Raw genomic sequence first — 139049 nt, forward strand, 5'->3', positions numbered from 1 at the left:
CTATAAAGTGTAGGAGAGCGGTTAGGCTGGACACAGCTATCACACAGCAATGGCAGCACAGTGGGAGGGGATGATATGGTGGGTGGTGGAGTTGCTCCTGCCACGGGTGGAGAGTACTGACTGTGTGCCCCCTTTGCCACTCCCCTCCACCCTCAGCCTGCGAGGCTGAGCAGGCAATGCTCTCCCGCCTGGAAAGCCTGTCAGGAATGTGAAAGCCCCTCTTTGCTGGTCTGAGCTGCAGAGTCCCACACAACGGTCAGGCTGTTTGCAGGCGCTTCATTTCTGACTGAGAAACAAGTCTTTACTCCACCTCTAGACTGGGGACTTGTTCAGACTACATGGGCTATGATTTTTTTATCTATCTATGTATCTAGTTATCTTAAGTTCAAAACCAGAATTTTGTCCGTAAAAACCTTTACAGGGGATGTTGGAAAATCAGGTCTTGCTCCGAAAAGACAAATAATGAAACCAGGATGAAGCCTGGTTTGCCATCCAGCTCCAATAAGTTCTGTGGAAACCAAGTTTAAACCTTAAGTATTAGATCAATTTGAGTCCAGACGCCAGGTAGCTCCTGCTTTGCTGTATGTCTTACAGACATGAAATCGTAATCGCTATCATTAATGTGCTGGAAAGACTTGCTCTGAGTTTATTGCAGATCATGTTCTGCCTACGGCAGTGCACATGATTACTGGTGGAGCATCACGCATGGTCAACAACTGTTAAGCTGCAGAAACATCTCTTAGAGCCACTGCAGCGTTCATCCTATGTACCAGCTGCATTACCATTAAAAACCACATAGCATTTTCTTCTGTGGCAGAACTTTTATTTGGAGGGAAATTATAACTTTTGCATTTACATGGCACAAATTATATACAGTACACTTTCCATGATAAGAATTATGATGCTGTTCACAGAAAGGTATCAAATTTGAGATAAATAATGCATAAGCTAAAATATACAAATGAGGGGTGGACGTGAAACTATTGGCCATTTTTATTATCTATAGAAGAATTTCAAGGAATTATGTTAATTCAATGTTCAAAAATCTTTAACAAACTTCTAGTAAAGTTAATTGAAATATTTATAATACTATTCAGTTGTTGCACAGTATTTCCAATATACAATCAAGAAGATGCACAGAACACAACACTTAATATGAAAAAAACTATTGCACCCAACAACTTAAAAGGTTTCACTGCCTTTTGGATGCTGCACTACCATATTTATATAAACATTTACAACACTTCAGTAAACACAAAGGTTCTAAATGTAGTGCAGCATTATGGGGGGCCACTTTCAGCTCTTAAAATAAATGTTAGATGCCCTTATACTGTGCCATTTATTCTAAGCTGATGGTTTAAGCTGTGACCCTTAATTCCTATTGTGAGTAGCAAACACACTTTCTCCATGTTCAGAAGATTACCATCCCCTCTGACTATTTAGTTTATATTCCGAGACCTAAACTGTCCTTGGCTTCATTGTCATTTTGGCATTTTGCCTCAGTGCTTGTGACAACCACCCCTTATTTTTCTCTTTTAATGTCCTGTTAAGTAGTCCTGTGTAGAATCTGAAGCAAAAGAATCCGCATCTTCATTATCAGAATCATCACTACTGTCATCAGCTGCTGGCTCTCCTGTCAGTGCTATCCGAGCATAATCATCAGTGTCTATAGACTTGCAGAAGTGAATGGCATACTTCAGTTTTTCCTCCAATACTTGCTTACAGGAATACCTGGGCAGCTTCAGAAGAAAGAAGCAAGTGTACGACTCAGGAAGGAAGTGGTCTGGAGGATTGTATTTATCCAATACCTGTTGAAAACAAAAAGCAAAATAGTTTTGATTCACTGTCCAAACCACAAATAAACATCAAAATTGAGATTTTTTTTTAACAGCATGTTAGATTTGTGATTCAGATGATGAACTTTCTTAAAAGAACAATGAAAAGACCAAATCCATTTTCTCTACACTGAGTAAATAAATAAAACCAGGTATATATGAGCTTTGATTATGAAGGGTGGTTCGGAACAATCTAAAAAAGATTCTGTTACTTCAGCAAATACCAAAATATGATTTGAAGATTGGGGGGGGGTTTAATTTAGCTGAAATGATTAACTGAGCTGAATCAAATGCTAAACAAATGGCAGCAAAAACAGCTGATGACAGTGGAAAGCTATCAAAAGCCAGAGAAGAAAATGGTTGGGAAATGAACATCCAGCTGCCCAAGTCAACAGAGAAAAGTATTTATATACATTATAGGTCCCTGTTGCACTGTGAAATCTACAATGTAATGTGGCATAAGCATTTTCAGGAAATCAGCCTGTTCTCGCTGTGTTATGCTATTAGTTCTCCACTCCCAGCTTTTTAAAATAAAATTCCCATGGGCCCGTCCCAAACGCATCACCTGAATAACAAAGTCCCTCCCTCTGAAGTCTGCAATAGTCCTGGGCAGCCTTGTTCTGCCCCACACAAAACGAAGGAAGAGAGATCGCTCTGTATTGGAGAAGGATTCCATCACTTCCCAGAACCACTGTATCAAGGAAGCAGTTGGCTCGATGCCTTTGTAAGTTGCTACAGATTTCAGAAGGTGAAGTGGAATATCTGGGCTTCCACATACCTGAAAAATAAAACATAGTGATCAGCCACAAAATTCTGAACAAATCAACTACAGGTGATTTGTTGCCTCCATCCTTTAAAATATTTGATCAGCTTTTACACTGACAAAATGAACATTTAAATATTTGCAGTGCTGTGTACAGTCTCCTATTACAATAGCACTAAATGCAAATCTTCTCACCAGGGGACAAGAACGAACCTTCTTTCATTTCCCTGAATCACAAAGAATTAAACATTTTACTTAGGACAAAGATCTCCAATTTACCTTCTAGGTCCACACTTTGTGGGGTTAACAAATGATAATTCAGAAATAATTCATTACGTCACTGCTCAGCTACATCAAAATCATAGAATCACAGAATCAATTAGGTTGGAAAAGATCTGTAAGATCATCAAGTCCAACCTTTACCCCAGGACTGCCAAGACCACCACTAAACCATGTCAATGAGGGCCTCATCTACATGGTTTCTGAACACTTCCAGGAACAATGATTCTACCACTTCCCTGGGCAGCCTGTGCCAATGCCTGACCTCCCTTTTGGTGAAGAAGTTTTTCCTAATATCCAGTCTAAACTTCCCCTGGTGCAGCTTGAGGCCGTTACCTCTTGTCCTATCACTTGTTACATGGGAGAAGAGACCAGCAACCTTCTTGCTCCATCCCCCTTTCAGGTAGTTCTAGAAAGTGATAAAGTCCCCCCTGAGCCTTCTCTTCTCCAGACTAAGCAACCCTCACAATCTTATTAATACCAAGAGGGCAAGTAAACATTTTCTAGTCTATCCTTGGACAAAATGTTTGTAATCACAGAGTGATCACTGTAAACAGTATATGGGGGGGGGGAGGTGGGACAGGGGTTGTTCAACTGGTAAGATGTAAGTGACGAATCTCACTCCAAATTAGCCTGGCAGAGGTAGCAAAGCAGAAATTGTTACCATAGTTTCCAGTTCATATCCTGTAAAGAGTGAAAGTAGAGGAACTGGAACAACACGGGCCATCCCCTCACGAACTGCTGCAACTTGTTCATCAAATTCGTGAAGCCTGCAAAGACACATTTTTCAGTGTTTCTGTGAATGCCATTTCTAGCAATTATTTTCAGCAATTACTGTACTATCAAGGAAACTTCATCCATTCTCCTCAAGTCTCCAGCTATATGCTAAGGAACATTAATAAGCATTTATCACACTAGATAGTTGACTATCTGGTTTTTACACCAACTCATTGCACAACAAGCTCAGTATGGAGAGGTATCTCCAAACGTTTAGGATATTTTACTTCCAGCATTATTTGTGTGCTGTGCCTGGAAAGAACAAACCCCATATGGCCTGGCAAGAAGAAGTGCCCCATATGGAAACAAGATGTTCTTGCGAAGAGAATAGCTGTGTTTTGAAATTCTGACCCCAAACATTCCCAACACTAGACAGATTATGTCAAAAGAAAAATGTGTCTGAACTAAAACATGATGTTCTGAGGGGACAGTAGTATTTCAAAGCAGACATAGGTAAGTCTTCTAATGTTAGAAGACTCTGCTGCTTCTGTTGCCACCCATGATTTGTGGCTTGCTTTTTGTTTTCTTGTCAAATCATTTCTGACATGTTTTACAGAGCTTTCCAGAGCACAGATCTGCATCACTGACAAATCCTGTCCTTAGGCTTGTCATCATCAAAATAAACCAAGATGTCAGGACAAACTTGGTCTTTTGCACCCACTTTTCCACATGGATTCTATTCAGATGATAGTTTGTATTTTTTCTCAAAGGCTTCATATAATTAAAAAAATTATAATAATTCTAAGCAGTTAAATGCTTCTGCTTAAGGTCTTTTAATTGTAAAATGCTTTAGAATTGCTCATGTCCTTTAAGGAAATTTCTCATGTCCTTTGAAGATAGCCAGAACTGGCAAGAGAAGAAAATCACTTCTTCAAAGGAACAGAACAATTTACTAAATTCAGTACTAAATCTAGAGCTCTCTTCACAAAGAACTTCATGGTCAGGCCCATTACTTTATTGTAAAGAACTAGGTGGAGGGGACATTTTTTGACTTGACTGGCTCCACCTCCAGCTGGCTGACAGAACTGCTGTCAGGAAAGCTATTCAAATTTAGAGTCATACCTGCTAGCTTATTTCGTTTCCTAAAAATTAAGTTTAATCTTTGGATAGATTAAAATAAATAAGAAGATCAACGCTATCATCATATGAAAATATTAAAATACTTGCATACAAGACATTAAAGTACTGTATTACTTAAAAGTTTGTACATATTTTTTGAACAAAAAAGCGTATTTATGTCAGTAATTTAAATGACACATTCAACAAACCTGTAGTTTATTGCCAGCCTCACATATTCAGCTCTGTTATCCAGTGTAATATGGGTGTACTTGGAACTCAACTGAATATCTTGACCACTTGCATTAGGCACAGTGAATGGGAGGCTCATAGCTTCAAACTCTTCTGAAGTAGCTTCGTTGTCTCGAATGTACATAAGGCCAGGAATAAAATCTTTATCAACCTTTTGAAAATAACAAGCCCAAGTTAAAGTCAGTTTACTAGCACTATACATCATCTTTCTTACCTAAAGCATCTCTTTCATACCAAAGCCATCCTGCCTCATCTACCAAAAGCTCTGACCACAACTGATCTAACTTAATTTCAAAGACATAAAATGGCTTAGTGTTTTACATAAAATTTCATTATACTCTGGATGTGAGGGTGCATGTGTTATAGATTTCGATCCTTTGGGGGAGCATTTGCCAAGAAACTGCATTACACAAGAAAATAGATTTAAAGCTTAAAAACATAATAATCTCTACAAAGTCCAATGCTTGTTTTGGTACAAAAGGAATCCCTTTACTGACAAACAAATGACTCGGTGCTTTTACAGTAAATACATTTCTACATAACAGCATTTGAGAAGAAACTCCTCTTCATAATGAAGACCTAACTCTTACTCCACATTTACTGAGCTCAGTAAACAGAAATTGAAAGTCTGATGTCTTCGGTACGTAGGCACAAACTCTTTTTAGTAGTAGTCTGATCTCAATTTTCTTTTACTTCGAAACAATGTAGGTGTGTGCACCTAATCAGTTACTGCATCTTGGCACAACAGACAGTAACAGCTACAGAAAGGTCTACTGGAAAGTTGGAGTGAGACTACAAACATTTGACTGGTCAAATCCGTGAGAGGATTTGCGAATGTTCTAGAATTCAAGTAGCTTATTTAACTACTTTCAAATGACTTAAATTTACAGTTTTAATAGTGAGTACAAGCCATTCTTGTATAACTGGCTCAAAACGTAAAAGGCCAGTCAAAATGCAAGCATATAGAAACCAGGGAAGCAAATCACTGGGGAAAAATTTATGCTAGAGTCTGCTTGTCTTCTGTAGATGACATTGTACTCAGGAACTTCACATTTACCTCACTGAGATCAGCAATTGTTAAGTTCATTCCTGCAAGCTGTTTCCACACTGGCTCAGCCAGGTTGAGGCTCAGAGGGCTGCCAGTCCGGATAGCAATGCCCAAAAGTACACCTGTAAGTTTAAACACAGGTTTTTTAAATGTTTGTTGTTAGATTCCCAACATTCTGAAGATACGATGCAGTGCAAGTAGAACGTTACAGCGTTGTCAAGAAATTACCAAGAAAACGAAACATGTTCATATGCAACAGTGACTTCGCAGCAGGATTTAACAGGAAACAATCTCTGTTTGCTCCAGATTCATCTCTTCCATTTGGTGTCACAATTAACAGAGGGGTCAGCCCATTCTGAAGCTCCTCACACATTTCTGCTATTGATTCACTATAACCTCCACCGCAATCATCCACAGATTCACCTTGGAGAAGAAAAAAGGCTCAAAATTAAATGTTCTTTCAAAAATAAATTACATATTGAAATAAATCATATTTCTTTCTACAGGGGTGACTGAACAAACAAACAATTTACTAAAACCTACACTGTCATACCTGTTCATATAAAAAACCCTTTATGTTTTGCTTTTGATTTGGATGTTTCCAATTTATTGTACATCGTATTATTTAGAAGATTATACAGCATGTCAGAGTGTCAAAAACACTGTTTTACCAGTGTATAACTAGTATTTTTGCCTTATACACTAACCAGAATAAGAAGGGGAGGGGTGGAAGGGGAATCAAAGCAAGAGATTCCTAAATGACATGTTAAACCAGACGTATTTTATGTATCATATATGCAGTAGACAGAATGGCTCATCAATCTAACATATTTTTCAGCAAAAAAACTCAAAGTGATATGTGAATTGTAAAAACAACCCTACCAGTAAAATTGGCTAGCCAGGATTATTTACCAATTCAGACAGCTGAAAAGCAGGTTTAGGTTTTGCAGAATGTTTGTTGTAAGCAAAACAGTTGCTCCTGGAATTTGAGGAGAATTACAGACATTGCCACTAATCCTGAGGGCTTTTTATAACATCATTTTAAAAGGCTTTTTTACTTTCTAACATTTCAAGCACCTTCCTCTGCCTACACACATACACTGTTTTCCTATATCTCTTCCTTTCTTCAGGTCTTCCAAAAGAGTAAACCTGAACAGAACTGTAAAGTTAAGTGCAAAATAGTTGGGGAGTAAAGAATCCTCTTACCAACAAATTTGACTTTCCAAACACGATGAGGAAGCAGAAGGCTGTCAGGGCTAAAGGAACTCATTTTAGCACACATCTGTCCAAACACTGACTTTGTACCATCAGGCCCAGCCAGTCCTCCTTTACTCCTGGATCGTTTTACCTATTGAGTAAACACATTGTAAAAGTTGCTGTAAGAACATATTTCAGCTGGCAATGCTGTGCAGATCAGACTGTAAGATTATTGGTTATAAAATGCTAGTGTGTTCAGTGAAACGTTTGCAGAAGTCCACAGTGTATCTTGTGATATATAGAAAAGAACAACCAAATTTCAAATTCAACATTATTTTTTAGTATCCATCCCTAGAAAGAGGTATCAAAGACTCCTATTACATCCCAGTCCTCTTCAGGAGAACGAAAGGGCTTTAAATCTCAGGCTGTTAGCAGGCCCAGAACTATTTCAGAATCACAGGATGGTTAAGGATGGAAGCTACGTCTGGAGGCCATCTGACCCAACTCCTTCTCAAGCAGGGCCAACTAGAGCCAGCTGCCCAAGACCATGTGCAGATGGCTTTCAAGTATCTCAAAGGATAGAGTCCAAAGCCTCCCTGGGCAGCCTGTGCCAGTGCCTGGCTGCTCTCACAGCGAGAAAGTGTTTCCTGATGGTCAGAAACCCTCCCATGTTTCAGTTTGCCCCATTGCCTAGGGTCCTGCTGCTGGGCACCACTGAGCAAAGCCTGGCTCCATCTTCTTTGTACCCTCCCATCAAGTATTCAAACATATGCATTAATGCAATGCCCCCTGAGCTTTCTCTTCTCCAGCTGAACAGTCCCAACTCTCTCAGCTTCTCCTCACAGGAGATGCTTCAGTGCCTTTGGCATCTTCTTGGCCTTTCCCTGCACCCTCTCTTGTATGTTCACATCTCTTGCACTTAGGAGCCCAGCACTGGACCCAGCACTCCAGGTGTGTCCTCACTAGTGCTGAGTAGAGGGGAAGGATCACCTCCCTTGACCACAGCGGCAATTATTTTTTATTTTTTTTTAATGAAACTAAAAACTTTGGAGGTTGATTTTGCCTTAATAATTTTAACATACTGTTACAGCTGGAAAAACAATCAATGTGCTCATTGCAGCTAGACAGAATGATTCTCACTAGTTCAGTTGACAATGCCATGGGCTTTCTTTCCTAGATAATGAATTTTACATTCCCACAACCACCGACACTTTATCACTATTTCAAACAGTTCACTTTTTACCTGTCTCTACTCAGCATTCTATCTGTTCCCCTTTAAAGAAAAATGGAAAGACCAAGGGGTATCAGTGCCAAAATCTGTTGATAAAGCTTTCTTCCCTCATTCTAAAGAAGCAGCCAACGCCGCAGTAAATTCAGTTTTTCTGGACTGCAATCCACTTAGGTAATGCATCCTGTCTCTCATACATTCAACTGTCAAATCTGAGTAAATTTTCCATGCATAAAACAGATCAGAAGCGGTTGCGTTGGCCAGAAAATTGAACAGATATTATTCTTGTATTCATTAATGATAATACTTTGACTATGAGACTTACTGGAAATCTCTAAAAATGAGTAAGCTCTACCAAAATATATATATACAGAGTAACATTTTACTCTGCTTAGGAACTTACAGAAAAAAATCGATTTTAAGATTTTATGAAGATTCATAACAATACAAGGAAAATCCCATGGATTTTGCTGCAAGAGATGCACACTAGGTGGCTAAGAATACAAAAGCATTTCACCAGTATAGTGAGGAAAGAAATGGAAAGTAAGCAGAAAGCTGGAGAAACACAAGATTTTCTTCCCTCCTCTTCATGTTCTGCAGTTTATATTCTTAATCTTCCCTGTCTGCAAAGGAACTCCTACAGTGCATGCAGGTCACCAGTTTCCATGGGATTGTTCATTCTGAAATAAACCAGACTCATCCTACTAATCTGTGCTTGGTCTTACTCCAAGATACAGTGCATCTCAAAAAGTTGCTCTGGTGCTTTGGATAAAACATCCACCAGATTTCTTTCAGGTTTTATTTAAAAGCTGACACGCTCAAGTTCTCCCCTGGTGTAAGACGTTCTGTATCAGTGCAAGCTGGTTTTAATTCAATGGATCTCTAAGAAATTTGTATGCCCAAGAAGTTTTTTAAGTTGAGACCTCACTGAGTCTTCTCTTAAAAAAGAGGAAAGTATGAGTAGAAGGTCTATGAAAGCAGTAGTTAATTCACTGTTTTTTCAAACCTCAGACCTAAAATAAAAATTAATCAAGTGACAACAAAAAGACAAGCAATCCAGCCTGAACTGAATAGGCTGGCATGCACATTTGCCATTACACATTTAATTTAGTATTCATTTACTAGCAACACAAAATTTTCATTTAATCTGATCATTTAGATGCAGGAATGGTTACAATTTGACATTTAACAACACAATGTAAGAACACCATGAAGAATTATTGGTATTTCTGCCAGCACTTTAATATACTGCTTGCTGACAAAGACAGATGCCCATATTAAAATTTACTTGCTTAGTAGCAAAAACACTTTACTGAAAAACGGCAAAAATTCATACAAACATATTTAGGCCATGATTACCACACAGGTATTTTACCTTTTCATTGTACAAGCCTGGAACACAGCATCTGGCTCATGTTTCCAAATCATCCCTTTTAGAGGCATAATAAGTATCCTGTGAAATCTACTTGGCTGACTAGGCTGAACAAGGTCAGATATAACCCTGATTTAATACATGCCTTATTAAACACAGATTATGCAGTATCTCAAGCTTTTTAAAATACAGTTCCAGCCTTCTTGCTGATAAGATAAATTTGTAGCACAAAACACATTCATACATCGATTAGAACCCAAGAGGGATTTTCATAAAACAGTCTGCCATCAGAAGATACCAGCTTGTGGAAAATCAACTTTTCCTGGACCAAAGAGAAATGCAGCAGCTTAAAAGCAGCATACAGTGAAGTGTGGAATAATGAAATTCAAGAACTTTCTCCAGTGAATAATCACTTATTGTGAGCAGAAACATTGCAACAAAGGGGGAGAGACAAACAATCTGTGATCTCATTAAATCATTGTGAAACGATGAAGATCAAAACTTAAGTTCTTTCTCTGAATCTGAAGAACAAAACTTTGTATTTGCCTCAAGCAGACTGAGATTGCCCACTGAAATACTGGCCACTTGGTAGAACTCCCTCCAACCCCAGCAGAATTTGGGAGAAATGTAGTACATAAAGCCATGCACTTAGAGATTAATAATGAAGTTTTCAAAAAGATGACATCTTATGAGCTGGAAAGAGCTAAGAAAGATAAATATGTATTGTTAACAGAGAAAACAAGTTTATGAAGAAAACAAACAGAATTCAAGGATATCTCATGAAGTCAATCTCCAGAAGAGGAAGAATGCGTGTGATAATTGCAAAAGCACAGGCACCGTCTCACCTGTACCTTGAGGTTCCCTTTATCTATGCTCAAACTGAAATGCTACACAGAAAAATAAAGTATAAAAAGATGAGGGGTAGAGAAAGACTATTCTACACAAGCAGACAAAAATAGCGTAGCCTGATCAGTGTAGGAAAATGAAGACTTTCATTGAATGAGCGTTCTTTAAAGGCACATTTAATAAGGCAGAAGACAGTAACCAGGACAGAAGAATGTGATTTAAAGTGAAGTATGACACTCACAAAAGAACAAATAATTCATTCATTGATATGTTGTGCCTACTTTAAGATCAGATAATTTTTAACTATCATCACAGTGAGATTTCTGTAACCCAAATTTAATAAGGAGACCGGGGGGGGGGGGGAATATTCTTAAAATAGGATTTTGTATTTTCATATGTATGACATCCTCCCATGACAGCAGACAGCACAAGACCAGGAGATCCTTTGCAATATTACATTCCTGAAAGCAGACATCCTCCTTAATAACTGAAATTTGTTCCCCTTGTGAAAGGGGGAGATTCTTTTCAACTGCTGTAATAATCTTGTCCACCTAAAAGCAAAGATATGATTTAACAGCATTACAAATGTGTCTGCTTATAGATCATAACACAATGACACCACATGAGCTACACTGCTACTTAAATACTAGGTGACTCAAAATGCCCAGGTGCCATTTTGGAACATTTCACTTAATAACTATTCCCAAAAAGTAACATAGATAAAACTGCATCAAGTTTGTTTTCTTCTGCCCTATGCAGTTCTCCAATAGCTTCCCAAACTGTCTCTGTGCATTCAAATCTGCCTTCATGCTACACCTCAAAGCATAAAATACCTATCCTCAATTTTGTGCTAGAGAAATATCAGTCTAGCACTTGGGTGAGTTGCAGAAATTTCAAGTGTCCACAAAAAATGGCAAAGCAGCAGAAATAGGGTCATCCAGCCACAACAGGACGTACTTCCGTTCACTAAGAGAAAACTAGTTAGTCAAAATTTTACACAAATTCTCCATTCTAACCTTACAAAAAACAGGTTTTTTTACTTTTTACAATGTACAATTAAAAAAAACTCAAAAAACCTCCACCACTAATGGAAAGAAATGCATGAGGACTTTGTAAGACAAGGCATCAGTCTATTTAAACAAAAACAATGTTGTATTATTCTATGTTACAGAAATATCTGTGAAAAAAAAAGACTCCTCTGGCCTAAGGCACAAGATTCCATTTTCCAACGTCAATGATAAGGAAAAAAGCCTTTTTGTATCAAAAGATTTCTACAATCGATATGACCACGTGATAACCAGCAAAGGACAATTTATCAGCCTGATTTTTAATTATATTCAAAGGCACTTTTTTTTCTTGCCCTTTTTTTTCCCCCTTCATGTTCTCTGTTACGAAAGCAACAGCTGATTAATTCATCTGACCCTTTGGAAAAGTAAGAAAGGCACCAGAATCGCTGCTCTCTTAAGATTACCTAATGTAGCAAGTTTTGAAAAAGTGCTCCTTTGTCAAGCTGGACATACTTTGCTCATTAGAATATAAATCATTCACTTAATATTTCAACAAGTGTCCTGCTCCCTTGCAAACAATTAAGAGCATGGATGGAAACATATTGTAAAGAAAATGATCAGCCCTTGCTGCATTCATTTTTTTGTTGTTTGATTCCAATAAAAATTCAACTCTTCAGTATTCAGACATCAAACAGCTACAACAAAGGGACTGGATAAATGTATGGAACTGCAGACAAAACAAAGATATTAAAATCTAAACTTCAGCTTAAGATACCTGTATTCTGTTGAGCTCTACGACTGGCCCGTGCTGACGATCTCTCACCATAGTTGCTTGCACAACTTTTCTGAAAGCTGCCTCCTAGAAAAGGAAAATACAAAGTAACAGCAAAACTGCAATCATATAAGAAAGCTGTATATACTTCACAGATAAACACATACTTAGTTTCAACTTAGGGAGGGGAGAATGGGGAGGAAAGACTTTTCAAGCAAAATAGAGAAACTGATTCTGCAATACTACCTATCCTTCAGCAATTTCCTTCTGAGTAAGTCACAAAACACTAGAAAGGGCATAGTAACTAGTTTTATTTTAGGAGAAATGCAAACAAGCATCAAACACTTTTGAAATACTAAAAAAAAAACCAAAAAGCAACATAAGATAAAGCTATAAGATGTTAGTTAAGAATTATGTTATTTGTGCTAATACAATTCAAGTCCATAACAGCTGGAATACTAAAGTGAAGAAAAAAATCTCTCCTGTATCCCTCAAAACCATAGCTGGAAAGCTGGGTGTTGTACTGTACCCAGAGTCAGTTGTTACTAAGCAACTAACATGAAGCTGAGTATAGGTATCAGTTTATACCAGAATAATACATGCATATGGAGAATAGTTAATGCCAGTGAAAAACAATCAATCAAAAAAGATGACGTTTAGATAAAATAAAAAAATAAACTCTTCATGCAAATTCAGGTATCTGAGGTTCTCTCACTAAATACTTGGATCAAATTTTATGGTCAGTTTCAAGCAAGCATTAAAAAGATTTTTCAAGTCTTTAGAATCTCTGAAGGTAAACCTGCCTTAAATGCCTAGACATGAATAGGGCATCACAAATTCTGGTGTCTGTGTTGAATGCTTTCGACGTAAAATACGCCTGATATGACATTTAATCTTACCCAAAGACTTTATGTAACTGTTCTGCAAACTCTTAAGTAAATTATGTTGAATGGGCCTCCTGCACAGCCATTCCTATACTTAACATCATACACCTAAAGACTCCCTTATCTATAGCACTAACATTTGAAATGGTCATGAACAGAATTAGCTAGGATTTCTTTTTCTTTTTTTTCAGTTTAGGTCTTGATGGAAAACGTGTGATCTTCTCTTGGTCTGTGAAGCGTGTATTCTGCTGGTCGGCTCTACTACACAATTTCTCTGGAGTCTAAAGAAAGAGAACTTGAGACAGTATGCACTAAGGAGTGTAGTTACAGGTATGTCTTATTTAAGGACACAGAACAGCACTGCAGAGGGAAATGTATTTGCTTCCCTCTTCCAATATATCTCCCAGCAGATTTTGTCCGTTTATATATAGTTTTTCTTGAGACAAGTTACTATGGCACTGAGAAAATGCAGATCCAAAACTGATGATCATACTGAAGGCAAGTCATGTTTGTAAAGACTTTCCACTTCTGAAGTTTTAATAAGTGTTGTATCCTTGAAGCATTAGAATTATCCAGAGTTTCTCATGACTGACTTTACTCAGAACTATATAAAAATCCACTTTTTTTACCAATTTGAGAATGAACTCTTAGGTATTCTGTCTTCTTTAGACTTCTAACTCAGTCTAAAACAAGTCTGTATCTGCACAGAGCTTTGGATCAACTAGTGTATCACCTGATCATGACAACTGAAATATGAAAAGCAGACAATGCCCATTTCATACCCATCTTATATTTTTTTCCAGGATAGCATTTACTGAATAATGTAGGAGAATTCAGCTATACTAAAAACTGAAGATTTACAGTGTAAAGTTATTTTCAAGATCAACACAAAAAAGCACTATGATGAAGAACTGAGGGAAAAATAATAAAAAGATCACAAAGAAAGAAGTTTGCATAATCAGAATGCAAATTGAGATATGCAGTTCTGTTCTTCAGAAACAGTTAAACAGTACATTTCACTTACAGTTACAAATCTCTGCTTTAAAAACGTTCTGATAAATACCTTTCCCTGTGATATCAGTATTCCCCGTAATGTGTCAAACCCAACAGAGGGTCCCTGGCCAGTTTCATCAAGTCTTCCTTCAAGATCAAACATTGGAATGCAAGGACAGAAGAGTTCAGAAATGTGATGCAAGAGCAGAAGCCTGTTTCTCAATGAAATGATGGGAATTTCCTGCAGATGATTGTACTCCATAGGAACCTATGATAAAACAATATCCAAACGTAATTTAAAACTATTGTATACATGATTTTATTAAACAGAACAATTCATAAGATTTGTAGGTAAATTTGTATTAGAAATTCAGATATTTGCTTATTCGCACTGTCAAAATTTAATACACAGAGTAAAGTTGTTTATCAAGGATACCAAGCGTATCTATCTAAACTGAAACAAGTATTAGAAACATGACAGTTGGGACTATTCTTGCTATTCCCTATTTTACAATTCTCTCTATCCATAAAAAGATGTATTTTACATCCTGTCATCACCACACCTAGGCATTATAGTTGAAAGTCAGAATACTCAAAAAACAATTTTCACAATAATGAAAAATTCCCTTGGAAGGCATAAGATTTTCACAGCTGGAATACAGAATTAAAATGCATGCAGACTTGCAAACTGAGCTACTGTTCTGCACTGGATTAACAACAATGAAGAGGCTTTCTCACCTCAGAAAATTGGAATACTTCTTTGGAAATATGGAAATAAACCAAATAACTGGCTCAAAACTTGAAGTCAAATCAAAGCACTGAGCTTATGTGGGAATTTAGAATGCCAGTATGTTTACTGAAAGATCAGCAATAAGCGTACTATGTATGTTTAAAATCTGAACGTAATAAGACAGAAAAATATTACCTGTGTAGGGAGCTTGCCAGCATTAGCAGGTTTACTGGTTGACCAAGCCAAAGTATGTGCTGAGCCACAGGCTACTCTGTTGATCTTTTTACCCTGAAGGGCTGCAACCAAGCGTGGTCTTTGAATAGCATTAGTTGTTCCATCTCCAAGCTGCCCTTCATCATTATCTCCCCATGTATACACTTCCCCTAAACCAATAAAAAAATGAATTACTCTAAAGGTAAGATAGAAGCTTTTTGCCGACACCCCCCCCCCCCCCCCTTTTCTTTAATTAGCATTCATGAAATCATTTCATTGAATGAGGCCCTGGACTGTGATCAAGATTTCCAGGACTGATGGCCACCTTAAAATCCACTCTCTAGTGTAGATATATCTTGAGTGACAAAGTTAGACCCATGTCTACACAGTGCAGCTAGTATAAGATGCATGTATTTTCTCATAGTCTGTATGAATTAAAAGTTCTGTTCCAGAACAGAAGGAAATGGTGGAGCATAAGAATTAACAATGGATACACTAGAAGCCTGTATTTGACAGTTTGATAACAAAAAAAGCTGATATTATAAAACAATTTTAAAAGGCTTAACATTTCACATGAGATGAAATAAAATATCTTGTAATAAGCTGTATTGCTAGAGAGGACATTAAAATGGGTGCTTACTGTTGCAAGATAATTGGAAAATACTTTTAAAATAGCAACCTTGTTTCTGAGCATTCATTTTCTGCAGCTATATCCTATTTCACTTGGTCGCGGTTTAACCCCAGCTGGCAACTAAGTACCATGCAGCCCCTTGCTCTTATAAAACACTCAGTTAATGTGCAAACTTGTTAATTAAATGTAGGAGTGAATCTGCTACAAAGAGTACTTGGTATCACAACCTGCTCTGTATGAAGCAATATTGTTTGCGCAGTGCTTCATTTAGCAAATTAAACACGCCAGCAGGCTCAGAAAGACCCTGTCAAAAAAAAAAAAAGCCAAATCCATTCATTTTATTGCTTGACCAGTAAAAGTTACTAGAAGTTACTTTTAGTGCTCTGTGTTTTCCTTTGACCACCAACATTTATAAAGGTTAAACTCTATTTTTTATTAATTATAAACTTTCAGCTGGTTTTATGTGATCATTTTAAATCAGTAACATGCTTGTTGCTCAATAAATATGCAACATGTGCAAACACAAGATATCCCAATGCACACAGAAGACCAGGATTTTCAGCAAGTACAACCTACCAATAGCTGACTAATAAAGTTTTGTTTATTTCAAATTCAGTACTGAGAACTAAGTAAATTTGATTTTTATACCATCTTCAGTGCAGCAAACACAGTGCAAAGACCCAGTAGCAATTGCAATGACTTTCTTTCCTTGCAGACCCTGTACTTGTCGCGGTCTTCTAACATGGTCATCAGATCCATGGCCTAATCGATGGTAATCTCCTTTGCCCCTGTACAGAGAATATAAAACATTTCAAAACTGCGTTATAATTTTGGAAAAAAACATAACGACAGACTGTGTCTGGTGTTTGATCTGTAGATGACAAACAGCCCAATATTTAACATTAATCACATCCCTAGCTTGTGCAACGTTTATGTGCTTCTGCTGATATAGTAAAAACTCTTAAACCTCCAATATGCTGCTCCTACTTACTCTGTGTAGGACTTTTTACCCCTTTTGTGGGTGTTGTTTGTTATCTGCCTCTTAAAGGGATCAAGTATTAGAAGCATTTATCTGTATGTTTACTGACCTCAGAGACTGGAATCTTGTACAGGTTAAGGGTATCTGTAATGCCATGCAAACAAGGGAGCAGAAGGATGTTGGAAAGGTACTTTGCTTAGTCTTTTTAAACATTTTAGTAGTTTAAACTACAAAATTTGGAATGGCACAGGAAAATGAAAACAATGAACTAAAATCAAATTCTCAGACTACAGCCACCACAAGTTATACACGACTTTGATAATATACAAGAATGTTATTTATACTATCATCTTACACCCTGCATAATACTTCATGCTTACTATTCCACTGAGCTCCTTGGAACTTATGCATCTTGCAGTGGGGTCAATGCCTGGGATGTCAACTCTGTGCTTAGGTCTCCAAGAAAAAATACTTTCATTTTTCATTCAAATGGCAACACAAAATGCTCCCCCAAATGGTAAATTTTATTACTAATCAAGACAAAGGAACTCAAAAACATTTGGGGGGGGGGGGGGGGAAGGGAAGAGGAAATCAAAACTGTGAAGGCAGTATAACACTGATGCCTATCGCTGACAAGGTTGCATCTAACACTGTCAGAATACCTAATACAAAGTACTTACCACGTATATACTGCTCCAGATTTGGTAAGAGCCACAGAAAATTGTGATCCACATTCTACTTTAACTACTCCAAGGCCTGTGAGGGAATCAATCTAGGAAAATAATATCAAATGGAATTGAAGGTAATTGAGGAGGCTATAGTTTCATACTGCACTGTCTTAAGTAAAACAATGTATAAGTGTCTATACGTGTATGTATAAATTATGTACATGAATAGCAGAACTCCTTTCATCTTTCTACTGTTTACTACTTATACGCTAAAAAGAAGCTCAGATTTGGTGAACTGTTGAAGATCACCTCTAGTATGTTTTGCCAATAGTTACTCAGCAATTGCCCCTCAGTAGACACAATAAGGCTGTCTCCAAACACTCAACATTAATCATCCCTAGCTCGCATGACATCAGAGTGATGCTGCCAACATTGGGAAAATATTTAAACCTCCTGTACAGTCCATTTATTCTGTGTAGGTCCTTATGCCACTTTATCATCAATTCTATGAGACTGATGATTGACAAAACATAAACAAGCTATTTTCGTTTTGTTTTACATGATGAAAAAAAAAACTTATTTGGGACTGGCTGTTAGACTTTGCCTATTTGGAAACAGAATGGGGACACCTGTATCCAGGTAGTAAAGTGTGATTCCGGACTAAGAATCTAAAATCCACTGTGCACAGGTATACACAGTGACACTTACACATTTCTCTAATACAAATAATATTGACCTCCATAACAAACGCTGGAATTCAATTTAGATGGCTACATGGATTTCATTTGTAACATATGAAGAAATTCCATGTCAAACATGCGTTCACATGAAAGGTTTAATATAAAATAAGATTACTTTTTAATCAATTGATTACCACTTTCTGGAGTGAAGTTATGACTTCAACAGTGTTATGGAAATTTTTTAACACAAGGAAATACAAAGATTTCTTGGCAAAATCTAACATTTTGATAGGAACCAAAATTAAAATCAGAAATATTGCTGAACCAGCAATGTTCTCCAAAGGAAAAAAAAAACATTCAAGCACAGCTTCAACACCCAGCACAGAACTTAAAGATTCGTCCATGCAGCCTACCAAGTTCATTCTTAACCACAATCAAAAACTCCTAATGTCTCAGGATGAATGGAAGTTTGCACATATTGGCAGATTTGTCTTCAGTGTTCTCCATCAATCTCATGGCTTCTAAAACAATGAACAAATTACATTCAAATACCTTCATTGGTACTTTACAGCCATCACTGCCTCCTCTCCCAAGCTTTCCATAATCTCCATCACCCCAGGACCAGACTGTATCATCATCAGTCAGGCACAATGTCTGTGCATCTCCACTGCCACAGGCTATGTCGATCACACGGCAGCCCTGGAGAGCTTCCACCTGTAAAGAAATCCCCCATTTTTGTTCACAATGAAAGGTTTAAGTGATTTACTTTCAGAAAAGATGACAAACCCAGCTTGGAGACATGCTCCACTGGAACTTCAAGTCTGAAACATGGTGGTAACAAGCAAATAAATGTAACTCAAAGGGCTTTGCTATTTTCAACCCAGCAAAACAAAAACTAGCTATGGAGCATTCTTTTTAGTTGGTGAACGACTTAAATTTTTTGACCTAAAAAATCAGGGAAAACAATTCATACAAAACATGTAAGGTTATCAAAGACTATATTCTCTTGAAATTATTTCAGGCTCTCTGGGTGAGTGTTGTATATAGTAATGGAAAAAAAAAAAAAAAATCTTATTTTCGAATAATCCCTTATTAGTTTACAATTTGCTAGCACTTGCAGCATAATCTGAATTTAATTAACATCTTTTGAAATGCTGCCATCTAGTGATAAAGTATGGGATCTAGATTCACAAAGTAAAGGGATGGTAACCCACATACACCGCATCCTCCCTATCCTCACTACTACTTGAAACAGGTTATAGGCAGCACAATCCAAAACTGTACAGAACTTCACATACTTCAACTCATTCACAGATTATCTATTTTCAAAGCAACCAAGAACATAAAGGGGAGGAAAGATGTATAAGAAAAATGGACAGACCTTGTGGTTTTGGAGCCAGGGGAACAAGAACATGCAGATACAAGTGATAAGGTCCCAAACTAGACAAAGAACGTATGATACACATTCGCATCATACATTAACTACTTTAACACTCAATTCTATATATGTAGGCAGTTTCAAGTACTGAAAAAACCTTAATGCTTGCATGAATAGAAATATATGCAGAGAGCCTTGACTAAAAACAGCAAGCTAACATTCAGTTTGATTCAACTACATTAATCTTACCCTTGGCTGTATTTTCAGCAAGGGAACACAGGTAACAAAATTATCTCAGATTTCAAAGTCAGGGCAGTTGTCTTAATATTACTAATTTAAGTTTTACACTCTAGCTCACAGGAACATGACGGTTGAATTATAACTCGACAGATAATCAGTTTACTCATTCTTCCTACATTCCATTCTGTCCTGGTTCTCAAATCTACCATTTCAGCTATCTTCATCAGTGACTGCTTAAGTGTTTTTAGCAAATAACAATTAAATACTTCATAATTACTTAGGTTAAATTCTTACTAACTTAGTATATAGTTCAGTAAAATCCCAGTATTCATTCATGATTAATTAAGAGTACAGTAACATCGGGAAAGAAACAGTTTGCAAGTGTCTAACTGGGTATCACTGTCATCACTGGTATATTTTCCAGGTGGTAAACAATGGGGGTACTCCGCAGATAAAGAGCTCACTTGTTACTTTCAGTGCAAAGTACTCTTATGAAGGGGTAGAATTTACTTATGGAGGGGCGGGCTGTTTGATTTGGGGTTTTCCTGTAAGTCTTCTCTAAAGTGAATTCCTTCTAAGCTGTTTAGTAAAATCTAGTGAAGTTTTGCAGCTCTGCTTTCACTTCATTCTTCCAATCCATTCCTGTTTTCTAAAGCAACTGCTCATTTCTTACAAATACATGCCACCATTTTGCCCTTTCATTTCTTTATATGCAGAAATGCAAAAAGTTAATAATCAGAAGGTAAGAACTGGACTAAGACTGTATAAAACTCCAAAGGCTTCTCACCAGTTTAGGTTTCAGCTGGTCCTCACTGTCTCCATGGCCCAGGCGTCCGTATCTTCCCTTTCCCCATGTGAAAAGGTCTCCTGCAGCTGTAATACATGCGCTGTGTGCTCCGCCAGCAGCAATGTCAACCACTTCTATACCTCTCAGAGATTCAATTACACGAGGACGATCACAAGGGCTGAAATAAAAATACTTGTCTTGACAAAACTTTTAGAACAGAGCATTCATGTTCAGAAATGTATGGGGGGAGAAGGGAGAGTTAAAGTACAAGGACACCTAAAATAACCAAGTATTTGCTTCTGTTTCAGTTTAATATCCTACAGATTTATGTTTAATTAGTCATGCAGAAGTATTTTTAGAGGACTATAAAAGCTAGATATATTTTATCATACATTGAATTACAGCATTACAGGCAAGCTGAAACTACAAAACCACTTTCATTAAAATCAAGTGAAAGCTAAGCATTTACCCTGGAAAAATTTGGTATATAATTTAATATAATCAATTAAACCAATGTAATATAGATTATCAAAATTCCTAGGATAAAATGCACTGTTGCCCCCCATGGACTTCAGCATTCCTTTTTGGATCAGAACATTGCTATCTCTAACACAACAGAACTTCTTCATTAACAGAGGCAACAATGCATGTGGAAATCAGAAGCAGAATGGCAGTTTTGCTCTCTCTGAAATGCACTGAAGTTCCGTATACCTACAAGAGAAATCCCAAAGGAAAACCACCAGACTTTAGCATCCACAGGTATGTTAGCATAGGTATATTTTAACAGATATGTTAGAACACAATATCCAATTACAGAAATCAGAGTAATTGTTTATCTGAAAAATACTTTGTGATTCTCTCATCTTAAAATATAAATTTCCACATCACTACTTTAACACTCACTTAAATATATGTATATACTATATATATTAAGAGAGAATACAGTATAATACATATACACTGCATATATATAGGCAGTACTCATATGACACTTCAAATACATAACTATAATAAGCATCCATTAACAGTTTTTAAAAATCATATTTCAAAGTGTTACTTACCTTCGATTTCCATGGCCAAGTTTACCATCTTCTGCTTCACCCCAGGAATAAACTTCGCCCTCAGAAGACAATGCCAAACAGTGCTTTCCTCCTGAGTTCACAGCAACTTTCTTTATAAACACATGTTGAATGGATTCCAGTAAAGTTGGAGTAGAAACTGACTCTGTTCCTCCAATTCCAAGCCTGCCACCTGCTCCATACCCAGTGGCATACAGCTTTAAAATGAAGAATAAAATTGAAGAACACTCACTAGAGATGTAGAGAAGAATTCTTAATGAACATATACTAGAATACAGCTAAAGAAAAATCGTTGCTCTCTCCTGGGAAGTAAGAAATATTTTGAAGTATTTCACAAAAAAAAAAAAAGCAAAACCAAATATAGCTAGATTCAAAACCATATGAACCATTACTGACTTAATGGGTTTTGTTTTAAATCCTAAGGCTGATCCTGTAAAAGTATGAAAAAAATCACAGCGTTGAGTGATAATGGCACAAAATCATCTATCACATGTAGGTCTCTTTCAAGCAGCACTAGTCTTGTTTTCTTTCTTCTGGGAATTGCACACACCTGAACACAGCTGCTTCTTCTCCTTCCATCCCATAAATACAGTTTTAAGCACTGCTTTTCACTCTCTTTTTGTCCATCTGAAAGTAATTTCTCTCAACAGAATTATCTCAAGCAACATCAGTAACCTGTCCTTTACTCTCCCTGTGAATCCTTAACAAGGATGATACTGACTGCTGAGGAATCATTACAGTATCTCACTATATGAATGTAACTTAGGAAAAGCTCAAGCTAAGTTCTTGATCAAATTCTTCACACAAAGCTGCGAACTATATAAAATACTTTTTCAAATTTGTGAACTTACTTTTTTTTCCTATACCTTCCACTAAGCCTCTGCATAGGTGCTCCTTTTCACTCAGGATTTAAGCACCTGCAAATTAGATCCTCCAATATCTAACTTACGAGGCATTTAACCAACTGCCAGCAATCTCAGATTCCAGTTACACCTCTGTGCTATCAGAGAGACATAATCGCCACCACATTTTACTGTTTACCCTGGTTTATGGGACTGTGAGCACATTACTTGTATTCCAAAATCTCATCACAGTTTCGAGCTGAGAATTAAAATACGCATCTTGTTTCATGCATTTAATGCTATAGTACACCAAATTCCTAGACTACACTGGTAGAGTTGGTATAGTTCAGTTTCCTTGAAAAAGTAAAATAAACTAATTATAATAAATCTGCGCTATACACATCACTTTTTATTTAGACAAACATATTCTGACTGGGGATAAAATATTTCAAGGGAGCCTAATAAACAATTATCTGTTGTATCCTTACTTTCCCATCAGCAGTCACTGCAAATAGAGTCTGTTCACCACCAATTAATTGCACTGGTCTAAGGGTAGCAAGAGCTTCACATGGAGTTGGGACTTTGACTTTTGCCCCTTCAATCCCGCCAAGTTGTCCTCTGTGATTATGACCCCAACCATAAATAGTTCCACTCCCTCCAGCTGAAAGTGTCCAGTCATCAGGTCGTCTGCACAAATTGCAAAACAAACAATTTTAAAAGTCACAAAAAATGCATTTTATTGTTATACAACAAAGCATCAGAAGGCAAAACCAATGACAGTTGAAAGAAATAACCTGTTCATCCACTGGACAAGCTGCTCATCTTGTTCTCTCTTAAAGACATGATGGCACTCATGCAGAACATCCATATTTTCATTATCTGCCATTAATTCTCGGATTTTCTTTGCCACCTGTAAAATATTTTGGATTAATCAAATTATCCAAACTGCCAGTTACTCCCATCTCAGTTGGCATAAAATACTTCAAACTCAGTATATCTTTCAAATGAAACACTTCCTTATGTTCCATGAACTATTTAAAGTATTTCTGCAGTACCTCATCAAGGAAAAGGCGAGGTAATGATGTCCTTTTATCAAGAGCCACAGCAACCCTGGATGCCATACAGTATCTCCTGAACCAAGCCCATTTGTGTGTCTCTGCACAGCAAGGGAGAGTGTCCAACTCCAGATCACAAGCAAGAGCCACGAGCACCTGTAGACAATCAGAAAACATTTTAGAGGTATATCAGAAGCGTGTATCAAAAAGTAATATACGTATGATGTAGCTGAACAGCTCATAGACCAGTAGAGTCTGAACAGAGTCTCTAAGATGTGTAAAGTGCAAGGGGTATTAAAAGCCATCTTCACTACTGTCATTGGTGGGGCAGCACCAAGTGTACCCACGCTATCTCCTCTTCCAACCCAGAAAACTTCACCCCTGTGCCACAAAAAACACCCCTAGATTAATCAGCTTTTCTGTATCAAATACCATGTGCTGAACTTCCTTCTTATCTTGCATTTCTAAACTAAGTCTCCTTTCTAGAATTAAATAAATTTTCAACTGATTTTCAATTTGATTCAATTTCAAATCAATGTTACTGATGAAGATTGTGAACAATGGACTACTTCTTCCCTGTATAAACTTCTACGTATTTTAAGAATTTCTTTTCCATAAGACAGACAAGTCCTTTCAATTTAACTTCTACTACATAGGAGGCTTTTTCAGCTTTTTATTCTTGTTGCTCCTTTCTAGAGTTCCTCAGCTTGTTTATTTTGAAGTACAGGATCCAAAACTGAACAGCCTACCTTTAAAGACATTCTTACTTGTTGCAACTAGACAAAAATAAAGCCTTCAGAATATTTAAACAAACCAATAACACAACTGTCCTATTAGGATGACTCAGAAATCACTTCCAAAAAGTGCAGTTTACTGTACTTTCAAGCGGTTTTACTGACCTATCTACCTCTGCCTAGCTAGGTCTTCCTTACCTTTATTTGTATATTTGATTCTCCTTTTAGCAGTAATATCCTGATTTTCTCAGAAAACATTTCTGATACAGGGCTACGTGAGCTTACCAAGTCTCACAAAGAATTCAGAACTATACTAATGAATTCTTTAATGATTGTACCTCATTACCTTAAAGAAAGGGCTGTGGAGCAGCTGTTTGCCACCTCTCACAATGGGGTCTTCATAGTCAAACTGTCTCTGCAATGCTTCTGGAAGACCTTTAACCAAAGCAGCTAATGCACTCCCTGTGAAACTCTAGAGAAACCACAGAACTAGAAAGTTAGTCTTACTGTACGTGGTACAAAAAAGTAGATTATTTAGATGACCATGACAAAATGTTAATAATTACCCAAACTACAGTTAGCTATGTGAAGTATCACTTCCATCCATTTCCTATTACAGAAATATTTCTACACCACTTTTGGCCAATTCCAAAAGCACATCCATATAGTATTGGAATTAATCATATTTTTTTTCTAAGATGAAGTACCTTTACAGACTTGCAGACCTGTGCCAGAAGGCTATTCATTTGCCCATTTTCCATTCGGTCATCAACAACAAAACAGCTGAAAATCAGGGCTGGCATTTTAATGCTTTTTATACATCTTAACGTGCAAAATGTGAAGAGAAGAGCACCACTGTCTTCTTACCAGAGCTCGTGTTTCTCCTTCATTATCCCCTAGAATTCGGTTGATGTTAATAGACTGGCCAAACTCTGTTGTGAGCAGTTTCCGTAGTCTCTGCAAGGCCCACATTCTGTGGCCAGCAGCTAAGGAAACATAAACAGACAAAGATAATAATTATTTAAAATAGTCATTTTAACTTCAAAAAAAAATGGACTTAATTTTAAGACCACACCTACCTAAGGCACTCAGTTGAGCACAAGCTGCAAGAGAAGCTGCCAAGCGAGGAACTATACTCCTGTTGGAAGCAAAATTTAAGCGAAAATCCAACAAACATGTAACCAAATCCATTGAAGGACATGAAAGAATGCAACGATCTGAAAGAAGGTCCTTAGGGCCTGCAAGAAACAAAACGAAAAAAGAATTGAAAAATTAAAAAGGTAGAGAAGGTTTGTCCTCAGACTGAAATAAGAATAGAACATAGGCAGGATTTAGCTGACCAAACACAGCAGGCTAGAATGCCAGTCTGCATCTCAGTTGGTGCATTCTACCTCCCTTGAAAGGGACTGGAAGAAAGAGGCACTTCCATGATACAATTCAAACTAATCCCAAGACATTTTACATTTAAAAAAACAATAATAATAACTTCAGATTAACTGTGCCTCTCTTCACTGACGAAGAGGTAAACTAGAGTGACTACAGATTATTTTTATCTCTTTCCTATGTACTAGTGCACCTCTCATGACTTTGTTGAAACAAAAACACTTTCTTAGTATGAATAACAATGTCTTCTTAACAGGAATGACAATGAACTCTAGAACTTTGGCATGTAAATATCATGCAATAAATACAACTGTAAAAAACGGACAAGTGAATGTACTTTCTTGCCCTTCTGTAAACATTATATATGCTATCTTACCTGCAGCTGGCATGATGGGGTAAACAGTGAACCGCCATCCCCATCCATTCACAGAGCCATCGCTGATGAACTTCCACTTCAGTTCATCCCCTGGAATTCGCAGTTCACTAGACCAATCTGACCACTCACGACCTGTTACAGGAGGCATTATGAACATGTTCACCTATATTGTCTGAGCCAATACACAAGCCACTCACGAACAGCAACTTCCCTTCATGGTTATAAACACATTCGGGAAAAAAGCTACATAAATCATATGAACGTAACTACAAAGATTATTATAACTTAAGTCTTAGAACAGTTCAGTTAGCACTGCTAACAGATAGTACTTTTAACACCACAGTCAAAAGACAATTATGAGATCTTAACAAAATCCACTGTCCTATTTTCAAATTACCTTTTCATATTACAAAACCATGTAACATCATATACATTAAATTAAGCTTTACAGCTTTTTCTAACCAGGAATCCAGTCTGGAATACCTCATATCCAGAGAGAAATATTTAAATAATGAAACAATGTGCACCTGAAACAGTCTGGGGAAAAATGGGCCAACAGTAAGAGGCCATACCCTAACTGCTCAGAAATGTTAAGCACAAGCAGTAACTACCAAGACCCTTGCACATGATGTCATGTACAGGTAGGCTCAGAGTAAAATTTGATGAGATTACAAATATTCCTCTAAAACCTACTGCAAATTTATAGTACTTAAAAATTAAACGAGAGAAAACCAGATAAAAGATGTGAAGATTTCATGTAGTGTCACATACACAGGGCAGAGTAGAAAACAGAAAGAGAAAGCCTAGCTATTATTTTGGGCATTTGACAGCAGAAGAGCTTTTGTCTTGACTGTATGAAAGCCTAAAATTCTGTCAGCACTACTTGAAAAAGAAAAAAAAAAAAATCTAACAAAAGAAGTATCCCTTTCCAATCATGTTCCAATTTGTTAAAATATACTTTGATTATACAGAAATTCACACATGTTGGTAGGGGTGCTAAACACCAACTTTTTACATTGTAACTTAGGAAGAGCAGGATAACATGCTCTTCTCAGAGATTCTCTGTATTCAAAGGCACAAGATCACTCTTGCATGTCTGTGCCTAGATCCTACATCCTGTTTAAAACACAGTATCAATTTATGTAGTCTTCCCTGTTTTTTTACTGGCATATCCCTCACAATAAGTTGGTCACAGACAGTGATACATTTCATTCAGCATTTAACAGTGAATCACACAAGACATTTTTGAAAAGCACTAGTTCTCATAACCTGATCGGACAGAAACAATTCTGTTGACACCATCCATTATGGTGAGTGGATCATGACGCCGCTCTGTAGAACACTGGCGATCAAATTCTACCCTCAGTCCCTCAGCACCTAAACAGCAACAAAGAGTTTACACATTGCTACAGAGCAATCAATACCACAACAAATGCAGTATTTTAGAAATCCACGTGAAATCACAATTGTTTGGAAGCCATAGCAGTCATTAATAAAAGTAACTTCCTTTGGTTTAATGACATTATTTGTCTGTAATTTCTTCTCTTTGAGAAGCTTTATATCATAGCAAGCTCACATGAGCGGGGGCTAGCAGTAAGAAGACTATATTCAGAACATTCCAAACTAAATTTGCAACAGACAAAAAATGTCTATTTACAGTTAAGGCAAATAGCTCTTTGTTGCCCGTACCTTTTGATAAGTACTAGGTAACATACTGAGAGAAGCACTAAGTGAAAAGACAGTGTTAAAAACAAAAAAGTATTTCCCAAACGCTCAAGACTAGAAGGTAGGTGTTCAATACTGACCCTGAAAAAGACTCAGTCCTTCTCAGCTTTGTAACTAAACAGAAAATAGCAATGATAAAAAGCCACAGGCACAGTTGGTTAACCTAAACATGCATATTTCACAGGATCAAGATGTTCATTTAGTATGAAAGTGAAATTTAAGAAACACTTTTCACAGTGACAGGATACATCACATGACTTTAAAAGTTCAGTGCACATTTTCACAAGCAAAGGAAAAAAATTATGTGTGCAGGCTTGAAATAAATTAAATTTTACTAAAACAACTTTAAGAATTATATACCTGGTATTTTAACTGTGCCACTAGAAGATGTATCATCAGTATATGGATGGCTGCTTTCTACCACAACTGGTTGTGAAGAGAGGCGACCACTTTGTGAATCAGTTGCTACGTCTTCGAGTTCAGTAACACACAGCTCCAACAACATATCAGCAACCTAAGGAACAAAAACCATACACTATGAAAAGTAATCTTGATTAGTCCAAGAAATCTAAGCCAACTACCATTCTTCACAAATTTTAAATAAATAAATAAATCCCTTGTTTTCAAAATTCTAATCCATAAACCATCATATTAATTCAAAGATACTTTTTTTTTGGTGGTCAAAGCTAGAAGAACTCCTAAAACTAAAAGCCAAACTACGTAAGTTTCCAGTAAGTAAATGACAACACAAAAAATTGTTTTCCCTTACAGAGAAAAACAAACTGTAAAATCTGAAATGCAAAGCATAGGCCAAATGATTAATGAAAGGTTAAATATTTAACACCATTTGCATTTAAAATGCAAAACACACTTTAGAGAGAAAATTCTAATAGTACTCATTTTTAAAGAGCCATTTCAAATAAATACTCTGACTCTTAAAAAAAAAACAAGCAGAAAAACAACCCACAAAGACAAAATTATTCAGCTACTGAACTCTAGAAGCAAAACACCAAAATTTATTCATAAATGTATATATAGCATGCATCCAGTTAGGGTGGGAGGGGGACAACTACATCTACAGAATACAGGTACACCTAGCTGATCACTGAAAATTGGGATATTAACAATTTGAGAAATAGCAACCCTAGTTTACTCAAACAGAGATATCAGAAGATTTCATTGTTTAAAACAGAAGTTGCCTTGTCATTAGTAAGTAAATTTTCTATTATTTCAATGCATTCTCCTTAGCAAAGTCATTATTGATCTTTTTGGTCAGCGAAGCCAAGTTTCATAGAGGAATACAAAAATCAGCTTTGCATAATCCCTTCTGATGTTTCAAATCAGTCTTTAAACTGTGCAAAGACAGAATTAACTACATCATATGACCATCTTAAAGAAACAGTTACTCATTGGGGATGGGGGGGGGCAATATTTGAAGGGTAAAGCTACCAAAAATTATTAAACAACTTTCAGTTCATTCCTGTAAGCAGATATTTTATAAATAATTTATGATTTGTAACATTCTTTCATTCTTTTATACAGCTGCTGGTAATCAATATTGCAGCATTCATTGATTCTGTCAGTTATCCCCAAGAAAGAACAAAAAAGACAATAAAACATACCCGTGGATACTTTGTAAATAGCTAAACTTCAATACACTAAGTGTATATCTTAAAAATTAAGAATTACTAAATCATCAACAATGTATTAACAGTATTTTTAGCAATCCCAAATATAAACTCAGATGCAAACCAAAATCAACATGCAAGTTTTTAAACTAACATTCTGCAGATGTAACAAGGAGGACTTTGTAAAGTCAGCTACATTCCAACAACCACAGCCACTTGTCTTACACATAAATACAGTTCATTAAGCTTCTATTTTAACATCTAATTGGAACATGACAAATCCAGGAGATAGTCTGTTACTGACATGTGTAGCACATGCATATATTCACTTAATATTTCCATTAAAATCATTAAGGTTCACTTGCATTAAAGTTCAACTCAAATTTTCATGTTTATTAGTTTCTCAGCATGATGAGCTGTACTTCAAATACAATATTCTAGCAAGCTACTAATGAAAGGGACCTAGTTAAAATACAACAGAAACAAAACCTGACCTGTGGGTAAGCTGTGCCCATACCAGACAGCACAGCTGAAAGAACATCTCTTCCTTTTTCACCCGCTCGGTTGGACACAGCAAGCTTTAGCAGGTCAACCATGACTCGTGTGTCATCTGGTACTAAGAGACTAGTAAATTCATCCAAATACTGTGGCTCTGGGCCAGATACTTTACTTTGACTTTCTACATCCTACAAAACAAATTGCAGAAATACTTAAGACAGTGAAGATTAAAGAATTTCACCAAATCCAAACAAGTTAACTTGAAGAAGTTCAAAAGGTAGTTTAAAACACAATTCATAAATCCAGGATTACACAAGCCCAAAATTAACCTACTGTTAAACCCATTTCTCTAGAGAAAAAGCTTTCCTGAAACTAACCTACTTTAACTTCATGCAAAAAAAAACAAAAAAAAAAATCTTCTGCCTTTGGATATATATTAAGAATGCAGTCATTTATAGGGTAACTTTAAAAACACAAAAATAAAGCAAAACTGCTTGATAAAAGCATGGTAAGGAGTTAAGTTTTAAGGAAGGTGTTGACGACATTACTTCTTTGGTTTTTGTCATGGTTTCTGCAATGATACTGGCAGCTCCAGGATCATCTGTGACTGGAATGAAAGGACGGGAAGAGGCAGCAGCAGCTGAAGGAGTTACGGCAGATGGTGTCACAGCATCTTCTGAAGAAACAACCTAGCCAAAACAGACAGCAACTAACAGAAGCTGCAATAACATATTGTAAAACCTTTAACAGTCTAAGTGCTTATGGTCAAAGACAACAGCAATTTAAAAACAGCCATAAATTCAAAAAACAACAGATTCACTTCCTGTATTTGTAGCTTCTATTTTATGTTCCTAGGATGGCAACCCAGCCAACACCCCCAACCAAGATCAGCTGCTACAAAATGTACAATAAAACGTCAGAAAAGCCCACAATGTAGAAGACAAGCTACCAATACAAGCCAAATTAACAGTTTGTTAAAGTAAAAGATCTCTTCAGTAGCAAGAATTTTCTTTTTAATGCTTCTGTTACCAGTTGGGAATCAACAGAGTAGAATTCTACCCAGACATTCCTGCCTACATTAGCTGACAGAAGTTTACAATTACATTCCATTAAATAACAGTCAAATATTCCCTTAGTTTTTATTTTTTTTTAAAAATCACTTCTGTAAAATTAGTATCTGGTCGAATGGTTAATATGTTCATGTTAACTGTTAACTCTAAAATACTACCAGAAGTCATCACAATTGCAATTCATTCAGCATTTAACAGTGCATTCTGAAAGTTCAAAACTGATTTAACTCTAAAATTTGTTTCAAATCTCACAGAGCAACTACACCTGAAATTAGGGCAAGAAAGAACTGATTAATCTCTGCTATTATCAAATTAAACAAGACAATATTTTTCAGCTTTACCATTAAACATAGATGGAAAAATTCTTTTGACACTTTACCTCCCCTCTCCTGTCCTGCCATGGGTTTGGGCTCAGCCTCTCTTCTATATCTCCTACAAGCATGCATTCATCTCCATTCACAGGGCTTCCTGTAGAAGTAGCATCTGATGGAGGTGGTGGTGATGAAGAGGGACATTCTACTGGTGCAATCATACTTGCAGGCATCAGTGCTCCAACAACTGCATCCCTGAAATCATTTAGGACAGATCAACATAAACCTGACTATATTCCCTTTTTGAACTTAGAAAAAATATACTAATTTGTCTTAATAAAATCAGGAAAGGTTCCCACACTCTGGAATTTGGAGTCATTTATCTCTGTTCTCCTTTGGGCCCAATGCTTAAATACTGTGTTTTAAGGCCACTATTTTATGTGAGCTCCTTTATGTAAAGTTGAGCACAAATACTCTGGTTCTCCACCAACAAGGAGGGCACCGTAAAGTTTTATTGTTCTTTCCATTCTGCCTCCCACTGCTTCCTCAATGTCATCTATCATGATTTATTTACATGCCTTTTACATGATTTAATTGAGCATTCCTAAATAAACAACTTTTCCCCAGGCACTAGGAGCTTCTGTAAAGAAAACAGCACAAAGCTAACACCAACATTAAAAAATAATTAAATGAAGCTTATGCCTATCCTGAGAAGTCCAAACAATTTATACTCAACTCAAGAGACCCTGATAGAAGGTAAGTAACCCTGATAGATGGTAAGCTATGCCATCTTTTGCTTTGCAGAAGAACAGAATGTTTGCATGCCTACCTGGCATACATGATTTGCAATGCCATTAGTATATGAGATAACGCCTGCTGCTTGGCGACATTCCCATCAAGTGATAGGAGAATCTTAGCGAGGGAAGGGCGATTCGGCTTGGAACTATTTGCCCCACTAATTTTGTTACTGGCAGCAGAAGAATCTGCATCTGAAGGAACACCTGGAGTGAGGGAGAAAAAGAAGCCAAGCATTCTTTAATGGTGTAATACATAACATGAAATCAGATAAATCAGCTCCAGTTAAGTCAGAAGACTCTAAAACTAACTCTACAGTAGATTCATAAACCATAATGCCTAAAGTTACAACATTAAAGTCAATACTAAGGCTTTGCAGCAAGGGCTTTCATAAAGTAGTGTTCCACCTTGTTACTTCATCAAAAAGAATAAGGTAATTCAGATAAGAATATTCTGGTGATTGGCATCTGGAACAAGTTTTACTTGCACAGAAATTTCTCAAATATCAAGAATATTTATTAGGTACTCTTAAAAATACTAATGACATATTCTATATATGCAGTTCTTGCTCTTTTTTAAGTACATTTCCTTGTTCATGAAAAAGTTTAATCAGCAAAATGTTTGGTGCTTTTATACTTGACACAAAAGAATTAGGAAGACAAAACGGGAATGTTTAGGCAGCTGCCTTAGAAACAAAACGTAACAGCAGAATGAAGAATTATAGAAACAGGTAACATGTAATATCACCATTACAGTAGCATCCATTTATCATTTCCTCCATAAAGCTCTATCCCGTATTAAAGATAGTCTTTGAAGTGTTTGATGAAGCATGTTGCATTTTTATTTCCTGAAGAACAATAAAAGTTCAAACTAGTGCTACTTCTGAACAAGTGCTTTGCAACTTCCACTGTCAGGAAGAGGTTTTGTTGGGGTTGAGAGCTGTGTATGGTTTTGTTGTTGTTTTGTTGTGTTTTTTTTTAAAGACAGTTTTCTTTTTGCACTCTTCTATCACCTATTAAACCACACACAGAGCTAACTCTCAAATGGCATACAAAACCCAACCGAAAACAACACCACCACCCCTCCCCCCCTCCCCCCAAAAAAACAACAACCAACAACACCAACCAAGATAAGAAGCACCTAAAGGGTCCCTCGCTGTCTGGAAAAGTACTGGTTCATGAACAGATGGTGTAGCTACGTCCACTGTTGTCCATGCTACACTGTGAGAAGACCCACAGGCAACCCGGGTGATTTTCTGGCCTTCCAAGCCCTGGACAAGAGTGGGCTTCCTATTGACCGTAGTAGTTCCATTTCCTTGCTGTCCATGGTCATTGTCGCCCCACGCATAAACCTGCCAGTAAACATTTCCACATATTACTTTGCTTCACTGGTTGCCTAGTTTAACTGTTTCTTAAAATTTCCCCCAAAGGAATTTTAATAATTTTCATTATTAACCTAGGACACCTTAGAGAACCTATTGTCATGACATCATCCCCCCATGCACCATTAAATAAGGCAGGTATTAGCATATATTAAAAAAAAAATCATAGCAGCACTTTGTCAGATGATTCATAAATTATTATCCATTCATAACTCCTTAGTTGATTCATAAATTAGTCAATGTTCACAGTGCACAATAAGCTAGAAGAGTTAGTTGCATAGTAATTATATTGGGGATCTGAATCAATACTGTGATAATCATAATGCTGAATCACAGCAGAAAAATTTGTCTAGATTACTGTTTCTGTATTTCAAGATTGAGAAGAAGAAAACTGATCCTGAGATAATATATCAACTAGGAAAATATTACAAAAGCTACTATGACAACAACATTCAAGCTCCAATTATAATATGAAAGCCAATATATTTTAAATTACAATCATGCTTATTCAGGACTTTGAAAAGTAAATAAATATCATTAGACATTTCTATCCCATTTAATCAGCACCAATGCCATTACGTTCTTCTTCAACAGTTTAGTTCATTCCTTTCTGGAACAAGTAAAAAGGGAAATGAAGTGTGACGTACAACATACCTGTCCAGTGTCAGTAACTGCTAGACAATGGAGTGCACCTACAGCCACATGCACAATCTTTTTACCCCTCAGTCCTTCCACAACCTGTGGCTTTCGTACATGCACATCTGTGCCATGGCCTAGTCTGAAGTAGTCACCCTTACCCCTGCAACAGATAGTAAATGTAAAACTCAAAAAATATTGTTTATATAGAAGTTGCGATTTTTTCCCTCAAACTAGTACAAATTCAAGAAGAATAAAAGTTAAGAGGCAACTCAGCCATCCTAAAGTGCAGACATGCACAGTTGCAACAGACCCAAAAACTCCCCCGTAGACCTGTAATGTCATAAAATAGCTGTAGATTTTATGACTAGATGTAACAGTGTCAAGACAAACTGGGGTAAAGAAGGAATGAACTAGAACTTTGCAAAGAGTTCTTAGAGAGTGACAAATTTCCTTTCCTCTAACTTCTTTCATCACTACCAAAAGAAGAATTTAAAAGGGTGAAAGCAAAAGAGAGAAATAGTTTCCAGTGGCCACTCTGAGAAATGGCATCTCTGCTAAAATTTTTTTAAGAAGTAACTTATAAAAATTGAAGTTCTGAGGATTTCTCTTCGTATCATTCATCGACTGGTGACAAATAATACAACAAAACTGACTATTTTAAGTCTTCTTAGCTTTGATATATGTCAAGCCTTATTACACAAGGATGGCAGTTAAGACCTTGATCTGGTTAGAGCTCTGAAGCTCATCTGCCACACAGTAAGCTCTCAAATTTTACAGAAAGGTTTATAAACAACTCAAAAAGTCAGGTTTGTGTTCAAAACAGAAGCAAGCAAATAGAAGAAATAAAAACGGTTTTGGAATAACTCTAGGTGATAACTTTGTATCAGTTCTTGCTTTGAGGTAGCATTACTGACAACTCAGTGGCCTTCTGAGCAGCAAAGAGCTCTATAAAAACTGTGTGCTCCCAAGGAAGTTCTTCCCATCTCCTCTGAACTTTAGCTTACTTCCTTACTCTACTACATCCTTACTCTCACAGTGTCTGCTGCAGCTGTAGGCTACATACTCCAAACTTTGATAATCATGTTCTCTTTTTGCCAAAGTCTTGAATTAATATTCCTTTACACGCTCCATTGCTCCCAAGAGAGGGAATGATCTTCCCCTTCTTCCACTAATTCAGTAAGACCCAGGCATCCTATCAGAGTACAATACACAAGTGAGCATACTACAAGACAATGTTGGAGCAATTGAACACATCAGAGCTTGCCTTTAAGACTTGCCAATTCAAAAGGCAAAGCACACAGATAAGGCACAATGGAGTTAAGACAGTCAAATAGCAATAAATGCAACACATACTTTGCAATTGCTTTGTTAATACTTTCTGGCAAATGTAACATACCATGTCCACACCACTCCTGACTTGGTCAGTGCCAATGAGAACTGTGCACCACATTCAATCTGACAGACACCTTGGCCATTCAGTCTTTCAATGTTCTGAGGAATGTTGCATCCTTCACTTCCTCCTCGGCCCAGTTTTCCAAAATCACCATCACCCCAAGAAAACACCAAACCTAACAAACACCAAACTGCAGGTCAAACAATGATCATGGTATTCCCTTGGGCTAGAAATCTTCTGGAACAAGACATTCCTACCTTCATCTGTCAAAGCAAGAGTCTGAGCATCTCTGCTTCCACAAGCAACCTGAATGACTCGGTGGCCAAGGAGCACTTTAACCTACAAAACAGAAAAGTAAGCAAGAAGTTTCAGAGAAATTATGTTTTAAAACCTTAGAGACAGTTTCAAGCTCTTCTGAATGATCTTGGTCATTGTGCCCAGCCTGAACATGCCAGTTAGCACAGGATTATCTAGCCTTCCTCACTCAGGATCAAACATCATTCAATCACAGTAGTAACTTCCACCTATGTATCAAAGAAGCACGACACGAATGTCCAAAACAGCAGTAGCCATTTCGCCTCACTTTCCAAGAAAGTGAAAAAGATTGGATTTTTCTGGCCTCTCTGAAATAGCTTGCCTGTTAGAGGTATGTGTATGAAAACCTAATTTGGATCACTCCAAAATGATGCCTTCACAGTGTTTTCATGTTTTTTGCCTTTACTTTAGTTTTTATTTATCATTTATTAAACAAACACATTCACGTTTCAGAGACAAGAGAGATTTACCATTTTAGGTTTCAGCTGTGTGGTATTATCTCCATGTCCTAGCCTTCCATATTCTCCGAGACCCCATGTATACAGTTCACCACTAGAGGTAATAGCAGCACTGTGGGAACTGCCACAAGCAATATCACGGATGCGTTTGGTTTTCAATGCTTCTATCAATCTGGGTTTATCACAGTTCCTAGAGAAAAAGAATAAGGAATTAATTGCATCAATTATGAAAGAATTGCATAATATACACCCATCTTCATAATCCAGACAGTTTTGTGCAATAACTAACATCAATCTAAAAGTAAGAAGCAACATTATGATTCCAAGACATACACTGTAGTAGTGCCATAAATATAAAATTTATGCTATTTAAATGTACTCCAAAGTTTTATTTAAAGAACTATTTTATGTATACACTGCAACACTTGGGTGACAAAGCCAAGATCCAAAGTGATGAATCAATTAAGAAGCATATAATATGAAGTGAAAACTGATATCCTGTCATTACCCAAAGTTGAGCAATTTGTTAGCTGTGGACACAGAGCCAGGTAGTGAGATTAAGAGATGACACTCCCATCCCAACTTTGAACTTTACAAGAGAGATATTAGAGCTTGGATTTACTGTTAGCCTCTGTGAGAGAACTGGAAACTTTTCGTATTCATTATTCGTATAGCTACAATATTCTCTAAATTCAGGGAAGAGTTTCAACTCAAGGCTTTCTAATACTGTATGTGTATCAGAACCACTATTAAAGCTTTATCAAATTATACATGACCTCTGGAATATCTGCATCCCTGAAATGCCCAAGAGTATCAAGTCTCACTTTTAATAAAATTACAGAAAACACAAGACAGTTGTACAATAAAGAATACTGCTTTAATCTGGACTTCGGGTTTTTTTTGTTCCTTTTAAAACATTGTTCTGTGGTGCCTACAAGAAAAAAAATCCCAAGACAATTCAAATTTTCTTCAAAGTGTCCTGTGGAGGATTAAATTATGTATTACTGGAAAGTCTAAGAAATTTATTTCTGGTTAACAAGTCTGTGAACAGATGTCTAAAGAAAAGGGCTATTAAATGCTCCATCAGGCTTACATCATGAACTGTTACAGCTCACAATTAAAATTGCTATGGTTTACACCTCAAAGCACCACTGTAAACCCTACCTTACAAAAGTAACCAAATGTGCGCCATTTCAGCAGTGACATTAAAAATACTATTAAAAATTTTATCCACCAACTATGTTTCCAAGTATTATATTAATTGTCTCCTTTTTAAATTGAGACCACTACAAATGCTGCACATACACTGCTGAAAAAGAAACCTACCTTTTTCAAAACCTAATTTTTTATTCCCATTGTAATAAAAATCCCGTCATTGTCACTAGTGGTGGTCAGCTGTCTTGCAACAGGCAACACAAATGTTCTCTTCCTGAAATATTTCTATGAAATAGAGACAAATTTGGTATACTTACATTCGACTGAAGTGACCAAGTTTTCCATCATCTCCTTCACCCCATGAAAATACCTTTCCATCAACAGTTAATGCCATAGCATGCCGGCCACCTAAAAGTGTAAACAGAAATTTAAATTTTTAATCTTTCAAGTGGGAAGCAGGTCTAGCAAAAATCTCAGAATATTGACACTGCTGTACTTTAACAGTGTAATTGTATGAGCCTTTCAACCCAATATGCATTACTTATTTTCTTCACTTCAGACTTATGTGATTTAATTTAAAATACAAAGCTTTTGTGAGAATAGGTTTCCTGGCATGTTAAAAAAAAAAGGAAGAAATAATCACACAATTCGCTATTTTCAGTGCTGCAAGGAAGAAAGCAAATCTAAACCCACCATTTATCAATACTCAAAAATGAAAACATTTTCGTTAGATCAGACTGAAAAACTATTAAGAAGCTATCAAATTTAACTCCCAGCAAGCAAGAAACTGTGTATGTCTAAAATTATAGATTTTAACAACAGAACCATTAGCTTTAATTTGACATTGTATTCAACAGACAGAACTTAATAATTTATTTATTTTTACAAAGTTTTTAAAAACATCAGTTATGCTGGAGCATCATGGCACCCATGAAAATTGCAAAGCAACTATTTTTAGGCTTAACATGTTATGATTATGTATCTAAAAATTGTAATAGTCAGTACCTGAGTGAACAGCCACCTTCTTTACCACATAGTTACTGAGAGCTGTAATCTGGCGTGGAATAGGCACAGTTCCACTAGATATTCCTAAACCCAGCCTTCCATTTGTGGCTTCTCCACAAGCATATACTTTACCCTCTACAGTCACTAAAATGAAGAAATAAAGTTTGAAACACCATTAAAGTTTCACAACTGGAAATCCATTTATGCCCTTAACATATTTATTTCAAACTTATATTACCTGCAAAAAGGCTTTTGGATCCTCCAGCTACTTGTACAACGTTCAAGGCAGACAGGGTTTCAGAAAAGGAAGGGACCTTTATCTAGAGCAGACGCAAAATGAAACTCACTACAATTCACTGAAGTTTTATACTTTCAAAAGAAGAGCTATTCTTAAATCATAAAATCTAACAGGTACTTTTCCTTTTTTAAATATATGAAAATCTCCATATTATTCAGACATTTCACACATACCAGGTAATATACACCAGGCAAAACACAAAGAACAAGAAAAAGCATTTAACACTGAAACCATGATAAATACAAAGCCTGGGGGAAAAAAAAAAATGTGATATAGGCAAGAAGTTTCCTTTAAGTAAAGTTTTCTTGAGAAAACCACAGAATACAGAAATGGTTGATTTTTTGTTTCTTGAAAGGTTGCATACAACAATATACATTTTATTTACAACATAAATTAAATAAACGCTCTCAACATACTTTTCACATTAACATTTTAAATTGATTAAACATTCACCATGTATCTCTGAACCTGCACTGCATTTAAAAATTATGTATAAATAGCTGCACACAAAGCTAAAACACTGAATTGTAATCAAGTTACATCGAAAGATGAGAATTCAACTTTCTGATGAGTGTACCAGATCCAAGTAATATATAGAAAGGTTCACCACTACCTTAACTGCATGCACAAAAACCCAAAAGGAACAGAATGTGTATAGAGCACTACATAGTTTGAGAACAATTAGTTCACTGTCAACTAAAACAAATGATTAAGTGGCTGCTAATAATCAAACTGGATTTGAGAGACACAACCAAAATGCAAGTTTTCTCCAATCTTCCACCCAGCAGACATCTAACATGTCTCAAAGCAAAAAGACATTAGAATCTATTATTTGTAGGTTTGATACTACACTCTAGAATTCTGATTAAGTTTGAATTAATCTTGAGTTGTGTGAGACTTGTAAACTTTATTTTGTACTGAACTATGAAAACAAACATACCTTGGAGCCTTTCAGCCCTCCCAACTGGTCTTTGTCATTCAATCCCCAAACAAAAACTTTAGTTCTTATTGTAGCTGCCGATTCCAGCCCAGCTGCCTTCTTTCTAACAAGACTGAATATATTGAGGGGAAAAAATAAAAATTAAAAAATATCATCTTAGCAACGTGCGTAACTATAGCATAGGCATCTTTTTACTGTATTTACTGATTTTACAAGAGTTTCAGTACTCAAACACCACTACTACAGTGAATTGGTGGCTGTAACAAAACAAAAACAAACCAAACAAACAAGCAAAACAAACAAAACCCAGAGTGTTTTGCTGAGTGGAGGTAAATATACCACATTCCAAACATAAACACAAAGTTTTTAGCTAGGTTTTCAACTCCAAGCATGCTGCAGAAGCTGAAGAGCTGTACAAGATGTCCCCACCTCAACAAATGACCTACTTACAATTCTGACAAACTAAGATACTAATTTCTCTTTACTACCATTCAACCTAATTAAGTCCTTGTTCTTACAATAATCTCCTGAATTACAGGACTATATCGACACTAAGGCTCTCTATCATTTCCCCCACCTCGCCACTGCAGTTACGTACCTCCCAGTGTTAGCTTTATCGTCATCCTCTTCCTCATTATCAGAAGCAAGGAATGGGACTGCAGCCAAGTCTTCATCCTCTGCTCGTATACGTCCCAGTATGCTGAGACCATGTATTTTGCAATCAATCCCAGAGCTTCTGCACTGCTTGATTGCAATTTCAATATACCTGTGGTACTAAGAGGAAAAAAAAATCTCACTAAATTGCCACCTTTTGGATCCTGTGTAACTTTATAAAAACATACGAAAGATTTAGAAATTCTACTTGATTTTTCACCTTATCAAAATTAATCTGTAAATATTCAGCTTTTCAAACCTACAAAATTCATACTTTCAGATAAACATATGGCCTCGTTAATTTCAGAATTATTTCACTTCTAATCTCCTAAAAAGTCATTATGCATTCCTCCTTGCTGTTACTGAGAAAGATCAGAGCTACTATCCAAAATAAGCCTTAGCACCCACCAAATGTATCCCCAAATTTAAGTTTATTGGGATTTCTTCTTGGTTCATAGGTATATTGATTTACATCAAAAGACCTGAACTAGCTTTACTACTAAAGCTATTAGAGTTACACTGAGATTATGGTAAAAGTTATCACGATAATCCACTTTAGTAAGCTTCCAGAAATAATGCTAATTTATAACAAAAGTAAAATACCACTCTTTAATAATCACAACAGTGCTTTTCATCCATTTCTTGCAGCAAAATATTTTTCCATTACATAATGAGTAATTCTCACACAAACTTCACTTACTTCTGTACAATCACTGAGAAGAGGCACTGTGGTGTCTGTCGGATTTATATTGATTGTCTTGAGCTCTATAAGGTTATTTAAGGAATTCCCCCCTAAAAAACAAAACGCAGAAAGAAAAACTTTTTCAGATATGGTGTTTGTTCCATAAACAGGCACCATGCACTTGAAATAGATGACTATATTAAATGAAACCTAATAAGTACCTACTGCTAGATGTACAACAACAAAAAGTAATTCAGACTTCTCAAAGAACGTACACATACCTGAAACAACAACTAAAGAGGGCATGTAACTGCTGTCTGCAGGGTCCACAATCATCTTTAGCCTATGAACAAGAACATCTGGAAAAATCTCCAAGCGAATCCAGTGCTAGGGGAAAGACAAAGAATTTAATTTTCAGTTAGTATTGCTAGGACCACCATACAGTTGACAAGAGTATGTGCTGGTTTTGAAGCAAGCATGAAAAACATTTATTAATGGTATACAACAGCTGCGATGCATGGCGACCAGCCAAAGGAAGAGGACCTTGTGAATTTCTCACCTGACCAACCTTCAAATGCAAGAGAAACAGCTGCAGCAAATTATTTATTTAGCACAAGAGCGACACCATTGATAAGACTGAGAAAGCACAATAGCACTGGAGGTCAAGAATTGGGATTTTGGGACACAATGTAAATCTTCGATTACAGCCTGTAAACAACCTGAAGGAAGGGTACTTGGGGATATCCTCAGCATGGCCATCAATACAGCATCAAAACACACTGGACAGAAGTCTAGCTGCAAATCTTGGTATCTACACTGGCCACAAAGCTATGCTGCAGGCTAATAAAACTGGTAAACCACAAATAAAGCAACAATGCTTTTTATAAATGATCTGGACATAGAAGTCAAATGTATGTTAAGCAAGTTTGCCACTGCCACTAAACTAGGAGAAGTTGTGGCCTACCTCAATGGGTAAAGAGGACTTAAAGAGAGATCTGAAGGGACTAGAGAGGTGGGCAAAGACCAACTGGATGAAACTTCAGAGCAAGTGCGAGATGCTCCACTTGGGATGGGGTAAACCTGCTTATACGTACAAACTGAGGGACAAGAGCAGCTCTGCAGAAAGAGACCTGGAAGTCTGAGTTGATGGCAAATTGAACAGGAATCAACTATGTGCCCTAGCAGCCAAAAGAGCCAGCCAGACATGTCCCGGGGTGCATCAAGCACAGCACTGCTAATTGGTCGAAGGAGGCGATTGTCCCACTCTACACTGCACTGGTGCAGCCCTACCTTGCACATTGCAGGTAGTCTGGGGCACCTCAATAGAAGGAAGACATAAAATTATTAGTATCCAGAAGAGAGCAGTCAGAATGGTGAAAGGTCTCAAGGGCAAGACTTAATAGGTGATTTTTTTCAGCTTGAAAAGAAGGCTGATGGGAAACCTTATCACTATTTAAAACTTCCTCAAGGGGGAGCAGCAGAGAAGCACTTATCTCCTCTCTGCTGACCACTGGTAGGACACAAGGAATGTATCAGGGGAACTTCATTAGGGAAAAGGTTTTTCACCAAGAGGGTGGTCAGTCACTGCAATAGGTTACAGAGAGAAGTGGTCACAGCACCAAGCCTGTCAAGAGTTCAAGAAGCATCTAGAAGACGCTCTTAGTCATGTGGTTTAATTAGTCCCATCAAGACTCTATGATCCTTATAGGTCCTTAAACTTGATATTCTAAGCAAGTGAGAGTGCTCAGAAGCAGTTTTAGTTAGCAAGAGCATAAGTGCTTTTTGTATTGCAACACTTAAGTAAAATATAATCAACATGATCATTAAGAACTCCCTATCAGTTATTATACTGAAACAGCAACTGTAACCATATAACCAACTACACAATAATTATCCCTTATTTCAAAAAGAAAAAAAATAAATTACAGAAGTTCCTTATAATGAAATAGTTCACAAAAGTTCCTTCACATGAAATAATCAGAAAGATAAAGCTTAAAAAAAAAGTCGCATTTAAAAATATAAAGAAACATAGTTTTGTACTCGAGATGTCTGTTTTTACTACTCTTCTATCTTACAGAAAGATAACATATATTTCACTAAGTTAAATATTTTTCCTCTTCAGAAAAAGTATGCCAAATTAAATTAGTTATGGCTTAGTTACCTTTCCTTGTGAACCAGAAGACTGCCAGCACTGCTCACTACCATCAATAAGACGTGAAGCCTGATTCACAGAGGAGGAGACATTCAAATTCTTAACTATTCTTGACCAATCATCCAGTAACATTCCCCGCTGGCTACTATGCCGTCTCTTCAGCTGCTTTCCAGAACGCCCACAAAACACTGGAGACTGACCTGCATGTTTAAGTGAAAAATTAAGCACATAGCTGTCACAGAAAACTGCTTCTGTTACACCCACAACCAATGTGAAAGGAAATACAACAAATCTAACATTTCAGGTATGTAGTCTGAAAGCAGAGAAGCATGTCACATGGGTACAGTAATACTACTCATGCTTAAAGGGCACAGCTCAAGATTTGGGGATTTTTAAAGGAGTTTCAAGCACTTTACCTGACCACAAGCTTTCAATGCAGTCACTGCAGATAGTCACACTTCCTGTTCTTACACTTATGATTAATTTGTACCAAGAAACCAAGTAAAATATTAAAAACAAAAGGAAAACTACTCTCTTCAGGAATGTAGGACACTAAGAGTAATACATAAAATTGAATGATAAATATTACAGGGGCATGCAATATTTAAACTGATTTTTTTTTTCATAAAAACAAATTCAGTGCACTTAAATTAAAGAAACACTTAGATTTTTTTTAAAAACTTACCTGGCTCGTTTATTCTGCCAAAAGTATGTCGGGTGTTATGCTTCCTGGTTTTAAAGCAAGTTTCACAGAAATCAAAATCATCACAGTTTCTGCATTTGAATCTAGGCCCATTGATAGGAAACATCTGACAGCCATCACACCTGATTTCACAAAAGAACAATGAGTAAATACATTTCCAGTGGTACAAGTTATTACAGACACAAGTCGAGATCAAGACAATAAGGCTAAAGGATAACCCATATACATTAAGAAAAATGTAAACCATCACTTACGTGACTCCAGGATGAATGCTGGGAACCAGTTCCATTTCTGACAACAAGCCAGTCCAATGAGACTGCTGAGGAAAGTCTACAATGACATCTTTTCCATTGGCACTAAAAGCTGTGACAAAAACATGGAGAAAATAGTGTTGCAAATTTCTACAAAATCAAGCTGGAAAAGAGTCCAGGGCAACATCAGAGAGCAGAAATACTTACTAAAAATTACTTTCAAAAGTAATCTTTTCTTGCAATGGAACTATGTATTAACTTTGCAAGTCTGTGAAGAGAGTTCTAAAGTTTTTTTAAAGGTACATATTATTCTACTTCAGTTCCTTGACTCTGATTTTTTTCTTTTACTAAGAAACAGTTCCCAAAGGGAAAGAGTACTTCCAAGAAGAATATAATACAACCAAAAACTGTACTGCCTCAAAGAATCTGTGCTAAACAGACTACTTCTATATTTTATACTTTCATCATCATGCAATAGTCCACAAAGCACTGTGATTTGTAAGTGTGTCTAAAATATTCTCTCCTTAAATGCTGCAGAAAGTCTGTTTCCAGTTATATTCCCTCCCCATTTTGAATATACATTACCTTTGACAACTCCTACACTTCGGTGAGTAACTGATCCCCATTTGTATTTGGGTGTGGTCACAGAGCTTTTCACACGCACTTTGTCACCTATCTTGATATGAGAGGCAGAACTCTGTGGTGGGAATCCTAGCAATTGCAAGAATAAATACATGGTGAGTGGCTTTTTCCCCTCCAAAAATATATCTCCTCAATTCTTTATTAGAAAGCAGTTAGCAGTGAACTTACCTAACAGCTCAACATGGATATATCTGACCCAGTAGGTACCACCCTTCTGTTGCCAATCACACTGTACATTCAGGTCATGCAATCCATCTCGATCCAACTTAATAACTTTGCCTACATCTCCTTCACAAACTTCCTCGTAGGTTCTGCAGCACCTAACCATCATTCCCACCTAGGAAAAAAGGACAACAGAATGCCATAGCTATGCAAAGACCTTTGTACCAGAGGGAAACTAGTTTCAATATAGCATTTGAACATCATGCTTACCTGAATATTCTCTCTCACATACACAGCATAGTCATCATTACTTAAGAAATCAGCTCGTTTCTTATAGGTCTGGCTCTCCGTTACAATAGCACCACTTGGCTGGAAAAAAATCCAAAATAAACATGAAACAGTTACAAAATTACTAATAAATAAAATTATTAGTAGAGACTGAAGATAACCCACCAAAAAACACACACTTAATATTTAAGTTGCATGCCAAAATGAGAAATGTCTTCAATAGGTCAACTCACAACATGGCTAACATTTATGATCTACTTTAAAGTTTAGTTTCTGAAATAACTTGTCCAGGAATATAGCTGCAAGTTTTAAAAACACGTGAAACAAGCCGCAAGTTGCTTTTATGAAATCTGTTTGCCAAAGAAAATTAGAACAAAGAGGAATTGCAAAAACAGTGGTAAATGGTAATCTCCTAGGCTAAAATACACTACAAAACGTTTTATTATATAATACAACAGGATTTAAAGTATTTCCTTAGAAAAACAAGTTGACAAAAAACATTGCAGTTATCAGAAATTATTCTTTCACAATTAAAAAGATGGAACTGCTGCATTCCAGCTGTAATGAGACTTTACAGAACACTTGTTTTGAGGATAAATGTTGTTTTTTTTTCCATTTCAGTCAACATACAGCACGATTTCTCACTCCAGTACTGGTAAAAAATATATCAGAACACAATGCCAAGTTAATTTCCTCTAAAATATAATGCATTCCTTTCAATTACATGTGCCAGAAAATTCAACATCTCCTTAAACCTCCTTAAAAAAATAAACAGAAATACAGAACCCATTTCATTTTATTGGCAAAACCTTACTGAAATACTTCCTGAAAGTCAACAATAGAAGACCAATATAAATTAAAGCCATCACATTCAACAGACATTGTAAAGGTCTTTTTATCAACAATACATGAGAATAGTTTTTAGAAAAAGGTAAGTTATTTCACTGACTTTTTTTTCTTCTTTCCATTTATTCACTAATTGCTCAGTCATTCCTTGCAGCTAATACACATTTGCTTTTCAAGCCAAAGGAAGGTGGAGGGGGGATATGAAAAAATAAAAATAAAAATGAAAAGTCTTTTACAAATATTACACTATAGCATTGACTATGTAAGATGAAACAAAGACCAACTATCATCGATACTAAAAGCTACCATTACTGAAATAACTATCTGGATTTCAGTCTTCCATTGTGCTACTCTTATATACATATTTATAGATACCTTGACTTCTTTTATGATATGCCTTAGAAGCATATGGCAAATGTCGTCCTTGTTACAGTCTTGAAAGCTTGCGACAGCAAAACATCCTTGTACTCTTAACCAAGTTAAGTCTTAAGTTTTACTAAGTTGATACTTACCACAGGGCAAGCAGCTTCAGCTTCTTCCACCTCCTCTACTATCTCCTCATCTGAATATTCATCAGAGATAGTATCAGCATCAGAGAGATCCGTAATTTGAACATCAGGGTGATCCAACAACCAGCCAACCAAGGCTTCCACTCCTAATACAGAAAAATACAAACTCATTCTGTCTTTCAGGGATTCTCTAACATTCTTACAATAGTATCCAAAAAGAGAAGCAATAATTGCACCCTTATAAGTAGCATTTTATCTGCTCACAACTTGCCTTCTAGTATCATTAATTAAATACCTGGTAATCCAGAAGCACTTCCAGAGGTTCCAGACAGAGATTTTAGTGCAAATTCTATGTTTTTCCTAGGAAATCCCATTTCCATAAGTTGAACTACAATGGGGAGAGGTGGAATTGGAGACTGCTTGCGTTTCTTCGTTTTTGTGGGTCGGATATGCTGCACTGTGATGGGTGTTGTAGCTTCACTAGAGCTGCAGTCTTCAAGCACTGGAGTTGAAGGATGTGTAGACTCTACAGCCAGATACTGGCATACTGCCAAAGCAGCAGCCTAAATGAGAACAAATAAATCAGTCCAAGTTGAAAAAAAGTGTATTTAGTATGTTTTTGTGCACGTGAGCGTCTGAAATTAGAGGTTATTTGCCAAGAGGGGTTCAGTGACATTTTTTTTAAACCTATAGCTTAACAAGTTTCAGTTGTAATATGAATTAGGAAGATTTATTTATTAGATTACTTGGCAGAAAACAGACTCTACCTCAAGCTCTTGTTTGTCAAATATTGCTTTCACAGGTGATGGTTGCGTAGCAGCTGTCAAAAGTTGCTGTAGAAGAATCATTGGAGGCTGTGGTCCTTCGGGAGACATATCTCCAATGTCAGGAGAGGCAACTGCTCCATCCTCTTGAAAAAAACAGAAACATTATTTTAACCAAAACCATGCAAGTCAATTGCAAGATTTGTCCTGGGGCCTACTGGTTGATAAAAGATATTGTTGTCTATCTCACATTTCTTCACCACAGCAATCTCAAGTTTAAGATCAAATCATGCGTGCCATTATCTACATAAAAAGAAGCAAACAAGCAATTTGTAGATAAACAATATTTTTACTAAAATACATCTAGAACATATCTAGCAGACACTGCTCAGTGAACAGTGAATTTGTGCAAATATCTTCTGAGTTCACCTTTTACAATAAGACTATTACAAAGAGGTCCTTCCAGGATAAACCCCTTTATACAGACAACCAACAATTTCACTGACCCCCAAATCATGGTGCATACTTTCTAGACTGAGTAATTTCCCCTTCCAATGCACCTCTTAGGGAAGAGCTCCCTGTAGGTATTCACTGTCCCTTCAAAAGAATATGTCTTTTTTTAATCAACTGGCTCATGATTCTGCAACTTTATATTTGATTTTGTGTTCTTTATGGCATAAATATTCATGTTGCCTAGATCTGTACTCTGGCTTTACTCCAGCTACACTCTCTACCATGGCTATCTCAGGGAAGTGTTCTCATTCTTCACCCAACTCCAACAAAAAGAAGTTCTCATATTTGAAACAGTAACAGAACAGTTGTCGTGGTTTAAACCCAGTCAGGTAATTCGTTTGCTCACTTCCCCCCCCTTTCTTGCCCTCCCCCTGCTCTCGGAGGGATGGAGAGGAGAATTGAAAAGAATGCAACTCCCACAGGTTGAGATAAGAACAGTTTAGTAACTAAGGTATAACACAAATCACTACTGCTACCACCAATGATAATAATGATAAAGGAAATAACAAGGGAAGAGAATACAACACCTCAGCACCAGCTGACCGATAACTCGGCCCCCAAGCCCGACCAAGCTCCGACCGATACCTCCTCCAACCCTGCAGTCTCCCAGCCCTTCCGGGTAACTCCCAGTTACATCCTGGGCATGACGTGCTGTGGTATGGAATAGCTCTTTGGTCAGTTTGGGTCAGGTGTCCTGTCTCTGCTTCCTCCTGGCTTCCCCTCCCCCCTGGCAGAGCATGAGGCTCACAAAGTCCTTGGCCAAACCAAAACATCCTTGTTATCAGCTCTGTTCCCGAGCTGAAAGTCAAAACACTGCACTACACCAGCTACCAAGGAGAAAAATGACTGCTACTGCTGAACCCAGGACAACAGTTAATAGTCCTCATGTACTTATGCTGTTCTGGTTAAGAAAAAAAGTTCCATTCCTGGAAAAAATCTGATCATTCTGTTGACTTAAAATTTAACACCCCTAGAAAGATACAAATAAACTGAATATATTTAAAGACATTACATGTTTTGCAAATGCCTAAATGATTAATATGAACTATAAGGGTATCAATAGCTATCCTGAAAGGCAACAGAGCTATTTTATTTATTTTTATATGTAGAGTGAATGTACAGACAGTATGAATTCAAATTATTAAAACTACAATTTTTAAAACTTTTTAAGATTATGCTTAAGACTCTGTAACCTGGTATTCGTTTCACTGGAAACTGCAAAACATTTGGAATAAAAGGAAAAGCCAATTGAGAACTCGTACTTTAAGCTTTGACGAAGAAAAAGACTCCGCTACAAAAAAAAAAAAGTAAGATTTTTTAAATTAATTACAAAGCTTATTAACTATGGAAGACTTACAAATTTAGCTAACTCCAATATTTCAAGCTTCAAACACTTGATCCATTTAGACTTCCAAACCTAAGTTAAAAAGTCAAAATGCTTTTAGTATCTAAGGTTAAAACATTACTGATTCTGAATTTTTAATTTTTAGTCTTTAGAGGGCAAACTTAATTTCTACCCTTCGACTGCCGTTAGCACATACTCTATCTACCACCTAAACAAACAGCAGTACACCCAGGTTGCATTTCAAAATACCTGCAGGGTTTAATACAGATTCTTGAACAGCTGGCTGAGATAAGATCTGCCTTAGTGTATCCTGATGAGAAAGCAGAGCTCGGCCTGCTTTCAGTATGTACAGCTTTAATTGTTGGCACCGCAGCAGATCCAAATCCACTTGACCTGTCAGAAATATAAACCAGCTGTTAGCACTAGGAATCTCTGGTATTAGAGAAGAAAGGCTATCATTCATACAACCTCAGCCCAAAGATCAGTTTACACCTTAAATCACTATGTGAAAGCTTCTGAAATACTGATGATATAAGGTAGTTTGAAAAGCACCTGGATAAAAAGTCTGCACACATTCTATGACCCATGATACTAAAAACACTGCTTTCCTACTTTTCATGTCGTGAACAATCACAGAGCTGATGCACAGTAAAGATGGACCCAGATTTTAAATAATTCAGTACAAGAAGTCCAGCCCCAAAACTTATTTAAATTTTGTCAGCAAAGTAAAATAGTATTTCACCTACAGTGCAGAGTAATTCATCTCTTAGCTAAGCTTGTCTCATGAATGCTATTATTCAATATTGACTAAGGAAAACGCCAAGGTTCCAGAAAACCTTTTTCCTTAGGTACATTTGCTGTTAGCAGTATCTTTCCAAAAGCATATCCATTTATTTAAAAACAAAACAAGAAACAAACAAACAAAAAAAATTACTGTACCTGAAAGACCCTGACTGGGAGACTTCATTCTTTGTTTTTCTACTTTACTTCCAGCCAGGTTTACTAGTTGAGCCCAAATGGATAGCATAGGTTCAGTGAAAGGCAAGTTGTTCACATTAAAGGCCACAACTGGAAGCTGGACAGTGAGGGAAGAACCAGACAAAACCAAAGAAGTATAGATAAGCGTTTTTGTAAAATTTTACAAAATTATTCAAAGTTTCAATGTTTATTAACTGACAAATGCTACTTTTTCTCTTCTTCAGTTAATTACAAATCAATATGCTCCTCTCATAGAACAGCTATAAATCATATTGTCATGACTTGGGATTCTACCTCAAGTCAAACGACTTCAGCAAAAATCCCTTTTCCTCACATCTCCTCAACAAATGAGGACAGGCTTTAACAGCCCTACAGAGGTTCACATGAGTACCATCTTAGATTTTCATTCAGAGCATTGTACATATTGAATGTCGATGTATTTACTGAATGAACAACAAATATTTTCTTTGCTTCATATCAGAGTCTTAAACCATGCTCCTCCCTGTATTAAAGTCTCTATAAAATGAACTTACTGGCTTCAGTTGATTCAAAGGGCACACTCTACATGTTCGCATATCATAGAACTGTACAGTGATTTTCCCTTTTGGGGTGATGCGTGTCACTGTGCCTTCTCCAAATTCATCATGAACTACTTGTCCACCCAGTCTCAAGCGACTGTCTATGCCACCAATCACCGCTAGCACTGCCATTAGGCCTCCCACCTCTGGATTCTCAGTGTCAGGGAAGTAGTCATCCAACAGAGCCTAACAAAGAACAATAAAATTAACTGTAGGGAGAAAACATAATACTTCTACCTGCTTTAAAATACAAAGTTAATCACACATGCTTCAATTTAAAAATTACAACACATAAATACTTATATATATACACAAATAGAAAAATGGTTTTAAAATTAAGTTTAATATTGTTTACAAACATTTAATATTTATAATTTAAAAATAAATAATGCTAAAAAATGAGCTATTTTAAAACGTGGAAACTACCCCTTCTGACTGTTTTCCTGCAAAGATGTGGGTGATGGAGGTTAGCTGAGAGTTGATGTACTTGTTTATGAGTCCATTCCATTGGCCGAGTGAATGGAGCGTCCTCAGCAGTGCCACTATCTCTTCTGCTAAAGTACTACTGTGAGTGGCAGTTAGAGATGCTTGAGGTCTGGCCTTTCTCCTTCTCAGAGTAGATTCTGGAAAGACAAAACAATTGCACAGCAGTTATGAATTTAATGCACACTTTTTTTTAATACATGAAAATAAGACACTAATGGAAAATTTTTCTACCTCTGAGTAGTGGGATATCTGAAGAACAAGTACTAAGCAGGCTGCCTAAAAACCCAAACAGTTTTTCCACAAGAAATTTCATGTCTCTTGACCTTTCATTTTTATCCCAGGATGGAAGTACTGCTTTCAGTAAATGTACAGCAAGTATCTAAAAAGAGAACAAAAATCAGTGTTTTTCCATTCTAAGTCACCAAATATTAAAAAAACTTGCAAACATGTTAAGTACAGAAGAAACTTTCCTTCGCAATTATTTCTATAATGCTGACTTCTTTCCAGCTGTAGAAATTATGAGCTACTGATATTCAGGTTGCTGAGAAATATTCTAAAAGAAGTTGCGCCAGTTCCAAGTCAGTAACAATTTTATTGGCACATTATATTAGTGAATCCAACCTCTTCAATACTCAGGACATTAGACAAACACACAGTTGGAAAGAATGTAAATTACTAAAACACATAGGAAAGATAGTAGTACAGAATGGAAAGGTTTGTTCAGATTCCAGACTCAGATCTTAGTACTAAGATGTATTTCAGATTGAAAGTTTCCAAGTGTTCTGCAACAAAGGTATGATAGTTAAAAATTATGAGACATAAAGCTGACTAATAGAAGGTGGCAAAAAAGCAACCGCAATGATACCCAAGAGTAGTTACTGTGAAAGTAGGGCCTCTGACATGTACAGAAGGAACTGGCTGGCATCTTTAAAACTAGACGCTTAGTGCAGGACTGACAAGGAACATGAGAAGGTGCAGTGCTGTAGTATCAAAGAGCAGATGGGTTTGCATGTTCTGAACAGAAGTATTCCACATTTTGAGCTTCCTCACCTTCTATACGTAAGACCAATACAGACACCCCTCTTCTTCTAAACCTGTCAATAACATGTCTTTCTAAACTTCAACATCTCATTATTTTCTTGTTACTCTGTTAGATGCTGGTACATCGGGAATGCTCATTGCTCTTCAGTATTCCCTGAACAGCACAGGTAACTCTAATGCACTAAGGCCTAGATGATGACAGAAGTGTCATCACAGTAAAAATACTGGCAAGAATTTGATGGAGGATCACAAGAAATTTACAGGCCTTTATGATACAAGGCTTTAAAAAATGTCTTATCAAGGAAAAGACTAAGACCTTTTGATCTCCAAGCCTTAAAACTCTGAAGAATTATTCCATAATAAGGTTGCTTTTGAATCTCATGAAAAAGATGCTAAGGAAAGTGAAGAAGAAAAAAAAAACAAAAAACAGAAAACAGAAAAAAAAAAAGAGAGAGAGAAGACAAAAGGGGAAAAGGGACAAGGGAAAAACAATACCAAAATCAGATGAAAAGATGCAGCTTCTTAAGAGAGACTGTAACTAAAAAATAATAACAGCTTGTTATGGAAGGAAGGGCAGTAAATAACACACAATTTGTTAACTGTAAAATGAAATTGCACATTTTTCCCAATCATCTTTTTGTTATTCTTTATGCAACTTCTAGGAAACATTATACGGGAGTTTCTGGAATACATTTTTGGAACACTGTTTTGACCTCTCATCTGTACAAAACTTTCAGGCTTTCAACAGAACCATGGAGCCTGTAATGCCCTGAAGGCTCAGAAACTTAACAGATATGTTTTTAAAACAATGAATTCTAAATACAAGACAAGGTGTTATCTTTTTCCCAATTAATTGTTTTTAAGATACACTTTTTTTTTCTACTTTTAAAGACAGCTAAAGTGTACTAAATTAATAGCCTATCAAAGTAATTTGGAAATACACACATTACCTGTCTCTGTAGTGAAGCAGCAGTGAAAGATTCATGCCCCTCAACAATTTTCATTAGCAAAGTTATCCACTGAGATGTACTAAGAGTGCTGCACATCTGAGGCATGAGTGCTATACTTCGAATGAATCCCAACGTGCACCAACTCCTATGCTGCTCTTTATAAACTAATTTATTTGGCAAGGAAGCTAAAAACAAAAAGATATATACATATAACAGTTGACTTTTCCGCCAGCTACATAATTCTCTATATTCTACATGGGGAATTTTTGGACAAATCAGAACACTGAGGTTTAGAGCCTGCAATTAATTTTATTAAAAATGCCTTTAAAGCAATTCTCATCCTCATACAGTTTCCTCATTTCCAAGTAGCCAACAGCACTACTTTAGAAATTAACAATGAAGCTATGGAAATGAATAGGACATTTCCAGTCATATTGCTGTCCCCAGACAGAAAAAAAACAACCCTGTTAAGAAATTCATCGGCCAAGCTAACCATACACATTCTGATGCTCCACATCTTGTGTGTTTCTCCTGCTTTTACAATTATGTCATAAGAATGCTCAAGACCATTTATATGTTGCCTTTGCTAACAATTAAGATTTTAAAAGCTCTGAAAATGCCTTTTCTATCCTTTGGCCTTAAAGGATTAAAAACTAGTAACAAAAGATTTACAAAATTACAACACAACAAAGCACAAAACAGAAACACATAGTTGAATCAGACTGTTTCTACATAATGTACCTGATTTATCTATTGTTCCACTTTCCACAAGCATACGGAGTAGACCACAGAGAGTCCTAGTAGCATCACTTTGCATGACTTCAGCATGGACACCAGCAGAGAGACAAAGTGTCTGTAACAGGTTCACAGTACTTGTCAGCATCATGGAAGTAGGGTGGAGATTCCTTTCAACTTGTTCTCCTTCTGAAGAGAGACAGAGAAGGCAAAGGAATGTATTGATATCGAGTTAAACTATTTCACAAAGACTTTTGAAAGAAACTGAGAAATTTGTTATAAATATTTCCTCTAAAATGATCTGACATTAAGAAGATTCCTTACCTCCAGCTGCAAGAGCAAAATATAAACCAGACATTTTGTGCAGAGATTTTCAAGTTATTCTCTAGCAGTACACAACTTAAAAGGAATTCCAAATGCAGTGCCAAGAACCAGGGAAGCAGTGTGTCTAGAAGTATAATTAGGCCATATAAAAAACACTGCAGAATGACATTAATATATGCTAAAATGTATATCTCCTGGTATCTGTAACTGAAACTATTTCAGTTGGATAATACCGTTTTCTTTAGCCCACAAATATGCAACAAATGTGACACCATGCTCTCTACCCTCCTTTATCAGAGTAGAGCTATCTTAAGAAACATTCTGGTCAGAAATATACACCTATTAAATAATCTTCTTTGGTGAAGCACTAATTTCCTATGAAAGAAGCTTTTCGATATTAGAAGATATCAATTGTGGAATTCAATTAAAATCCCGCCTCTACTTTTATAGAAAAATAGCTTTTTTACCAGAATCATCTTCAGTGTCTGAATCCTCTGTTGTGGGCTGCGTTGCCGGCGGTGGCTCAGCTAGTTTGAGATCATATTTCCCCTCCTTCCCCATTCTGTAAGAATTTGTACTTCCGGTGTCCCACTGTACTCTGATCCAGCCATCTTCTCCCAGTTCTCCAATCACACGACCCAAACCTGGAGTGGGTCCATCCTGACAAAAGAGAGGGACTCAAAGTTATACAATCAACAACACTAATTCATACTCAAAATTCATAAAATAATAATGCAATTACTCTTTTTTGCTACTAAACTAATAGTTAGGCCGTAAACATTCAATAATGTTTCAAAATCCAGCATAAAGCTGAAAAGCATTTCACAGTCTTCAAAAGAAATGACCCCAGTAAACCACAGCAACACTCATGTTTAGATCTGTTTTACTATGTACTACGTAGGTGCCACACACATCTAGTCATAAGTGTACGATACTACTGTAGTATAGAAGTGATTCAATTTCCTCTTAAATCATTAATCAGAACAGTCTTACTAAAAAGACATTTCATCTCTGAAAATGAAGTTAAACAAATAATATATTTTCTGTCAATCCTCCAAGTCTTTGAAATGTAAAGTGACCTTTAAAGTTTGAACATTAAATTCACAGACATTCCACTGAACAGACTTTAGATTTTAACACAGCCAAATCTGTATGAAGGAAATTGTACCTGATCACCCCATTTCCAGTCTACCCCTCTCACCACTCTGGTACCAATTTTCATCATGGCTGCCAGCTCTGGTCCAGAAACAGGGAGTTGAACAGGTGTAGTCTCCTTTCTTGATTCTTCCAGGACTGTGGCAGAAGCTCCATGGGAAGAGGCAATCATATCTTCTTCAATGTTATCAGAACTAGGTCCTAAATAGGAAAAAGCATGAAAAAATTTAAAACCAGCTGTGTTTATATGCATATATATATATATATATATATATATATATATATATATAAAACCTTAAGGCACATAAGGTTTGTAATATAAAAGCAATAATAAATAGGAAAGCTGACTTAACAGGTGATGCAGTCAGATTAGTTTTTAGGAAACTATGATGTAATTGCTTTGAATATATAGGACTCTAAATACTTAATTTTAAACAAAATAAGAAACAAAATAAGGTAGCTATATTATAATGACAAGTCCAGTGGCTAAATGGCTCTACTAACAGAATTTTTTTTGTAAAAACTTCCTAGGAGCATTCCAGTTAAGTACAAGTTAGGAGAACAAATGTTTGGTACTATCAAAAAAAAAAAAAAAACACAAAACAAAATGCAATCAAGAAATAAAAAACAGGGCAACTTGAATCACAGCAAAACACAGCACAGAACTTCTTATAGCAGAACAAACAAAGGATCTTCCAGCTTAAATATGCAGATTGGGAACGGCTTTAATAGGTAGAACAAATGAAACTGAATGAGTAGGGAGTAGGCACTTCCTAATGTTTCAATTTTAAATTTTCCATTTTAAATTTATTTGTAATGTTTCCATCAAAATTATACTATCATTCCTAAATTCTACCAAGGGATGGCCAAAGCAAAGGCTTAGGAAGAAAACTGTGACTGAATAAAGGCTATTATCACACTAACTTCCTTCTCAATCATACTTACAGATACAGATAAATACAGTTTATATACTGGGGTAAAAGTAAACATCATAAAGTACTATCTTTCAGAAACAAAGTAATTCTGTAATTTGGGTGCACCAAAGGTAAAAAATACAGGAGATTTACAAAACATGTGTTTTCTCCCAAACAAGAAGATCTCATACCTATCAGTCGCAGAGTTGTTTGTGTCAACGCTAGCATGCCAGAATTAAGGAGGAGGCTCAAGGTATTTGCACCATGCTGCAGAGTCAGCATGTTGAGCATGACCAGCAGAAAACGCGCTTGTGGAATAGTTCCAAGACTTGGTCCTGCTGGATTTTCATTAGTAATTGTTTGTAGAGGAACAGGCTGCACACCTAATTCAAAAGTAATACAAATAACAAAGTCAGCTGACATTTGGGAACTACAGTAAAATAGGTTATGGAATCATTTAATTGATGGTTTGAAATACCTGAATTCCATGCTTTGCTTTAAGAAATTACAAGATGAAGCTCCAAGAAACTTTGAAATTTTAGATGTTAATGGTGAAATATTACAAATGAGCAATCAATCACCTCCTGCTGGGAAACCAGCAACACTCTTAAATACTGAAAACTGAGTTGAGGTTGGGGAGGGGAGCACATAACGACACACGGACAGATAGAAAGTCAAAGTAATCCTCAGTAAAAAACAAAGGAACTGATTTATGATCCCAACTATTAAGAACTTCGAAAAAAAAAACACCGAACTGCAACAGCATTCACTTAGAATAGTTTTCTCCCCAGTCAGCATCAAAAAATGATATTTACCTAGTTCTTTAAATTTTGCACTGGCATCTAGCAAGATGTTCCGGACATTCTGAATAGCCCACGCATACAACTTCCCAAAAGTTACTTCTAGCAGCATTCTGTTAAATGGTGGGATTAGATCAACATCCTTCAAGCAGTCAGTAAGAGGTTCCCTTCATAGAAAAAAAACAACAACAAAATAAGTATTCTTTTTTCTTATTGAAGAATTGTGAAAGCAAAAGCAACAAAAAGGTTTACCCTATATTGGCTCCTTCTGGAATAAGCCTCTGCCATCCACAGAACATAGCATACTGCACAGATGGAAGCAAAAAATTTTTTGCTGCCAATTTCAGAATAGTATCTATTCCCTCCAGACGAACTTCTGCTCTTTCCAACTGCAAAAAAAGGAAAAATTGTCATATTTATGTAAACTGCTAACACATCCAAGCCCATTTTCATACATTTTACCTGTTTTAATAAACATTTTCTCATTTTTTCTACATCCACCGGCTCTTCTTTAAGTGCAAATTCAACAATAGTGTTAAGAAGGGCAGACTGTGGATACAAGCCTTGGACATTCTGCTTCAGCCATTTGTATTTGTGGACACCTGTAACTGTACTCAGAAGTGGCTGCCACTTATCCTGCAAAACAGGAAGGTAGAATCTTAAAACATTTTAAACAACTTCATTTTAAATTACTGAAAATATAAGTTACTTCATGTAAAACTATATTCAAATTTAAAACAGTAGAGGAACTTCTTCAAAGCCAGGAAAAAGCTTAGTATTATTTGCAATTCATTCTCTTGTTTACTATCGCTTCATAAAATTTTGAATGAGTCAATACTCAAAAAAAGAGGAAGTAACCCATCAAAATCTTCTATTTTGAAATGAAGCGTTATCTGGAAACTTCTAAGACTATGTAAAAATTAGAGAAGGTATCTTTACATATTCTAAATATGCAGTACATAGAATTGTTTTAGGAATTAGCACCATACTTAAGTATATACCCTAAACACCAGTATCAGAATATTAAATGTCAGAAGTTATAACAATCATGCTTTAGCTTATTTTTTTTTCTCTTGTTATTTTTATTCACAAGGTTGAGTCAGTATCTGATATGCTACCTTGGGTGATTTGATTGGTATGGGCTTTTTATCTATAGGTACAGGACTATGAGGTACCACGCAGGATTCTTCTAAATCACTCTCTTCATTTCCGATTTTGGATTCTTCCACATCAGCAGATTCAGATTTTTTTGGCACTAGAAACAAAAATTACATTCTTTCATGTAATCTGATAACATTTCACAGTGCCACAATTTTACGTTTGCATGATTAACCTAAGCATATAGAATGCTTAAGACCTGCCTGTAATAAAATGGAAATGTACTCTTGGTGAACAGTATGTCCAACTATTATTAAATTAGCTCTGTAATATCTGCAACGTACTTTTATCTTTAAAAAACAACTTCAAAAGCACTTTGCGGTTTGTTCAGCACACTATTTCCAGTTAAACAGTTCTAAAGCTACACTGCTTTAATAAAACACAATATTTGATAAGATTCCACTTCTAGTTAGACTCTACTAAAACCAATTCAAAGGGACTAATACTGATGGATCATCTTTAATATGCTGGAACACAAAAAAGCCTGCCTCACCTCTTGTATGCCTGTTCTTGCTTAGGAACTGACATGTTGCCATTGATTTAGAAAACTTCATGAAAATGCATCAGAAAGCAAATGGCTTTGATGCTTTAGCTAACAAGTCTCAAATACAGAGCAGCAAACCTTGGAATGAGATTGATTTTCATTGTTTCAAAGAAAATACATTAATGTCACCTTACCTTTTTTTTTCCTTTTTTCTCTAATTATTTTCTGAGCTACCCTCCGCCATCGGGGCAAGGAACTCAAAAGTTTAAATTTAGACATTATAGAGAGATCATTGCAAACTGCAGGACGTAATTCATTGAATAAGAATCTCAAACGCTCAACGACAGGAGCACAAACTTCCTTGTAAGAACGTCCTTGTTCTTGATGGGTCTAGAAATAGCATTGAAAGATTAGGTTACTGTTTAATATTCCATAAAATGAACAATATGTAACTTATTAATAAAACACTTAAAATGAAAAACAATCTGAACTTCAGCAGCTACGAGGCTTACCTTTATCAGCGAGCATTTTGCTTGGTAGACAACACGACACACATCCACTACAGATTTTGGTAAGGTTTTGTGCTTTACCTGGTCAACTCCAAGGGTACCAGGATGAACAAGAGACAGTGCTATGTGACCTTAACGGAAAAAGACAATCTCTAAATATGCATTTCCAAAATCATCCATAGCAGAGTTTAAACTGGTCCAAGATGCATTCTGCGACAGCTATACCACAAGCCTACCTACCCAAATCTTCATGCTTCAGAAGGCAACATAATAACAAACGTCCTACTTCTTCCACAGGATGCTCAGGAGGGAATGTGATTGGTGTTGTTAAGTGACACTGTTTACAGTATCTCTCTATTTGACACAAGAAGTCCTACAAAAACACACAACAGCTTCTGTTTAACTTCAGGTTTAAGTAAAATGAAAGGACCCAAAATACTGAAGCCAGCATTTAAATAACACTGAATAACCTCCATAATCTGAACTAACAGGTGAAGTGAGATACAACACATAGTATGCACTTTTTAATACACAGGAATTACAATTCAATACTGCAAAGAATACTCTTTATCATTCTTATATGAAGAACAACGTGGCTCAAACAACAAAGCTTCTACTGCCTTTATCTTTTTCTGACATAGCCAGGTCACTTAAGACAATTTTTATTTCTCTTCTGGATCATCATTATTGCTATGTTATTCTCTCAATAACTTATTTGAGGGATATAAAATATCAAAATAAAGGAGCTGAACTCAACAGGTTCAAAAACCTGAAGGTACTATAAAAGACAGTGATAAATGTAAATTTTAGGGGGTTTCATAATGCCCGTGAATCCAGCTAAGTGAAACCTGAACCCTAAGGCACAAACGGACTTCAAGGCATACATGCATCTGACACACAAAACACATTTGAACTTTGGCAAAGAAAACTCCATCTTAGTTCAACTGAAGGTGACAGGGTCTGTCAATACTACTAAAACTTGACATATAAAGTAATGCATTACTATTTTTTTTGTAAGAACACATTTACACTTTTTAGTTCTACCACTCAAAAATTCAAAAGAAGAAACTATACTAAGTGAAACACACAAATTTTATCCATTAGTAGTAGTCAACCACTCCTTTCACTAAAAGTAATTCTGAAATAACTTTCTCAACTATTTTGCTATAACTTCTGGAAAATTCTTTGTGAAGAGAATTTTTTGTGAAGAGAATTACTGAAGGCTTACCTTTACAGTGTGATCCTGAATATTATTATCTGCAATAGCTTGGAGAAAAGGTTGTGAATGGTCACTCAAAGTTAATCGATGTGTATATAGTTTTGATTTGTTTGGGGTAGTGTTACCAGGTGAACTGCAATGGTCTTCATCTTTTTCCTCATTGTAACTATAATGAATCTGACTAGTTTGCAAGCCTCCAGAAAAGATAGATGACTTCAACCATTCTAAAAGAAAGGAAACACACATGTATATTCTGATGAAAGATTAAGCTATCAACACTTAACAAGTCCCTCAAATAAAATGCATATACAGCCTTCAAACAAGGTTTAGCAGCTCTTCCATTTGATGAAACTTTTTCACACAAAAAAAAAAAAGAAAGAAAAAAAGGGGGGGGGGGGGGGGGCTGCAACTGAGAAACAATTAAGTTCAGAGATAATAGGGCCTTAGCTATTTTTCTGTGATTAATGTTGCATTATACCATCTATTCATCAAACTAAGACACCCAACAAGATAGACTCCAACACCAGATGCTTCAGGGACTCTTAATTGAACACAAATTGTGAGATAACTCTGCTATACAGTCTCCTTTCTCTTACAGTATTCTGTCTTGCATATTACAAAAAAATATAGTATTTAACTGTTCAAAATTATCTAATCCCCATTTCAATCTTGCTACATTAGTGGACCTTGATGAGTGTGGTAATTAATGTTACAAACAAAGAACTTCCGGAGAAGACAGCAAGACTGAAGAGGTGATAGATTCCAAGTTAATTTATTTGGCCTGTGTCTTTTTATTGCATGCTTTCACTAGTATTTATTTAAGCTCAAAATGAGGTTCTGCTTACTGGCACATTCAACTTCCAGAGGCGAAAGCGGTGTGCTCATTGCCAGGTAGGAAGCATGCAGTCCAAGGAGAAGACCCAAATTCCTTTCAGTGTCTATTAGAGGTGATGACAAAGTGCTGAGATCTGGCGTTGTAATCACTTCCTGGTCAGGCTAATTAAAAGAAATACGAGTTGAAAGCTAGAACTGAGCTCCAACAAGGATTCTCATATCAAAGCGGTACTTTACTTTAGAAGGTATGTATCCATTAACATATAACATTTTTACCTCCATATAGTGGCCAACACAGAAGGCATGCATTGATTCCCGTGTGTCTTCAAACTGCAAAGCAGCTTCCAAAGCAACAACTGGGTCCTCACCTGCAAACTGAGCTAATGAAAGAATGAGGTAGTCAGTATAATATCTAGAAAGCTGTTCATCTAATCTAGTTTTGAAACAGAAGTAATCTGTGTTTTTAATTCAGATGCTGATTCTCACCAAGTATGCTACTGCCAGTTAAAGACTGGGTTTGGAAGTCCTTTATATCATACACTTTCCCATCAATCACTGTCCAAAATCCTCCATCTTTGTTATGGTTCTCTAGATCAGCTTTACGTATAAGTGTCACCTCCTCGTTATTTCTGCAACTCTGGCCAGTAAAAAATGAACCTACAGGTATGAAACAGAATAGAGAAATTATCAGCAGAAAAACAAAAAGGTTTTTTGAACATTCTTTAAATAGTTGCCTAACCAAATTCTTCACTTCTGTTTAAAGGCTGTTTGTCTTTCGATATGATCAGAAGTCAATTAAATTGTCTTTATGCTGTATTTTTTTATGAGCTAACCTCCAATGTCACATCATCAAAAACCTAGCAATGCCAACTATACAGCTGTTTTGTTTGGAGGTATACCAGAACAACCAGTGCTCTGGCAAATCACTGCCATAGTCTGTTGTCCCTCCGAACTACTTCAGTTTTATTACATGCTTGCCTACAAGGCATTGGCTGTATCTTAACTTTTAGTCTAAATCCGGATCTTTTTTTTATATGAAAGAATGAAGGTTACATACATGTTAGAACTCCTCCCATCTACACGAAAGTAAACCATTTCAAACCAAAGGTGATTTCATCCAGGCAAGAAACAGAGTAATGTTTGCACACATGCACCATTGTATCAGTTTTCTCTATTAAGACCAGTAACTGAATTTTCAGTTTTTGCTCTCCCCAACACACTACTGTCTAGCAGTGTGACGTTTGGCTCTCTTAAGTTATGCCAACCATGTTTCACTCCTCCCTCTGCCTTGCTTACAGTCCAAAATGCTCATTTTTAACTTCTATTTTCAACCCAGACACAGCTCTATAATAAAGTGCCTTAGGAAAAGAAAACTTCCTTATTTCAAAGCTTTCACATTACTCTGCCTTTACATTACAGATAGAATTTAGTAACAAGATGCACAGATGTACCACTCCTGTTTTCACTTCAACTTTTCACACTCAAAATTACCTGAACTACTTAATTTAAAAAGTTGCATTTGTACTCTGCTTAATCTCACCTCTATGTATAACTTCCTTAAGAATTTACAGGCAGAAGTAAATACGGATGTATGAATTGGTTAATAAAAGTTTTTACTATAAAGTAGAATTCCCTTCTCAAGAGCAGCTCATGAACAGTCCCCATTTTTATATAGCTACTTTATGAAAACATAAATAAACAGCCCAGATGTTTTTGTACATACCCATTATTCCTGGCCATGCTAAATCCTCATTGTCATCCCTTTCCTTTCCAGGGGCTAAATGGTTAAATCTGTCTAGATGTTCAAGCAAGCCAGCTAACAGAGGGATAGCACCAGCTTCCTGCATTAATCCAGCATTTTTACTGAGAAGTAGCACTATAGAAACCACCAATTCTGGAAGAAGAATGCCTAGAACACAGAAAAAACAGAAGTAAATCACCAAGCAATACATTCTGCCTTCAAGTACTGCTTCATTACAAAGCTCTTGCCTTCCCCATCAAATTTCCCCTTCTTGACTTTATTTTGTCATTTACAACTTTCAAGAACAGCTACAATACAACTTTATAATTTGTGAAGGAAAGGAAAAGAGGACAGCAAAGAAAAACCTACCTGTTAAATCCCCATCCACGACACGAGATACTTCTGCAAAATGCCTATGACTAGTAGAAGCAATGCTGGTTGCCACAGGAAGTATATCACCAATGTGCGTGCACAGAAGAGCAGTGTATTTCTTCAGCAAAGAGCCTACACCTAAGAGGTCAGGACCTATGTAGAAAGGAGGAAGAATACAGAAAACCATCACATAGTCATATTTGACAGACAGATTTCAAAAGCTGTCACTCTTCTGAAATGCAGCTACTCAGCACTGCATTTAGAAATGACATCTTTTTAAAACTTCAGAAGTTTATAAATTTGTTATCTAGATCCTGTTGCCTCCAGAAATGAAATTTTCCTTTACAGAAAAAAAAATTAAAGAACTACTTTCAAACACTTTTCAGACAGATTCAGCAACTAAACTGATAAATGAGATAAGTTAAAGAAAGAAACTAATATCCTCTGAGAAACATATTACAGAAATGCTGGGAGAAGGGGGGCTTATTCTTGTACAGTAACTTACCGTATGTATTAGGGACCTGCCCAATGCAATCTCCTGGGTAAAGTTTACTAACAAGCAGCCGCTGAAAACGGAGCAACAGGTCCAGAGAAGCAGATCTCTCTTTGCTACAATGTTCATGGTCCATGCAAGAAGAAATGCGATGAGCAACATCTTTTAGTCTGACTATCGTCTGTGAAGCGATGTTCCTAATTGGTATAAAAGTATTGTAAAGAACTTAAAGGGAGCTGGTAGTGAAGACAGTCCACAGAAACACAGGTTAAGCTTTGGCTAGAGTTTCACACAGCTATATAAGAAGCCTATGCAAAGTTTCTTTGCAGGATGTTCCCTTGTTTGCATCATAGTACCCAAAAAGTCAACGGTTTTTGTGGAGGCATTCCGTTTTACAGGATTTATAAAAAGTACATCAATTCTGGTTCTTCTGTCAATCACTCACTACAAAAATCAATCTGACCACTTTCACTGGAAGGCTGCAATGAAAGTCATGACATCATGTAGATCAGAAGAGTCTCAGTACTGATCAAATTACTTTGTTACCAGCACAACTAGGTGAAGAAGCACAATATATCTCTCAGTAGTCTCATAATTAAATATATCTCTCAGTAGTCTCATAATTACTTCCTGTTACATATGCTACATATGACATACCGCGGTAGCTGACATAAAGAAGCTTTGTTCTCAGCACCCTGTTGTTCATTTATCCACAATTCTTTCTCAGTGTCAAGAATTTAAAATTCATGTTTAGGCCCACTTACAGCCCCAACTACAGTCTCCTTACGGAAAAATAATCCATTCTAAATAAATTTGTGCTGAATCTCATACTTCATAAGGACAGGCTTATTGAGTGTTTGTCCTTTATTTGTTTCACACACTTTCAGGGTACAGGAAGTACACAAATCACAAAAGCAAGGCAGTAAGTTTTCCTAAAATCAGTCATTAAGTATAGAACTGTGGTCTTCAGCAAATATAAAATGGCAAAGCTATAGGAAAGCTAGGAGAATGTTCAATATTTTGTATTCTGACGAGCTAAAATGCTAGCAGGAGATGTTTATCTGCTAACCAAAATTAGTCATCCTTTAGCTGACTAGTTCATAAAACTTCTGAACAGATCTTCTGTACAAGAGTAAAAGACAAATTCAAAGCAACTACCTTAGTAACTGCTGAATTAACTGAACTAATGGTAAACTTTGCTTTCCTGCAGATTCATAAATTCCAGTATTAATAAGGTCTTTGTCCAATGGAGTCCTGCTCCTATGAAGCGTTGATGCATTTGCTTCTTGTTCATCAATTTCTTTTTCTTTCTGTGCTTCTTTTTTTGCTTCAATATCCTAAAAAAGTATACAAAGAAAATGGACAAACTGCCACTGTGATTATGAAACATGAATACTTGTTAGTAAAATGTTAACATGATCGAGTTATTTTTAAATATGCCAGAAATGAAACAATCCCTACCAGACAAATGTGTATTGAATATTCTATAACAAGTCCATGGGCACACACTTTTAAAAATATATAAAATGAAAAGAAGGGAGAAAAAAGTAAGAAAGAGCAGACAGCTACCAAATTCAATTTCCACCAAACCAAGTTAACAATTGCTTTCTGTTCGAAGTATGTTTAACCATGCCAATAGCTGGTGCACAGTTCAAAACCGAAGGCATGTTTACACTATAAAAATAACAAATGCAGTCCGCTGCAGAAGAACCTGGCATAGATTTGCTACTGAGCTATAGTCATACAGAACTCTATGGAAATATATTCACCAAGGTTTTAGACAACATAAATTAACCTGTGCAGTGCTATATGCTGCCACCTAGATCAGTTTAAGCATATACCTGAAGTTGGCTCTGGCATCTCTGACCTATGCTATAACAAATGTGCCCTAGGAGGCTTAGTTAAAAATCAATAGGTGTTGCATGTCTTCGAATACAACAGAAAATGCTAATGCTAGACTATGCAGTAAAGCAAAAATTAATACATGCATTTCCCCTCATCATAAACCTCCCCATTTACCAACAGTGGAGAAAAAAAAATAAGAAAATATACTTGGAAGAATAAAACAAGTGAAGAGGCAAGGGAAAAGCACACTTTTGTTTTCACAACCACACATAAATATGGCAATTTAAAGCAGTCTCTGCAGAGGATGTCTTACCTCTGAGGAACTAATGGAGTTATATACAGAATGTTTCTTTCTTCCTTTATATAACTAGTCAGCATCTACTACACATTCAAACCTGCCTGAAATGGAACCTATGGAAATTTGGGATGCTGCAAAGAATTCATTCACCTTGAATCTCTGAGTACTATGGCTGAAATTTCTGCTGGAGAGACACAGGTGAAATCAAAGAAGTGAAGAACTGAAGAACCCCATAGAAAGGTACAAACTGCTCTGTAAAATTATGTTCCTACTATAGAGCTTTATTAAAAGTTTGTTACCTTTGTTGATATCATCACTCCAGGCAACGAGAAGAAACACACTACTAAAAAGGAGAATGCAATTCACACTTCCATACAAACACTGGCTCAAGTTTCAGGTCAAAAGAGGATAACATCAATCTACAAACTCAAAAAAACACTTGATACAACTTCTTATTCTGTTTATACAGACCTTTAAAGCTGCTGAAACATACCTGAATTTCTGCAGTAATAGCAGCATTTAGTGCAGACTCTAAGCCTCCATCAGCCATCAAGCTGCCCACCAAGAGGTCAATCATAAATCTACGGCCTGGACTTACATTCATTTCATTTCCTGAAACTTAAGAATGAAAGAAGCTATTAATGAACTGGAAATGAAAGCTCCAAACAAACGGGTTTAAATATTAGGACCAACCTGCACTGGGTAAGAGCGCCGAGAGAGCTCTAGCCCGCTCTTCTGCTGTTGGCAGTAACACAGACCATCCACTCTGCAGGACTGCTTGAGCAGCTGATTGCACAGTATTAAGAACACCAGCATTGCTTGCTAATGTTACCACTGTCTGTTTCAGGCTATTGAGCAGAATACTGCCCAGACCTAAGCCAAGGCATTCTGGATCCACCTGATGACTAATGGCAGCATGAAGCTGAAAAAAAAAGGGGAGGGAGAAAGCAAATTTTAATTAAGAAGAGATGTGAACTTTGAGAGGGGAAAATCATCAAACTGGAGAAAATAAGTTCACTGCCCAAGACACAAACTTTCACATCTGTAAGTTTGTAAAATTAAGGGAAGTGCTGGCTTAGTCCAAACACACACTCAATTTAAACTAATACCCAAATATTATGTCATATATTTAATTACATACCTTAAAACTTTGAACTGTAATAACCTGAATAATGACCTAAACTGTTCCTACTTTGCTACAGTATGCTAGAAAAAGTAGCACATCTTCCATGACTGTCAGATACCCTCTAAAAAGGACAATCACTCTTAAAAAGTGTTTAAAATTCTTAGAAATGCTCAAAATCTTGGGTTATTGTGTGACTATACCATGCTTAAGCCATTTAAAATTTATTTTTATGGTTCATTTTTAAAGAGATCGGAAAGCTGTCAAGAAGAAAAAAAAAACAATCATTAGCTGCCAAATTTTAAGGAGTAGAAAGTGATACTGTACTTACTTCACTTTTAAAATCAATAAAAATGTTTCAAAGCACATTAAGCCTGCTATTTTCATCCATTACTGAAACAATTAGCTCAAGGACTGCTCAATGTGTAAGAAACTGAAGGTACCTGAAGCCTTAGAAGGTTTAATGTTGCCACAGCCATACACTCCTTCTCCTGAGGGGGGGGCCAGTCAGAGGAGCCATCCATTCCCTCTGTCACTTGTCTTAGTAACAGATCTAGCTGCTCAAATGTCATGGGGCAAACATCCACCACAAAAGGCACCCGCAAACCTATTGACCATTCTGAACATGATGACCAAGCAAAACTCTATAAATAGAAACAAAATTCAACAGTTATTTCCCAAAGATAAGATGACACTGATCACAGATAGGAGTGTAAAGCCAACATCTGCCTTCAAACAGTAACAGAAGACGAAGAAAAAATATCAGTACATCTGTTGAAGAGAATCCTCCACTTCCATCCTTGTCAACATATACAAAACCCTACCAAGGCCAGAAAAAAAAAATAATCTCTTATCACATTTTCCAAACTGCTCTTACGCCAGTCCAGAGAGCTCACTACCTTTGTTGCAAGAAACCTTCTGCTTGACAACTCTTCAATTCCTATACCAGACTAAAAACACATCAGGTAAATAGCTACTTCTCAGAACACCAGAGAAGGAAAGCTAGTCAACCCTGTCTGACAGAAGAACTGCATAAGACTTGTTTTTTCCAAGCCCTCATTTATTCAGAATAAGAAATATTAAGAAAAAAGTCATGCAAACACAGAAAGAAGGACTGGGATTACTGTACAGAACTAGTCTCAGTTAGAGACAAAGACAAATCATAATTAACAAATCAATAATAAAACTTACCTGAGCAGGCCCACAGGCAATTCCAACAATATGCTTTGTGTCTAATCCTGGGAGAGCTGCGGGCTCTGGTTTGGTGATCCGCAAAGTATCAAAATGTTGACACTGATCATTGCTTCCCCAGCTGTGCACTTCACTATCTTCAGTCAGTGCTAAACAATGGGTAGATCCAGCTGCCACATCTATCACTTTCTTCCCTGATAGGAAAGTCAATATTGAAAACATAAATTAAAGATTACAATCATTAACAGAAAAATATCGGTGGTAAGGAAAACTGTGCTAATTACAACCATACTTCACTATGAACACATTATGGATGTCAAAAGTCTCACCTTTAGCAGTGGATTGGAAGAGTACAGCAAAAGAAAAACCAGGGGAATATTTAAAAATTCTTAAGAGACAGCTTAAGTACAAAAGTCGACAAGCTTGTTAGAAAAAAATCTTCTATTTTGTATCCCTTCTACTTAGATAGTTTTTCAGGAAAGGTTTATTCATAGATGGGGATATCTTTCAACAGAGACTGTAAAGTTATATGGTAGTCGTCAGTTCAGAAGTTGCTATCTAGTAGACCATTCATCATATATGAATAACAGTTTTCGGATTGACAGAGCAATAAAGGATTTTTCTTACTCATCTTCTATAGAACTCAGGTTTCTCTCAAATGCAAGAAGTAATCTTCACTTTATTACAAAATAGTCAAAAGTACTGGCACAAATACAGTTTTAACATTATTTGTTGCCTGTGACTGTCATTCATTCAATTCACATGCCCTAATCTAAGCATAAATATATCTTTCTAATATATATTCATTTGCATAACAATGCAAAGGTACAGGTTCACATAAACACTTAAATCATAATAAAAGAAAAGCAGTAAGAATACAAGACAAGCAGCATTTAAAGTAGTCATAATATAGTATCTCTAAATCTGCTAGAATTTTAAAGATATAAATGCAGAAGTCCTGGGAAATGTGCATTATCTTTTTCAATGCAATTAGCATAGAGTATGACAGAGTACACGGTACCATCATTCTTAAAGTTGAGGTCATTAGTGTCCCATAAAAGACTGCAATAACAGCAAAAAGAACTTTGGAATACTTCCAGTTCTGGTTACTACCTTTCAAGCCATCCAGCAGTTTTGGATATCTAACATGCTCTTCCGTTCCATGCCCAAGTCTCTGATTGTCACCTTTGCCCCAGGTGTAGACCTGGCCATCTTTGGTTAACGCAATAGAAAACTGACTCCCACAGCGTACTTTCACGATGTCCAGATCTTGAAGCTTTTCTATTAACTTGGGAGTCTTGCAACCATCACTGCCTCCTCTTCCCAGTTTTCCATAATCTCCATCACCCCAAGACCACACTTGGCCTTTAAATCAAGAGAAAGAAAACAAAAATAATGCAGTATTTTTTCATGTAATGAAGTTATCTGTTTTGACAAGCAAGTTCTTACATAGATAAGATGCTATAACAGCAGAATTTTTAAATTGTAATTTAAGAATAGCAGTTATTAATTTTTTAATTCTTCATGAAAATACAAAGAAAAATATTAGAAAAGTTTTCATGTTGATAGAACTAAGGGCAGCACATAACATGCACTGAAAATTCATCAGTGTACAGAAATTCCTTCTTAAAAATATGCGAAGTAAGGGCTTACTGCAAATCAAACCTGTGGTTAAAAACTGCCTTCTTTTATTATAAGGCGTTACAAGAATTTGAAAAATCTTTTTCCACATTAAATGGCCAAATAGTCTGTGAAACCTGTTTTAATTTGCAGTTGTTGTCATTCAACCATTTCACAAAACTTAATTAAGAGTGCCATTGTCTATCATGTACTTTTGAAACACACTACTAAATCTAAGCCCTGATGCAGGAACTTTGAAATAGTCCAAGTCATTCTGCATCTGCATTAAACAAAATTATAGTTCAAGAATGGTAAACATATGCTTGTCCAAAAAGAAAGTCTTGGTTTATATTCTGATGCATTTATGTTCTCTACTTGCATAAGCTAGTCCCCAAGGTACTCTGATAAGAAATGGAAGCATGCAATGAGGACACCAGAGAGTAGGAGGTAGGTATTTGGGTTTCCATTTCCTGAATGAGTAAATTTGCAGCTTTTGAATTCTGCACATCCACATAACCAGCTACATTTTAAAACAGCTTCCAAGCACTATCTGCTTTCTCAAGGATGACTATGGTGCTTAACCTCACACTGTGAAATTCAGGTTTTGAATCTGTCTCACCCTAGGCACCTCACTCAGGGGTGACGGGAAGCAGAATTTCAATACGTTCTCTCTTTGGCACTTCCCATGGGTTAACACAGACAACTTTCTTACTAAAAATTCTGGCTGTTGTGACAACACGAGTTATTTGCACTCATAACAGTGAACAGAAATTTTAGGTGTACATACATATATGTAATTTTTTGTGTGTATATTATACATTTACATCATAATTTACACATATATGCCATATATGGAAATATATATGCAGATTCATAATTAATAACTTGCATATCTATGCATGGGAATATATCTGCATATATTATACACGCGATAACACATTTTGCATTTATCTTTCCCCAAAAGGAATTTCAGCTTCTTGTTTTTACAGAGTTCAAGCCACTAGAAATAAGCATATCTAAGGTATAAATATCTTCAGAATGAAAGGAAGAAAAGGCAAGCTATATTTTGCTACTAACCGTTTTCAGTAACTGCAAGAGTCTGAGCATCTCCGCTCCCACAGGACACATCAATAACTTTGAGTCCTTTCAGCCCTGTCACCAGCATTGGGATGGTCTGATCTTCACTGGAACCTTCAAAACAAAGTAGTTCTATGAGAAGCAAAACCAAGAAGGCCTGGTAGGTTCTTTGGTTTTGTCTTGTTTGGTTATTGTTTGGGGTTGGATTTTTTTTTATTTTTTTTTTAATTTGCTTTTAGGCATTTTGTTTTGTGGGGGCGGAAGGGTGCTGGTTTGGTTTTGTTTTCAGATTGGAGCATTGCGATTAAGCTCCCATAAGGTTTTTTAGGTATCTAATGCGGATTTAACCGAGATAGTTAACCGATAAAACGGAGATAGCCTTTGCTTCACAAGGAAGGGAACAGAACACTGTAGATTTTTCTTCTCAATCCAATTGCTTTTTTTCACACAGCTCATAGAAATTTAGTGGTTTTGAGACAGTCCCTCCCTTAATCATTCAATTCATTTGAAGACACATACAGTTCTCAAATTAGCTTTAGGTGAGTTGGATAAAAGATCACTTGAGACAGGCACTAAACAATTCCTTGACAAGCAATTTACTTTAAGGTATCAGGTAACATACCATGGCCAAGCCTGCCATAGTTTCCTCGTCCCCATGTATATAGCTCTCCTTCAGCAGTAATGGCTGCACTATAGGTGCTTCCACATGCAATATGAACAACGTGTTTGCCAGCTTGCTTTCCTGATAAGGCAGATATCATCTTAGGTTCCTCCAGAGGGCTATTTAAAGAAAAAGTTACATATTTCACAAAATGTGATCTGATGAGTAGATAATAAAAGGTGTGACATACTTATTGGAAAACAATTGCTGCAATTCTACCTGCAAACCTTATTATTAGTCTGAAGTTGAAAGATACAAATAGAGCTATAAGCCAAAAATTAAGTTCAGATTGTTCAACAACATACAAAACTGAAGGAATTTCTGACAACTATGACTTCTATTTCCAATTAAATTAATGCAGTTTTCTCAAATATTTGTCTATTATAAATATTATCTTTAATTACTTCATCTGAACAATTAAGAATTGATTTTATGACACTGCTAACCCTTGTGCAGTGACTCCTTTGCCTTTACAGGGAATTCAGCACTGAAGGAAGACACTTAAAAACTCTAAAATACATTAATGTACAACCCTCACAGAATACCCATGTAGAAGACTGCTCCTACACAGAAGTAGGACAGTAACATTACTGTTTAACACAAGGGAAAAAACTATATGCAACATGACTGCACAGGAACGTTTGACCCCACTCTTGATATTTGAGTCAATGTTTCTAGAGGAAATGTGCTGTGGATTCATAAAACCATAATTAAAGGACCTAATAACAGTGCAACCACTACTACACCCTCTATCTACAAGTATCTCAAGAAAGCAGCATTAATACAGAACCAGGAATATTACAGGCAAAGAAAAAAATGCAGGGAGAATACAACTTCTGTTCAATAGCAGAGACTGCTGTCAAATAATGAACGTGCTTCTTCACAGAACAGTTTTTATTATGAATTCAGAACACTGGCAAATAACTGCTATGATTATTTTTATTACATACACTGTATCTCCATGGCCTAGTCTTCCACCATCTCCACAGCCCCAGGAGAAAACTTCACCATTTGCTGACAAAGCAAGATAGTGATGTCCATCTGAGTGTGCTGCTATCTTCACAATATTTCTGGAAGCTAGACTCTGCACCAGCTGTGGTCCCTGTGAACCAAACAAAAGCAAAACACTTACAAAAAATGCTTATATTTTCCATCACTTGTCTAGAATAACTAGGAATAACTTTCCTTTATCAAAACTTGCACTCAAATTAATGAAGCAAAAGGCATAAGGAAAAAAAAAGGTCAAATCTACTATTCAACCTGGCAGGAACAATTCTTTGAAGTTATTTTGTTCCCATTCTTATCAGGTCTTCAGTATACATGAGAATGGTGTTAATCTTACGGGAAAATCTTAGTTTACAAGTGTTTCTATAACTACACAGTTTGGGCACAGTGTTACATCACTTAAGTAAAACCCATTTCACATCTGCCAATTTCTGAAGTTATCAAGGCAAGTGTATCAACGAAAGTGATTATCATTGTATTCATAACCTCTAGCCTGATAAAAATTACAAAAACAGATGCATTTCATCAAATCAATACAAAAATATCAAAACCACTATTTCTGAAAGTTCAAATACAACGTCCCAAAAGCTCACAAAAATCATGCATCTCTATCTACTCTTCCAAGAAACTGTAAACAGCTAAAGGAGCAGACTTATGCTATGAAGTAATACAGAAAAGGAACACATTTTTGAACGCATGTAAAAAAAACTCTCACCAGAGTATCACTGTTGTATGCTTGTGTATAAACTCTTCCATTTCTAGATAGTATTAGAAAACGTTTCTCTGCACAGGCAACCTGCACGACACCAAGATTGGCAAGTCCTTCACACTGAATTGGACCACTCACATTAGCATAGTATTTCCAACCTATTAAACCCCAAGCGATGACCTCTTGCAGAGATCCCTAGAAAATAAGAAATTCTGTAAGTACTAATTTTGAAATACACAACTTAATAAAATGCATAGAGTAGATTATTTTTAAAGCTTTTTATGTCAAACATACTCAAACCTGTGATAGCCATTACTGCCAGTAGTCAATAAAGCTTATCTATTAAAAGATGTCAAAAATAAAGGCTTGTATGCATCATATTCAGTTTATTCAGTCCAGTACTGAATAAGCTATAAATATCTACAGTGCTTATGAGATGTAGGAGAGCTGCACTGTGGAGGCATACATGGAGTGGCTAGGCGATCTAAATGGGCCATGATCACAACAGCAGTTCAGAGGTTTTCAAAGTTGGGAAGCTTAACAGTTACCTTTTCTTTTTTTTTTTTTTTTTTAATACATCACACCCCCAACATTTATAAAGTCTGGTCTTGAACGTTTACTCTGATAAACACACAGAACAGCCCAAAATATGGCAGAATTAGCCACAGTGTTGTCATAAGAAAGGATGGTTCACAAATCACAGAATTATATTCCAAGTCTGACTGAAAGAACACTGATATAATAAAAGATACCCAAGTAAGACAAACATAGGCAACTCAAGGTTACTCTGTGAAAATTAAAAGGAAATCTGAAGACTCCTAGGAGTTGTTTTCCTTCAAAACTGAAAATCAGCTACACTTTTAGGAAAAATATCTTACAAACTTTGACATTGCAAACAGTTACCTTATGAGATGTAGGAGAGCTGCACTGTGGAGGCATACATGGAGTGGCTAGGCGATCTAAATGGGCCATGATCACAACAGCTGTTTGTCTCAGATCAATAGCTAGCTCATTATCCTGTGGTAAAGTCAGATACCTCAGAAAACTTTCATTTGGACTCAGAGGGAAAGTCAGGATCTAGAGGAGAAAAATGAGCAGTCAGAAGAACCCTCAAGGTATATCGATGACACTACAAATACAGATAGACAATATGTTTTACCCATGCTGAGTATCTGCACAAGCTTAAGAAAAAACAAGTTAACTCTGCACATCTTCAGCTTGCAGTAGAGGAAAATTCCAAACATATATATTGAAAATATAGTCAGATTGTGAACCTAACAGAAACCTACAAGCATAATGAAACTGGTTTACTATGTTTTATCAACCTCAATAATATTCACCAGGAGTCATAGTTCAATTAACTTCAAACACAACTAAATGAGTATGCAAAAAAGTTAACTGGCTGTATATCCAAGTTAATTAACACAAAATCATTAACTCTGAAACACAACATTTACCTCTAATTATACTACAACATTCATCCTCCTACCTCAAGAAACTCAAAACGTACGCATGAAAACCAAACAGTGGTGTATACACATCTTACATGGAAAACACTACTGCCAACTTTGTTCAGATAATTTTAAAATTGTTTTAGCCAGCCAAATTAAATTTGATACCAACATAATATCCTCAGACTATTTAGAAAGGGCAAGTACCTGAATCTCTTCCTCAGTATTGGGCACGTCTTTATTACATATTATACTTTGAAATCTCTGTAGCAAAGGTAGAAGGGGTGCACTTGTTCCCTGTGCAGATCGTTCATTGTCCGTTTCCCTTGTTCCATTATCCCAAAGTTGAAGCAACAACATAACTGCTGACAACATTTGGCTGAAAGAGGAAGTTCACATCTTTTATTAATAAGCATTTCTAAACATTTTTTTGGTTATCCATACAATTCACTTTCCACATTTTGAAGCTCAGCAAAAACAGACATCAAGGCTTTCCTTTTTAAACAGATTATCAATATAGCAAAAATGGGATTTTGCAACCTAGCTAACATAAGATCTTGACCACCACTGCCTTACTGAAAAAGTTCATATGCTTTGAACCATAATTATTACGTTAATCCCAAACCCATGAAAACTGAAAACAGGCACTGCTCAGGCCATTCCAATAGACAGTGATGTTTAAAAAACAGAGTGTTTCTCACCTTAATGTACCCCTCTGCACTGCCAGTTCTAGCAGTATGGCAAGTGCCAAGTGCTGGTCTTGTAACGGAATGTTTCCTGGCCCTTTGGTACTAGGAGCTCCATGTACATCTCTAGAAGTCAAACAGTATGTATTAAGTAAGAAGTGATTGGAAGCAATACATGGTTACCTACCAAAATCATCTACAACACACTAAGAACCACTAAACTTCCAGAAAAATATAAAACTGGTGATGAAAGCAGGTGTGAAGAAAAGCTGACACATTCCACACAAGATCAATTGTGGATTGATCTCTATTGATCTCTATTAATTAATAATTAATATAGTGGCTCTATTAATCATGTTGAAAACATGAAAAACTTTCTCACAGGTGAAATAAAAATATCCTTATAGTGGATATCATAAAGAATGTAGTTCCAGTATTCAAAAGACAATTTCTGGCAGCTATTGTAAAAATGTAACTTCAAGCTTCCTCAAATAACAGGGAAAGAGCAGGGAAGTGCTCTAAGTCCAATAGGAATGTTTTTTCCCCCTCACATGCATAGAAGTCTGCATTATTTGAGTATACTAGAAAGGAACAATTAAGTGTACACATATACTGTATTACAAAGAATTCTACATGCCAATACAGTTTACACTAATGGAACGTTATTTTTCAGTTAAGTCTACATGCAGTGATTCAGAATATTCAAATTCTTGTTTTCCTTAAACAGGTGAAGCTTTGGGTGACATGGTCTAGCGTGAAGTGTCCCGGCCCATGCCAGGGGGGCTAGAACTCGGTGATCTTAAGGTCCTTTCCAACCCTAACCACTCCATGAGTCTATGAATTAAATCATACTTAAAGAACATAATTTCCATAGCTCATGTATGAGCAAAAGCAAAAGCCATCTTTTTAATTTTACATCAATCATTACGCTTATACCATCAGCTGCTACGAGATACAAGTTTGCCATTTAACAGCTACTTCAGCAACGCTCAAAACAAAGAAACTTACCCAGTCACAACAGACCTTAGGAATTTAGTAGCTCTTTCCACCACTTCCAGCCATACAGAAGATACAGTCCCTTCATCAAAAAGGGATGCCTCCGGTAAAGCTCGTAGTGCATCAAGTGATTCCTGTAGCAATTCACTGCACAGGTCTGCATCTTCACCTACGGAACACAGTAATATTAGTTACATCTCCCGTAACACCCACGTGTCCTGGGTTCCGCAGTAGCAGTCATTTTTCTCCTTCTTGGTAGCTGGTGCAGGGCTGTGTTTTGACTTTTGGCCTGGGAACAGAGCTGTTTTGGTTTGGCCAAGGACTTTGTGAGTCTCATGCTCTGCCAAGGAGGAGGGGAAGCTGGGAGGAAGCAGAGACAGGACACCTGACCCAAACTGACCAAAGAGGTATTCCATACCACAGCACGTCATGCCCAGGGTGTAACTGGGAGTTACCCGGAAGGGCTGGGAGTCTGCAGGGTTGGAGGAGGTATGGGTCAGTGCTTGGTTGGGCTGGGGGGAGTAAGTTAGCAGCTGGCTGGTGGTGAGGTGATGTATTCTCTTCCCTTGTTATTTCCTTTATCATTATTAGTATTGGTGGTAGCAGTAGTGATCTGTGTTATACCTTAGTTACTGAACTGTTCTTATCTCAACGTGTGGGAGTGCATTCTTTTCGATTCTCCTCTCCATCCCTCCGGGAGTAGGGGGAGGGCAGGAAGGGGGGGAAATGAGTGAACAAGCTGTCTGGCTGGGTTTAAACCACCACAACAAGTTACACAATTTTTTGTATAGAATGTTTTGTGGATTTTTTTTTTTATGTCAAGCATACATGTTCCTTAATAATATGTACAAAGTTCTCAAATTTCACACAAACATTTCAACTGCAAGATTTCTGAACAGCTATCTGCTTCACAAAAAACATTCAAAAAGATGACAACTCTTAAACCAGCTCATTCCACTACGCATCTGCTGAGGAAATCAGAAGAGGAACTAGGGCTGGCTGGACAAAGAATGCGCTGCCATCTGAACAAACAGTGTTTGTTCAGACAAACATTCTGCCATCAGACAAGCAGACAGTATAAAGTGACACGTGACAATTCTGCCAACCTCTGCAATTTGACAATCACTGTCAAGTACCTGGCATTAAAACATATATTCTCTTAACGAAATACCAATTTGCCTTCGTAAGCATAAAAGGCTCCTAGCACAAAACAGCCCTGGATAGTGGCTTGGATGGCTTAGATGAGCAACAGTATTGCTTGGCATAGTACTACATAAACATAAAACACAATTATGCAAATCTATTTACAAATGTATAGTTCCATGCAAATACCTAATAGACACAGATGCTTTAATGAATCATCTGTCTTCTAATGAAAAATACATGCAATAAGCTATAAAGTAGACCTACCTGACCTCCAGGCTCTACGAAGGAACGCAAATGCAAATGAAAGTGCTGCTCGGGATCCGACTCGTGCAAGTCCTTCTACACCTTTGCCTACAGGTCTCGGGCTAAATAAAATTATATATACACTGGCTTAGTGTAATTTATATTATAATAATATATATTTATATTAGTAGTTATTTGTATAATTTGTATATTCAACAATTTTACAATTTAGCTATATGCATGCATATATAATTACACAATTTTCATTTGTAAAGAAACGTAATTGTATCTTGAGAATGAAGGTGGTCAACATCGAGATGTCAACAACAAAACCTTAACTTCAGCTGCCTGAAAGAACAACCAGTTCAATCCCCAACATTAAAAAGCTCCAGAGAAACAATAAACTAGACTGGCATAATTGACTGGCATCAGAAAGATGCCTATAGTTCTTCAGGGTGAAATTACGATCATATATTTAAGATACAAAGACATAAGATACTTCATGTACTCATTATCTACTCAGGAAGTTTATATTTCTAGATAATTTGGACTGCACAGATTATGCTTATAGGCTATTTCTTTATGAAGCTTCAATTACTAATAATTAATTCCATCAATTTTGTCATTTCTTATCTTTCCATTCAAGTGTCAATGTTATTAATCTCTCTTTGCAGCTTCTGCATTCGTGTGTGTAAGGAAGAGATAGCTTGAACTTTCATTAATACCCACTGGGCTCACATACATTTCTCTGAACTTTTCATGCTAACAATCCCATTAATTTAAGCAAGCATTCCTTTGTACTTAATGACAGGAGATTCCCTACTGCTCCCTCTCAGAAGGACACCAACAATTCTGGTTTTTTAATCTCACATCAAAAGAAAGTGAACTGCTTAAGACTTTTTCAAGAGAGAAAAATATTAAACTGGCATTTTTAGCAATCTGATAACTTAAATATACTAATCAAGCTAAACAAAAAAATAAAAGCCAGATAACAGATTATTGAGGAGAAAAATATCATTGTCAGAACTTCAAACACATAATAACTAATCATGATATTGTCTCCTTTCCTTTTAGAAGCTAGAGACAAGCACAAAAATTTCCCAGGCTGAACTGCTTATTCTGTCAGACAGCAACTTTGTTCAGCTACTGAATAGCATTCCTAATGCCTCATCTGACAGATTTTTCTATTTTTAGGTCAATAAGCTATCAGACGATTTCTTATTCAGTTAGTTCTCTTGAAACAGTCTCTCACCCAAGCTAACAAAAACTATGCTCAACTTTCATGTATTTGTATTTTTAAATTTATTATATGCCTTAATTGAACGAATATTGACAAAAATGTATTAATGTTATTAGAACTAAGTAACCTCCATCAGCATCATTTCTGAAATAAGCCTCTCCATACTTTTTGAGTAGAACAAAAGTAATACCTCAATAAAAGTATACTTATAGCTCAAAGAATAATATCTACAGCGATGTATTATAATAAAAAAACACTAGTATGAACAGAGACACTATAAGCGAGCATGAGCTGAAGAGTAAAACCATGCAGCAGGTGACAGCACATAAAACCACCTTAAGAAATAAGACGAGTTTCTTTACTGCTAATGTTTCACAAGGAGGAATAAATCACATTAAGCTCTCACACACAGGTTGATAACCTTTCTATAACTTTCCTTAATGTATTAACTTGTTCATGCTTGTGTCATTACCTTTTCTTATCCGCAGAAGGCAGAGGAATACTACTGCTTTTCCACTTAACTTTGACATTCTCCTGAAGAACTGCTCTGTTCAATGCAATGAAATATCGCTCCAGGATAACCAGCCTCTGCTTTATTCTCATAGCTGAAAGAGCTGTTGTAGCTGTTTGTGTGGCCAGAGTTTGTTGTTCCTTCACTAGTACCTGAAGGCACTCCTTCAACTCATTCACATCTGAGAATCAAAGACAGATATTATTTTCTGGGTGTTTATCTTTGTTATATATAGTATCATGAAAAAATCAAGACAAATTGAAAACTGCGAACCAACCAAAAGTCTGAACTTCAGAATCCAGTGAAACTCCCTGCTTCCATATTTAATGTGCACATTTCTAATCCACAGTATTTAATAATCACAATCACATTTAACAAGTGTTTACACAAAGGTTATAATCAAAACACATCAGAACCCTCATATTTCTTGTCTACAATTAAAATGTCACAGGAAATACTTACGAGTTTCAAAAAAAAATTCTTATCATCATCCAACCTCGGAGTCAGACTTCTCTTAAGTGCAGGCAACAACTTCGCAAGTCCTCACAAGGATATGCTTTCATTTTGCACTGATACACATTATCTTAAGTTGCTCAGAACTTATAAAACTACTCTAAGAAGCTCTAGGATCATTGCCAAGAGCTGCTAAGTTTCTGAAACAAATAATGTCATAAATTTAAGATGCTTGCAAATGCTATTAGCAAATAAAAGATCTGACTTATATTCCAACGCTAGAGAATTAATTCTTCAGTAACCAGAAAAAGCAGTCAATAGCTCAACATACAGATTTTAAAACAAGTCTGGAAATCAGTTACTTTTACATTCTCTCTAACAACTTTACCTTTATTAAGTGTTTCAAAGTTTTGTCCCTACTATGCAACGCATCTCTGCATACCCAGCAGAAAATTCAAACGGCCTTCTCTGCCACTGGATTGCACTGCACAGCCACTTAGTTTGTTGTCAGCCATCACCCCAGCCTGTTTTCCACATTGCTATTCACATTTCACCATTTCATAATATGTTAGATTATTTTCCCTGAGGCAATTTACATCTTTCCACCTAACTATGAGGTCCTTAGTATAAAAGCCCTACAAAATTCCCTACAGAACTCTATAGCACAGTCAAAAAATCAACAAGTTACATACATACAGCTACTTCAAATCAAAATGTAAAGTAACCCATAAATAAAACAGATGCTTGCCAAAAACATGTTTGATTTGGCTTTTATAATGTCCCTTAACATTATGGCCACATAGAAGTCTGCTCAGAAGGTTTAAAGGATGACTGCTTCAGTTCTTGCTAAGTAATGGTTACTCTGACTAAGGACTTTTTGAGTCTCATGCTCTGCCAGGGAGGAGGGGAAACCAGAAGGAAGCAGAGACAGGACACCTGACTCAAACCAGCCAAAGGGGTATTCCATACCACAGCACATCATAGAATCATAGAATAGTTAGGGCTGGAAATGACCTTAAGATCATCTAGTTCCAAACCCCCTGCTGTGGGCAGGGACACCTCACACTAAACCATCTCACCCAAGGCTCTGTTCAACCTGGCCTTGAGCACCACCATGGACGGAGCATTCACAACTTCCCTGGGAAACCCATTCCAGTGACCCACCACCCTAACAAGAAAGAGTTTCTTCCTTATATCCAATCTAAACATCCCCTGTTTAAGTTTTAACCTGTTACCCCTTGTCCTGTCACTACAGTCTCTAATGAAGAGTCCCTCCCCAGCATCCCTATAGGCCCTCGTCAGATACTGGAAGGCTGCTATGAGGTCTCCACACAGCCTTCTCTTCTCCAGGCTGAACAGCTCCAACTTTCTATCTTCATACAGGAGATGCTCCAGTACCCTGATCGTCCTCGTGGCCCTCCTCTTGACTTGCTCCAAAAGTTCCATGTCCTTTTTATGTTGAGGACACCAGAACTGCACACAATACTCCAAGTGAGGTCTCATGAGAGCGGAGTAGAGGGGCAGGATCACCTCCTTCCACCTGCTGGTCACACTCTTTTTGATGCAGCCCAGGATATGGTTGCCTTCCTAGGCTGTGAGCACACACTGAAGCCAGCTCATGTTAAGTTTCTCATCGACCAACACCCTTAAGTCCTTCTTCACAGGGCTGCTCTGAATCTCTTCTCTATCCAACCTGTAGCTGTGCCTGGGTTTGCTCCAACCCAGGTGTACGACCTTGCACTTGGTATGTCATCATGCCCAGTGTATAAACTGGGGGCAGCTACCCACAAAGGCTAGATCACTGCTCGGATCCACCCGGTTATCGGTTGGTGGGTGGTGAGCAGTTGTATTCTCTTCCCTTGTTATTTCCTTTATCATTATTATTGGTGGTGGTAGCAGTAGTGGTTTGTGTTATACCTTAGTTACTGACTGTTCTTATCTCAGCCCATAGGAGTGACATTTTTTGAAAGAAGTAACTGAAGTTCCAGTATACCTCCAGGTTGATCCACCTAAAATTTTGTTTCATTAAATAGCACCATTTTGAGGGAAAAAGCTGAATTGTGAAGTGTCAGCATTACTCAGAATACTAAAGTAAAAGCTTCTACAAAATACAAACTACATGCTCTCAGGCTGCTGCTCTTATCTTAGGTGTGCCATAACCTTTACTTTCTAAGCAAAAATGCAAAAAAAAAAAAAACATCTTGTACCTCAGGGTATCATAGCAGAACATACCAAGGACATGACATGGCAGTTTCATGATCACTCCCAACAAATCAACAGAAGAGATAAAAAACAGGGTTTTTTTTCTTCCCTCCCTGAACACGAAAGCCCTATCAACCTGTAAGTACCAAGAGGATACAATGAAGTAAGAAATGATCATACTTTCTGCTTTACAAAGAGACTTTTCTTAACATTGTTCTTTTTGGCAAGTGATTTCCTTCTGCATATTCATTATGGTCTATTTTTTCACTATCTATACAAAAAATGAAAAAATCGTGGGGGGGGGAAAAAAACACAAGGCAATTTAACACTTATGTTTGAGGGAGAGAGTCTATACTTGGTGCTAAAGAAATCAAGCCCTAGGTGCCAGACTCAGCACAGTCTATAAGGTAACACAGAGCCACAGCATTCATCATCCCTTTCTAGCTGGTAACTAATCTAAATGTGGACATGCTCTAAATTTATTTCTGAGAGTTGAAGAATTAGATGGAAAAGTCCTTCATTTCAAAATAACACACTTATTAAACACGTTATGGGGACTACTAGAAAGAAACACTTGGGACAGACAGAGCCCACCTACGATTCTCCAGCAATTACTTTACAGGGAACTTTCGCTAGAAGTCTATAACTACATTCAAATCACTTCGGATCAGCCACAGGACTGCCACTATTAGCATTCCAACCTTTCTGATACAATAGGTGACACAAACCACTGTTAAGAACTCTGACTGCTTAGAAAACAGAATTAGAAAACAGAATCCTACAGAAGCACATAGAATGTGCACACACCATGCAGCACCAGTTGAAAGCTGGCCGTCTTACACACACACAATATTGTGTCTCTGCAGGAAAAAAAAAAAAAAACAACAAACCAAAAAAAACAGTTTCATAGCAGCACCTAAATATTAATTCCTAAAGTTTCAGCAACATACACAGGATAGCCTGTAAGATAACACCATACTCAAATGATCTGATAGGACAACTTGCTCATTTGACAAAAAAAATTAACATTATTGTGGGTTCCAAATACCTCAAAGATTCAATTGTGTTTTAATACAAAAATCTGTAGTTTCACAAACTATGGAATGCTTCACTAAACTAAACAAAACTTCACAATAGCACTTTCTAAAGTAAATGATTTCAAAAGCAAGCTACTTTGCTTTCCTGTCAATCAAGTCACCATCAACAAATAAAGTCAAATTAAGACAATACCAAAACTGTCTCCACTTTTTATGAGGAAAAAGGGCTAAAAAGAGCTCAATTTTCAAGTGACTGGCCCTAAAAATCACAATTTTTATATTCAGAAACTAGCAATATTAAGAACTGTTCCTTACAATATACTGTTTTCTTAACAAATGCATGCAAAAATATTTTTTCTAATGGAAAATATCATTTACCGTCTATAAGATTCAAACCATATAAAAATAACCTGCATGAACCACAAACTTTATTTTAATGAATTTAGTTATAATAAAAATCTTTTCTTTCCCCCTTCTCACCTTGCCTTCACTATCTCAAATGGCTACAACTTTAGGAAAGCTTTCCACCAAAATTAAATTATTCCACTCATATATTTTATACATACTTCTTTAGTATTTCAAAAATGTAAAAGAAAGCTTATAGGCAAAGCACAGTAAAGGCTGGAACAAGTTATAGTAGTCCTATAACTCAGGACGTTCCAAAATTGAACCAAGGACTGTCTTGATTTATTAAAAGAAATACTATTTTTAAATGAGATGTATCTACACATTTTCCCACTTTAAATCTTCTCTTATTCCATAAGTAAAATTATCTTTACAAAAATTCAGTTCATCTTTAGAAAGATTTAAATATATCTGGGAATCAACCTAGTGAAATTGACTTCAATAAACCCTCAAGTCTGAACAACACTACCGATGAGCTAAACACTCTGAGAGAATAGCTTATTAATAGTAACGATTCAAATTTCATCTGAGAAGGTTACAGGGAACCCTTTGCACAAAACTGTTCATATGCCACTATGCCAGGCCCTGGTGCTAACCATCCCTTGCAATGCTTTGCTTTGTCAGTTATTTTACAAAGGGTGGAGCCAGATTATTTACTTAATCCATACCTAGAACGTAAGCACTGAAGTCATACCATAAAAGTTTAAATTCTCAAACTAACATTAGCAGAATACTTGTTAATTGACAACTACAGTCAGACATGTTTCTGGCTGCAATAGAGATATGGAAGGGTTTTAACATCTTCTGTTGTAATTTATCACATCTCTCCCTCCCCTCAGCAACTAAAATAACTACACGTCTTCACTTCTTAATTCACCCTTCCAGAAGTTCTCTGCATTAGAAGGAAAAATACCAGTAGTGTTTAACCCAGGTCATCTGACAGAGTAAAGAAGTGACATGTTATTTAGGTAAGCCAGCAAAACTGGGGGACAAAACAAGTAGCTGAAGACAGTAGCTTCTTAAACCATCTCAGCCACAGCCAGAACACCAACCTGACATGAGTCTAAGACAAGTAGACTGTCCAACAGCACATTTGCTCCTGTCTTACTTAGCAGCTGAAAAACAAAAAAAAAAACACAACCACAAAACCACACAAACCCAAAATTAGCCCACACTTAATGGTTTCTTCACACTTATTCCATCAGCCCTTGCAGGGAACAGCACAGGCTTGTAACTGGTAAATTAAGGGCCTTAAAAATGCCAGTACCAAACTGAAAAGTTTCAAGAACTTCAGTTGAGTCACAAGCTTTATTAAAAGCAAATAGGGATGTTGCAGTGTGGGGAGATTTCAGACTTCAAAAATCAAAAAACATAAGAAACAGAATTTGGCAAGAATCTACTGTTATAATGAGCACACATTCCTGCCAGCAGCATAACTAAGGTGCTCGAATTTCCTAGAGATTATTATATTTTGTCTCTTCTTTCCCCTTCTACTACATGTCATTTCCACTGTACATAGATAGACACTGTACATAAATAGAGTAGACAGAGGATGAAATTGGCTTGCCTTAACAGTCGTTTAATGACCCTGCAAAAGCCATTGCCACAGAATGACTGGATTCTTAAGTCAGAGGGAAAGGCAAAAATATAATCACATACACACAATTTTCTTCAGAAACAAGGCTAAATATGATCCAAAAATTATTTTAAACCCAGAGAATGTAATTCCTAAAGGGCATTTAGCTTTCAGCTTCCTTCTGTCTGCTCCCCTATTCAAAAGATGAGCAACAGCAGACCTCACCTTATTAGTATTCAGCAGGAGCAATAATGAATAGTTACACGCACATTCAGAATGCATCTCACTATGTGGCTGAGTACTTAACTTTCTAAGTTTTGTATCATGAGCAATACTTAAGTTGATGCTCAAATACCCATGCATAGAAAGAAATAACAAGAAAGGAGACCCGTGTTTGTGTGTAAAAATACACACATACACATACCTCTTAAGAACATAAACAGCAGCCAAACAGATACTTGGAGCTGGACAACAGCTTTCAAGTTGGGGGCAGGGTAAGAGGCGAGTTAAAATCTGTTCCAAGTGGCAAGAAAGTAAAAGAAAAACACAGGGATGAAGGAGTTCTGAGAAGGAAAATGCAAAACAGAGGGCATCCTTTGACTAAACCATTCTCTTATTAGCCCTTCCAAAACTATATTTTAAAAGTATTGATCAAGAAATTTTATTAAAATAGGAAATGTCACCATAAAGGATATTAAAACCAGACTTTTGCACTGCTTTCAATTGTGTAACCACTAGTTCCCAGCCCACCTTACCTTCCCTGGCAGAAAACAGGGGGGGGAGAAGAAACAAGTGTTTACAAAACCTTCTGTATGCAAAGAAGTTTAATGAGGTAAGATTTTCAGTGAGGAAAAGACACAACTGGGAGCTGATTATGACAGAATTCTTAAAACACAAAAAAACCACCCCACCGGTGCTGGGGAAGACAAGTATGGAACAAGCACTCAGTGCCTCTTCCAGCATAAGAACAGAGCATTAGGTGAAACCAACAGATGCCAATATCAAGTCAAGGACTAGGAGGAGATAATATTCACGTAACAAGCAGGTGAATTACAAAGCTCCTTGCTACATACATCTGTGGATGCTAAAATTTAGCAAGTTTAAAAAGGGACTAGACAAATTAATGGAAAAAAAAAATCAACATCAGAAATTATTAAAGCCTGTTAAGTTAACGCTAAGCACACATATGCTTCAGCAAAATAAAAAGGGAGGGGATCTAAGTGCACATTCTTATTCCCCCATACCACCACCTCTGGCTCAAGTCTATATGCTACAAATAATGTATCATAAACACAGAACGCAACTATCCACTTGTCTACTGCTATTTATGCTGTTGCAGTCAAGACATTCCCGACAGCAACAGCAATGTGGGTTAGACTTTTGGTTTGACTCAATAGAGCCAACCTTAAGCATATGATGACTAAGAAATGCAAGTTAAGTACTGCTCTATTTTCTGTACATTTTGTACAACTGCTTTAGGAGTTTCCTCTTCTTCTCGTCTCCCCATATCCATGGTTGAATACCCAGACTTCTCTCAAGATCATGTAAGATGCTAAAGCCAAACATTTTCAGAAAAGAAAACTGCTGAAAGTAGTAAACCAAAATTTTTGTGAAGAATCAGAAGAAATGGCTAATGAGCACATAATTTGGCAGGAACAGGATAGGGGAAGATGTTTTAAAGCACCATTAATGTCAAAAATAATGCCTGAATAGTTCAACGCTGACGGTTAAGAGCTGAATAAGAAATGGATGAACACTAAGATGCAAGAAAAAAGGAAAACCAACTGAAAGCCATATAATAACTTACCAGTGTATTTATTACTACTTAACGCAATTCTACAGCACTTGGCCTAAGACCATTCAAAAAAAAAAACAACCCAAAAAAAACTATGACCCCTTTGCTCTGTTATGGCAGAGCAGTGATCTCAGCATAAATCAGAATTAAAGGAAAGCATTTTCCTCCCCTGCCAGGATGACAAAAAACAAGCACAGGGCTCAGGAAGGGGGACAAAAAGTACTGCTTCACAGCACAATTCAACAATTTCATGAACAGGTTTTTGTGTGTGATCTCAAAATCTCTCAGCCCTCATGGGGTAGGGATGTCACAAGACCCACTGACCTGGATTAGCCTGCTGAAGTTCAAGAGCATGGTCCTCCACACTTCTTGGCAAAGTAAGATTGTATTGCAGCACTTCTAAAACATAAATACATACTGTCTAATATCTACACACTAATCTCACAATGTAAGACTGTAAATCATTAAAACTGTAGAAAAAGTTCAGGGAATTGACCTGAAGCACAGACTTCAGACACCTCTTCAGTTCTTTTTATAAAATAACTCCAAATTATACCTTACTTGTAAAGATATGTAAAACACTAATGAAAACAGAGTAAGTCTTTAATTCTTACTTGATCAGCAGCAATATATTTAAGAAACAATTCTTTTCAAAATTTCCTTCCTGCTTTTGACAGGCAAATGTTCAAAGGTTCATTTTATTTTTATGTAGGATGACAAAAGAAAAGCTTAAAACTGTTTTCCACATATTATGAAACATGTGAAGTATCCAAATTGATTACCTGTATTTATCTTTAATTAATTACCAAGCCACAAAAGCTAAAGTGGCTCAATAGCAACTGTTAGCCATCTCTCTGACAAATACAAAAGTTACTTACAATCATGTACAAAAGATACCTGTAACATTTCTATAAATAAACTGTGTGTTCATAGTGTTAAGGATTCATATGTCACAGCTAGGTGATGCAAACTTCAAGAAGAAATGGTAATGAGGACCAAGGAATACAAATCTATTAGACAAAGTCTTTATAAGTTATTTCTATAATAATTATCTATTTGTGCACTAATAAACCACACTATATATAGGCATTAAAAATAAACACAAGGGAATAAGTTATTTCTTTTGAAAACTTCAAACACACATACATCCTTTTTTTTTTTTAAACAACTGTTTTTTCAATTTTTAAGAAATAATTGAAGGGTGAGCTTAAAAGCCAGCTCCTGTCCCCAGCATCTTGGTCAGCTGGAAGAAATTTGGTAAGATACTCACCATTTAGATTTATATTTGTTAGATTTATTTTACTCTTCAGCAACAAACACTGAATAAAAACACAAAACAAAGTGACCTTCAGCTTACATCTCTTCAACATATTCAATTCTCACTCCTCCTGCCACTGTAATGGCAATTCTTTTCATTCTTCCTACGCTGCAAAATTCTGTCTAGAGTGACAGCAAGCCCATCTGTCCTCCTGTCCTTAAGAAAAGGGAGCAAGCTGGCTGGCACAGAGCAGAGGACAGAAGACTGACAGCTGACCTGTGGCTCAACAGATACAAACAGCTTCCCTAGCAAAAGGGGCTACACAGACGCAGATTCTGGCACTGAAGAGACAATACTTTTTCCAGGGATCTTCAAGAGGTTCTGGGTGAAGGGAAAGGAAAAGGGGCACAACTGATGTCTCCAAAGTTTGCACATGCCAACAGCTGAATAGAGCAATGTCATGCACCAGAACTGTAAAACAAACCACTGAAGTGAAGCTTCTCTGCTATTTCTAACACGGACAATGGCAGACAATGAATTGCTGCTCTGCAGTAATAAACAGTCATGAACTTCAACTGGCTTCAGTATCAAAATCAGTATTTCATAGATATGAAGACATGAACACAAACCATTTTTCCACTGCCATCACACATGATACTACTGTCAGCAAAGGTCAGTACAAACAGTTAATTGAATTAACCATTTTAACCTTCCTCCCATGATTCACTCAAACTAAGCTACCAGACCATGAAATCAAAAAGATCTATCACCTATTAAACCTTTACTGCTTGCAGAAAATTCAGGCTTCAGAAACTAAGCAATTTAGTCTCAGCAACTGAAAAGAAATATTCTGAAGACATCATAACATCTCACCATATGACTGCATTTGTTCCAAATCAGTGTACCATTCCTTCAAGCAGGATGAAAGGTAGAAATTGACTCAAGTCATAAGCCTAATGAAATCTGAAAGTAATTACAGTAAATGTTTAACTTCAATCACAGTTAACTACTTATCCAACTTACTCCACTAACAGATGCATCTGTCAGCAAGTATACGTGACCCAGTTACTTCTTGATGATACAAAAGTAGTGATCTATATAGAATACATAGTGCTTCAGTGAGAATAACTGAAACAACTGCAATACCTGGTTGTTTGCCCCAAACCCAACTCTCAACAATTGATTTGGCCCTGTAAGTGGGCAGTGGAGCCTCTTCTTCATCTTTCTTTTCTTTGTCATTTTGCTCTTCTTTCTTTGATGCAGTTTGGCATTCAGTACTATCATCTAAAGAGAAAAAGAAAGAAAAAAAAAAAAAGAAAAAAGACCAGTTAAGCTAGTTCCTCCTTGAATTTAGTTGTAGGTTAGAAATGTACAGGTGAAACATTCGGCCCACAAGTTTACAGCAATATTGTCTATCATTACGAGTACAGGGTGTGGAGAAGTAGTATTTTACCATGTTAACTGTCAAAGGTGCTAGGCCTCATGTTACGTTTCATAAGACAGTGACCTTATAATCCAGAAGTCACTGCTGTAACCTCCAAGGGAGGATGAACGTTTAATATCAATATCATCATGGAAGATTTGCAAAGGATTTGCAATACACAGTGTCACAAAGGATGCACTTTCAAAGGATGAACTTTAAGTAAGATTTTGTTCTCAACTTATCTGCATTTCTGCACTCTTTGTTTTCATATTCCATTTCCAACACAGAAAAAGATGGCAACTGCCTTAATTTCAAAAACAAGGAGCTATATACTGACATTTACACTAATTTTATGCAGCCATATTTCAATATCTGTAACATTATCTAACATCTTATTACAACAGTTTCAACATCTGTAACATTATCAGCAAGTAAAGAAAATAATACCATCACTTTCTGCCCAACCAACAAAAGATCATTTCAACATTTTTGAGATTACTATCATAAAGAGAGAGAACACACAGTCACTTATCTCTGTAATCAAGGGCTGCATGAAAAGTCCCAATTTTCTAAGCACAGTAGAACTACACAGCTGGAAGTCTCTCCTTATTCATACTGGGGATATGGATCTCCATAACCATACCTCCCATCAGCTCAATGCACAAGACTGCCTTGCAATTAAGGGCCAACATGGAAACTCCTTTCCTCACCTTGATCTTCTTTTCTAAAAATATCCCCAAAAATTTCTCATTTGCAACTTGCCCATGAAGAGTTTAGATCCATTTCCAACAGGCTTGTAAAAATGACTGGTACTCTATTCCTATCTGCAAGTCTAGTCTACAGAGACCTACACACGCACACACACAAAATTTCCCAGCCACAAGAAAACAAATGTGCATTAGAATTTTGTCTTTTTTTCCTGTCCCACCCCACCCACCCAAAACACACACATTTGTACCAGCATATTTCAGAAGACAATAATAACCAAGAGGTTTACAGCTGTTGCCAGACCCAGCACACATGACTCACCATGACCCCACTTGGAGATCAAAAGGCTCTTATTGCCTCAAACCAAACAAATACAACAATGTACAAAAACATTAAACTATTCTTTCCATCTGGCCTGAAAAAAAAGAAAAAAAAAATGACTGCCTAATCTGGTTGTAACCAGATCAGTGATTGCCTCTTTGTTAAAAATTTGTCAGACTGTAGACAATAGCACCTCTCAAAATAAACCTTTTTAACGTGCCTTAACTTTACAAGTTTTAAATTAAAGCCAATGTTTCCTAACCTATAACGCACACTACTGCCCAGGAGGTGGCAGATGAAAACTGAGGGAGAACAGGGTAAAAAAGAAGACATAACCGCAGCATGCATGCTGCAGCTAAGACTATGGGTTACAGAAGGGATAGCAAAGTCACTGGTCATGGCAATCACAGAGAGAGCATAACCATTTCTCTCAAATGCCAAGTAACAGCCAGTAGTGCAGCAGTCATCAGTATGACAACACATCTACAAAGTGCAACTGAATCTAGCTGTTTCTATTCCAAGTCACAAGCAAACAATATTAAAGGCACAGATTCCATTATAGAGTTAAATCAGTGGCTAAGGACCCTGCTTAGCCTCAGTAGTTCAGAATATTCTCACAGTAATCTCACTGTTTCTCCACTCACCCACACATCTAGAGACACACTCTGCAAGGTCTGGGATTTAACTTAGCGGGTGAAGGCTGTTGGGCCAAGACACCGCATTTCACAGGCAGCTGTAAGAGAGCCTGTTACATTTTTTAACAGATCCTCAGCAAAGGGTAACAAAGGGCTACAAACTAAATCATTTTGCCAGCTCCTCAGGCCTAGTAAAGAAGGTCCCAATCCAGGTGGGAACTTGTATAAAAACAACCTTGTCATGCAAATCCACAAGGAGGATTTTCTTTTCTTCATGGTCTGTATGAACAGAAAAGAGAAGCAATGAGAGGAAAAGCAAGAAGGAGCTGATGTAAAAAAAAAAAAACACATTAAAAACCCATGTCAAATTGTTCCACAAAGACTTTTCACTATACTTGCAAAAAGCCAAACACTTGCTCTGTAAGGGACAAAGTTTGTAGCTCTCTAGATGGAAAGCAGCAACACAGGCATCACATTTGTGGAAGCTCAGTTACACTTAATGAAAGGGATTTTTAAAAAGGGAACTCCAAAGATTTTTCTGAAAGAGAGGCAGGGGGAAGACATCTTGACTGAAGCCAGCATAGGCCAAAATAACTAGCAATAAGACAGTTTTCAAAACAATTCACACAAGAACATGCTACCGTGTGCCAACCTGTTTTAAATTCATTTTTCTTAGACTGAAGCCTGAATGTTGGGGTGGGGAAAAATAACCATGTAACATTTCCCTTAAAGAACTTTCTTTAACTATGCTCTGGCTTAGAACCTTAAACCTCCAAGCAGAGGTAGGTATGCTTAGCCAGGCAAAACAGAGCAACTGAAGTAATCATTCTCAGTTAGAAGTTAGCTCCCAAACCAAAGCACAATAGCTCTCCAAGTGTGCTCTATCTTGCACAGCAATAGCCTAATCCAATATAAACAAGAGGATAAAAAGGAAGCAACTGAAGGTGGAACTTACATTTCATACTCAATTTAAAAAATAACTGACACCACATAGTTGCCTCCCACACCTGCTACAGTAATATCTTGTGCTGCTTTTAAATGCCAATGAACTGATACAGCTAGGAATCCCTCAGTAGAAAGAAAAAGCCTGCAACAGTTTCCCAGTAGATGTTGCCATGAACAAGGCAAAAAGTTACACAGTGTGTGCTTTTGGAAAGGCCTGTATTTTACAACCGCTCCCAAATTGTATTTGGTAGCTCCAGATCCAGGAAGTATTTCAGCTGCAGCACAAAACAGTAAGCTGTTTTCTGTCAGAGAACTTTGCTTTTACATATATATATATAAAATAAATATATTCTATACATATATATAATATATATACACACATATACAAACTTCAACTGATAGTTATTTGTAAAGGAAGGACGCATGCCTAACCATTTGCAAGCCATGTTTATCCATGGCTTCCAGGTATAGAAGTCCAGATGACAGAAGATTCTAATTTCCTAACACTAATCGGAAATAAAGTTTCTTTTCTTCCCTGGTATACTGTATTTTAAAATGCATTCTTTAAATTATCTGTTGAATATGCAATACAACATTTTATACTTATGAAGTTAAACTGTCCAAGGGGGATGCACTAGGACTCCTCTCTGTCCTATACAGAGTAGGATAACCCACAGCTGAGTACTGAATGCTTGAGCCACTGGATATAGCCAATATTCATGGATTGGGGAAGCAGAAAAGAGGGAGCTAAACGACACACTTCTCACTTCTAACAAGTTCTCTCTCAAAAGAAAAAGGAGGCTCAAAGCAGAGCTTTGCCTATATGCCTGCTTGCTACAACAAGCATACGTGCTCTGAACAGTAACCAACATAACCAATTCTCACATGCTGTTACTGTTACTCTTATCATAAACATTTAGTTTCTGTCAGCCTCTCTGGAATTGCTTGTGGCATTTGGACTTTGTTACCTGCAGGTGCAACATGGAATGAGGTTTGTGGATTCAACAGCACTAGGCTGACAAAGGTTGAGCTTTCAGGAAACGGTGAACAGAAGAGGAAGCCCAAAGCGTTTAACAAAGGCAGGATAGAGGCATGAAGCTGATGATTTTCTATTTACAGTAATGGTTCAGTAACTTAAAAATATAGTAAAAATAACAGTATTTAATACTTCACTATTTTCAGTACATAGCTTCCAGTATACAAGACAATAATCTCATCCAAACATTCTGAAGGCAGCCTGATTATCTTTTAATCATATGCCATGCTGCAAGTGCACCTGTATTTGGACATCACTACTGTCACAGTTATGTCCTCAGCTGATACTTGGAAACACGCAAACACGTTCTGCTGAACGCATTTATCAACATGTTTTTCTGCAAGTGCCACAAAGAAAAAAAAAAGAGGTTACCCCTAACCAAACATTCTCGCTAACAGGTGACAAAAAATACGGTATTTGCATATTTTTCATAGAGAGAAAAGGAACGTTTTTCGCTATCAACAGCATGTTCTTCCAGCCTATTGCCACTGCTGATATCCAGTGAAAGAATGAAGTACCTCTTGTGAGCAGTGCAGTCAGTACCAACAGAGAGCTAGAGCACTACTGAAGAAAAGCAGTCACGGTGGATGGACATAAATTAAAACTTCTGAAAAGAGACTGAATAAAAAGGAATACTTACAGCAACCTCTCTTATTTATCTCCAAATTAGTCAATTTAGTGGCAAAATCTCAATGTTGAGATTAAAACAGATTGCTTTTGATATAAAAGCACTGTAGGTTATATACATTTCATTACTTATATATACTTTTCCCTCTCCTCTTGAATTACATTTGTAGATCATTTATGAAAAAAACTACCAACGAAGCAAACTGAAATACTCTAGATTTTAATTTCATGAAACTCAATTTGAGCTGCATATTCAAATGTGCGAACTGACCACCAATTTTTCTGGTTCCATGATTCACTACTGCCCATCTAAAACAAATTCACAACCTAATCAACACTGACCAAAAATAGCCAAAAGTCAAGTCCATTTTGACCATGACAGTGACTGGTAAGTGATCTCCCTGGCTTTATCTTGACGCACAAGCTTTTCCATTTCATTTTCTCCCTTTTTCCTGTTGAGGAGGGACTGCGAGTGAGAAGCTGGGTAGGCAGCTGGCTAAGGTCAATACACCACAGTACACTACTGGAAACAGTAAGTAGCAGTCTTCCTTTAACAAAACAAACAAACAAAAAACTTTAATATTTACAAAATACCACCACCACGGACATCAGAAAGCTTTTGAAAGCCTCATCACAGCTTGTACCACTGATGCTTTATTTCTATGGAAAAGCAGTAGCACCCTACAGGCTTTTACACTTTATACCTTTTTGATCCTTAGAAGTCATGTGTACACACATACATCCAGCATTTAAAAACAAAAAATTCACATCATTATTCAGTCCCAAGTGTGGATGAACGTGAAGTCACAGATGACTGACTTGCAGAATCTCTGACAGCACTATAGCATCATAACTAACAAAAATCCCAATTATCCGTGGCTACTTAGCTACAAAGATATTGGAAGAATAGTTTTCTGTCAAATATCAGCACAGCTACAACTCTAAATACAATGTGTAAGTATCTGACAACAAAAAAAAAAAAAAAAGGAAACTGCAGCAATTTTCTTTGTAAAGCAAAATATTATTACAGATGTTTGTTATCTTTTTGCAGAGTGTGTTGAATCATTACACCATGACCATCACAACGCCTTTCTCATGAGCTGTCAGTGAATGGGAAAGCATTTCCCACACTTCATTTAGGGGATAACCCTTCCCTTCATTGCATCAAGTGTATGACACCTTCCAGTAAGATCCATAAAGCTAGCTAACGCTAAGAGAAAAATATTACACTACCTCCACTCATTTCATGAGTAGCTATTGAAGTAACCTTTCTGATAAGATCAGCAATATTTTTGTTCTGTGTCAGCAACAATATTCAAAAGGACCAGCAGCAGCAGGACAAAACAAGAAAGTTTAACTCCAAAACAGTTAGAAGCATAATCCTTGTCCTTACTGCAGCATGCAGCCACTCATAACCTACAAAGCTTATATTCTTCATCAAAATAACATATAATTCACTTTCCTCTCAACTATTTATTATAGCTTCTTTCCTGTAGAAGTAACTTCCTCTAGTCAAAAAGACTTCCCTTCCACCCCAGATTTTAAGGAAGACTAACCACAGGTACAAAAAAAAAAAAATTCTCTCCACAAGGAATTGAGCATTACTGGTTTGAAATATCATGCCTATCCAGCAGTACAGTTCAGGAAGTAACAGAAGCTGAAATAACAGTTCACTGCTTAGGGCAGTATTTCTACACTTCTCCTAGACAGAGCCTCATTTATTTGGGGGCCACATAAATTACTGACAAAATTTATCTGACCATTTGGTGAGCCCACTTCAGCCAGGTTAGGAAACAAACCTTTTTCCTTTTTTCACCAGTTTAACTCCCTGTTTAATAAGGAGTCAAAAAAGCACCACAATAGGAAGAAAGAAAAAATGCAAGAGCAGAATTGTTTCATGTTGGCATAGCCCATCATGAAACAAAATCCACCTTCATCAAAGTAACCTCTCTGAACAGATGCATTAATCTCACATTTGCAGGACTGGTAGTGTTTGAGCTGCTCTCAAGTAAAAAAAAAAAAAAAAAAAAAGAAACCCAAAAAAACCCTACTACACTCTGAGAGAGACTGTGGAGAGTTTTTTCAGCTGACCTTTTAGTTACTTTATGAAGACAGTAAACAAAATTAGAAATAGCAGTATCTACTCTATCCCATTCCTCAGTCCATTTCCTTTAAACAAAGGCTTCAACTGTATACACACCAACCATACCAAACAAAAGGACACTGCCAAGCCTCTCTCAACCTGCCTAGTTATGAAGTTTAATTTCAAAAGGCTGGAACAAATTTAAGCCTGCCTTTAAGCCTTCATTTGAAGGTTCAGACATTACCCTTCTGCACACCTTTAAGAAACCAGTTTCAATTGTATTGAATTCAAGACACAAACACCTGCAAATTGTATAGATAGGTGACAATACACCAAAGTTTTGTGACAGCATGAAATTTGAATTCCATTTTCACCATTACAATGCAAAAAAAAAAAAAATGAACAAAGAAAAAATAATTTTAAAATCCACACCTTTTCTTGGAGGTAGTTCGCCACTTTGTGTTAACTCTGTTCCAGGATATACAATCTCCCCATCTTTTACCATTTCATTCCACAAGCCACATAGTCCATCTCGTGTAAAAGCGAGCTGTTAAAAATAATACATTACATATAGTTACACACAACAATTTTATCTTAAGCCAACTCAAGCTAACGTTTAAAATACATCAGATTTTACATTTGGACCCAGAAGAAAGAAAACACACGTACCACCGCACTCATACATTCATGGTGTGTGTGTATGGCAGGTGGGTGTATGATAGCAACTGTAAATAATCTTCAAGATGTCTGATTCTCTAGCTATGCTATTTTCAGACTAAAAGCACGAAACAGTAACTTTTAGATAGGTTCAGACAGGTTTAGAAATACAACAAGATGAACTTCCTCTCAGTGAAAATCTGTCATCAAAAGCATGGATTTTATCCACACATTCAAGATAACATGCAATGGTCAGGTGCATGGGGCAGTGTCCCCCTTTATCCCTTCACCCAAACAAAGTCAAGCTATATAAAGTCACAAAACTTTACATAAGGAAGTGTTAAGAAAGTCAATACAGTCCCCTCTCACAGCCAGCAACTGTAGAGCTGGGCACTCAACCAGAACATATGACATCAAGGCACAGATTCATAAACATATTTTCATCAGTTCAAGCTGGTCCTGCTGTGTAAAGTATCTCTCCCAGACATCCCTCTTCCTTCCAGCTGCTACAACACCTCCTGTTGCATGCAGAACCAAACTATGCAACCAATCAAGACTAAAACCTGGGGGAAGAGAAAGGAGCCGCCCCCGCCCCCGTCACTTCCCAATATGCTATGTGTGCAACAGGACAAACACGACAGAATAAATGGCAGGAATAGCTCACAAAACCACAGGCCGCAACATGACTTCTCCAAATGACTTATGAATTTTTATCTCCCTTGAAGGATCCTAACAACCAGGATAACTTGTCTTCTACTGATGCTGTTCTCTGCTTTACAAAATGCTGCAAAACAAGTATCAACATCCCAAGCAAATTCCGTAATAATCATGCTGTAATTTTCAACCATATCGCGTAAGGAAGGAGGGGAACACATGAAATTGAAAAAGAGAATACCTTTAGCATACCAAAGTGGTGTAGCAGAGACATTAAAAAAAAAAAAACAAAAACAACAAAACAAAACAAAAACCTGCTGAAGGCTCATTCAAAAGCATCTTTGTGTTATTCAACTAGCATTCAAAAACAAAGTGTTTTAACTGAGGGGTAATACAAAGATACTACTTGCACAACTGCTGCAAGATATTTATCATTATATGCAGAAGTCTGCTTATAGTTTATTTTGATCTATTTCCTAAAGATATTTAATGATTAAGGATTACAGGCTTTAACAGGCACAATCACTAGGAAGTCCTTTGCTGATCTAGCTAATCTCAGTTAACCGGAGGAATTACAGACAATTTTGACATCACTGTAACACACTAGATTATCATAGTTTGACTTCACATTGCATACTTCAGAAATTTACTCCAAAACATATTAGTGATTCCAATTGTTTTCTTTCAGCATAAAATAAGAGCTAACACATTGTAGGTACTTGTCACTTGCTATTTCCCAATCTCAGGGTGATAAAAAGAAAGACAGTGCAAGGTAGGAATTATTCAGCTTATCTGTGCAGCACCAGAATACACTGTGACCAAGGAATTTACTTTTCACGATTTTTTTTCTTACAAAAATAGCTAAACACAACTGTTCCACTATGCTGGGTTCATATGTGATACATTACTTTTTTTTTTTTTCAAACATTTACCTGTTGAATGCCAACATATGCTAAAATACAAGCTTGAAAAAGAATGAGGGAGGCAACCCTCCAGATGGGTTGCATAATAAATTCTGGTTTTCATATAATTAAGATATTTGTCCAATAATCTTTTCAAACATTTTATTTTACATTCTCAGATCACATTTGTATCAAAAAAATATTGTCACAGCCTTTAAGTTTACAATTTCAAGGCCTGCAGGCTATGAATTCAAGGTTCTTCATAATGCAGCAGTGCTTATTTCAGAAAACTTACTACTTTTGCAAGCACTGCTGTAAAGCAGAATCAACAATTATATTCTTGGTTTTAACCTCTAATCCTTTCACATAGCACAAAGTTTACTCAAGTCTTTCAAACAGCTGAGAACTGAAAAAGTAAACAAATTTTTTTCTGCCTTGGGTTTGTGTTCAAATTCTTATCAAAGTAATTTTCTTGGTATGTTGCATAAAGATAGAGCAACCACCAAGATCGTATGTTGGAGGGAGTTCCTCCTCCTTCTCCAGATACCTCATGTGGAAGCTTATAGCATGAGCAGCCTTCAGATAAACGAGAAGCTTTTCTTCATGTTGCAGTTAACATTTTGACAGTAGTATATGTGTTGGGGAGGGAGAAAAGGAGACATGTTGAAAGTAAAGAAACTATGTGTAGCAATAATCAAAGCAACCCACTGAAAGGACAATTAAGAAACAGTATTTACAATCAACTCCTGCCATAACTGAGTGCAACTCGATTCTAACTGTAACAAGTTCACTATTAATCTACTTTACATTGATCAGACATATTAAACAGTGAATCACCACTACAATACTCAAGTGAAAGAAAAGTCTGAAGTTTTAAATGATAAATTATTCCAGCAATTTTATTTTGATGACCCTAAAATTCTATAACCGTAATAGAAGCTTCACAACTCCCTAGAGGAAAATATTTCACTTAACCAACAGAAACAGGGAGGAGTGGTTGATATACTAGAGTCATGCTGCCATCCAGAGGGATCTTGACAGCCTAGAGAAATGGGGTGACAGGAACCCCATGAAGTTCAACAAGGAGAAGTTGAACAATCCTGCACATGGGGAGAACAACCCCAGGCACCAAAACAAGTGCTGAGGGTAACCCAGCTGGAAAGCAGCTTTGCAGTAAACACCTTGGGAGCTCTGGTGGGCACCAAGTTGAACATGAGCCACCAATTTGCTCTTGGCATGAAAAAGGTTAATGGGTTCTCAGGCCGCATTAGAAGAAATGTTGCCAGCAGGCTGACGGAGGCAATCCTTCCTCTCTACTCATCTTTAGTGAGGCCACATCTGGAGTACTGGGTCCAGTTCTGGGCTCCCCTGTATGAGCAAGACATAGGCATACTGAAGAGAGTGCAACAAAGGACCACAAAGATGATTAAGGGACTGGAGCATCTCTCCTATGAGGAAAGGCTGAGAGAGCTGGGACTGTTTAGCCTGGAGAAGAGAAAGCTTGGGGGGGAACTCGTTACTGTATATAAATATCAAAAGGGAAGGTATAAAAAAGATGGAGCCAGGCTTTTTTCAGTGGTGTCCAGTGGCATCATAGGCAATGGGCATAAGCTGAAACGTAAGACATTCCCTCTGAACAGGAAACACTTCCTCACTGTGAGGGTGCCAGAGCTGTGGCACAGGCTGCCCAGGGAGGCTGCGGAGTCTTCATTTTCAAAAATATTAAAAAGCCATTCAGACACAGTCCTGGACAACTGTCTCTAAGTGAATCTGCTTCAGCAGGGGGATTAAACCAGATGTAACATTATCTAGGTGTTCCTGCTCCGGCAGGGGGATTGGACTAGATGATCTTTCGAGGTCCCTTCCAATCTCTAACATACTGTGATACTGTGTGTGTGTGACCTTCAGAGGTACCTTCTGACCTCAACCATTTGTTATTCTGTAAAACCAGCAGCTGAAGATAACTGTATGGCAGAAAAGTCAAATATCTACTTTGACTAGACAATCATGCTTTTCTTTCTTTCTACAGTGTTTTAAGACTATCTTAGGCAGCATAAGCACATATTACTTCCTTCTTTTGCTACCACCAACTCTTCCTGCATTCAGTCATTTGCAAAGAGTCTGTCAACACATCCAAGTGCTGCAACAGAAGACTCAACTTTGCTCAGAACAAATTTGGAGAACATCGCTCTGGTTTCTATTTTCAAAATAAAATGTGACTCTTCTTTCACTCAGTTCTTTGAAGAAAGTTCACAAGGCAGTCGATGGTGCAGTGCAAGACAAGAAAAACACATTTGGTGTCTTCATTATTTCTGACATACTGGGGTTGCAAGTACAAGAGCACCTACGTGTACTAGCACTCTCCCATTAGATTGTCTGATTTATATGGACATCCTTCCCCCTAATAACTTAGTAATTTCATTTGTGAATGTTTAAGGAGATGAACTTGGCAAACTCAATAAGTTAACAAATTAAGAATAATTGAGTTTCCATTGAACTTTTGAAACTGGCAACAGTGCCAGAAATGTACACTCTGTAAAAACTCACAAGGATTCAAGTCCCTCCCAGTCTCACAACCTATACGCTGCCTTCCCAAGACTGAGACAACAGCAGCTCTATGCTCCATCAGCACTACTCACCACCTTACAACCTTGACCTGTATTCAGGTTCCACCAAATCAAGTGTCATTCTCCATGCCCAAAATCTCCCTTGCTCTTCCCATGATGTCTCCTGACCTCCTCTCAGATAAGACCACAGCCACATACCCTCATCTCCAATGCACCTCACCTTCACAAACCCCAAAAAGTCTTCCATCATCTGTTACATGTTCTCACCCCCGGACGACATCTTGATTTCTGTGCTTGTAAAGCATGTTACCCCCCACATTCATACTTCCCTCATAGACCTCAGCCCTGCTCGCTTCTCCCAAGCCAAAAAAGCAAGGATCTAAGCAGACTTATACTGTATTGTAAACAGGGCAGCCCTCAATGTAATCTTTTGCTAATCTGATCTCTGCAGTTAAACTGTAATTTATTCGGTCTGGTACAACATTTAAGTCAAAGGGATACCTAGTCTGGTTGCTGCCATATCCTGCTGCCATCTTCCAAAAGGGCTTGCAGTGAAACTCCCGTCCATTCCCATCAAATTTAGAGAATAAGACATTGGCATTAACATTTCCTTACATGTGAACAAAAGTAAATCCTGCAATCATAACCAGTTAAGTTTCTGAGAATTCTAAAAGCAGCACTGCAATTTTGCTTTTAATAAACTATTTTAAGAATATTCAGCAGCTGCGATTTTGTTCATACACTTTTCTGCAGAAAGCACAGAAGACTCCATAAAAATTAACCTGAGCTCAAGAAAAATGAAGCCAAGAAAAGGAAATAACACAAAAGGACAAGGACTCACCAGGTAGAATTCCTGATCATATAACTGCCCTGGGAGTTCAAGAAAGTGACTTCATAATCATAAAATATCAATATGGATTTGAAATACAAGCTACTTAAAGAATCTTCACCTCAAAATTGCCAGGGTGGTTGGGGAAGAGAGTATCTGTTCTTCCATTTGGTTACTTCTACATTACACACTGGCTGTATTTAAGACTACATGAAAACATTTTACTTTAGAAATAGATTAAAAAAAAAAAATCAGCCAGTAATAGTGAAGAAAATCACAGAACAATCTTTTCCCAAGTCCCTCTATTGGTTTTGCTTCTTTGAATCCATTCAGCTTGTGTTTCCTTTTTCATTGTTGTCTTCTTCAGCATTTCATCCTACTTCCTTCCTTCCCTGCTGAACATGCCCTGAACCACAGCTGCTTATCGCACTTAGGCAAAGCACAGTAAAACATCATTAGATCTAAACATATTGCTCTAAAACTCTGATAGCAAAGACAGAAAAGTTCAGCAGCCCCACATTACTTCAAAGGATTTGAGGTTAAGCTACCAAGGTCTCTATAATAACAGCCTACCGGTCTTCCACTTGCTTCCAAAGTCTACTAACAGTTAATGGTCATACACAAAGAAAAACTATGCAATTCCATCCAACTTAGAAGAGAAATTCTCTTTCTCCACTTGCAGAACAGTAGTTCTGTCTGAGCCCAAATAGTTGCATAATTTAATTTCTCTAACCTATTACTCCACATACGGTCCTCACCACCTCCTTCTGGAAAACGCTGTTTTGGAGGAATAGCATTACTTTCTTTTTAAATAATTGAAAAATATCTCTATTGCAAACTTCACTTCCTTTAGAAATGTAGGAATTCTCATTTGCAGTTTGCTACTTCCACACAAGCCCTTCAATTTTTTATCAGAAAGCCTAATTAAGAAGAAAATGAACAGGAAATCAATGAACCAGAGAAAGCAACTTTCACTAACTTCTTCTAATAGGCAAGACAGCATTTATTCACATTATCTTCTTAAAAGCAAATACAGTGATCTAGATGCCAGAAGAGTGGAATTTCCATTAAAATTAAAACGTCAAATGTAACTTTGAATGGAAGCTAAAACGATTTCAGACCAATGTTACTCCTACAGGTGGGTGTTTCATTTTAAAAAGCTTACTGTCACCTCCTTAACAAAAAAAAAAAAAGAAAAGACAGAAATAGCCTGCCAACCATGAACTCAATTAAAACTGATGAGAATGCATCATATTTCTCTTGCAGGCACCTTGACTGTTGCCTAAAGTTTTTTTCCACATTGCAGGAAAATGAAAGTTTTTCACTCTAACTCCTGCTATTAAGCATAACACAGCTCCCTGCAGGATCTAGAATAGGCAAACTAATTAAACACCATTTGAATGCGCACATGCATTCCATTAACTGACAGCAAATCTCGTTTTTTGTTATTCAGACGCTGCTGATTAAAATTCTCTGCATAAAATTCTAAATTAGTAGGACAATACATCTACTGAATCGGAATTATTTTAAGCACAGTTTGACTCAGCAAAGTGGGTATCTAGGTTTAAGTGAACAATTTTAATCTTCCCTTCCTGAAGGATTTGTGTATTCTTCATGCTTTCCTTTTTTTTAAAAAAAGGATGTCTTCCTCAGAAACTGCCATTAAAACATGATCTCCCATTACACAAAAGCTTTCTCTATAAATGTGGTTTCTACCAGTAATAGACATAAATAGGTAGGTGTTTTTAAATATGCTAATTCAAATCTAAAAACAATAAACTAGAAATTTAAGTGATACACTAACCTTTCTAACTACATTAAATATGACCTGTGAAAAAGGGGCCTGCACTAAAATTCACCTGTTTCATAACTCCATAGGATTATTTTATTAATGGGAGATGTTACACATGTTATATGTTGTACTAACTGATGTTACTTCATATTGAGCTGAATTACTCTTATTTTTCAGCAGCTGTAACAGTTTGTGGGGTCTTTTCAGATAACTTTATATATCTTAATTTTGCTCCAGGAAATTTAGATTTTTAATAAAGCAATTACTTCTCAGTTAAAAATTACACTAGCAGCTTAAATCATACAATACTAGGTTAATAATTACGAAGTTAATAAAAAGACATGGCATAGTTATGGTGTCCACTTGGGTCTTTGTAAACCATTTTGGCTTCCTATAATAATTTGATTACTTTCAGATAAATTTATGTAAGTAAGAAATACATTGTTACAATAAAGTTCCATTAACATTCCACATCAATTAATTCTGCAAGCTAGAAGCTGACTGCTATTACAAAAGGGCTTGTGTCTTTGATACTGTCTTAAGAATAATAACAATATGCTACATCACACTAGCTTTGTCTCTGAAGAGCAACATCCCAAAACTGAGTAAGAACATTTAAATTTGGCCTGGATGCCAGCTGGAACAGTGACGCATGCAGGTGATTAAACACAATCCATGCTTTAATCCACATGCCATTCTTTTCTTACTATACTAATACCACTATATTACAGAATTATTAATGCACATAGTATTATAATACCATATATTACATTATTAATGTAACATTGTCTTGTGCTAAAGCAAAAAAGAACCCCATGATTTTCAGAGAGATTTCATTGGCTTAATCCACAATAACTGCCACAGCCATCAATTCTGAAGAGCAAACTCTCTGGCAACAGTGACCAAAAAAAGAAGAGCAACTGCTAGCCCATCAAATGAAACACTTCACTTATATATAATTCTAGCTATACTCCCTACATTGTGCAGAACAAAGAACATTTAAAACCCAAAAAGTTGGTTTTAAAGACTAATCAATCTTTGTACATCTCCTAAGGTAAGAATTCCCCAATACAATTCTGGTCATCCAAGGACTTTTACCTACCCACTCTTGCACTGCAGTACAGTGAAAATTTAAGGATCTAGCTGCAATATGATGAGTTTCAGGGTCTGATTCCAAACCCTAATTTGTAGTCAGCTTGATTCACATAAATTAACACGTCTTTCTTTAAACCTCTCCTAGGTACTATGCTCATCTTTTCAATTCCTGTTGACAGTCTCTTGAACAGCAATAAAGCCCTTCTACAGTTAGCTGGTAAAAACATACACTGTAGGAAATCGGTATATTCAGTACACATAAAACTTCAAGGATTAAGAGAGAGGATTTATACCTACGAAGAAATTTCACACATAGCTAGGTCACACTAGTCAACCAGCAGCTAAAGTAGTCAATCAACCAATAGAAAAATTCCCCAGAGCCCAAAACCTCTTTACTTGACAGATAATATCTGCCATTTCATAAATAAAAAAGAGTAAGTCAAGATTCATATATATGTTGTTTAAAATACTGAACACATACATCCAAGTAGAGTTCTGTGGTAAGGACCTGGGTCATACCAAAAACAGTTAGCCTAATGCGAAAATTATATTATACCCAGGAGGCCTGGCTACTCTTCAGATTCCACAGAAGTGATGTTTGCGTCCAGCAGATCACAAATGATTACTGTTCTCTTATTTCATTAATCTCATCATTTTGACTACAGCATGATTGGAAGAAAACAAAGGGAGTACCCCTGCAATTAGAGTCTAGCTTGTTATTACTCGTAAAGAACTCCTACTTAGAGCTTATTCATAGAAATTTGTTACAAATTAAGATTTTTATTATTAAAAGGAATTATTACAACACATTAACTAAACAACAGTCTCATAAAAGACAAATATTTCACTGCATTTATACACACTCAGCTGAAAATAATCCTTAAAGAATGGATGGCAACTGAAAGCCTCCTGTCAAGAGTTTACATAAACAGAAAAAGAGATGTAGAAAAAAGGCACTACAAATGACAGGAAAAATCCAACAAATCACATGGTCACATTTTTCACCCTATTTAAAAGAGAAAAAAAATAGGCAATGCATAATCAGCAGCTGCTACAAACAAAGATTGCCGCTTTTAAAGCTAAAATTTTTCTCTATTCTACAATCAGTGAAGCAACATATTTGTAATCTAGAAGCCAGCCTTCAGGGAACACAAATATATTTCTGTATCTCTTACTATGTTTCAACTTGGTTTCCATTGTGTTTATCACATTAGCCAAAATAGCCAACGTTGGATCAAATTTTTTACTTTGGTAAGAATAAAAGATGAAAATAGAACTATTCTAGCCAAACCAAGAGCATTACCTGTCATTTCATACCATTTACAAGACCTACTAAATAATATAGCCTTTAAGCCTGTATCTGCCACTTCTGATTATGATTCAGCTTGTTTGATGTAAAATACTGGAGAAAAGCTGCTTCTGAATTACAACTGCATGAGGACAAAAACCCTTGCCTAACCAGAAGAACAGCTGAACTAACATGTAATCAGCATGTAATCCAGAGTAAAGTCACTCAGGACGTAATTTTTTTAAATGTTTTATTATTATTAATCTGTAACAAAACAATAGCATTGGCTGGCCCATCCAAACAAGAATTTCAAAGTTTTGAGCAGGAACTTGGAAAGGTGTTTGAATACAAAGTATTTGAATTTTGAATACAAAGTAAGGTTTCTATATGCAACCTATCCTGGAAGTAGGAAGAAGACCGATAAGACAAGGACTTAACTCTAGTTACCCATTTCATCTGAAACAAACATATCTGACCCAAACCTCTCTACTTCTTCATACTTTCCATTTCATTTTCAAACCTGAATCGGGAGAAATAATAGCATGATCATACCTGTACCACACAACTTTGATACCTGAACAGACCATCTTCTAAGACAAAAAACTTTCACCAAACACCATCACATTTCAAAGATCAGGTACATTTCAACCATGTATCTCTGACAAAAAATTAACTCCCTTCAAAAAGGACAAAATGTAAAGGAAGCCTATACCCATTATATGAACAACTCTACAGTAAAACCTAACCTGAATTCTTCAAATTATAAAGTAATTTCCATCATCTCCTGTTTCAGTTGTCTGGTGCATTAAAGCTGCAAGCCCATATGCAGTAAAGAAGTTTAGCAACAGCATAAATGAAGGATTTATAGATCTAGCAGCAATGCTACATATTCAACTATATGCCTTGACACTCTGCAAAGATAGTCCAGCTTGTTTCTAAGCAGAAGGGGCAGGCCTTACAATATAGATCTGTTTGCAGCAAAAAATAAGTTAGTGTTTCTGCAATATCAGCTCTAAATCAGCATACTGAAAAAAAAAAAAAAACAACAAAAAAACAACCCTACACATCTATCTCAACAACAATGCTGTTTTCTGTCTGTCAGTTACTTGGACTAAAAGCATCCTTGATCTGCACCTGAAAGGTCACAATGCAACACAACTATATAACCCCTTACCTGTAAGTCTGTCTTCAACCATTTGGAGTCAAACCTTGCTTGAGCAGCCAGACAAAAAGGTTCAGAAGACATGTTTCCTTCTCCAGCCTTCTCTCCAGGCTGGCTGAGCAGCCCAACCTGCCACAGGATAAGAAAAACACCAATCTAGCACATGAAATAAAACACGCAAGGTTATTTTTGCTCAGACTAGGGTGTCTTCCACTTGATCTTCACGAATGTATCGTTAATAAGGCCCTCCCTCGATCGTATCTCCCGAAATCCCACAGGGAGAGGAACATACATTAAGAACACTATTTAAACCCCAAAAAATACCCCTCCACTTCCCTTCCCTGTACCACCCGTGGAAGGAAGCCTCCCTTCCGCTGCGCTCAGCTATATTAGGGACAGGCCTAACGCTGTCCCTCAGACCCGTAACTGGTGCATGAAATAAATAATTGATCGCAGATTACGCAAGCCGCAGGCCAACATAAAGCGATTACCAGGGGCACCCGCACCCCCTCCTCTCCGGCAGCAGGCGAGGCCGCGGGGCTCTCTCTCGCCACAGGCAGCCCTCTCTCCCAGGCGCAACCCCCGCCCGCCCTCCCTCCCTCTTCGCTGTCACCGCCCCTCACGGCCCCCGGCCGCGGCGATAACGCGGGGCGGCGGAAGGCCCCGCTAGGCAGGGGCCACCCTGCCCCCTACTGCGGCCAGCTCCACGGGGCGGGGAGGAGGGGAAAGCGCGTCCGCCCCCTACCACCGCCAAGCTCCCTCGTACTCACCGGCCAGCCGCGACAACGGCGGCGGCGGCGGCAGCTCCCCGCTTCTCGCTTCGCAGTACCGTACCGCTACCCGCTCGGTCCCGGTTAATCCTCGCCCCTCCTTCCCTAGCCCGCCCGCCCCCCCACCCGCTCCTCCGCCGGCAGAGCCGCTCGCCGGTCCCTCCCTCTCTCCCTCGGTACTGGAGACACGGGAAACTCGGCCAATTCGCGACTCAGCCCCCAGTGCGCCAGCAAAGCGTTCGGCCAATCAAGAGAGGAGCTGGAGGCGGGACATCCTTTCCCGGAGCGGGGGGCAGCGGGGTACCTCACAGCAGCGCCCGGGCCGGTGGGTAGCGGCATGGCAGAATCTCCTGTTGGGTGGGATGCGGAGATTAAAAACGCTAGGGTTTGGTTGTCGTTTTGTATAAGTCCCGTTAGGGACTATCTGCAAATTATGCTGTTGAGTTCGTTTCTAAAAAGAAAAGCAGCATTTACATATTTCAGAGCAGAAGGGTCAATAGGGAGCAGTTCAGACGCAAAGAAAATGGCAGAAACAGTCTGAAGGAGTCGAGGCTGGAAAAGAGGAGATGATGCTATTACACACAAGAATGATGCTGAGGAAGAAAGCAGGAACTGCCTAATGGCAGGAGATGTCTGGAGCCAGTTGCTTCTAGCTGTTAGTGCCCAGGTGAGAAACTGCGCTGAGGCAAATAATGGAATAGTTTGGGTTGGAAGGGACCTTAAGCTCATCCAGTTCCAGCCCCTTGCCATGGGCAGGAACACCTTCCACTAGACCAGTTTGCTCAAAGCCCCATCCAACCTGGCCTTGAACACTGCCAGGGATGGGGCAGCCACAAGTCCTCTGGGCACGCTGTGCCAGTCTCTTACCACTGTCATAGTGAAGAATTTATTGTGCCTAAATCTCCCGTCTGTCAGTTTAAAGCCATTCCCCCTTGTTGTGTTACTACATGCCCTTGTGAAAAATCCAGATTTCTTCAGCACTGGAATCTGCTCTAAGGTCTCCCCAGAACCTTCTCCATTCTGAACAGCCACAGCTCTTTCAGCCTGTCTTGGCAGGAGAGATGCTCCAGCCCTCTGATCATGGCCTTCTCTGGACTTAGTTGAGCAGGTCCACGTCCCTCTTGTGCTGAAAATCCCAGAGTTGAACACAGTACTGCAGGTGAGGTCTCTCAAGAGCAGAGCAGAGGGACAGGATCACCTCTTTTGACCTGATGGTCACTTTGGTGCAGCCCAGGATACGGTTGGCTTTCTGGGCTACGAGCACACACTGCTAGCTCATGTTTAGCTTCTCATCAAGAAACACCTCCAAGTCCTTGTTCTCAGGGCTACTTTCAGTCCATTCTTCTTCCGGCCTGTATTTGTGCTTGGGATTGCCCCAACCCAGGACAAGTACCTTGCACAAATGTTGTGCTTCAGCATAAGTTTTTTGGGGATGATGAAATATATCCACAGTCTGGAATTCAGATTAACCAAAAGTAAAGTTTTTTACAATACTTGCACTCCAGTTGCCTGACAGCTAAGGAATAATAGGATTTTAGGAGCAAGGCTTGGCAGCTGGGACCGTAATTGGCTTTGACCAACATGAAGCCACAGACTGAATGTCAATGAAATTCTAATAGAACTGAGTCCATTTGCTGGCATTTAGGCAAAGGTACACAACATTTATTTGTTATTATTTAAGAACCACTGTAATAAAACACGGTGTTTCAGGGTTCATTTTCAAAGTGACAAATGCAACCATGACCTAACCACTTAGCCTGTCATTTACCACAGACCTTTCTTGGATCAAGATACAGTAGCCAATTTAAGTAAAATACTGCAAAAAATTTCTGAAGTGCCTGAAAATTTATGTAAAGATACAGAAATACCTAATTTCCTCAAGTTACTCCAGAAACTTTAAAATACAAACCTTCAAAACCAAAGGTAATTTCCCTGGAAAAAAAATCTGCCCAAATGCCTACATCTCAAAAGCCTTAAGTTTAACACAAAGGGACTGGAAGTTTTTCATGCATATCATGTTGTATCTATCTATTCTGACTACTCCATGGTTGAGCAAGAATTAGCACACTAGGGTGAGAAATACTTTAGTGTCTTCTTACCTGGTAAACTGGAAATATAAGAAAATAGTCATATTGTCATATTACAAGTAGGGGTAGAAACCGCTTTGGAATGTGTGGAGCCCTAAGCAGAAGGAATTAGGAAAATGTCAAAAACACAGTGTCTGCTGTTTGTGCCTACTATTTATTTAAATGGTTTGCAAGTCAGATCTAAGGGAGATAGTTTGCATGTGCAATATTCACTGCTATTTTTTGTTTGGCTCTTCAAGAAAGTCATCTTTACACAATCTGCATTTATTTGAGAGAGTTTTCTTTTGTCAAATAACAAATGTCAGTAGCCTGTTGCTGGCACTCTTGATGTGAATAAAGTGAAGAGTGCATAACTAGCAAACTTGTCAGACTTGAATCACTGGCCCAATTAGCAGGTATGCACCCACTTCAACAAAATTCAAAACGTATTTGGTTGCAGTTACCATGGAAATTCAAAGCCAGAAATACTTCTGAAGAATTTATGGATTATTTTGTATTTCCTGATTTAGATTTCAATTCTGATGAATAATTTTTGTTTGCATTTGAAATGCACTGTGATAGCATGATGCAGTGCCAAATGGCATTCTCATTTATAAAAATATGTACCCACCAGAAAGAAAAGTATGTCTGGTACGACAGCATGAATAAATACTTTTATAATATTAGTAAAAATAATTTTACTTTTACAAATAATCAGAAAATTCAAAAATGCTGGAACCTGAAATTTGTCTTTATACACAGTATTTGCAGTATTGTCTACCAATAACTGTTCTTCTGCTGTTACTTAAATAACAATGGCATTTTGTTTCACTTCAGACTGACCAAGGCAATAACGATGATATATACAAGTCAGACAGACTTCAGGAGGCAAATTCAAGCCAAATAGTTGAGTGTTAGCACTCCAAGTCTTGTGCTCCACTCTTCTGATGCATATTTCCATCTTAAAGCAGGGCTCTATGATCCTGTGAATCAGTTCTCCAGCCATCATCCTTTGTGCCCCAGCTTGCTAAAGTAACCTACTTTACAACACAAGAAAATCATTAAGCGGATCTGATGGCCCTGCCTGACATCTTCAGGAGCTGCAGGGCAGACTTCTAGTGAGTTGGAATTAACTTCATCTCTCTCCTTTCACTGCAAGTCTGCCAAAATCCTTGCGCATCTTTCTTACTTCCTCCAAAGAAATGGCTGGATGTGGAAAAATCTGGCTTCTGTGGTCAGACACAGTCTTCCATTTACATGTATCTGCTTCTAGGCATATGGTCAAATCACTATTATTATAGATTAAGCAAAAAGTAAATACATCAGAATGAAAGGCACAATAAAATCAAGGGGTCAAACTTTCTTATCCACTCTCAGAACACCTACAAACAATACAGAGTGCTTTAAAAATGTCAGTCTCTCAACAGGAGACCTCTCTTGTTTTAAGTGTGGCAGAGAAGCCATACCATCTTCAACAAGAAAAGAGGCACTGTAGAGATGCAGGATGTAGAGAAAAAGAAGGATAGTTGTAAATGTGGGATCTGTGCAGACCATGAAAGACTAAAGAATGTAGGGTGGGTAGTATGAATGCTGCCCTCCTCTCATCTCCATGCAGTGCCAATTCGTAGCACTGTCAGGCAGGCCTAAGGAGGTAGGGAAGAGCAGACACTAATTGAATAAAGTAAAACTATCCCAGTAATGTAAAGCAGAACATACAGAAGAAAGAGAAGTATCTTTGGACAATCTGAACAGCACTGTATTTCTTTTTATTTCACTTGTGACAATGGGCCCGTAAGTATTGACAAGGTCAGTCTCAAAAATTGAGGCAATTGCATTCTCAAGTAAAAATCCAAAACCTTAAGAGCCAACAAACAAATTATGAGAATGAACCTCTTTTTTTAATCAAAAAGGAGCAAAAATAAGCAAATATATGTTTACATAAAAATGGTATCTAGTCCTACCTGCAGGCTTTGTAGCTATAAGCATGAAATTTTCACTAATAATTATTTAAACTGTGTGAGCTCTAGGGAATCCATTCGCATTCTAACAGTGGTGGAATGTGGGGCATTTTTTTTCTCTCATTAGTGAATATCAAGAATTGTTATGCATGTGAATGGGACACAAAACCATCTCTGTAAGAGCAGTGCCTAACTGTTCACTGCAAGACAATGCCTTTTTTGTTTGTGATATTTTCAAGAGCCATTTGTGTAGCGCTCTCCCACTGCATTTATTATGTATTATTGTGTATTATTATCCACAAAATGCAAAATCCAGGCAGCTCTAGGCTTAAAACAAGTCTCAAAGAATTTCCTGGCTTACTTCTCCGTGATGAAGGTTTTTTCAAAGACAGTGAGAAACTTCCACAGTTAGCCTTTATTATTTTAATACCCTCTGAACTGAACTGTTCGCCAAAATTTCAGGTTTAGACAATTAAATGCTCCTTATGAGGGCCAGTGTTTATTTATTGATTGTGAAGAAGGCAGTCAGTTCAGATTTGTCAATACATATTGTTATGCCACACCAGTGCTTCCTACAGGCGGAAAAAGAGGACAATTTTCCCCCTGTAGGAAAACTGTGTCATTCCCACATACACTAGCGTTTCTGAATAGTCACAATGGAACTTTCTACTAGCCAGTTTTATTAGTGAATAAATATTATGTACATACAAAGAACAATCAGACAAAGGAAGCATCTTCCATGCTCAAAAATGCAAGCCTCTTGCAAACAATATACTAAACCCTCTTTCCTCATGCCTCCACAGGACAATGAAACCAGATCTTCCATCTCCGTGCATGGCTTTTTGCTCCTTTCTCACCTTTAGTGGTAACAGCCCTGCTACTTCTCATCCTCTTCTCTAATATATCTCTGTTGAAGCCTATATCTTTTGCATTCATTACATTTATACACCTCCAAGGTGATTTCACTCCTACCTTTATAGGACAGTGAAACAGCTGTTCTGGTTTGGAAACTGTATTGTTCCTCCATTAAAGAAAAATACGTTAACCCCTCCCTGGCTTTTTTTTTTTTTTAACCCTGATTTGAAGTGACAAATATTGCTTACACTCAAAATTTCAACAAGTTCTTCTCCTGTGACAGTTTTTATTAGAATCCATTGTTAATTAAATTTTGCATAGTTAATTATTTTTAAAATTAGGGTGAATCCTAATTCAGTAACATTTCAGAAAGAAGTAGCTTTTGAGCAACTTCATTAAGCTGAGAAATTCATCCTTTATTTTACTTGTAAAATGCCAACCACACTAGTTTATAGTATCCCAGAAAAACACAATCCCAAAAGCTTGCTTTCCAGATTATTTCTTCCATTACAGAGAAGAAAGGTTGTTTTGCTTCCCCTAGGCTAGCCCCAGTGTTTCTCTCCAGGGAGCCTCTTGCTTTACAGCCCAAACCAGTCTGATCTGATTTCATCCTACAGATCTGAACTCAACAACAATAATGAATTCTCCGTGGCTGTCCTTGTTATTTCTTTAAATTATCAATTCAAAGTAATCACTTCATAAAATATTTGAGATGGATGTTGTTCTCTGACTTTCAAAGTAGCTTTGGAAATGCCAGCTTGAGTATGCTCACTAGACAGATTTCCAGGAGACTTTGAAAATAAAAACTATGTAAATATTCAGCTATCCATTACAGACCTCCTGAAATTAAAAGCTTTTGGTGTACAGTAACAGACGTATCAGAAATTCAGATGGAAAAAAATATATATTCCATCTACTAAACAACCTTGGTAAGCTCTATATCATTTTCAAATTAAATACAATTAACTTCAAGCGAAGCAGAAAATGTTTGCATTTAAAAGGTGATTTCAATTACAGGAATATTCTGTGTAAGATTTGCTAATAATACCATCTAAAGGTACATTACACCTACAAATATTAGATTTTCAAAATGATCAAGATATAATTTAAAACTACACCCAAACATTCAAAGCAGTGCTAAGGGGAGTAAAAATCAACATGGTATTACACAGGAGTTTGAAATCCTCACTAACACATATATTGAGGGCAGAATTATTCTGTATAATCATCATACACACTAATAGATCAGTACTTGAATATATAGTATCTGATAGGATGATAGTTCCCTAGTTTATGAACTAACCCATCAATGAGCAATGCAACATGCTTTGCAATCACTTAACATGATGGAGAGAAGTTCAGTAGCCACTCTGAGCAGCAAGAACATTTCAGAATTTGAATTTAAGCACATAGAGAAGAATGATGCATTTTTTTTTCCCCTAAATTACTATGCAAATCATAGACCACTGCAGAAGGCTTAGAAAAAAAATGGAAATTAATTGGCCAAATGAGAAAAGTATTAAATCCATTACATCTCTGAAACAAAAGTCTTATGGCCTTTATTTAGGGTAGGTGGATGCAGCAGGAGGAAACTTTACTAGATGGAAAATGGGAACAGTATCTTTTAGCCAATAATCAGAGCATGAGAAAAATTGCCTAATATATAAGAAAGAAGCACGAGGCTAATTTTAATTCTTTCCATATAGAAGCTACCAAGTATTGAGTTTCTCCTAATGCCTGGAAGGTGGCCAATACCACTTCAGCTTTTACACATTGCTTAATATATAGGGAAACACTTTATGACTGCTGATAGGAATCTTTATTCATTTAAGCAACAGAGGAAGCAGTATTTCTATAAAGGATTTGTTAACCTAGAACCATATGGTATCCTTTTATACAAAAATGCTTCATAAGGGAAAACAGCTTTAAGAAAATAAAGTCAGAGCAAGTTAGGCTTATGCCATGTTTTGTCCTTACTGCAGGCTGTTGGGAGGGGCATCAACAGTGGAATAGAAAGGTCAAGGACAGGTTGGTCAAAGCACAAGCCCAAGGATAATGGATGTGGCGGGGGGAGGAGGGAAGGGATTCAAGACAAATTTTTCAGTCTGTCCTTAATATGTAAAACAAATACCAGCCTAAAAGACAATCAGTTTACTTGGCTTATGAATCGGGCAACTATCCATAGTCCCCTTTTGACAGAAGTGTAAAAACAGTTGTGGAGAATCTCTGCTGTGTTTCTCCAACATGCTCATTTATGAAGGGAGCTTTTTGCATCTCTTCTTTTTTTTCAATCCCCACCCCAGTTACTACAATTTCATAAACTGTTTTGTCCTCAAGGGAGAGTCGTGTGATATTTAAGATATGCTAATGTATACTGTGCCCTTCAGTTTGGGGAGGGGGTGCCAGCAATGTTAGTGATCTAAAATTAAGTAATGAGTTCAAACAGGAAGAAAAACAATCTTCCAAGACAATATGTGCTTCAGCTTGTTCCGGTACTAACCTTCTCTTGTCTTTGCAGTATGTTTGCTGCAAGCACAATAAGCTGTCACAACCAACAGCATTTGCACCTATTGTCTTTCCTGCTTTCAGTACAAGAGTGTTAACAGTTGAATTCTGTATAGCAGTTGGACTCATCTTTGAATGCTTTCTTTGACCTGTAATACTGTGTCATCTCTCAACCAGATCACAGATTTCTCTCTGTGCCATGACATTTCAACATACCAGTTACTGGTGTTTTTCAAAAATCAGACCATGAATGTCTTTTTCATCTTATGTCATTCATAATCCTTTAAAGAAAATTAAAGCCTGGGAAATTGCTGCTATGGATCTTCTCTTCTGTACCAAGTTCAAATTCCTGCTCCATTTAAACACAGCGTATAAGATTTGACAAACATTTATGAAACCTTTGCTATAAGGTTGACTACTCCACTATGATAGAAAGCTGTGTGATGACTATGTTGTGTGGTAAAACTCAAGCTTTATCACAAAAAGTTCAAGGTCCTTCTACAGGATCTCTGCCACTCACATAAAGGCGCCTAGTAATTGTGTGCACTTTTCTTTCTGTATACGCACACATTTCCAAACACTAAATGCATGTCTTCCTCCGTCACCACCTGGAAAGCCTGATTTCTGCTCCTGCTGCTATCCCAGATGGATTCTAACTTTCATAGAATCATAGAATCAGAGAACGGTTTGGGTTGGAAGGGACTTTAAAAATCACCTGGTTGCAACCCCCCTGCCATGAGCAGGGACACCTTCCACTAGGCCAGGTTGCTCAAAGCCCCGTCCAACCTGGCCTTGAACACTGGCAGGGATGGGGCAGCCAAAGCTTCTCTGGGCAACCTGTGCCAGTGCCTCACCACCCTCATAGTGACAAATTTCTTCTGAATCTCCTCTCATCTCATTTCATCTAAATCTTTCCTCTTTTGCTTTAAAGCCATTCCCCCTTGTCCTATCCCTACATGCCCTTATAAAAAGTCCCTCTCCACCTTTCTTGTAGGTGGAGTACCCCTTTAGGTACTCGAAGACTGTTATAAGGTCTCCCTGGACCCTTCTCTTGTCCAGGTTGATCAAGCCCAACTCTCTCAGCCTGTCTTTCCAGGAGAGGTACTCCAGCATGCTGATCACCTTCGTAGCCCTCCTCTGGATTCACTCAAGCAGGTCCACATCCCTCTTGTGTTTCAACATAAAACATTTGGGACAGCAATGTTTTTTAAAGTTCCTTAGCCTTTGTCACTTATACCATCAACCCCCTCTATTATTGATGTAATTTTAAATTCTTCTAATTTGCTTATGTATTATCTCTTTGATACTCTTATTTAGTCACATAGCCTCAAGAGACCCTGAGAAAATCTGAGCTGGCTTTGAAGGTAATATACTACATTTGAAAGCGCAACCGAAAAGTAAATCTAGTTTTACAGCCTATCACCTTTATAATGACCTAGTTCTGAGGCTGACATTAATGAAGTTGTTTATTGATGTTATTAATGAACAACATTTCATAGGTAAAAAAGATCCCTTTACTTTTACGAGTTACTCAGATTGTAAAAGCTTCCGTCCTGTTTTGAGGACAAATAGCAGCAATCCCATTTGAAATCTGCAGTTGTATTTATTTCTTGCCTGGGAAATACAACTGAAGACACAAAGTTTGATATCAAGTAAATCAGATATAACTGATTTACAGTGCTATAAACTAGATGTAAATGGAGGACTGTCACCAGATATAAAACACAAAAATATCAGAAATAATCCTGTAGAAACATATTATTTTTATTATAATCAATGACCCACAATTCACCTCCCACTTACACTGTTGTAAAATACAGCTAGGACTCATTTTGGCTAGTATTACTTATAATAAGCTAGTTCTTTGGACTACTTCTTGTGCCAGTGACAAGGGATAGACACCTCAAATGCAACCCATTACATGCTAAAGCAGGATGGAGGAACTGCACTTAGAAGTACAGGCTTATTTCTACCCACTACGCAAGGAAGACAGTGAAGGGAATTCTACAGCAAAATAATAAAAGAATGGCTTTACACTCATGGTGCTGAGAGTAAAATCTTCTCTTGACTCTTTCAACAATCTTTGAGAAAAATATGCAATATGTTTTGTTGGTGGTTTGTTGTTGTGTTTGGTTTTTTTTATAAGAAGGAAGGTTGCAGGATTCTGATCTCATTTCTAAAATAAATTCCAATAATATGTTAACTCTGCTCTCTCCAGTTATGTTAGCCCTGTTACATTATGTTAAGGCTGGCTTACACCCAAGAAATTACAAACTGTTAGGATTTTATGTATTGACAGTAGAATTCTCTGTGCAGAAAATGCTAGTTCAAAATTGTCACTACAACTTCCCTGAAGTATTAGAGTAGTTTAAATAAATTTTATTAGCCTAAGCAACCCCAGCAAAAATAGCAATACATATGCAATGCTTCTTTACTTAATAAGTTTTCATTGTTTGATAGTAAAATAACAAGCTAGGATAATGCATTTCATATGTACATGAAAAACAAGTTAGGAAAAAAATAATTCCAAAATAGAAGATGACAATATATTTAATAAAACAGTTAATTAATCCACTTGAGAACCTGCTAGGGGAAAAGCACATAATTTAAGCCTATATCCACAGGTCATCTATTTTGTCAGACCTGCAAGCCCACACAAGTTTCACTAGGAGGTACCTCTTACTGAAGTCTCTTGTACAGTGAGATCTAGAGGTCTAACAGTGATTTTCCAGCACTGAGAAGCTCCAGAAACCTCCGTTTTACAAGTTACTTTAGCACATTCTGACCTTTAACCCTGCCATGAAACCATGCTGATTATAGGTTTGGCAAATTATTCTCTGGACTCTTTCTGCTTTCTTACTTCATTCAGACTTCGGATGTGAAAGGAGGCTGCAAACAGAAGGGTCTGATGTCTATTTTTGTTATTCATTAACTGGCTAATTAATAGTAATTTTGCTTTTATCTTTCATTCTGAGTACCAGATACTGGAGTTATTCAGACCACAGTCCAAAAAGCCCTTTATGTCCTTGTAGGTACTTTTACAAAGTTCAGGGTGTTCATCCACCATTTAATACAGTGATGTCACTGGAAGAAGAAACACTCCACAGAGGAGAGAAGGTGAGATAAAACTTGACTATCACAGAGTAAAGGCAAACTGAATTTGAAACAAAGAGGGAGGAGCTAAAAAGGCCTGCCTACACAAATGATGCTGCCCATCAACTGGGCCATGCCCTTATTTTTCACCTTTTACAGATGGTCCAGAGTATTAGAGAAAATGCTGAAGTAACATCTCCACCACTATGTCAATCCCCTGCCTGTAAGTATAGTAAGATAGGAGGAGATGCTGCACATCCATGGCAGTATGTATTATGGCAGATTTTTCACATGCTCAATAATGTGTAAGCAACAAAGCCTTGCTGACTCCTGACTCCGATCAAGTGGCATTTTAGTAGCAATGAGGGCATTGACATACTTTTAATATTTCACTATCTAATACATAAAATAAATCATTTAATGCAATCTAATACAGAGGAAATAATGCAGTTTTTTTTACAGCTGCTTTTGTATTACTAGACTGCATTTTGGTAAATTGGATATATTTTAGATGACAGAGGTCACAAGGACAATTCAGATGATAGACTCTCAGTGATGCTTTGCCGTACTTCACTGGCATATAGTGCCTGCTATTAAATCTACATGACAGTCTTGTTAGATCAATTCAGCTGAAAAGGACTGCTATTGGGCTAAATTAAGGTAGAGCTTGACCCTTAAAGCATTAAATGTCCATTATGTAACTGCAATAAAAATTAACACGTCACTAATTTAGTATGTGTAAAATATCACTACAACAAAATAAAGAATAATAGCAATGGAAAAAGTACAAAACTAGTAACTCTGCCGATGAAAATTAGTTTGCATATATTAATTCAGCTGTGCTGTTTAGCTTTTCAGAGTCCTGTTTCAGAACAGTACTAGTGATACAGAGTAAATTTGAGTTTGCACTGTGAGACATTTTTGCCTGTTATGCAAATGTTACATTCAAATTTAGCACTCAGCAGCATCCCATGTATTTCCTTGGCACACCCACTCTGGACATGAAAAGAAATGACAAATGGTGTACAGTTAGTCTCCATTAGCAGCCCAAATGGTAAATGAAGTAACAAATGGTTGATTTTTTCACAGATCAGTGCTATTTATAAATAAAGCATCTTGGCAGAGCCATCTTAACAGAATTCATCCTCTATGTTAAAGATTACAACTCTTGAGCAGTCCTGATTTTCTGTGTTTCACTCAAGAATATTAGAATGACAAAAAGATCACATAAAGCCTTACTGTTTTCGTCACTACAATGTATGGTAATTTGTTATGGAATTCAGTGATAATGTATCATCCAATTTTGGAGGGTTTTTTTTTTGTTTGTTTGGTGCAATTCTGAACTAAATTATATTTCTGTAGTTCTCCTACTTACGTTTATGTACATTAATGTAAACATCAGTTTTGAAATGTATTCAAAAGCCAAGGTATTAATGTATTGCCAGAGACCATTAGTAAGGTTTAGAACAGTACAGACGAGCCATCCCTGATCATCAGAATGGTACTAAAGAAAAAATTAATATAAGAACTAAACAGCACAAGCCAAAACTTCCAAACAAAAAGCAGATTGCTTGCCATCTGTTTCACCTTTACCCACTTGAATGAGATGTTACAGACTCTGCCTTCACAAGAAGCTCAACATGACCCAGCAGTGTGCGCTCACAGCCCAGAAAGCCAGCCATGTCCTGGGATGCATCAGACTGTGCCCAGCATGTCAAAGGAGGCAATCCTGCCCCTCTACTCTGCTCTGGTAAGCCCCATCTGTAGTACTGCATTCAGCTCTGGGTCCCCCAACACTACAGGGACATGGACCTGCTTGAGCAAGTCCAGAGAAGGGCCACAAAGATGATCAGCTGGCTAGAGCACCTCTCCTGGAAAGACAGGCTGATAGAGTTGGGCGTGATCAGCTTGGAGAAGACTCCAGGGAGACCTTATGGCACCCTTCCAGTACCTAACAGGAGCCTACAAGAAAGCTGGAGAGGGACTTTTTACAACAGCATGCAGTCATAAGACAAGGGGGAGTGGTTTTAAACTGAAAGAGGAAAGATTTAGATTAGATGTAAGGAAGAAGTTCCTTACTATGAAAGTGATGAGGCACTGGAACAGGTTGCCCAGAGAAATTGTGGCTGCCCCATCCCTGGTAGTGTTCAAGGCCAGGCTGGACAGGGCTTTGAGTAGTCGAAGGTGTCTAGTGGAAGGTGTCCCTGCCATGCCAGGGCGGTTGGGACTAGATGGTCTTTAAGCTCCCTTCCAACCCAAACCATTCTGTGATTCTATGATTGTAAGTCACATCATTCAAACTGCAAACATTTTCTGCCCTGCTGTACTGCTGTGTCACAGCTAAGTCTGGAACAATTTTATTGTTGCCTATTTTGAAGAGAACCTCTCATAAACTACTTGGTTTGCTAAAAATATTTACAAGATTTACCGTATACAGGGTAAGCAGATGAATGACCTCCAGAGTACTTTGGCAAAAATCAATTAAAAATGTCTTGAGTTGCATCAACCAACTGGCTGAAGCTGAGACCACATCTGGAGTGCTGACAGTTTTAAGCAAACCTTGTAATCTCAGTGTGTAAAAATATTACAAGAAAAATCTCATATGATCTCAATGAACTTGAAAAACCCCTCTCCTATTCTAGAATAGGCTTATTGGAGAACAGGATCAATGCCTGGGAGAAGAGCCAGAGATTTATGCAACCATTGCATTTGAAACTGTACAACAATTAGGGTTAACAGCTTTGTGTATTTTGGAACTCGTCCATTTCACCGTACCCAGGACATTGCGGAGATCAAGGACAGGAGAGGGTAATTTTTATCTACCCTACTATTACTGGAGAGAAGAAAGATTTTAGGAGCTGCAGCACTGTCTGTGTTCCTTACACATAATTAGATTCTTATTTCCAGTACTCTATCCTTATACTTAAAGGTGGAATTACACTGCATCAGTTAAAAAAAAAATGCACCAAATAAATATACATTGCAAAAAGCCTGTTAATTTCTAGGGTACCTGACAGACTTCTCATCATGATGAGAACAGAATATTTCTGCTATAATCATAAAGGCATTCTTTAGCTTCAGGCAGGTAAGAGGTATGGTGACTAGAACCCCATTGAAGTGGCTGATTCAATGTCTCTTGTACAAGAAGTCTTCTGCCTTTTGCACACAAAAAGAGCAGTTGAAGTGTGTTTTTATTAGAAAGGGTCACAGCCATAAATTTCATGGTGTTCAAGTATAGTCACTTCTGCCTCTCTGTCAAGGCCTGTTCATGTAATTTAAGGGATGCTGGAGTAGCCCAAGCCCTGGCTCAGAGATCATGTTGCATGATGCAGATGAGTCCATCAAAAGCAAAGACCCAACAGCCTGGAGCATGGCCGATGGGCTGAATAAACACCGCCTGAAGGCAGCCTGGAAGACACACATTCTGTGATGTGCACAGTTTATTCGCACAGTGTGAGAGGCTCTGGAGGCAGTGGGCTTCTCTGCAGCAGAAGCTGAAGGGAGATGCTTGCCAGCATTTCAAGACAGCCATGAGATGGCCAGAATACTGGGAGGAAGAATCAAGTGCCTCGGGTGCTGTAGTCCATGAGATCAAAGCTAATGAAAACAGTGGAGCAGGAAGGAATAACACAAACCAAGAAATGGCAGTGAACTACTGGCCTTAGAATCAGAAAAGCCTAACATTTTGGATTCTAACAGGATATGAGTTTAAATACTTCAGTGCAATTGAGGACCAAGAAAAGGAAACTGTGGCTGGAATTATGGGACTAGCTGCTTGCATAAGTAAGCAAGAAAAGCCAGATACAATGGTTCTTCTTCCCTAAATGTTATATGATCAACTCCGCCAGTGTCACATTATTACCTCCCACATCTTAAATGTAACTCCTATAACTTGCTCATGCATACAACTGTAGACCTTAATTTCAGAATTCTTACATCATCCAGTCCATTTTTCAGTATAGAATAAGCTGTACAAATTTATGCTTTTGGAATCAAACACAGATGGCATAAAATACGTACCCAGCCTAGATGTGAAGCCATCAAGAGGCAAAGATCTGTGGGGGGCCAAGTCTGTCCTCCCCCAGCTCCTTGGGGTTTGGCTGCTTGGTCTCCAGGCTGATCTGTAGAGCAGCTGTCCAGTCTTGAATCAGAACTGTAAGAAGCCTTGGTCATGGGTCACATCTCTTCTCTCGAGAGATGCCTGTAAGATGAGACACTTGCCCTCTTGCCCTTGATCTCTGCCTGAGCTACATGGCAGCTCCACTGTGTCCAGTATGTACCAATGATACAGACCTTGACTTGCTGTCTTGACTTCCAAGCTTGACCTCAGACCTGATTCATCACTTTGGACTTGTCCAGTGATATGTTGGACGAACCTGGTTACACTCATGCTACTGTGGGACTACACCCCTTGTCAGTGGGCTCACTCTGCTGTTACACCTTACTCCCGTGGCTTTGCTGGGCAGCTCATAGTTGATGCTCCCTGACCAGATCTTCCATTACTTCCCTCAGGAGTTTGCTCCAACAGGTCATCAGCACTGCTAAACAAAATCAAATACACCCCTTTCTAACTAATGACTACTCATTCTCGCTGTTTTTCCCTGAAAAACATCAATACCCCCTCACAATGAAGGAAGGGATTATATGTTTTGATCAAATCACTCTTTGATTGCCCGTTGAGATATAAACCAAGTTCTTGAAGTGGCTCACTCTCAGACATTTTCTTTTATCTCACATAATTTACATTCTTTTTCTACATCACTAGCTTTTCAATGTGCTTTTAAAACCTTATGAACAGAGCTACACATCCTATTTCAGTATGCTGTATACAGTCCTTCATACAGAGATCCTATTCCGTGTCACATTACTTAATTCCATAAGTCCTCTTTGCTCTGGCGTATCAAGATTGCAAATTCAGGTGCTTGTCCACTAAGGTGCCTAATCCTATTCACAGCAAACTGCTTTTAAGGATACTCTTCCCCTTCCTCTTCTACCTCAGCTCATACCCTCCTTCTACAAATGGTAATTTGCTCTTAGGCCAAAATTGATGAAACCCAGGCTGTGTGACAGTGCAGGTTTCTTTGCATGGTGAGAGTGGGACACTTCCTGTCCCTGTGTCATCTGCAAGGTTTATTGTCTGCATACTGGTAATAGTCCAGAGCCCTGCTGGGGCATGTGTATTTGGTGATTCCACAATGACAGCTGTATTAGTGTATATTCATGATCTCAGTATCACTCAGTTACCCCACAACTACTTCATCTGATATGTACTTGCCTAATGCTGTACAAAACTAATTTTGGGTCATAAACAAAGACTAATATCTTAAGAAAGCTGGGTCTATTAAATACATACAATTGCTTCTATTGAATTTGTCATCTCAGCAAAGATGAAGATCTGTTTTGCTTAACAAGAAAGCTTTCCAAATCTTACATCAATCCTCTTTTAAATTTTGTGATGTAATGCTATATCAGTTTTTCCCCCTGTTATTTTACTTAGGATCAATGTCAATCTGACCTTGTGTCTGCACCACTGACAGGCTGACACCATAGGGCTTGGGCACAGATTCTTCAACAGCTGTGGTTGCATTTCGTTCACAGTTCGTGCTCCTTGAATTTACAGTTGTTGCCATAACTCAGTGCATTTTCCACAGCATCAGATACTGCTCCTACTTCATCACACTAGCGATCGAGCCAAAAAATATAATTATTGATTTATATGTACCACTGTGAGAAGGAAAACAAATGTTTCAGTGGCTTTGTCAACATTAGGCTTACTAATGTCATTGGATGAGTTCATTTTTTACCTCCATCCTTTCAGAGACAACCAGCTCCTTTTACAGACCAAAAAAGAAGATAATTATTCTAGGGGGATCAGAAAAAAAAAATAAAATCAACTTCTGTTTGTACTTGGAATTTGAGGGGGAAAAAAAAAAAAAGGAATGGTACAAATGGAGCAAGCATTTCCCCCTTTTTACTTAATGCCTCAGAGCCAGGTAGATCTCATTTGCAAGTCATCTACTTACACAATGATTTCACAGGAACTGGCTTTTCGTGGGGGTCAAGACTACTTGTGAGGAAAAGGCCTCTTGCCTGTGTTGGCAGGGATTATCCTCAAGCTTTATTCTTCCGAGGGAGGAAGGGGCTATTAGAGACATGTGCTGACTCCACCTTCCAGTAAGTAGCAGCAAGCCATAACTGACTGCTCTCTGAGACAGCGCGGTTCCCCCATGTTGTGCTGTCAGGGACTCACCTGCCTGTGCCGTTTTTAGCTTCTGCTATAGATAGATCTAGCCAGTCACGGCATGTCCGTTCTCCTCAGCAGCATCCGCTCCTTTACTAAAACCAAATCTCCTGCAAATCCTGCTTCTCAACAGGCAGGCAAGTGCTGCAGAGAGAATTCAGCTTCGACATTTACTGGCAGTCCTTGAGCATGGATGGGATGATTGTCATCTAACCCTGCCTACCTTTCGCCTCCTGTCTCCTTTCTTCTGCCTGTGTTCTGAGCTTCAGGGAAGGGCCCGAAGGAAACCTGGACAGATGGGAATTCCCACTTGACACTTTATTTCCTTAAATCTTTTTCCCTTAGGCTTTAGGAACAACAGGCTGTACACATATTTGCACACAGGTTACTACTATAAGGAAGCATATATATTTGACTTGGTCTCAATGTCATTAACACAGAAATTACATCACAGTAATAGTGCATCCAGCTAAATTCTCAGTACAGAAATCTGTATCAAAAAAATATGACCCTTTAACTCTGTCTCCCTTGGGTTGAGACCAAGAATGAGAATTTTCAGCTGAAATACCTCATTCAAAGTTACAAGAAAGTGTAAAGTGTTTACCTAGCGCACATCTTAACAATTGCATGAAAGACTGCATAGCTGATTAGGGTTTTTTTTTTTAGCATAGACTAGATCATAAGTGTCTTGCACATTAGTGAGCACTTAATACGGTGAGTGGTAGAATTAGGAGCACTCCTTTCTGTTTTCATAAAGGTTACTCACAAAAGTACCACTTAAGAGCAACAGCCTACACAGCCTCTCCTTGAAAACAGAACAAAAGCCCCAGGAGGCAGCAGGCATTGTAAAGCCCTCAAACTCTTTTAGTAGAGTAACAAGTAAGTCCTTTGTTCTCCTCCAGACCTCTCCCTTCTCACAGATACATCTAAGGGTTTATGCCCCATCTGAACTATGCCCCACTACCAGTGAATGAGAAACCCTTTGAATAAATCTTACTGAATTAAGCATTAATAGGGTAATTGAACATAAAATGTATAACTCACAATTGCCTTGGTCTACATGCAATGTAAATAACAACCTGTAGGCTCCACAATCTTCACATAAATGGTGCTCCTAAAAATAAAATGGTAGGTACAAGTAGCATTGTGTTTTGATATGGAGATTCACAGGATTAAGATGTTGAATGTCATGGCTGAAGGACCATGCACAGAGAGGCCACACCTTTCTCTGTGGCTCAGAGACCATGAGTCAGCCAGAAACAATGCTGAATGTCCCTCTTCCTGAAGCTAACATGCCAAAGGGCTCCTGGGTAAACCTGGTGTAGTGGAGCAAGATCAGCCAGCCTCAGATCTGCTGGGTCAGCCATGTTAAAAGGACCTGGAAAATGTGTCCTTTGGACCATGGGGTCTCTCCTGCCTCTCTGCCAAAAAAGCATAGCATGACCAAAGCTCAGCAGCTGGGAAGGAGGTAAAGAGGCATCTTTTCTCCCTGCTGCCCATTGACACGACTTCTTCATAGGTATACAACATGCAATAGTTCCACATTGAAGCATAGGCAAGTTAAAAATAATTCTGTCACAGGGATACTACTTCATACTCATACTAGTGTTCTCCATTTTCGTACCCACGTAGCGCAGATTAAATATATCAAGACTTGTACAACAGCCAAAATATTCCCTCCATTGCCATGAAGGAGGGGAGAAACCTACACGCTGGTATAATCAGTCTATACAGGTACAGTAAACCCTGTAGTACAAAGACAGCCACTGGCCTAAGTATTCTGAAATAGCTTATGAATGAGATTTGTCGGGGTTTGGAGTCAGCTGTTGCCTTAGCTGCAAAGGATTTCAAATCAGCTGTGTCTCTGAAAGAAACAGAAAGTGTTACAGTCAGCTATGCGTTCCTGGGGTTTGCATATTTCATAAGAGCTGACTGTATATTTGAGCTTCTGAGTTTTCCAATGTCTTGCCCTTGAATGAGCCATAATTTATAAAAATCCAGTTCAGTTTTGGGCAAGGAAGGGAAAGGGACCCTGGGAACCAAGGGCTGCAACCCTGAGAGCCAGAAGTATTCACCTGATGGTTTGCAGCTGACTGCTTATCTTAAACATTACATCTCCTTTACTAAGTCAATAGAAAAACATTTAAGGCATTAGAAGAAAAGTGTTAACCTGTGCTCTGATGCAATGATGCTCTCCTCTTTAATAATCATCCTTCCACCCAAAATGATGGCCTACCACCCAAGAGTTCAGCACAGTGCTGCTCTTCAGTACAAGTGTAGGGTTTACCAGCCCATCTTCCCATTTCACTGATGAGAGAGCTCCACGTTGTGGGAGGAACATGCAGAGATGCTGAAAAGAGAAAGCATTACACAACACTTACTCTGCTAATTCATTAATCAGTTTTCCATGGTTTAAGTGTCAGACAAAAACTCCAACCTCTCTTTTTCAAAGTTGATAACAACGTTGTTTTTCTCTACTCTTCCCAAGCATGTCAATGACATTAGAGAAAAATACAGCACAGAAATGGGGAAAGAGAATCATCACAGTCTAAAAAGCTTATTTAAATACGTACCCAGCTAGGCAGATGGTAAGATTAGATGTCTTGGAATCACAGGCACAGATCAGCATCCAGAAACAATGAAATATGAAGCTAGTAAACATTTTTATCTCACTGAAGCAATGATTTACTAAGCGCATGTACTAGAATTTTCTGTGTCATTTCATACTGTTTAAGTGTCTCAATCCATTATGTTAAAATCTAAACTGGCTTATTCTAAGGCACAGTCACCTCTCTCTGGCTCACAGTAATCTGCTTCCTGACTTCTACCTTTCCCATGAGGATACAGTGATTCACAGCTTTATGATACAATATTGCTGTATCAGCATATGCTTTCACTAGAGGGCGATATTAAAATTGCATGGGAAGCCTGAATTTGGCCATTTCTTGTCTGAACCATTGTTTTAAACATACTTTGTGTTTAATCCACATGGGCCATCTAAATTGGCCAGACTGCCAAATTAACCAACTATAAAAATATGCGTGCTATAGTTAAGCTGCTGATTCAGTTTGCAACTGAAGAAAAGTAATTTCATAGCAAGGGCTCCGTTCATTCAATTCTAGCATACAGGTAGGAGGTCAAAATTAATGCTTACTGTTGTATAAAAGCTCAAGAAACTGTCTTGATCTCCCATTTCTCCCACACTTCATTTCAGTGTAAGAAACCTATTGCAGTAGTATTTAACTGTCTGACTAGAAAGGAGATAGAAAACACGGAGTTTCACCCCTTCAAAAACATTATTCATTGGAACCTAGATAAGCAACCAGAAAATATTTGGAAGAGTAGAACAGGTGCAGAGTTTGAAGTCTGATAAAAAAAAAACAACCAAGAACAAAAGAACAGCAGAGGGGGAATTCCAGAGAAGGAGAGGGACCTGTCAACATATTATGTCAGCTAACAAGTGAAAACCATCAGCCAAAATGACAGGTTTCCCAGCTATTAGGTTTTGTATGGATGATCACTTGATGACAGGAGGTAGACCTCAGTCTCCCTTTGATGGAGGGAGCACCTCTGAGCACCACCCCAAAGGACAGTGGGAGCTTATCAACCACAGTGCACTGAAATATTTACACCTAGGTCACTGCTAGGCAGGGCTGACAGGCTGGACAACTGCCTAGAAGGGCCAGAGAAGACGGATGGATGCTACCTGTGATTTCTTCAGAGTGAACATCTGTCCCTACAGGTTCCCCAGCTCTTCCCCTAGGAGCCAGCCAGGTACTGGCATGACTGGGCCCCTACAGTGGTATTTCCTGTGCAAAGGAGAAACCCCTGTCATATATGCGCACAGTGCCATTTGGGCATTCAAATGTTGCCATGCTATTCTGGGATGCAGAGAAGTGCCACTTCCTCCTCAGCAGTGTGGGAGAAGATGCACTGAGCCAGCAGTCCTCAGATTCCTTTTCTACATCCCCCTCACCATAAGCAGGTTCTGGATTTGGGGTGTACTTCCCACATAAGAGTTGCTTTTGGTTTACATAGGTGCAGGGGGAGTGCTGGCTCAAGCTCAGCAGGGGACATGGCAAGGAGAGGGCAGAGAGAGAAAGGAGTGAAAGTGCTCCTAACAGCCAGGCTGAGAAAGGAAGCAGAAGTCTGTAACTGCTGCAAGCCAAATCAGTACCCCTCAGCAGGGACACCTGGACCAGAGAGAACAAGAGAAGGCAGCTTTTATCAACAGCTCTCAAAATCCATGGGTTGCCTCAGTCACACTTCTTGGTGCTGCCTGTCACTTCACCCAGAGAGAACCTTTTAAGCACTTCTTCACCTCCTGGCTATGTTCCCAAACCATCTTCTTGCTTTCCTCCCTTCTCTACTCATCTCTCAGCAGCTCCCTAGGGATGGGCCACCTTCCCTCACTAGAAGATGTGTTCCCCAAGTCCCTAATGGAGCAACCATTAACAGTTTGAGAATAGCTGTGCTAAAATGCCATGTCCTCTCCAAAGATCGTAACAATAGCCCACAGCCCAGGGTCCAATTAATTAATTAGGATGTGGGGCTTTACTGAAGAAAATTGCTGTCAGGCAGTGAGGCAGCCAAGCAAGACAAGAAAAGCACACACGCAAACAAAAAGTTGAATTGTTGACTCATATTAGTTATTAACTCAAGGCCTCAAGAGAAAAACACTAATGAGAAAGTTAGAAAACTGAGGAAAAAAGACAGAAGGTAGAAGACAGCAACTAATCAAGATAGAGGATTAGCCTGCTCCAAAGAGCAACAACGACTGGTGTTTTCCCACATGACTGACAACTGTGTGGCCAACAAGAACATGTCACCCTGGGGTGCTGGGGCTTGCATGCTAGGCACACTGAACATAGCTCTCATGTGTGTGCTTTCACTAATTGATAATCACTGTGTACTCAAAAACCTGTATACTCCTGCTTGCAATCCTCTGTGCATGGAAAAGATGCCCAAACGTTAGTGGACCAGTGGAAAAGAAGGCTCGTAGCCCAGACACTCAGGTGACATTTAGGTGTGCTACTTCCTGCTCAGGACTCTGGTGTTAGTAAATCCGTGTCTTCATCTTAAATACTGGGAAGAGCTCAGTACTGAATCTCAGAGGCTAACTGTAATGTATTCATTTCACAGTTCAGATGAGCAAGTGTTTGCATGCATTTGCTTTAGGCACTACTGCAAATAGCAGGCTGTTTTGTTACTTGATAGAAAGAAAAATTTCCATCCGCTTTGTCTCAGCACATCATGATGACCATGGTAGTCATTTCCTCAAGCTACTGCAGGCTGCAACCTACCTTGTAGCAACAAGGCAAGCCATGGCTTTCATTCTACTACTATTGTTTTACTGATTATTCAGATAATGTTATAAGATCTTTATTTTGTGTTTTACGATATAGGTGCTCTAAAGGGAAGAGCACTTTTACATCCTTATGGATTGTCAGCAACCACTTGTCCACATTCTCATTGCAAAGACAGGAAAAAGAATGTGGTAGTCCCCCATGAATTGTGCAGGGCAGCTTATATGCAGAGTGCTCGTCAGCCATTCCCACAGCAGGAAGCATTGGCACGGGTATGGGAGCCTGCTGGAAGAACCAGTCTCTACCCAAAATGTGTCTTCCTTCTAAGCCTGGATGTAGTCCTGGGTGCAGGGCAGTATTAGTGAAGTATACTTCTGGTTCATGAGCTAAGATTTCTGTTTTCCTACTTGATACTGCAACTGGCCTATCTCCTTCACCCTACACAATTGATTATTGCCCATCTCAAAATCCTGCTGGCTTTTGGCTTTTTGAGGAGGGGGAACTCTGACAGCAGTGGTTGAAAGCATTCCCTGCTCTAACCTGGCAGGTGTTGCTGCACCTGTCATTGTCCCTGAGCTCTGAGTGCAGCAGAAGTTAAAAGGAGGCAGAAAAGACAACAAAACTCACAAACAATGATTTATTTAAGGGCAAGAAGAGGGAAGTCTCCCAGATATTAATTTTGGGGGTAGGCAAAACTGAAGTCAGCCAAACAGAGTCCAAAAGAAACATTAAGGTAGAGAATTAATCTTTCAACTACTGACTAAATCGCAGAGAGGAAGGAGTTTCAAGTATTCCTGCTGTTCTATTGCTGAAGTAGCAATTATCTGCCTTTCACAGTGCTATTATGCAGTCAGCCTCATTTGAAGGAAAGATGTCCTGAGACAAAAGCTATAAAAATACTCCTTTTTTCACAGGTTCCATTTTAAAAGGGGTGGTTTGTTCTGTTTCTTTTTTAGATCCCTTTAATTTGACAAAGGAACCTCATAATTTCATTGAGTTTCAGATTAGATCATTAGACCTGAGACACTATTATTTGTAACAGTCATCCATGACTCTCAACCACAACACCTCATTTCAGTAGTGGTTATCATTAAAATCATCATTAAAATACTCTTAATAATTAAAATTAGAGATAGTACGATGTACATTACAGACCACTTTATCTCTTTACAGTCTGCACACAGAAAGACTTGCCCTGAAGGCTGATACTACCTACAACATTTGCTGGACATCTCATGTGGCCAGTAAATGTTTTTAGTCACTTCAAAGTAAGTGACAGCTCAGCAATCGGATCTCGTTCTGACTGTGTAGAAACCCTAATACCTTTTGTGTGTAAGTAAGTCAGCTATTGTCAGTGTACCTTCATAAATCCAGGATAAATGTAACACTGTGACAACTAGCAGTAGAACTGTAAGAGGGACTGACCCCTTTGGAGTCAGTATTTGAGGAGCAAACACTATCAAAGAAGTGTTTAGAACACATTATGTCAAAGACACCCCAAATGCTTAAGTAAAATAGCTGAAATAAGAAGAAACTCAGTAACTCAGTCTAATAATCATCCTGCATTCCTGGTAGTTCATCTGCTAAGGATGAGAAACATGACTTCCAATTTCACCTAAGTTAGTTATTATCTGTGTCGGCTTGGCTGCTTTACATGAATTCAGACCAAATTCAATCAATTTTAGTCGTCACTAAAACCCACTTTATGTTAGGATCCATTATATACAACAGGACCTATCACATAATAGGCCCCTTAACTATTATGAAAAATTACTTTTCAGCATAGACATTGCTAGGATTTAGAGAAGATGAATGAATTGCCCTAGAAGGTGCCCCTCTGGATATTGCCTAACATCTTAATGTTACACGTAATAAAAATATAGTCTTGTCTTATTCAAAGGTGCAGATCAACATGTGCAATGCTTATGGGATAATACCATCTGCCGAACACAGTGAGGCTAACCTCATGCCAACTGGTTCCCTTACACCTTAGATAAGTAACTACCACAGCTGTCTTTCATTACAGCTTTTAAACCAGCTTCCCTTTAAATATTAAGCTTGGGTTTAAATATTAAATACTGTCCTGGTTTTGGCTGGGATAGAGTTAATTTTCTTCCTAGCAGCTGCTGGAGTGCTGTGTTTTATATTTAGTAGGAGAATAATGCTGATAACACACCAATGTTTTAGTTGTTACTAAGTAGTGTTTAAACTAAGTCAAGGACTTTCCAACTTTTCATGCTCTGCCAGTGAGTAGGCTGGGGTGCACAAGGAGTTAGGAGGGGACACAGCCAGGACAGCTGACCCCAACTGACTGAAGGGATATTCCATACCTTGTGACATCATGTTCCATACGTAAACCATGAGAAAAGCTGGCCAGGGGCCATTATTCAGGAAATGACTGGGCACTGGTCAGTGAGCGGTGAGCAACTACATTGTGCATCACCTGTTTTGTGTATTCTAATTCTTTTATTATTATCCTTGTCATTATTATTAATATTATCATCAGTATTATTTTTGTCCTTTTCTGTCCCATTAAACTGTCTTTATCTCAAACCACAAGTTTTCTCACTTCTTTCCCCTACCCTGCTGCAGAGGTGAGTGAGCAGCTGTGTGGTTCTTACTTGCTGGCTGGGGTTAAACCACAACAAATATTAAATACTAAAATAGTTGGCTCTGCAGCTGTCCTCATTTGGAGCAGAGGAACTTCATGGAAAGCCTCCTTCTACCATCCACTTTCTGGTAGACTCTCCTGAGAAACTGTTTGCATCTGTCCATCATCCTTGTATTGGCCTGTCACCATTTCTCCTGCCAGGACCCTGCTTAAGCCCTGGGAACCCCAGATTCTCAGTATTGTTCTCCCAGAGCAGACAGGCTGCTTCTTTGTACCCTCAGGGGCAATGGTGAGTGAAATCAGAGATGTAGCTTTCCTGCTGAGAAGACACATACTTAGTAGATAAAACACATTACTAGGAGGGTGGTATGTTGTAAACACATGAAATTAAATGAGTCCCAGGAGCCCGATGGCTTACAGTTTGCACATGCATGGTCTACTGAAAGTGAAGTTTCAAGAGAATACTTAAATGCAGGTCATTCTCATTATGAAATTAGTAACCTATTGTTCACATAAAAATCCAGTTCAGATACCTTGCAATGCATTTTCAGCCTTCATAGAATCATAGAATAGTTAGGGTTCGAAAGGAACTTAAGATCATCTCGTGCCAACCCCCCTGCCATGGGCAGGGACACCTTACGCTAAATCATATCACCCAAGGCCTCCTCCAACCTGGCCTTGAACACTGCCAGGGATGGAGCATTCACAACCTCCCTGGGCAACCCATTCCAGTGCCTCACCACCCTAACAGGAAAGAATTTCCTTCTTATATCCAATCTAAACTTCCCCTGTTTAAGTTTTAGCCCATTACCCCTTGTCCTATCACTACAGTCCCTAATGAAGAGTCCCTCTCCAGCATCCCTATAGGCCCTTGTCAGATACTGGAAGGCTGCTATGAGGTCTCCACAGCCCCAGCTTTCTCAGCCTGTCTTCATACAGGAGGTGCTCCAGTCCCCTGATCATCCTCGTGGCCCTTCTCTGGACTTGTTCCAACAGTTCCATGTCCTTTTTATGTTGAGGACACCAGAACTGCACACAATACTCCAAGCGAGGTCTCACAAGAGCAGAGTAGAGGGGCAGGATCACCTCCTTCGACCTGCTGGTCACGCTCCTTTTGATGCAGCCCAGGATACAGTTGGCTTTCTGGGCTGCAAGCGCACACTGAAGCTGGCTCATGTTCATTTTCTCATCCACCAGCACCCCCAAGTCCTTCTTCTCAGGGCTGCTCTGAATCTCTTCTCTGCCCAACCTGTAGCTGTGCCTGGGGTTGCTCCGACCCAGCTGTAGGACCTTGCACTTGGCATGGTTAAACTTCATAAGGTTGGCACCAGCCCACCTCACAAGTGTGTCAAGGTCCCTCTGGATGGCATTCCTTCCCTCCAGCGTATCAACTGAACCACACAGCTTGGTGTCATCGGCAAACTTGCTGAGGATGCACTCAATCCCACTGTCCGTGTCAGCGACAAAGATGTTGAACAAGACCGGTCCCAACACCGATCCCTGAGGGACACCACTCGTTACTGGTCTCCAGCCGGACATTGAGCCATTGACCACAGCTCTTTGTGTGTGGCCATCCAGCCACTTCTTTATCCACCGAGTGGTCCATCCATCAAATTGATGTCTCTCCAATTTAGAGACAAGGATGTCATGTGGGACAGTGTCGAACACTTTACAGAAGTCCAGGTAGATGACATCAACTGCTCTACCCCTGTCCATCAGTTCTGTAGCCCCATCATAGAAGGCCACCAAATTGGTCAGACAGCATTTCCCCTTAGTGAAGCCATGCTGGCTGTCACCAAGCACCTTGTTGATTTTCATGTGCCTTAGCATGCCTTCCAGGAGAATCTGCTCCAAGATTTTGCCAGGCACAGAGGTGAGACTGACTGGTCTGTAATTCCCCGGGTCATCCATTTTCCCCTTCTTGAAAATGGGGGTTATATTTCCCTTTTTCCAGTCATCGGGAACTTCACCTGACTGCCATGATTTCTCAAATATGATGGACAGTGGCTTAGCAACTTCATTTGCCAGCTCCTTCAGGACCCACGGGTGGATCTCATCAGGACCCACGGACCTGTGCACGTTCAGATTTTTAAGATGGTCTCGAACCAGTTCCTCTCCTACAGTGGGCGCAAGGTCTTCATTCTCACAGTCCCTGCATCTGCCTTCCAAGACTTGGGTGGTTTGGTCAGAGCCCTTGCCAGTGAAGACCGAAGCAAAGAAGTCATTCAGAACCTCAGCCTTCTCCAAATCCTGTGTAGCCAGTTCTCCTGAGAGCTTCTTGAGGGGGCCTACATTCTCCCTAGACTGTTTTTTATTTGCTATGTACCTGTAGAATCCCTTCCTGTTATCTTTAATACCTCTAACTAAGTTTAATTCTGACTGAGCCTTAGCTTTCCTAACCTGGTCCCTAGCTTCTCGGACAACATCCCTGTGCTCTTCCCATGCCACCTGTCCTTGCCTCCACTTATTATAAGCTTCTTTTTTCAACTGAATTTTCCTCAGGAGCTCCTTATCCATCCAAGGAGGTCTCCTGGCCCTCCTGCTGCACTTCCTTCTAGTTGGGATGCAACACTCCTGAGCTTGCAGCAGGTGATCCTTGAATATCAACCAACAGCCTTGCGCCCCTCTGCCCTCTAGGGCTGTATCCCATGGAACCTTCCGAAGCAGGTTCCTGAAGAGGTCAAAGTCTGCTCTTTTGAAGTCCGGGGCAGTGAGCTTGCTGCACGCTCTTCTCACTGTCCTGAGGATCTCAAATTCGAGCATCTCGTAATCGCTGCATCCAAGGCTGCCCTGGAGCATCACATTTCCAACAAGCCTTCCCTGTTGGTGAGCACGAGGTCAAGTATGGCACCTCTCCTTGTCGGCTCCTCTATTACTTGCAGAAGGAAGTTGTCTTCTACACAATCGAGGAACCTCCTGGATTGCTTGTGCCGGGCCGTACCGTCCTTCCAACAGATGTCAGGGTGGTTGAAGTCACCCATGAGAACAAGGGCCTGCGAGTGTGAAGCTTTTCCTATCTGTCTATGGAGTGCTTCATCCACAGGTTCTTGATCAGGCGCTCTATAACAGATCCCCACAGTAATGTCTCCCATAGCTATATTCCCTTTAACCCTGACCCACAAACTCTGTTAACTGCTTAGTCTTCCAACAATACTGTCTTGAAAACCCTATTCAAAAGTCCCCATAGAAAAATAAACTTTACAAAGAAACTCAGGCTTTAGAATACAGGATGCACTCAACCTTACAAAGACTGATCTCTGAGAAGGCAGCTGACAGCTATATTCTCTGAGCTGTCTGCTAGCATATCTTATGAGAGTTTACTTGATTAGGAGAAGTGCCTTCGATGTTCTTCACTTCAGAGAATTTGAGTTGTCCAAGCCTCCCAGGTATACCCTAAAACTTGGTGCTCATTGAATTCAGCAGCCACCCAGTATAATGGGAAGAGACTACCATCACAGGTGATTCAATGATTACTACCCACTAGTTTGGTATGCAGCTTATGAAATGATGTAGATCACCATGTCAAAACTTACATACTGACAACATCTGTAAGTGTAAAACAGAGGCCAAAATTCCTTTTAGCTCAAACAGAAGGTTAATGTGGCTAATTAGCAGCCAAGGTCTGGGAAAGATGGGCAAATCCTTCTTAAACAACATTGTGATAGAGCCCGCTTTTTATTTTTTAAAGATTGTGATAACCATACCTTCATTGGAAGACTTGTTCTAAAGGTTCATGCTAAAATACTAATGTGTGCTAGGCTTTCACCAGCCTTCTAATACATGAAGACAAGGAACTGGATATACATATGCTATATTTATCACATTTAAGCTGAAGTGTTCAGCTTCTGGAAATCAGCATAGAAGACTACACCCTGGTCAGTGTTAGCAGCTAACATAGGTAGACTGCATCATTTGCTATAAGATTAACTAGAAAATTTGCTTTTTCCTGTGTTTCCTAGTCATGGAGAATCTAGAAGTGATTTCTGTACAGCAAATGTGAGTAGCCATGATGTTAACTAATGCGGTTTCTCTTCAGAGTGATCATGAGCACGCATCAGAACTAGCTGTCTAGCTTCTGCCTGCTGTACAAAGGATACATTCTCTCTGAAGAGATCTGTTTTCAGATCTGTTTCAGGAGAGATGAACTGGTATCTCTCTGCAGTATACCTGCCATGCTTTCCATGTCAATAACTTAATATCAGTCTTGTACCACCTCTTCAGGAAGGATGCTGAAGTTCTCCAAAACTCCAGAATTGCAGCCGCTGTCATTTAGCAGAGAGTTCGGTTTCCATGAGCAAAAGTGACAGCACCTATTACTCATTCAGACCAAACTTTAAGAACTGCACATCAACAGCAAACTCCATTGCATGAACTTTTAACAAAGGAAACCTAGGAAAAGAAAAGAAACCTCACTTTTTCACTTAAGACTGAACTGGATTGCACTGATTTGCAGCCCCTGTTCTGCCCTGGAAGAGAAGTGGTGTACCCCAAGGGCTGCCTTTCTTCTTGTAACCCATAGGAAAGAGACCACAGAAGCTTGTGTGACCTCCCATATTGCAGATAGGATACAAACAAAATACATATATTTATTATTTATATTATATATTTTGATATATATAAATAAAATATAACATTTTATTGCTGTTTTAGACATTCAAATTCAGACATCAAGACTGAGCTTGGTTTTCTTCAGTTCCAGCTCCAGAGGATGTTTTCAGGAGTCTTATTGCCACTGTCTACAGTGCAGCAGAGCTCAGTGCTATGATTTCATTTCGTAAGGACCATTGTGGACTTTAAAAGCCTAAATCTGCACCCAAAGACTTTACACTGTCCTCTCTGGTCCAGTTCAACAAAGTCCTTATTAACAGAGGAGAGAGCAAAAAAGCTGACAGGTCCCATCAGTGCAGCGCAGTTCTTTTCAGCAGGTTTCCATTCTACCATCCACAGGTATGGATGCCCATAGTAAATCAAGATCTAGATTACAACCAAGATTCAAGTCCACTTGCAGAGCTCACTCATACCAGTGGTGGCCCGCTTGTAACAAAGCCACTTTTATACTCCAGACAACTTCTCAAGGCTCCTTAGAAAGTACTTTTAGGTCATCTTCAGGCCTAGATTCAGTGGAACATTACACAAGCTTTTATATAACTGCTTTTACTGTGGTCTTTGGTTTTCAAGAGATGGGAAAAAGTAGCAAGGATTGCCACTGTCTTCTTGCTGCTTCCTTTGGAGTCCTAGTTCCTACTGCTTCAATTGCTGGCAAGGTGAATCTCTATAGTGCTTCTGCCAAGCAGAATTACTGCTGTTGCCTCATGGTCTGATAAACTGTTAGTAAACTTCCACCCTTCTCTCCTAGCCATTTTATAAGGAGCTTCAGATTATCTTCTGGGCACAGCTACTGTGTTTTCATTCCACGTCAGATACAGGATGATCTGATTTTCCTCTAGCCAGATAAAACACTCCAACAACTGCTTTAATTAAAAAAAGAAAATCTTTTACTTACATAAAACAAACAGAACAGAGGAATCCAAGCCATTACAGAGGAAACAATACACTCCTTTAGATCAGGCATAAGCATTTTTCTACCCCTTCAGATCAGGGAAAATCCCTTCCTAACCAGAAAAGGTCCATTGCTCCTGCAAAATTATGTTGGAACCTCTGCCAGCTTTGCTCATTCACTTCCAAGAGTCTTACTTCCTCTCTTCCTGCGGGTAGAAGCCCTACAGAAGTCTGTTACATACTGCTCCTACCTCTTGATTGATCCTCTAATAGCCGTACTCTACCAATGCAGAGTTAGCTACTTTGGTAAAGCAACCTGTATGCTTTTTATCCCAGCTCTCACACATTGCTTCAATTAAGCAGTAAGTGACCATAAGGACGGAACTAGAAGCACTACAAGTGCTTAGCTTGGAGTTGGATGAAACTGATAAAGAGAGGCAGAGCTTGTTGGATGAAATGCCACATCTGAGGTTCCTTTTATGCAATTTGTGTGTTCATGAGACATCAGAGTGCCATGACTTCAGTAATATGGCAGTATTGCAACATACAAGCCAAACTAACCCAAAGCATGTTGTTCTGCAATGCTGCAAACATGATGACACAACTTTGGGAGGAGGAATGATACCATCACAGCAAAACTCAGTCTCTGAAGACTGGATGGGCCTTAGAAGTTTATGTGTACATGTAGTGGTTTAAGAAAGGTCATCCGATTTCCCTTCAAGCAATGATAACAGATGTTATCTTTGAGGTTTTAGTCCAAAATGTTTGTAAACTAGACAATGCAGATTTATTTGCATCAAGTGATCTTATAAGACATTAGTGAAGTCAGGCTTTGTTTCTCAAAATATGTGCAAATTCAATAGTTATCAGTGCTGTGTTTATTATTTTAGTCTATTACTAATCCTTAAGAACACTA

At 37.9% G+C, this 139049-nt stretch overlaps 1 protein-coding gene across 8 annotated transcripts; it reads right to left on the reverse strand.

Annotated features, from left to right (window-relative positions):
• Positions 1-801: 801 nt before the first annotated feature.
• HERC2 (HECT and RLD domain containing E3 ubiquitin protein ligase 2) lies at positions 802-108099 on the reverse strand. 8 transcript variants are annotated; one of them, XM_057404474.1, is made up of 94 exons: positions 108000-108099; positions 107242-107358; positions 96716-96830; positions 89652-89789; positions 87572-87646; positions 79741-79960; positions 78050-78150; positions 76667-76808; positions 75659-75769; positions 75165-75336; positions 74410-74583; positions 73513-73701; positions 72743-72894; positions 71754-71911; positions 71132-71245; positions 69548-69799; positions 68435-68628; positions 67687-67887; positions 66814-67042; positions 66614-66738; positions 65136-65314; positions 63990-64174; positions 63482-63637; positions 63095-63280; positions 61858-62028; positions 61648-61751; positions 61383-61533; positions 60547-60761; positions 59559-59691; positions 59322-59449; positions 59004-59199; positions 58286-58422; positions 57630-57803; positions 57420-57556; positions 57183-57334; positions 56559-56750; positions 55467-55654; positions 54766-54958; positions 53981-54163; positions 53240-53424; positions 51480-51627; positions 51189-51385; positions 50718-50948; positions 50146-50281; positions 49456-49599; positions 47331-47494; positions 46880-47147; positions 46588-46730; positions 45212-45310; positions 44948-45116; positions 44723-44848; positions 44141-44249; positions 43869-44008; positions 43193-43383; positions 41313-41418; positions 41050-41141; positions 40294-40469; positions 39696-39807; positions 38696-38777; positions 38458-38601; positions 37770-37860; positions 36310-36487; positions 35782-35863; positions 35528-35699; positions 34147-34291; positions 33237-33462; positions 32146-32317; positions 31385-31571; positions 30484-30624; positions 29932-30123; positions 28170-28323; positions 27354-27461; positions 26085-26216; positions 25405-25563; positions 25193-25311; positions 24672-24797; positions 23592-23747; positions 23331-23446; positions 23025-23223; positions 21677-21891; positions 20616-20793; positions 18763-18924; positions 17543-17634; positions 16532-16671; positions 15235-15422; positions 14380-14577; positions 12436-12519; positions 7217-7358; positions 6239-6433; positions 6020-6132; positions 4923-5113; positions 3542-3647; positions 2401-2613; positions 802-1808 (listed from the first exon to the last, which is right to left on the reverse strand). In XM_057404474.1, the coding sequence occupies exons 2-94, from the start codon at positions 107311-107313 to the stop codon at positions 1536-1538; spliced, it is 14601 nt and encodes a 4866-aa protein (XP_057260457.1). In that variant the 5' UTR covers positions 107314-107358; positions 108000-108099; the 3' UTR covers positions 802-1535. The 8 variants fall into 8 exon arrangements, with proteins under 8 accessions (XP_057260457.1, XP_057260458.1, XP_057260456.1 ...); XM_057404475.1 differs by having other exon boundaries at positions 47352-47494; positions 76652-76808; XM_057404473.1 differs by having other exon boundaries at positions 76652-76808.
• Between the last annotated feature and the right edge of the window lie 30950 nt (positions 108100-139049).

Source organism: Pezoporus wallicus, unplaced genomic scaffold (genome assembly GCF_028554395.1).
Source record: "Pezoporus wallicus isolate ANWC-B61680 ecotype Strahan unplaced genomic scaffold, APGP_CSIRO_Pwel_v1 contig_5787, whole genome shotgun sequence".
NCBI classification, from domain to species: domain Eukaryota; kingdom Metazoa; phylum Chordata; class Aves; order Psittaciformes; family Psittacidae; genus Pezoporus; species Pezoporus wallicus.

What these genes read in the sequence shown, in the direction of transcription:
- HERC2 (XM_057404473.1), bottom strand. Translation starts at nt 107,313, where the DNA reads ATGTCTTCTGAACCTTTTTGTCTGGCTGCTCAAGCAAGGTTTGACTCC. An exon ending in AAGTGCTTCTGGATTACCAG is followed by an intron (nt 46,731 to 46,879) that starts GTATTTAATTAA and finishes TTTCTGTATTAG; the next exon opens with GAGTGGAAGCCTTGGTTGGC. An exon ending in CTCGCCTTTTCCTTGATGAG is followed by an intron (nt 23,447 to 23,591) that starts GTACTGCAGAAA and finishes AATATTTTACAG; the next exon opens with GTGGCAAAGAAAATCCGAGA.